Raw genomic sequence first — 141,333 nt, 5'->3', positions numbered from 1 at the left:
CCTGTGTGGCACAGGAGAAAGCATACCAGCTGTGGCTTCACACAAATGTGAGCTTACATTCCAGTTCTGCTGTTTACCTGCTATGTCATTTGGGGCACACAAGATCCCATGGTTGGTTGTGGCCCCCACTGCTGGCTTTTACAGGTTCTGGGCTCCCTGGTTTCTGGCAGGGGGAAAAGCTCCATGGTAATTAGTCTGCATCCTGCTCCAAATCTTGTGATTTGGGGCACACATAAATGAGTCTATTTCCTCATTTATGAAATGGAAAAAATAATGAACTGGGGACTTCTGCTTCAGGGACAATGGAATAGATGTACTTTCCCCTTTCCTCCTGCTGAGTACATCTAAAAACCCTGGACATTGTATATAACACAAACATAAGAAGACTCTGAAAAGTGGAGAACCACAGGCAGACTGGCAGGGAACTTGCGACCTAAGGAATGACATCATAGCAAGATCCTTGGGTTTTCTTTTGACCTCATACGTCCCAGACTTAGAGCTGAAGAAGCCAGCATCCCAGAAAAACCAATAGGCACGGAAAAAAACCAAAAAGTCCCAAGAAAAGCCTGGTTGAGGCAAAGGACAAGGAAGGGGGCAGCCTAGCAAGATAGAAAATGTTTAGATGATAACTGCTTGACTCAGACAGACACCAAAGAAAAAACCATGCCCTCACCCCACTTACGCCAGCAAAGGCTGCATGGGAATCTTAGATTTCTACCCTCACTAGACTGTGGTGAGGTAACCCAACATGCCTGTCGCAATGCTGTCAGAGAAGGCCAAGTAGGGAGATGGGACTTTCATCCCTGATGGCTGATAATAAGATACCCGACCATGGTGACAAGTGGAGAGTACCCGGGATGCCTGCACTTCCACCCCACCCGGTAGTAATGAGGCTCCCCTCCCCTTCTCCACTAGAGAGGTGCAGAGGAACCTATGGAAACTCAGGAATTTCACCATCAGTGAGTGGCGACAAAGCCTCCTCCCCTCTGTGCCAGAGGAGACCACATGGGGAGCTGGAAGTTCCGCCCCTGACCAGCCGCAGTGAGGAAAAGCCTTTCCTTGGAAGTCCACAGAGGCCGGCTGGGGGACTGGACTTCCACCTGCACCTGGCAGTAATCAGTGTTACCCACCAACCCTGCCCATTCCTCTGCTGGAGGTTTGTCAGAGAAAGCCAAGGAAATAGGAGGTTTAAACAAGGTCTGTAGTCTCATAACATAAAACATAAAAATGCCCAGGTTTCAATAAATCATTTGTCATATCAAGAAACAGGAAGATCTCAAACTGAATGGAAAAAAAGAAAATCAACAGATGCCAACACCCAGATGACAAAGATGGTACAATTATCTGAAAAAGATTGAAACCAGCCATGATAAAACGCTTCAGCAAGCAATTATGAACATGCTTGAAACAAGTGAAAAGAAGTCTCAGCAAAGAAACAGAAGATATAAGGGAGAAGCAAATGGATGTTTTATAACTTTACAGTACTTAAAATAAAAAGCTAAGTGACTCAACCACAAAAAATCAAACAACCCAATCAAAAACTGGGCAGGGGACATGAACAGACATTTCTCCAAAGAAGATATACAGATGGCCAATAGACACATGACAAGATGCTCATCGTCACTAATCATCAGGGAAATGCAAATCAAGACTACACTAAGATATCACCTTATACCTGTTATAATGGCAAAAATAAACAAAACAAAAAGTGGCAAATGTTGGAGAGGTTGTGGAGAAAAATGAAACCTCATACACTGCTGGTGGGAATGCAAACTGGTGCAACCACTATGGAAAACAATATGGAGATTTCTCAAAAAATTAAAAATACAAATACCATATGACCCAGCCATCCCACTACTGGGTATCTATCCAAAGAACTTGAAATCAGCAGTTCCGAAAGTCCCATGCACCCCTACGTTCATTGCAGCATTATTTGCAATAGCTAAGACCAAGACATGGAAGCAACCTAAGTGCCCATCAACTGATGATTGGATAAAGAAGATGTGGTATATATATATATGATGGAATACTAGTCAGCTATAAAAAAGGATAAAATCGTCCCATTCACAACAATGTGGATGGACCTTGAGGGTATTATGTTAAGTGAAATAAGCTAGATAGAGATAGACGAACTCTGTATGACTCCACTCACATGTGGAAGTTAAACACGTAGACAAAGAGAACTGATTGGTGGTTACCAGGGGAAGGGGGGGGTGGGCACAAAGGGTGAAGTGGTGCACCTACAACGTGACTGATAAATAATAATGTACAACTGAAATCTCACAAGGTTGTAAACTATCATATCTTAATAAAAAGTAAAAAAAAAAAAAAAGCTAAGTGAGATGAGCTCAACAACAGAATGGAAGAGACAGAAAAAAAAGAATCAGTGAACTTGAAGATACAATAATAGGAATTACCAAAACTAAATAACTAAGGGAAAATAGACTGAAAAAAAATAAACAGAGCCTCAGGGATCTGTGGGACTCTAACAGAAGGTCTAACATCCATGTCATCAGAGTTCCAGAAGGAGAAGGGAAAGAGGGTGGGGCTGGAAAAGTACTGGAAGGAATAATGGCTGAAAACTCCCCAAAGGTGACAAAAGGCATAAAGCTACAGATTCAAGAATCTGAGTGAACCCCAAACAAGATAAGCCAAAAGAAATGTGTCAAAACACATCATAATTAAACTTCTGAATACTAAAGACAAAAATCTTGATACAGTTCAGAGAAAAATGGCGCTCCCTATAGGAGAAAAATAATTTGAAGGACAGCAGATTTCTCATCAGAATCTATGGAGACCAGGAGGAATTGCCACAATGTTTTTCAAGTACCTAAAAGACTGTCAACCTAGAACCTTATACCCAGCAAAATTATCCATCAGGAATGAAGGGAAGTTAAGACATTTTCAGATTAAGGAAAACTAGGAGAATTTGTCACTAGCAGATCTGCCCTAAAAGAACAGCTAAAGGAAATTTTTGAAGTAGAAAAGAAATACTAAAGGAAGGAAACTTGGAACACCAGGGAGGAAAAATAACAATAAAAAGAGTAAAAACGTGAGTAAGCATAATAAGCGTTCCTTCTCCTCTTGCGTTTTCTAAATTATATTTGACAGTTGAAGCAAAAATTATAAAATGGTCTGATGTGGTTCTAAATGTTTATAGAGAAAATATGTAAGAAAATTATCCTGTAAATGGGGAAAGTAACGGGATGTAAAGGGTGGTAAGCTTTCTCTACTACACCTGCACTGATAAAACGGTGACACCGGCAGGCTGTGATAAATTATTGTATATAATGTGAGGCCTACAGTAACCACAAAGAGATACACTCAAGGACTCTACTGATAGATCGAAATGACATTCTAAAAAGTTTCTGAGCAGTCACAGGAAGGCAGGAAAACAGAAATGAAAAGCAGAGGCACTGAACAAGAAACAGAAATAAAATGAAAGACCTAAGCCCTAAAGTATTAAAGTGATCCGTTTCCTCTGAGTTGTCTAGTGTACGTGTGCAGAGCTGTTTTTAGCATTCCCTTCTCATCCTTTTGATGTCTACAGGGCATTATCCTGTTTCGTTCCTGATGTCGGTAATTGTGTCCTCTCTCTTTTTTTCTTGTCAGCCTTACTAGAGGTTTGTCAATTTTATTGAACTTTTCAAAAAACCAGCACATTGATTTTTCTCAATTGTTTTACTGTTTTTTATTTCATTGATTTCTACTGTTATTTCCTTCCTCCTGCTTGCTTTCGGTTTATTTTGCTTCTCTTTTTCTAGTTTTTGGGAGGAAAACTTAGATTATTGGTTTGAGAATTCTTTTGTGGGGAGTCTAGAACACGTAAGAACCAGCAGAGGAGGCCCCAGCTGCACAGAGGATGTGACAAGGAGGAACTGACTCAGCGTGGATACTGCCAAAGGACGTAGAATCATCTTCTTCTTCTTCTTCTTTTTTTTTTTTTTTGAGGAAGATTAGCCCTGAGCTAACTACTGCCAATCCTCCTCTTTTTTGCTGAGGAAGACTGGCCCTGAGCTAACATCCGTGCCCATCTTCCTCTACTTTGTATGTGGGACGCCTACCACAGCGTGGCTTTTTTGCCAAGCTGTGCCATGTCTGCACCCAGGATCTGAACCGGCAAACACCAGGCCACCAAGAAGCAGAATGTGCAAACTTAACTGCTGTGCCACCAGGCCGGCCCCTAGAATCATCTTCTTTAAAAAGGAGGTAATAATTTCCTTTGAAACATGACATGTTGATCACACATACTTATCAGAGCTTCTTTTCAATATCTCATTAAAGTTAGAGTAAAATAACTTAAAGTCATCAACTCTCAAGTTCAAAGAGGATAAGAATCAGAGATAAAAAAAAAAATGTTAAAAAAATTTTAGAACCTGAAATGTTGGTGTACAAATGGTAACTGACCTAGCGGACCAGAAGGAACGCACCTTAGGAAAGCCAATAAGAAGCAAGTCAGTTAGAACCGTAGAGCCTTGTAAGGGTTGGAATTGGAGGCACCTGGTATTTCTGAAGCAGGAGTTGTGGGGTAGGGCTGAAATAGGTGACCTGGTTGAAAGTCTTTGTAAAAAGCATTTTGAGCCCCAGATCCAATCCGTCCCCTTGGAACTGTGCTGCCTGCATCCCACCCTAGCAAAGGAGTGGAGGCTCAGTCCAGAGACAGAATGAGAGGGGCTCTGCACCTGGGAAAACCAATGCAGATGAGCCTAGATGAGCAAAGAGCAAAGAGCAATTCACGTCCATATCCTGGAGTATGAGCCCCATCTCCCCAGTCCTCCCCTCCCCCTACCTGGCTCCAGACATTGGCGGCCAGTCCCACTCTTACCTTCCACCCCTAGGCAGGAGATTAGAGAATTCTTCACAGTTAGAAAAGAGAAAAAAATAAAGACATTTATATTTGTTTCTCTCCTCCCTCCCCTCCCCGCAAAAAGGGCAGATTCTGCCTGATCGCCAGTGAAGCCCACTAGTTGATAAGCCTGAGTTTCTAATCAGATTTTGTCTTTCACTCTTAAACATGAATGGACAATCAAGGATCGACAAACAGGAGGAAAACATCTGGACAAGTCACCCTCCTCCCCAAAGAAAAAACAACAGAGAAAAAGAGAATAATGAGGAAGCACACAGTGAAAAAAGCAAAAGAAAACTTTAAAATGCTTAAAATAGAGATGCAGGAGAATACATTATATCCACGAAACAACAACAGGATTCTACAAAATAGAACATTCAGAGAATGAGAAAGAGTTATTGGAACAAAATATACATATTTAGTCAAAGCATTATGAAGAGAAAAACACAAAACAAAAACAAAGACAGAATATGTGACAGAGACCATCTGTGGCCCCTAAAATCTAAAATAGTTCCTATCTGCTCCTTTACAGAAGCTTGCTAGCCCCTGTTCTGAAGGAAAATTCTTTTCAACCCAACCCAATTGTCAAACAAGTATAAGAACACACAGCACCCTTCCCCAACTCACCCCACAAGCGCAGTGCTACCCTGGTACCCAAACCAATGACACCACGAGAAAAGAGAACTACAGGCCAACGTCTGTTATGAATAAATGCAAAAATACTCAACAAATACTAGAAAACCAAATTCAGCAATATATAAAAAGGATTATACACTATGACCAAATGAAATTTGTCCCGAGAATGCAAGGTTGATTTAGTCTACTAAAATCTATCAACATAATACACCATGTTAATAGAATAAAGGATTAAAAGTGCGTGATCAACTCAATGAAAGACAGAAAAAGCACTTGACAATTTTAACACTTTTTCATGATAAAAACACTCAACAACCTAGGAATAGAAGGAAGTTCCTCAATCTGATTAAGGATGTCTATGAAAACCCAGAGCTAACATCATATTTAATGGTGAAAGACTGGATGCTTTCCCCCTAAGATCAGGAACAAGACAAGGAAGTCTGCTCTCATCATTTCTATTCAACATTACACTGGAGGTGCTAGCCAGGTGGATTAGTCAAGAAAAAGGATTGAAGTCATCTACTTAGAAAGGAAGAAATACAACTCTATTGGCAGATGACACCACCTTGTATCTAGAAAATCCTAAGAAATCCACTAAAAACTAGTAGAATTAATAAATGAGTTCACCAGTGTGGCAGGATGCAAGATCAATATATAAAAAGAAATCAATTACGTTTTTATGCATTAACAATGAGCAATCTAAAAATTCAGACATTAAGGAAACAATCTCATTTATAATCACAGCAAAAGTAAGAAAATGCCTAGGAATAAATTTAACAAAAGAATTACAAGACTTGTACACCAAAAACTACAAAACATTTTTGAAAGAAATTAAAGATCTAAATAAATGGAAACGAATCCCATGTTCATAGATTGGAAGAATTAACATTGTCTGTATGGGAATAGTCCCCAAATTGTCTACAGATTCAATGCAATTACTATCAAAATTCCAGATTCATTTTGCAAAACTTGTCAAGCTGATCCTAAAATTTATATGGAAATGCAAGAGATCAAGAATAGCCTGAACAATATTGAAAAAGAAGAGAAAATTGGAGGACTTATACTTCCCAATTCGAAACCCACTCCTGATCAGGACAACACAGTGCTGGCATAAGGGTTGACACACAGGTCCGTGGAGTGCATTTCAGAGTCCAGAAATGAACCCTCACGTTTACAGTCAATTGATTTTCAACATGGTGCCAAGACAATTCAATGAGGGGAAGAATAGGGTTTTTTCTTTCAACAAATGTTCAGAGAAAACTAGATATCTGTATGCAAAAGAATGAATTAGACCCCTACCTCACACCAGATACAAAAATTAACTTAAAATGGATCATGGACCCAAAGGTAAGAGCTAGAACCATAAATCCCTTAGAAGAAAACACAGGCATAAATTTTTGCGATCTTTGATTATACAATAGTTTCTTAGATACAACACTAAAAACAAGTGACAGAAGGAAAAATAGACAAATTGAACTTTAGCCAATTTAAGAACCTTTGTGCAGGCCAGCCCTCGTGGCCTAGGGGTCAAGTTTGGTGTGCTCTGCTTCGGCAGCCAAGGTTTGCTTCCCAGGCACAGACCTACAACACTCATCTGTCAGCAGTGGCAGCTCACATACAAAAAAAAAGAGGAAGATTGGGGCTGGCCCCGTGGCCGAGTGGTTAAGTTCGCGCGCTCCGCTGCAGGCAGCCCAGTGTTTCGTTAGTTCGAATCCTGGGCGCGGACATGGCACTGCTCATCAGACCACGCTGAGGCAGCGTCCCACATGCCACAACTAGAAGAACCCACAACGAAGAATACACAACTATGTACCGGGGGGGGGCTTTGGAGAGAAAAAGGAAAAAATAAAATCTTTTAAAAAAAGAGGAAGATTGGCAGCAGATGTTAGCTCAGGGCAAACCTTCCTCAGCAAAACAAAAACAAAAACAAAACCCCAAATATTTGTGCATCAAAGGACACTAGCAAGAAAGTGAAAAGTTAATCCATAGGATGATATTTGCAAATCATACATATCCAGGCTATCTAAAGAACTCTTACAACTCAACAATAAAAACACAAATAACTCAATTTAAAAATTGGCAAAAGAGTTGAATAGACATTTCTCCAAGAAGACGCAAGTAGTAAATAAACACATGAAAAGACACAGCATCATTAGGGAAATATAATGCCAACCATAATGAGACACCACTTCACACACTAGAATGGCTAAAATAAAAAAGACAGACAATAACAGGTATCGGAGAAGATGTGGAGAAAATGGAACCCTCACATATTGCTAGCAGGAATGTAAAATGGTGCCATCATTTTGCACGACAGCTTTGCAGTTGCTCAAAATGCTACACATAGAGTTATCAAAGACCTAGCAATTCCACTCCTAAGCATATATCCAACAGAAATAAAATATATGTTCATACAGAAACTTGGACATTAATGTTCATAGCAGCATTATTCAAAACAGCTAAAAAGGGCAAATAACCTAAATATCCATCAACTGATGAATGGACAAACAAAACGGTATATTTATACACCAGAATATTATTCAGCAATAAAAAAGAATGAGGTGCTCATACATACCACAGCATGGATGAACCTTGAAAAGATTGTGCTAAGGTAGTCACAGAAGACCATGTATTATATGATTCCACTTACGTGAAATGTCTAGCAACGGCAAACCCACAGAGACAGAAAGTAAATTAGTGGCTGCCTAGGGTGGGGCGGGGAGTTAGGCGAAGGGAGTGAGCAGAAATAGTGAATGACTGCTAATGTGTACAGGCTTTCTTCCCCGGATGTTGAAAATGCTCTAACATTAAAGTGTAATGTTGTACAACTCTGAATATACTAAAAACTACTGAGCTGTGTACTTTAAGGAGATGAACTTATGGTATGTGAAATATGTCTCAATAAAGCTGTAAAAAAATACACAAAGGCATTTTCAGATATGCAAGCCTTCAAAAAATTAACCTCTCATTTATCTTTTCACAAGGAGCTACTTACAGATGTATTCTGACAAAAAGAGTGAATAAACTAAGGAAGAGGAAAACATGGAATCGAGAAAACAAGAAATTTAACACAAGAGAGAGGCAAGAGGAATTCTCAGATTAGCTCATGACGACAGTTGTGTGGCAAGCTTAGAGAGCTACAAGGCAGATGTAACAGAAAGGCAAAGACGACCAGGAAGGAACTCTTTGAGCGGGAGAAAAGGAAAGAAACAGACCACCTAATATGTTTGTATGTATTGAATATTGAGGTGATTTTTATTGTTCTGCCAGAGAATTTGTGATATGTACATGGAAAACCAAGCCAGCAAGGAAACAAACAAACAAACAAAGAGGCAACTACGAACTCCAAGCAAAACATAAGTTATCCAAAAGATAAAATAGTTTCACTGTATCCTCTAGGTCAGCAGTGAATTACATTTCCCTGATGAGAGCGTCAGAAACACTGAACACTGATTTCACCCAAGGTGACAAAACTCTAACGGGAAGATGGGAAGAAGTGATTGCCTGAGCGTATTGGGTGGCAGAAGTGCGGGCAAGGTTGGTATAAGAGAACACAATCCTCATCTTCCATATAGGATCCAAAAACCTAAAACTGAAAGACCAAGAAATAGCAGTGTAATCCTGCTGCTTAGAAATAAGGGCACAGGGGGAAACAGGAGAAGCAGAGAAGAGAGTTGAAAGCAGTTCATTCCAGAAAGCAGGAATTCAAAAAAGGGGGGAAAGGATTGCAATTTCGTCATTGTGGACTTAGTGATACTATTGAATTTAAAAAAAAAAAAAACTATACCGATGCATTAGTGTGATTTTTTTTTTTTAGGAATAAATAGTTCTTGAAATAGGGTAGATAGTGATGCTGGAGCTTCCTCAAAACAGCCAGCCTTTCCAGAGACGTTCCCGGGGGCAGCTCTCCAACCTGCTCTTCCTTCACTTCAGCTCTCCTCATTACCTGACTCGGCCCCGACCGCCTGCTCCTGTCCACCTCCGTGTGGTAAGCTTCTCCACCTGGCCCTCGCAATCAACCCCGTCCATTCCCTGTCTCTCTTGACTTTCTCTTCTGCTTTAGCATCCTAGACGTGAGCCAGGACCAGCTTGCATCTAAATCTGTCAGCCTCAGCCAATTAGTCTGCTCCAGTCTGGTTCTCTTGCCTGCCCCACGAGCCTTGTAAGTACCCTGCCGGTACAGCAGCGGCCACGGTCAGCCCTGCCTCTCCCTGGGCCTGGAGTGGGCAGCGCTAAGCACGGTTGTCTAGAAGTGGGATGGCAAGACGGGCACAGTGTCCTCTCCTGAAACCCAGATGCTGCATCTGCTAATGACGCCACGGTCCACACAGGCTTATCAGCCACCAGGTCACTTCCCTCACTCACTCTGAGTGCCCTAAGCTCATGGAGTCTCTCGAGTGTGGTGCCAAGTCTGCCCATTTGTGGACCTATATACTTGATCTCTTTAGCCCACATGCAGCATATTGACCTACGTAACATTTTATCTTATTTTTTTAAAGATTGGCACCTGAGCTAACATCTGTTGCCAATCTTCTTTTTTTTTCTTTCTCCCCAAAGCCCCCCAGTACAAAGTTGTATATTTTTAGTTGTGGGTCCTTCTAGCTGTGGCATGTGGGACGCCACCTCAGCGTGGCCTGATGAGCGGTGCCATGTCTGCGCCCAGGATCCGAACCGGTGAAACCCTGGGCCACTGAAGCAGAGCGCGCAAACTTAACCACTCAGCCACAGGGCCAGCCCCTTTTTTTTTTTTTTTAATCTTATCGTTTTAACTCATCTGTGGAACAAGGGGAGAGGATAAGCTCTACAAGTGACATACAATGTAGATGCAAAGTAGAGGGGCTCAGCCACATGGCTGGCAGGGTGGACACCACCCTCCCAGACCCTTGCCATCCCTCAGAGAGTCATGCTTCGGCTGGACATGGCTTGGCATCTCCTGTGTGTGCGCGTGTGATCCCGGAGAGGGCTCCGGTGCCCACTGCCTTGCATATTAATGATAAAGTGGGGCTGAGCTTTACAGCCTTGTTGGCATAAGACATATCGTACTCCCCAGTGCCAGTTAGGAGAGGAGCGTGCGCACCAGCACGGCTCCAGCCTGCTTCTGCTGGGCTGCCCGAGGAGCCTGAGGAGTCATCCAGCAGGCAGTCTGGCTTGTTTCTCCTCCTCCAGTCTTTAGCTATTGGATCTTGCTGATTTTCGTATTATCTTTTCCTCTAAGTTTTGTGCCATTGAGTCTTTATCCAAGCCACAGACTAAAATACTGAAACTGTCAAAGTCAATGAAAAAGCCCTGTTGTATATCTTTACGATGACAATAATCAACACTCTTTTTGGCTGTTCAACCAACAAGGTCTCCACCGTATATACTGTCATCCGACTTAGTCCTCTACAGTGTCCACAAAGACCGTTACGGGAGCCTTTGTCCAATTCCTGCTAAAATCAAGAAACCCTATACTTGGCAGTCCTCTGCAGGGCCAGGACGTGGCAGGGAGGGGCTGGCCTCGGAGACAGGGAGTGAGGAAGGGCTCAGGAGCCACATCAGGCGGAGTGGGGAAGCAGCAAGAGAGAGAAGAAAGCACAGCTGCAAGGAGAGCCCAGATCACGAGCCCATTAGGGTACATGCGTCCCCTGATGTGTTTGTCAAATCCCTCCCTCTAAGATGGGAGAGACCCCAGGCAGCCGGAAAGCCTTGGCCCTGGACGTGGAGACCACCGCAGTGGAGAGGGGAGAGAGAACGGCGGCAGAGGGCCTCACCCACTCCCGCCTCTCCGTCAGCCCCTATCACACGGCGCTGGTCTCCTCGCACGTAGGAAGGTTGTCGCGTGAACTGCATGGCGTGCTAGGTGCTCTCTCAGGACTATCAGTCACTTCAAGCCACTGAAGAGGACAATGCTTAACAAACAACCGAATTCCTCCTTCCAGCTCTGAGAGTTGGCACACCCCATGGAGCGCCTCCTTTGCGCCCCGTCCTGGGGAAAGAGCAGTGAGCACAGGGGTAAAGTTCCTGCCTCACGGCCCTGCATCATTTCTTAGGAAGGCAGACCATGCACACAAACACAACCTGCCGGGTGTTGGGTTGACTGAGAGAGCAGAGCAAGGCGGAGGCATAGAGGGCGTGATGGAGGAAGGCCTCACGGCAGGCAACATCTGACCTGAGGCCTGAGCTCAGGGTCAGCCATGTGGGCATGGTCAGTGTGGTCTGTCCACCCCTCCTGCTCGCCCACATTTCATGGTGTTTCCCCAGCAGGCCAACCCCCTCCTGCCTCGGGGCCTTTGCTCTAGCTGTTTCCAGTGCCTATGATGCTCCTCCTTCCCCTCTCCAAGCTTTTGCCTAAGTGTCACCTTCTCAACAAGGCCTGCCCTGAGCAGCCTATTTAAAACGGCCACCCTCACCCCACTGACCGGCTCTGTTTCTCCCTGTGATGCTTGCCACCCTCTGGTATGCCGCATCCTCTGCGCGGGTATGATGTTTGTTGCCTGCTGCCCTGGGCTGGAGGCTTGACTGGTGCGGGCACTCCCACGGCTCCATCTCACGAGCAGATCCGAGTGGCCAGAGCAAGGCCTGGCCAGGGGCAAGTGCTCGGTAAGTCCTCACACACCCGCGCATTCCTTCGCCCCTGAAACGCCCACCCTGTCCAGGCGCGGCACCTGAGTGGGCAGAAGACCCTCGGAGCGTGGGAGGGCGGGGAGCACCGCCGCTGCTTCCCGGTGAGCTGTTTTGGTCGAATGCTGGCGGGAGGCAGTGTGGTTGGCTTGGGATTTCTCCAGGCTCCACTTCTCTGCCACCTCGCCCCCCTCCCCCGCCCTCTTCGCCAGAGAGCACAGAGCACTGGCCCTTGCTCAGATCGGGAAGCCGAAGGGGGGCCCGAGGAGGGTGGGCATGGCCGGAGACCTGGCACAGAGTCAGAAGGGGGCTGGGATCCAGGGGCTCGGGGCCGGGCGAGGGGTGGGCCTGCCAGGGTGGGTCGGAGTGGAGGCAGAGAGGCACGAGCCTCCTGCAGAGGCTGAGGGAGAGAGGGGACCCTGTCCTGATAGACTCCCTCTGGGATCCTGTAATGAGCCTGGCAGCACCATCCCGGTCTCAGCTCCACAGGGCTCCGGCGCTCTCAGCGGTGTGTCTGGGAGAATTAACCGCCTCGATGCCTGACAGACGTGGAGAGCAGAGTGTGAGTGTGTGTGGTGGTGGGGAAGAGGCAGCGCTTCCCTCTAAAATCATCTGTGACTGCCACGCAGGTTTCCGCTTTCAGAGCCTCCATTATCCGCCAGCCTCGGGCGGCCCCCTGTGCCACCACCACCACCACCATTCCCGAGGCTCTGCCTGCAGCTGGCTCTGCCCTCTCTGTGTCCCCAAGCAGAGCTTTCAAATGCCCCTTCCTCAGGCTTGGCACTAATGCCCGCCGTGCTGCCGTGCCCTCGCCTGCGGTGCCCACTCCAGCCTGACAGTCACTTTCTCCAAGGGTCCCAGTCCCTCGATTGCCAACAAGTGTTCCCTGGGGCTGGTCAGAGTTAAGTCCAGAGCAGCGCATTTCTTCCCTGCTTCCTCCGTTTCTGAGCTATGAAATGATCCACTGAGCAAATCAATGATTCATCAGATTATCCACATTTAGTCTAAATTAAATTGCTTCCCCTCAGGCTAGACTTTGAAGTCTGGCTTCACCTGAGTCCACCACCCAGCCTGCTGTCCGACAGAGTGCAGCCAGCTCACCCCCACGCTGGGCCCCTTCTCCCCACCACGCGTTCCCCACTCTGCTGTGCCCTGACCCCAGTCCTAGCCCAATCGGACCCCCTGTCCAGAAGCCCATCCTTCTCTCCGTTGTCATCCAGCTTGCTCTTCAAGGTCCCGTCTTAAACCCAACCTTCGCCATGAGCTTCTCTGGGCTTCTGCAACAGGCAGAAGTAGTTTACGATTAGACGCACACAACTTTGCATTCAGTCGCACTCCATCTGTTTCACGTTGGAGTGAGTCGCTAAGTAACACAAGGGCAGGACACTGTAACTGACCCCCTCACAACACCAAGCACAGCCCACTCGATAAATACGTGTCGATTGGACCAAGGTGATTCCACCTTTCTCTCCAGCTTTATCCCTTTCTCTTTTTTTATGCTTTCTTTTTGATGAGGAAGATTGGCCCTGAGCTAACATCTGTTGCCAATCTTCCTCCTCTTTTTTTTCCTCCCCAAAGCCCCAGTACGTAGTTGCACATCCTAGTTGTGAGTCATTCTAGTTCTTCCATGTGGGATGCCGCCACAGCATGGCTTGATGAACAGCGTGTAGGTTTGCACCTGGGATCTGAACCAGCGAGCCCTGGGCTGCTGAAGGGGAGTGTGCGAACCCAACCACTTGGCCACGGGACCCAACCCATATCCCTTTTTCTTAATCCAAACTACCTTTAGCCCCTCAGCCCTCCATCCCGCTTTTCCCTCCAGTCCTCAGGGTACAGGGTCAGGTGATCTCGCTGGCTGCACGCCTACTGAAGAGACTGGAAGCAGGGCTGACGTGGGCAGGAGGCCAGATGAGAGAAGCTGGAAGCTGGTTTGAGGAGCTGCTGACAGAGACGACATGGATGGATTCCGGAGATAATCAGAAGGTAAAAGGATGACCCGTCTCTCGAGCGCTGGACAGTTCCCAAAGCACTTTTGCATCTATGTCCTTCGAGATTCGTCTTCCTCAACAGCCCATGACAGATGCTGAGTAGACAGAATTCTCTCAGTAAAGGTGATGAAACTGAGGATAGGAGCGGTGAGGTCCATTGCCCAAATTCACACAGCTGACTGGGACAGGCTTGGAACTCACATCCAGATCCCCGGACGTCACATCCAGGGCTCTTTCCAGTCTGGTGTCCAGGGACTCACCCTGCAGCTGACGGGGAGGCGGGCGTTAAGCTGAGGAGCCCTGACTCTGCTACCTGCCTGAGGCTATTTGCACAGTTCCCATTGATTTGTCGTAACCTGTAATTATTTTTGCTGAATTTTTTTCACGCTCCATTTGCTCTTTACTCTGCAGCAGACAAGTGACAGGAAAAAGGGCCTGGAGCTGAGTGAGAGCAGGAGACCCTTTGGTCCTGGGATGGAAGGGTAGGGGTTCCAGATGCCGGTTTTCTGGCTTGTTGCCCCTCATCTCCCGTTGGCCCTTTACGGGGCTCGCTTCCTCCCCACAGCAGGGAGGCAGACCTGGAGCCACGCCTCCTCCCAGGGCTCTCTGGGCTGCCTCTGGGCAGGGCCACCGGCCCCTCGCCCCTGCTGCTGCAGCAGAACCCTTCAATTGACCTCTCAGAAGGGAAAAGAAACAGAGCAGACTAGAAGGATGGATTGTTAATTTTCTAAATTAACTCAGAGAGTTAATATTAACTCAGAGAATTCACTTAGGCTCTGCGATGCCGCCTCCTGAGTGGGCAGGGCATTCTGTTCCCCTCTCTGAGGTGGTTTCAGAGTTCGGGATAGTTCCTCAATTCAGAAAACCTGGGGAAAGTCTTGGTGTCTGGTGCTGGGATAGTTCCTCAATTCGGAAAACCTGGGGAAAGGCTTCTGCCTTGACAAATAAAAATGGCAAGCAATAGGATATATTGGAGAATATGAGGAAGCCATTTGGTGTAAACTTAATTCAGCCTGACCTTGTCTTTCCAAAAGGGCCTGACAGAGGCTGTTGAGCATGCATTGTACTTCTGCTTTAGATATTCCCTACGGCAAGAACAAAAGCCCTTGAGATAAAGGTGCAACTTCCCTCCCCCTCCCAACGTTGGCGTCTCCTTAAGGATTAAGCATCTTTCCTTAGGCTAGAAACTGATTGCTGCACTCACCTGTGACCGCCCAGCTCGAGACAATAGACTTGCCTCCTGCTACGCCCTCTGAGACAGCAGACCCACTACCTGTGTCCATCAAGCGCTGCACCGACAGGAAAATCTTGTGATTATTGTAGAAGGGACATTTCAATCATATGTAAAGCATCCTGTATGGGGTATATAACCACCCTGTATACCTTACTTCTTCGGTGCCCTTTCTTCCTAGGGAAGAAAGACCCCGGGCCACGGTCCTCAGATTTTAGATCAGAATAAACTCTCCCAAATTTTCATTTATAGATTGGTTATGGATTATTTTCGTTGACAGCCTGGTGTCTGAAACCACGGGGTCCCTTCAAGGAGGTGAGCGCTGCTCACAGAGTCTCAGGTGTGTCCTGGGTGGTGGCGAGGGTATGGAGGGCAGGTCTCCCCGACTCACAGGACCTCCCCCTTCCTCACTCCTCCTCACTCCCGAGGCTCAAACCGCTCCCCAGCTCTAGTCGGGGTGGCAGCCTCCCTCTCCCCCTGTGGAGCCAACTCTCTCAGCAAAGGCTTCCGCAAGGCAGAGTTTCCCTTTTTGTTTTGTCTTTTAAAACTGGAGTGGAAACAAAGAAGCTGTCAACTCCCCCGGGAGCAGGACGACCTCCTGCAATGGAGTTGGGGTGAAGTTGGAAATAGTGCTCATTCTTTTGTGACACACACACAGTCAGGAGAACAGATACAGTGGATTTATGGTTGTCCTACCGTACTGTCATTTGCCAGGTAATTCACCAACACTGTGTGACCCACACGCTTAGTATCTCCAGGTAGTTACCATTAAATACATTTTACATGTGAAGCACCTCGGAGAAATCTTAAAAAGCAAACTTGTCTAAGGGAATACAATGTTAAGTGATGGAGCTGGGATTCAGGGCCAGGCCTGGCCAAAGGCTCTGTCCACTACTCCAGGCCCTGCTGGGTGGAGTTGAGTGCTCTCCACCAAAGGGATTTGCATCAAAGCCTTGGGAAAGGCAAAGAAAGAAACACCCAAGTGAAGTCTTTAGCGGTCAGGGTAGTAAACAGCCATTTTCTGTAGGCAGCTTCCAGAGCCTCTCAAATGTATACCAGATCGAAAATCAACAAATAAAAAGAATCATAGGCAAACACTGAACTCTAGTTGATGATATAGTGGTGAAGTATTTGGAGGTTAAGTGCACTGATGTCTGCAACTTATACTGAAATGTGTCAAGAAGATAAGAATGGAAGGATGGATGGATGGATAGATGGACAGATATGTGATAAAGCAAATATAGCAAAATGTTAGTTATAGAATCTGGGTAGTGGGCATATGGTTGTTCACTCTGCAATTCTTTAAACTCTTCTGGATGTTTAAAATTTTCATGATAATGCATTGGAGGGAAAATAAATCACACAGGTGGGTCACACCCACCTCTTGTCACACATCACCATGGCTTGAAGGGAGCTTAGTCATGAGTCACCAAGTTCTTCCCACAGGTAGAGTAATGGACTAGACGCTCAAGAATACAGAATAATGAACGGATAGGCAGACCTTGCTTTGTGAAAATTTAGGATACCTGGGAGAAAATAGGACGGAGTCATAAAATCAACAGTCAAAAAGTCAGTAGGCTCTTCATTTTCTGCCCTAACAGAAAGGGAGCAGGGTTACAAATTGCTTGTAACTACACATTGCCCCAAAGCCTCTTCTGATTGGCTCTGATGTAAAGCAAGGCCCACTACGGTTAGAGTCAGAACGGGCAGGAAGGGAATGTGACCACTAGCCCCCAGGATTGCAGAGGATCCCGCAGGGGACACTTCACCTGTGGGTGCCTCAAGGATATTAAAAAGCAAGAGGGGCTCCTTTTGGTGGCAAGTGGGTTTAGCGGAAAGTTCAGTGGAGCAGGAAGCAAGCCAATCCCACTCTGTCCCTTTCTATCAACTTGAGCAAGTCGTTGTTCTCTCCGAAGCTTGATTTCCTCATCTGTTAAGGTTACGTAACCATTGCCTGCAGGTCAAATTCTGCCTACAGCCTGTTTTCATATGGCCTGAAAATTGAGAGTGACTTTTATGTTTTTAAATTGTTTTAAAAAAACCAAAAGAAGCATAACATTTTGTGACACATGAAAATTATATGAAAATCAAATTTCATTGTCCGTAAGGAAAGTTGACTGGAACATAGCCACTCTTGGTTTTGACGCATCGTCTACGGCTGCTTTCAACCTACCACAGCAGAATTAGGTAGGTGCAAGAGAGACGATATGCTCCACAAAGTCTAAAATATTTACTCTCTAGCCCGTTACAGAAAAAGTTTGCTGGCCTGGTATGAAATGGTCCATTCACCGACTTCACTCCTCTGTCTACCTCACGTCACAGAATTACCGTGAGAATTAATATGAGATGTGAGCTTAGTAAACTGTAAAGTTCCATAAGATGCAAGGTGTTACTACTGCAGGAGCTCATTTCTCTCAACACCATCCTTACAAAGGAGGGAATCCGGGAGGGATGTTTTATATGACAGATGGGGAAACTGAGGTTAAAGAAGGGCGACAACATGCGCATGCAGAAATGAATGCCCTCATTTTACCCACAAAGCTCCCACAGCAAGGGCCTCAACTACGTACCTCTGCACATTTTGGCACGTACAGTCCTGTCTGAAAAGGACTGACTTGGGAAGACCAGGCATTTTTCAGGAATTCTGTGAGACAGTTGTTAAAACACAGACCTCATTAAAGAGTAAATTATATAAAGTTACAACTAAATAAATTATAAAAGCAAAGGTAATAAATACTCAAAATTCATCTCTTCCTAATTAGTACATTTTATCATTATCTATGCTCTGAGGTTATTTATGTCTTTTGCATCTGTTTGGTGAAAATACTATCTAACAGTATGCTACTGTGAATGTCTTTCTGGCTTTGCATTCAATGACATCACATTGGGTATCTTGAAATTAACTATGGTGGGAGTGAGTATTCACACCCTGGCAATTGGCAAACCCTACAAATCGGGCATTCCCCTCACCTCAAAGCTGGTGGTTAAACGCTTGCCTGCACTCTGCTGGGACCAGAGCTTCCAGTACAGGAGAGTCACATGGGAGAGAGTTGGCAAGTGAGGGGAGAATGGCAGAGGACAGAGGGTGGACATCACGGGTACAGAAGAAGGAGAGTGTCATGGCCACGTTTTTCTTGTCCCAAGAAGCCTTTGAACCAGAAGAGGAGGATCTGGGGACTAAGGCTCCAGTACTGTTCCTGGGGACCGCTAGAGCCTTGGTGTCTGCAAGCATTACTGTGATGCACCTTCTCTGCTTACACCTCCAGAGTGGTGAGGCCCGAAAGGACCTGTGCATAAAGATGGGGACGCCGAGGCTCAGAGAGTGAATGATTTGCCAGGAGGCAACCAGTGCCTCAGAGACAAATCTAGAATCCTGACTCCTTCTCCCAGACAAGCTCTTTGCAGCACAGTGATGCTGTTTTACCCGGCACCTGCTAATGACGGGAATGGATGTGTGGGGCGGACCTGCACGGCTGCTGTCTTCCCACTGGTGACGACCTGTTCCCTCCCCTTCTGTCAGCAGGTGTCTAGCGGCTTTGTCCACCCACGAGAGTCTGACCACCCACATTTTCCTCTGTCCCTTGGCAGCCCCCTTTCTCACAGCCCTTCAGTCATCTCCCTAGACTACTTTTTCCCAACACAGGCTCATTAAGAGCATGGGGAATATTCAGCACGTGCAGCGTTTGGCACATGGGTGGGATGACTGACTATGGCTTTGGGAAGCTCCTGGTCCGGTAGCCGTCTTGTCAGGCAAGCTGTCAAAGGGAGTGCTCACTCTCCACCCAGAGGGCCTTGCATGTGTGCTCCTTCAGGAGCAGAGCAACAGGGAAGATGCACAGGAGGAGGCAGGAGACGGCGCTCGGGAAGTGGTCTATTCTGTAAGCACATGAAATGATTTTAGCTGTTACCTCCGCTCTGCACCACGTGACACCGTAGGCTCTTGGAAAGTCATGTTTGGAAGGAACCCAGGAGACCATCGTGGCTAGTATTTCACTTTACAGATGAGGAGACTGAGGCCAGAGAGAGGAAATGACAGCAGCAAAGTTACATTGCTAGTAAGTGATGGTGTTGGTTTCAAACCCGGTCTCTTGCCTTCAGACACAATTTGAAACTCATGGACCCATTACTTTTCTTAGAAAGAAATCTGCTGTATATTCCTGGAAGTATGCTGAGCACCATGAGATGAATTCAACAAGCAGTTCCCGCCATCTATAGTCTGGCTTACAGTTTAAAACAGAGATGGACGTAGACAGAGGAGGGGGTTGAGGCCTCAACAGTGGGTGTGTGAGCAGGATCTGCGTTCTGTGACTGGGGACCCTACAGCGAGCTCGGTGAAGAGAGGAAGGCGTGGGCATGAGAGACAAAGACTGAGCTGAAATCCTGTTGTTGCTGTTTATTAGCCAGGTGACCTTGGGCAGCCTCTCAAAACCTCAGATTCCCTGACTAGCAAATGGGGCCAGTGATACTCATTTAACAAGGATGCTGTGAGGATTAAATGAGACGTTTGTAAAGGACTAAGTGTAGTACCTGGAGCATAACAGGTCTTCGAATAATGGTGACTAGTATCACTACTTAGTGACCGACGGTGCAAGCTGCAGGGAGTGGGCAGGCCCAGAAACATGTGTCCTGGGGAAGAAAATGATTTACCTACCTGTGTTGGTCATATGAACAGCAAAAATTCCTCATATTTGTATGTCCCCTTATAATGCACAGAGAGCCCGAGAGACAGAGCAGTGTTGGTTCTGTTTCCCAGGCTAGCATACATTCATATTTTCTCAGGTAAAATTCATTGTTCCAGACACGTTCCAGATTGTGGGCTGTAGCGAGGCACAAGCAAAGGCCGGTGGAGAAGGCAGCATCCCAGACTCTGCCTCTGGATTCTCGAAACTGGTGTCTCTTTCAGGCCTCACTCATTCCTGTAGTTTGGGACAGGCCTAGAATAACAAAAAGTGTCTAGGAGTTTGAGGAGGAGAAAGGAGGGGTGAGAAGAGGATGCTGTGTGCTGACCCACCCCGTGGATCCCTGGAGCAGTGGGGAGAGGGGCACCTCTGAGGCCTCTTTCCTTGACGGCCCTTCCAGGGTTGGCACGTATCCATCCTGGGCTCATAGAGCCGCATTCCCACTGGACAGCTGCTTCTGGGCTGCTGCTCTGGGCTCGGTGCCAGGCAGACTCTGGCATTCAACCCAGTCGAAGCAGGAGTGCAAAGAGCTAAAGTCAGGACAGGTGCTGCATGCCAATGACAAGAGAGGGGTGGAAAACACTCCCTGCTCTGCTTGTCCGCACGGACACCAGCCTGCCTGCCATGAGCCGGCGGGCGAGGGAGTGTGTGTACGTAGGTGCAAGCGTGTGGAGCGTAGGCGGGCATCTCAGTGACCAGCCCTGGTCAGGAGCTTCCAAGCATGATGAAAATGGAAGAGGCACGTCTGTTTATGTGTACGTGAATACGCCTGTGGCATGGGTGTCTGCGTGAGCGCCGTGTGTGGTGAGAATCGTGGGTGGGTGTGAACGTGTGTGTGAGCTGTATACATCCAAGATGTAAACAGATGGCAGAGATGCCGATACCGTAAGCCACGCACAAAGCTTTGTAGACGAATGCCTTCACAGGAACCTATATGTGTGGTACGTGTTTGTGGTCAGCATAGATGTTGCGTCTGGTGTTCTTTGTTTAAAATGGGTATGATTAGACGCGTGAGTGTTGTGCGTGTTTGCACATGGGGTTTTATACGTGTGTTGGATGTGTTATGTGTGTACGTAAGTCTGTGTGTGCTTCTGGTGAGGGCTGGAGGACAGGGTCCTAGTGTGGGACAATGACAGATTCCTACTTTCCTGTTGGCCCAGGGTTCTGTCTTCCATGGTCTGTTACAATTTATCCATCCTGAGTGAAATCCTAAAGGTCTAGATAAATCAAATAAGGCTTTGAGCCCCGACACTGCATCCGTTTGCTTCTCACACCCAAGCCACCCAGAGACACCTCCCTGACAGTCCCACCACCCAGGGAGCCTCTGACCCAAGAGCCAGACAATCCAAAAGGTTGCCTTTCTTAGCCTCTGGGCATCCTGTCCCTCTGTGAGCAGGGCTGCTGCAGGACCTGAACAGTCGATGCTGGCTCCGCTCTGCAGAGCTTGGTTGCACACATCCCAGGTTCCCACCCAGGGCCTGGAGGAGCTGGTTGGAGGCCCAGACAATTTCCTCACTACCTTGTCATCCCCTGAAAGCTGCTTACTCTAACAGGCCCCCTCTGCTCCGGCTGCCGTTCCTTCTTTGCTCATTCCTTTCTGCTTTTGTCTAATGAGGTGCAGGAGGCTGCCAAAACTGACAATAGAATTACCTGGGACGCTAGAGTCTGTCAATCTCTATTAGGAGCCCAGGGAGCGAACAGTCAAAGCACCAGCACACCTGGTGCTGCTATTGCAAGGGGGCTCACTGTGAGAGCAAACAACCCACCTTTCCCTTAGACGCTCACCCTGGGCTGTGAGTCAGCTGGCTTCCAGCCTGGGCTGCAGCTGCCTCCCCGCACCAAGCCAAGGAGCCAGGACCTGGGAGAGAAACGCCTCAGTGCTGGGGGTGCTTTGACATCAGCCAGGCTCACCCTTCCCCAGATCTGCCTGAGGTTGCTTCAACAAACTTTCCCCACTTTAATGACTTGTTCGAAGTGCAGAGTCTTCCTGTAATTTCTTGGGTGACTCGCTTCCTCTTGACCTCTGGTTTTGAGCTGCTGGTGGTTTATTTGATACAGGGACCATCTCTCTGATCTCCCTCTCCTATCATTTGCCAGTTCCCACCTGTGATATTGTGATTTATAATAAAAAAAATATGTATTTGGTCCTCATTCTGTTTCTGGCTCCTAAAACCTTTGGAATTTCCTAAGTGATAAGTGATAAGAATAATAAATGTGTCGATATTCATAACAAACCCCTTTTGAACACACTTGTGTTAATGAGGTGACTTTTGGAAAGCGCTTAAGGATGGGTCTGGTTGCCGAGGGAACCAACAATGTGCTTGGAGGGTAAGAACTTTCAGTCCCACCCTCCCGCCTCAGGAGGAGAGGCTGAATCAATCACCACTGGGCAGTGATTTAATCAACCGTGCCTGTGAAATGAAGCCTCCATAAGAAACCAAAAGAACAGGCTTCAGAGAGCTCCCAGGTTAGAAACCACGTATGTGCGTTGCCCTATGCATCTCTTCCACCTGGATGTTCATCTGTATCCTTTATCATATCCTTTTATCATAAATGGGTAAAGAGCAAGTAAACTGTTTTTCTGAGTTCTGTGAGCTGCTCTAGCAAATTAATTGAACCTGAGGAGAGGGTAGTGGGAACCTCTGATCTATAGTCAGTCAGAGGCACAGGTGACAACCTGCACTTGCGATGGCATGGGCGGGGGCAGGAGGCATGGGGGCCAGTCTGTGGGACTGAGGCCATAACTGGCAGGATCTCATGCTATCTCTAGGGTAGACAGTCAGAACTGAATTAATTTCTTGGTGGCATTGAAAAACACACAGAACTAAAAGGCTACATATTGCATGATTCCATTAATATGACAATCTGGAAAAGGCATAACTACACGGGCAAAAAAATAGATCATGGGTCTGACCCCAAGGCCAAGTGGTTAAGTTCTCGCGCTCCACTGCAGGCGGCCCAGTGTTTCGTTGGTTCAAATCCTGGGCACGGACATGGCACTGCTCATCAAACCACCAAGCAATTAATTCAGAATTGGATCACCATTTCAACCCATTGTGAATCTCAGTCTTTTTCCTCAATTGACTCAAAAAGACTACTGAAAGGTTAGTCTTTTCAATAATGGTGCTGGAACAATTGGGCAAACATATGCAAAAAAAATTAATCTCAACCTTTACCTCACACCGGATACAAAAATTAAATCAAAATTGATTAAAAATGGATCATATGGATCATTTTACATAGGGATGGTATGTAAAACATAAAACTATAAAACTTCTAGAAGAAAGCATAGGAGAAAATCTCTGTGACCTTGATTAGGCAAGGAGTTTTTAGCTATAATACTAAAAGCATGATTCATAAAAGAAAAAAGATAAATTAGATATTATCAAAATTAAAAACTTATGTTCTGCAAATGACATCATTATTAGAATAGAAACACAAACCACAGACGAGGGAAAAATATTTGCAAATCACATTTTTGACAAAGGACTTTTATCCAGAATATGTAAAGAACCCTCAAAATGCAGCAATAAGAAAGCAAACACCCGCTGGCCCCGTGGTTAATGTTCAGCGCTCACCACTTTGGCGGCCTGGGTTTGGTTCCAGGGTGTCGAACCACACAATCCATCTGTCAGTAGCCATGCTGTGGCAGCAGCTCACCTGGAAGAACCAGAAAGAGTTACAACTAGAATATACAACCATGCACTGGGGCTTCGGAGAGGAAAGAAGGAAAAAGAGAGAGAGGAAGACTGGCAACAGGTGTTAGCTCAGGACAACTCTTTCCTAGCAGAAGAAAGAAAAAAAAAGAAAACAAGCAAGCAAACAACCACCAAAAGACATGAAGGAAAGATGAGAATAGACACTCCCCAAAGAAAAAGCAGGGATGGCAGGAAGCTCATGAGAAATGTTCAACACTCTTAGTGATTAGGGACAGGCTAAATTACAACCACAATGAGACAGCACCACAAACATGTTAGAATAGCTAAGACTAAAAAAAAAACCTGACAATATCAAGTGCTGACGAGGTTGTAGAGCAACAGGAACTCACAACGTTGGCAGAAACGCAAACGGCACAGCCACTTGGGACAACAGTTTGGTGGTTTCATGTAAAGTTAAATACACCTACCATATCACCCTACAATCCCACTCTTCTTTGCTTCAGAGACATAGAAACTCACGCTCACACAAAAACTTGTACATGAGTGTTTATAGCAGCTTTACTCAACATCACCACAAACCGTAAGAACCCACGTGTTCTTGAACCAGCAAATGAATAAACAAACCGTGGGACCTCCACAGAGGGGAACAGTAGTCAGCAATAGACAGGAACAAACTCCTGATGGACGCATAACATGGATGAATCTTAAATGCATTTTGCTGAGTGAAGGAAGTCAGAACTAAAAGGCTACATCTTGCATGATTCCATTAATATGACAATCTGGAAAAGGCATAACTACACAGGCAAAAAAATAGATCATGGGACTGGCCCCAACGCCGAGTGGTTAAGTTCTCGAGCTCCACTGCAGGTGGCCTAGTGTTTCGTCGGTTCAAATCCTGGGCACGGACATGGCACTGCTCATCAAACCACGCTGAGGCAGTGTCCCACATGCCACAACTAGAAGGACCCACAACGAAGAATATACAACTACGTACCAGGGGGCTTTGGGGAGAAAAGGGAAAAAAATAAAATCTAAAAAAAAAAAAAATAGATCAGTGATTGCCAGGAGTTAGTGGTAGTAAGAGGCCCCGACTACGAAGGGGCAGGACAAGGGAATTTTTGTTGGAATGGAATTGTTCTGTATCTTGTCTGTGGTGGTGGATACACAACTCAGCATTTGTCAAGACCTGTTGCACAGTATACCACAAAAAGTGAATTTTATTGTATGCAAATTAAAAAGAAAACCAGAATGTTGGGGGAACCCAAAATGGAACCCAAACTAAGAAATAAACCAAAGTGTGTTATGAATGAATCACACACCCACATCGAAAGGGGTGGGAAAGAACTTGAGTAACAGAAGCGTCTTCCTGGAAGTGAGAAGCTGAAGAGAGCGGACCCAGATGCCAGCGCTGCGCTCCAGTCAGCGAGCTTGCTTCTCACGGGGCACGGGGTACAGTTGCGAAGCTCCTTCGAGTGTGCAGACTAGGCTTTACCAAACAGCTCGATGCAGTCAGTGTTCATTGTTCACAGGAGCTGTGCTCTGTAAATCGCTGCAAACACTGAATTAGCAGATACTGAACCAGGGCTCCCAGGGGAAAATCAGGGTTAGGCTCCTCAAGCCCCTGGTCACAAAGGTTTTCATCGATCAGTCAGTATATAACCTTGTTTTCTGTGTATTTCTGATTAAAGACACCTTATTAATATATTGTCGGTTCATTAACGTTGACCTCAGGGCGACAGCACTGTAACTCGCGCTGAACGGAGCATAGCTGACACATGCGTCTCTCCGTCAGGCACATCGCACGCGGCCTTCTGGAGCTCAGGAGCACCAGACAGCACTTCACACGATGCTTTGGGGGCCCCTTTAAACAGTGAAATCACCAAGAAAAAGCACAAAGATGTGGAAAATGCGGCACTGAGCTGCCCTCGAGAAAGACGCTGACTTACAGCGTGAGCGCTGAAGAAAGAGCGCCTGCTCCGTCCCACCCGAGCTCTGGGTGTGGGCCCCGCAGCTCAGACTCTTCGCCCCCCTGCGCGGGTCTGTCCCAGCCACTAAAGCAGCCTGGGCGTTGATTTGGGTTACAAATAAATGTTAGTGAGTAGACGAATTTGCAACTACAGAATCTACAAACAGCAAGGACCAGCTATCTGTTGCAGATAATGAGAGCCAGACGGGGTAACAAGGACCCCTCTCCCTGAGACACTGCTTTCTGGAGTTAATTCCAAGTCCAAGCTGGGAGGGCCCTTAGAAAGCAAGACCCACCACTCCTTTTACAAAGAGAAAGCAGAGGCCTGCGGAGGGAGAACTTGTCCAGGTCACGGTTAGCTCTGTCCCGTCTCCGTTTCCAGTAATGACACTGGGCTGCCTCAGGTCACATCTCCAGGATGAGGCCCTGAGAGTTTTGTAGGAGTCGGGGTGAGGGGTTAAGATGCTTGAAATCTAGGCCTCAGTTTACCCAGACTGACCGCTCTCCTCTACTGCTGATCTGCCAGAGAGGCTCTCTAAACCTGCGCGTGGGGTGGAGCCTCAGGCAGCCTTTCCTTTCTCCCAGCACCCACCCACCTTGATCCATCCATTCTCACTACTTTAAGTACCATCTATATGCAAATTTATGTCTCCAGCCCAGGCCTCTTCCCCTGAACTCCAGACTCCAATTTCCAACTGCCTTCTTGTATTTAACCGGCATCTCAAACCCAGCATCTCCAGAACGGAGCTTCTGTTCCCTCCCGTCTCAGGAATGGTAGCTCCAGTGGCTCAGGCTACAACCTAGGCCTTGAATCATTTCTTTTTCTCATACTCAGCATCCAACCCAGCAACCGGTCCTTTTGGCTCCAAGTGCTTCCTACCGCCTTCAGGGCTACTGCCTGGGCCCTCTGACTACTGCGTGTCCTCCCGCACGGGGTCCCTGCTTCCAGCCTTGCCCCACACAGTCTGCCAAAGTGCAGCTGGAATTGTCCTTTTGAAAAATCTTGTCATGTCACTGCTCTTCTCGAAGCGTCCAGGGTCCTCTCTCTCTCTCTCTCTCTCTCAGGAAGATCCAAGACCATGGATGATGCCCAGGCCTGCGTGAGCTCCCATCCGCTCCTCCCACGCTCCCCTGCTCCCCTGCTCCAGCCACACAGCTCCTTACTGTTCTGGAACACCCAGGCGGCTCCAGCCAGGCCTGTGTTCTCATCATTCTCTCGGCCTGGGAAGCTTTTCCCAGAGAGCAGTTTTGCAGGTCATCAACACTTTCCTCCCTGGGTCCACACTAGCAGGAGATCCGGGTTGGAAAGCTTTGCTGGGGGAGCTGGGCGGGCCAGGGTCCTGCCTGGGGTCCATTAATCCCTGCTGTCCCGCCCCACTAGCCATCCTCAGTTCTGTACACTGTTTTCCTCTTCAAAGTTGGATTTCCATCTCCTCTCCCCAGTTTGGAAGGTGTCCCTAATCACAGGGGAATCTAATTACTGCTCCTTCTAAGTGAGCTCTCAGTCTCTGTTATGCAAATGTGGCTATAAATGTGTCAGGCAGGTTTTGCTGCATCTTATCTTTCCTCTGCCCGCGGCCCCCACCCCTCTAAACTGGAGTTGCGGTTCCTATTTTTTTGCTATGAAGGCCCCTGAGGTCCCCAGCTCCCCCACCACGGAAAGCGCCTTGATTACCCACTCCCCATCCCAGGAGCCACGACAGCTCGCCTCGGGGCAAACAGAAGGAAAAATAAACAGTGCTTAATGGAATGTATTTTATTTCTTTGGAGATGCAAATCAGAAGGCTCCAGGTGAGCCCTGGGAGCGTTGGTGTGGGGCGGGAGGCAGCCGGCTCCGGGAACGGGAGCGGGGACCGCGGCGATCAGGCGCCTCCGCGGCCGGAGGGCCCGCGCGGACTCAGCGCGGGGTGGGGGTGGGGGTGGGGGTGGGGGTGGGGGTGGGGGTGGGGGTGGGGGTGGGGGTGGGGGTGGGGGTGGGGGTGGGGGTGGGGGTGGGGGTGGGGGTGGGGCACGGGGAGCTGCGCGAAACCCCAAACTGTTCCGTGTGTTACTGAGAGTTTCTGAGCCCTCTCTGAGCAGAGCTATTGGGAAACTGACCCATTTCACTGGCAGCCTTGGCTGGAGCGTGTGCTTCCCGGGTCCCTAAGAGGGGGCCAGCTCGCTGCCCCTGGGATGGTCCTGGGATGGTCGTGCGCAGCTGCCGTCTACTGGCGACCCTGAGTGGCTTCCCCAAAGTGGGCAGAGCAGGAGGCAGGGAGGGTCTGTTTGTGGTTCCATTTGTTCATTCACTCACGCCACAAACTGAGTCCCTACTAGGTGCCAGGGAATATAGCAGTTAATCAATTAGATGTGAGCTTCTGATCTAATGGAGGCAGACGGACAATACACAACAAATGGCTGTCTCGGATCAGGAGCCAGCGAGCCCCAAGAAGCAAAGCCGGGATGAAGAGGATGAAGAGTGTGACGGGGACGGCGCAGTTTGGAAAAGGTGGTCAGGGAAGGACTCTGATAAAGGGACATTTGAGCAGAGCTCTGCAAAGTGACTCCACCTGGCCACCCAGATCTTCTCTTGCTTGTCTGGACCTAGAGGGGAGAGTGCTGGAGACCCGCGCACCCACCCAGGGAGAGCTTGGGCTCTGCCCCAAACCAGCTGTGCCACCGTGCGCATGTCTGACCTCCAGGGCCCAGCAGCTCCTGTTAAGCAGGCTCCGGAGGGCTGCTCGGTGAGTAAATGAGATACCACGTAAGAGCATGGGGGGGGTACACACAGGGGCAGTGTGCTCGTTTGAAAGACACTTTCCCCATGCGGGTCTTTCAGCGACTGTGTTGTTTCCGGCAGGGCACAAGGCAGACCCCTAGCCTGAGGAGCTAGCTTCTGAGCGGAGAAGGCAGTTAACCCTGGGGAGGGAGGAAGTTGGCAGCGGTGCAGCTGGGGCATGTACTGCAGAGGCAGCGACAGCAGACGGGGGAGCTGGAAGGCCTACGGATGTGAGGAGCTTAGGTTTTTCTCTCCCCAGCCCTGATTCTCACTTTCTCCCCTCAAGAAAGCATGACATCATAGGACCCACCGTGAATGCGATATTTGTGCATATAGAAAAATCATTTGCAAATGTGGATCCCTTATTATTAATAACAGATAATTTGTGTTATACTGCCCATTTCCTGGCTTATGAGTTCTTTGATGACAGGGACCAGATATTTATTATTTTTATTATTACTTTTAATTCCTGGCCCTTGGCGCATCGTGGGTGCTCAGGAAGGGTGTAATGAATGACAAACCTTTCTGACACCCTTCCCTAGTACTGGGGCCTCGGCCAAAGTCAGGGGACTCTTTGAAAGCAGACATCTTAACTCATGTCTATCACCAGCATGACTCAGCAAAGGAGTAAGGGACTGTGGGCTGTAATCCTCCATCTGTGACTTCTGGGCAATGTTAAGATGTTGGATCCAATGCCCTGGGCTTGCAAGAAGGGAGTGAATTGCAAGGGGCTTCTCTAAAAGGAGACAGAGTCACCTCACCTTCACGTGTCGTCTGGACTCCAACGTTGGAACCGAATTGCTGTGATTAGAGAAGAATGAGCAACAATTACTCTTCTTTTACAGGGTTATGTGTGCGTTTTCATTTAAGTTGTGGATTTGGAAGTATTTCTGCAAGTCAAGTATTAGCTGCAGCTAAGAGTTTGTGTTCAGCTGGTTTCCATGGTAACCTATCAGCTTCCTTTCCTTCCCTCTCTCCCCCTCCTCTGTTATGGGAATACTCCTTTTCCAAACAGGAGGGCCAAGATTAGTAAAAGAGGGAAAGGGCCATTATCCACCGGGGCCTCCACTGCTCCCAGACACAGCAGCTGTGTCTGTCTGCCTGCCGCCCGGCTCAGAGCTGGTGGATGGACAGGCTTCCTGCTCCAAGGTTACTCCCCCAGCAGATGTCTGCTCAGCCTCCCACCCATCCTGACAGCTAGGCTGGTGCTGTAGGCACAGCTGTGCCCTGGGACTTAATTACACGCTGGGACTGTGTTCTCTCCAAGGCCAGGTATTAGTTTTTAAAATAGAAGGACAGCAAGGGGTTGGAAAGAAGACAAGAGCTGGGAGAGGCAAAGAGAGGGAGAATGACAGACAGATAGAGTTGCAAAAAGGGCACAATAGCCTTTGACCTTTTGCTATTTTGAGCAAACAACAGCCCCCAAAGATTACAGGTGGAGGAAGAGTCAGAAGGCAGGACACGCTCAGAACAAATGTAGCCTTAGCCCAAACATTTCCCAATTTGATGACACCTGGCATACAAACCTATAAAACCTCCCCCTGTCCCCTGCAGTATATATAAAAAGGGCCCCACCCTTTTCTCTTAATATTCTCCAATATGGTTACCTTCTTAGAGCAAAGGGACACATCCAAAGACTTACAGACTTGAGGGTTCTGTTTAGACGAGACGGCCGCGTGCCAGGCGCCGCACTAACCCCATCACATGAATTCATCTGCTTGTTGCATCCCTACACAAAGCTTTGATGTAGATTCTATTAAGGGCCCTCATTCTGCAGAGAGGGAACTGGAGGCAGAGAGGTTAAGTAAATTGTCCAAGGTCACACAGCGACTTTGTGGCAAAGCCAAGATTCAGACCCCAGGATCTGTGTTTGTAACCTCTCCACTAAAGCAGCTGGAAGAGAACTTAGAGAGCACTGTGTCCAACCCTTCCGCTTCACTTAGAGGGACCCAAAACCCAGAAGAAGGAAGTGAATTGCTCAAGGTCATATGGCTTGTGAGCAGCCGATGCCATGGGCAAGTGCCCAGATAATGAAGCCCCAGCTGTCCCCTCCCCCTGAAAGAGGTCACCTGGGGCAAAGCTCTTCCCTCCAACCCTTCCCTTTGAGTGCCCGTTCCCAGATGCCCCCTCAGTCCCGCCCAAGCCTCACCTCTCCAGGTGAAGGAGCAGAGGCTCTGCTCAGCAGTCCCGCTAAGAGTGACAGGACCGCCCACCACCCTGTCATCTCTGCCTCGCTCGTCCCTGTCAGACGCCTCTCAGCTCCCAGCTGTCTGTCAGCAGCTGCTCAGGGATATAAATAACCAGCCGTTGATAGAGGCACCCTGGCAGAGAGGGGCGGGGTGGGGGGAGACGGGGGTGGGGGTTGGTGGTGGTGACAGGCAGGGAAGAAACTCCAGGGTGTCCTCTGGGTGCAGACATTCTGAGCTGCTCCTCAGAGGAGAATGTGGCTTCAGCAGGAGGCAGCCGAGCAGAGGACTAGCGCAGGCCAGCTCTGTCACTGGGGCCGAGACCTTCCATCTCTTAGGTGCCTGGTGCCAACTGTGCCACCCCAATTCTTCCCTCCATCACCTGATTCTTGAGGAAATACATGGGGGACTCCTCGCCCCACGATATTTGTGGGTGTAAAGATGCTAATTCTGTAAAGAAAAGAGAGATCTGGAGAGGAGAGGGCCCCTGAGGCCTGATGACAGCACAGAGCAGTAGGAAGGAAAAGGAAGGTTTTGGGGAAACCCAGAAGTCAAAGAATAATTCAAGCTTCCACTAACGTTTATCAAGCCTCTGCCCTCTGTTGGGGGCTGCCACACACATCACATCACCTCATCGTCCCTATCATCCCAGGAGTGGGCATTATCTCTGTTTCACAGGCAAGGACCCAGGAAGTGAGCAGGCGAGAGGCAGGGCTGGGAGAAGCTTTCAAGATTGTCAGGTTCAGTCCCCATGTTCTGCTGGGGAGACACACGGAAGTTAGCGACAAGCCCAGAGACACGCAGCCAGGGCGCAGCAGGGCTGCCAGAAAGGTGTGACAGCCCTTGGCACGTGGTGGGAGCTGCCGGGCTGGGAGCAAGGCACCCTGGGAAGGTTGGGTGGGAGGTCCCCCGCTGCGGTAGGGCCAAGGAAGGGGCTGTGGGGAAGCATTTAACAGACCAGTTTACAGCACCCCTCGGGTGCATCAGAATCCCCTGGAGGGTGTTGAAAGCCAGTGCGGAGCCCCACCCCCGGGGTTTCTGAATCAGCAGGTGTATCATTTATACGTTTTCCTTTCTGTATATTATGATGTTTTGACATCTTAAAAACCTTTCTGACTCGGGGGAGAGCCTGCCCCTCCCAGGGCTAACCAATTCTTGGAGACAGCAAAGGGCCCAGCAAGGAGCGTGCCTTCCACATGCAAACCAACCGATCTAGAACCAACCTCCTCCAGCCTGCACACCGGGAGGCAATGCTCCTCTGCTTTAATCATCCCAAGGCCAGGCACCAGGCAACTAGGGACCACCTATTGCTTAGAGCCCCCTGGAATTATTCAACCTAGCCAATCCTGAGCTATTTACCCTGCCCACCTTGCCTTTCCCGAGGAAACCCCATAAAGGCCATAGCCTGGGCTCTCCTCTCCCTCCTCCTTCTGACGATGCTGGTGCTTCCCCACCTGGCCCTACATGGTGTGCCTCCTGTTTCTGGAAACTGTGAGTATAATAAACTTTGCTTTCCTGAGCCTCTCTCGTGTCTCTTCTTGTGGCCACACCCGACCGACCTTCTCATCAAAGATCACAGTGCAGTAGGTCTGGGCTGAGGCCTGAGCATCTGAATTTCTAACGAGTTCCCAAGTGATGCTGCCGCTGCTGGTTCCAGGGACCCCACTTTGAGGACTACAGTAGCCCCCCCTTATCCACAGGGGATCCTTTCCAAGACCCCCAGCAGATAGACATACTACCCACCCCACGGACAGTACCGAACCCTATATAGACTATGTTTTTCCTGTACGTACATATTTAGGTCCAGCGGTAAAGCCAGCCAAGTTCCTTTTTCCTTCTTCACAATTTCATGAAGAGGCGTTTCACTCACTGCAGATCTTAGCAACCTCAGCATACAATTTTTTTCTTTCCTTAGTAAGTGGAGAACTTTCACCTTTTCACTTAAAGGAAGCACCTTGTGGCTTCTCTTTGGCATAACCAAATGCCAGCATCACTGCATTTGTGCTTTGGGGCCATTATTAGGTAAAATAAGTGTTACTTGAAGACAAGCACTGCAATACCATGACAGTTGATCTGATGACCCAGACGGCTACTAAGTGACTGGCGGGCGGGGGGCGTGTACGTGTGGATCTGCCGGACGAAGGGGTGAGTCACATCCCGGGCGGGAAGGAGCAGGCCGGCTGGAGATTTCATTTCAGAATGGCACTCACTTTAAAACTTATGAATTGTTTATTTCTGGAATTTTTCACTTAATATTTTCAGACCGAGGTTGACCAAAGATAACTGAAATTGCGGAAAGCGAAACCTCAGTTAAGGGATGACTACTGTAAGGGGGTTCAAAGGCAGCTGGGGAAGGAATAGACAAATTTGCATAGGGCCAAGAGTCTCTTGAAAGGAAAAGGTTCAAGACGCTGAGCTCTTATTTACCCAAATTCGGTAAGTCCTGATGGACTGTGATGGTGATGACCTTAGACATCACTAGTGAGAATGGACTCCGAGGGAGACTTCATCCTGAGGAAGGGCGGATCTAGACAGGGCTACGCAGTGTGGTCCCTGGACCGGCAGCACCAGCATCATGGGGCAGCTTGTTAGAAGTGCAGATTGTGAGGCCCCACCCAAGCCCTGCTCCATCAGAATCTCTGAGGGTGTGGCCCCAAACCTGTGCCTGGACAAGCTCGGCAGGTCGTTCTAACACAGTAAAATTTGGGGAGCACTGGTGCAGACTGACCGTCCGGCCTTACTGCTGGGGCCTAGATTATCTTGGTGGCAGAGCGGCTGATCCTGGCACAGAAAGTGGCTGTGGCTAGAAACTCTCCCAGACCCAGCTACTTAGCTGGTGAGCCCTGGGGACAGTGGCTGAGCATGTGAGTACACACTGGCAGTATGTCAGGGTCCAAGAGTGGAACATCCTGTGCGGGTCTGTGCGGCCACCGGATCAGCAAGGGCATCGAGGCAGCCACAGAAAGGCCCGCTGGACAGCGTGCAGGCCCATCGGAGCATGGGCTCACGAGGCAGTGACAGCAGCAGTGACTGCTCAGGCCCCACAGTTATCACTCACCCGCCCCTTCCCACTTCACAGGCCAGAGGACTTTTCTAACAATTAGAGCTGGGGCGATTAGGGCAAGAGCTGGGGAGGAGGGTGGGGCATCAAGAAGGAGACGCTGGGCTTCCTGCTAAATCGGGCAGATGGATGCTCCAAGAATTAACTTAAGTATTAAAAAGATCTGTGACCTGATCTTACCCGAAGCTGATCAACCACATCACACTGGTTATCTTTCGATAAATGTCATATTTTATCCATGCCTCTAAGAGAGAGAGGGGGTTACTGGTACTTGCTACTGAGAGCTCTGACCAGTGGTAACCCGAGGGCGAGGGCTGCGGACAGAGGTGATTAAAGCATGGCATGCAGCTGGGCGTCGTGCCCCTGCGCTGACAGACTGTGGAGTCCAAGCAGCTGAAGGCGCTGCCACGAGGGCCTGCTGCAGGGGGCAGGAAAGAGGGAAGACGCCCTGGGCACAAGGGGCAATGCCGGCTCACCCCGCCACACCTCGCACCCACCTACAGCTCCAGGCTGGCTCCCCTCCTGCCTCCGCTGAGGCTGCTCCCGCAGTCCGGAATGCCCTTCTCCACTCTGCCCAGAGACAGACGCTTGTGCCTCTCCCAGACGTGGCTCGGGGATGTTTTCCAGACCTGCCCTCTGGCAGTGTTGCCCTCTCCTCCCACACCCCCACTGGACACTCGCTGAAATTCTGTCAGAGCACAGACACCTTCTCCTGCCAGACTGTCAACCCCCAGGGCGGAGACTGCTTCACCCCTCTCCTTAGACTCAGCACCTCACATAGTGATCAAGACAAGATACTACCTGGTGGGGCTTATAATCAGGTACAATTTTTATAAAGTTATCCAAATAGGGAATTAAACCCTGGTGAGCCTTCAATGCCTGGTATCTTACCAATTAACCTACCCAGACTTTAGCACCTAATCTGCTTTAGAAGCACTCCTACCCTGGGGAGCTCTGACTTGGAGGGGGGTACCCAGCTCCCGCCCCCAGGGAGCTCCAATCTGGTAGGGGTGCCACATCTCGTGCCCTCAGGGAGTTCCTGGAATGATGGGTAAGTATAATAGTCAAGACACTGCTTCCAGCGTTTATTGCTTCCTTCTCACAGGGTAGGAAAGGTGGCCTCTGGAAGCCCAAGGCTAAATTGTCCTACAGTCCACAGTCCAGAGGAAGAGTCCCATGTCCAGTATCAGACCTCAGAGAAGGTACTGCGTGGGCTGGCCAGGCACCCATCCCTTGGGCAGGTGGGGCAGGGCGAAGGAGAGGCGGGCTGGTCAGCCCTACCACCCTACACAGAATGGGTATGCCATAGGAAAGAGTTCTGATACAGGTGGCCAGGGGCTAGCATGTTGTGCTGGGCAGACAAATACTGCCCCAGGCTGCTGAGGAGGCAGGACACATACATCCAGCCCAGAACATCACTGTGGGGCACGTGCAACAGAAGCGAGCACAAATCAACACTCCAGAGTGCGCTTAAATGCTGAGGTCTGGGAGTTCAACAGGGCACGCTTACAGGCGGAGGTGAATATTGGCCTGGAATTGGGAGAAAGAGGGCAACAGGTCTTTGGGGCAGAGGAGCTGAGGGGTCCTTTCAGATGCCTGGGGACAGGGATGGGGTGCATTTGGGGCCACTATGCGGAAGGAGAAGGCAATTTCTCAAAGGGCCCTGGAGACCTGAGGCCCTACCATTCCGCAAACCTCGCTCAGGGTCCTTGACCATTCGCTCCCAGTTACAGCAGAGGACGTGCCCCCACCCTCAGGGCTTGGGACCTGCTCTTGGGAACCTACAGCCTTAGAAGGACTGAAGAGATATGGGCATAGCTTTACTCCTTCCAGAGCGGGACGTGAGGGAGGGCGAGGTAAGTCCCGTGGAAATTAGGAAGGGTGGCAGGGGGAGGGAGAACTGAGCAAGACAGAGGGAGGTTTCTAGCCTGTGAAAGGAGCAGAGAGCACGGGTGGGAGAAAGAACGGGGCAGCCCTCACTGTTGTCATGGCAACACACACAAATCCAACTACTCCGTAAACACCACTGGCTGAGCCTTTTCTTCAGCCAAAGCCCCAGGACAGAAAGAACAGAGACAGCAGAGCCCGGGGTGTGGGGCCCACCCGCAAAGAGCCTGCACCCGTCACGGCCGGGCACTGCTGGGACCCGGCACCTCCTAGCAGGGGCAGGAACGGGGCTCCTTTCAGAGTCACCCTGCCCCTTGGAGCAGACAGAGGAAGCCCCACATACGAAGTACCTCCATCCACAGAAAGGGTCTAACGGAGAAGTTTGTGCAGCAGAAACGCTGGGGCCCCACGCTGGGGAGCAGGCAAGGGGTCTCCATCGGGTGGGCACAGAGGGAGGCACAGCTCTGCCCACGCATATCCCACCAAGCCCAGGGCTCATGGCTAGGACCAGGGGTCTGGTGAGGCAGGCCCTACTCCCTTCTCCTGGGGTTGGGGTGTGCTGGGCTCCACAGGGATCCCAGGAAGGCAGATCCCTCGGCTGGCTGGGGGAGGGATGGCCTGGGACAGATCTCTGCCAACCACTAGGAAGCTGCGTTTCCTCTCGCTCCCTTCTCCTTGTCTCCCTGCCTTTTGATTTTCTTGCTCCCACGTCCTCTGCTCCTCTTCTCTTCCAGCTCTCTCTTTCCTACTCACCTCTCCTCGCCCCCCACTCCTCACTTGCTCCTCTTCCTCTCCCCTCTCTGCCTTCCTCTGCCTCTTGTCCCCTCCATCGGTTGCTCTCTTCTCTCCCGACCTGCCTTCTCTCTATTTAAATCAATACCAAAGCCAGAGGAGTGGGTGGAAAAATACGGCACTGGGGACGGCAAGGAGGAAGGCTTCCGCATTGGGCCTTTCCCTTCCTGCATGGCAGAACCAGAGCAGAGGCCCCGAGAGGCAGCAGCATGGGGTACAGGTCACCCCTGCACCCCACACCCAACCCTCCTGGCAGCCTGAGACCAAAACTCGGGGGAGGAGGGAGGGGCCACTGCTAGCCCCCCCCCCCCCCCCCCCCCCCCCCCGGTGCCGCCACACAGCAGCTCTGCGTGCCTGCAGACACACGGGGAAACCGCAACGTCCCCAAGTGTGCTTCATCTTGGGACAGAAATCCTAGTGTTCTGCATTTGCAGATTGGCCAAAGCCAACCAACAGCCCTGGAGGAGAGTCGTGTACCCAGGAACGTGGGCAGCAGGAGGGGGCCTGGTCCCTGCACTGGGGAGCTCCCGGAGCTGCGGGCACGCCCGCGCCAGGCCTGTGTGCTGGGCGGCCGTGGAGCTGGCGCTGGGAGCGAGCACGTGGGGCGGCCTGAACATCTCGCGTGGATGGTTGGTTAGGAAGACTTTCTCCAGAGTTAAGACTAAAGTTCACGTGCTCCACTGTGGCGGCCCAAGCCAGGCGTGGACCTACACACCACTCCTCAGGCCATGCTGTGGCAGCATCCCACAAAAAATAGAGGAAGATTGGTACAGATGTTAGCTCACCGACAGTCTTGCTCAAGCAAAAAGAGGAAGAGGGCAACAGATGTTAGCTCAGGGCCAATCTTCCTCACAAAACAAAACGAAACAAAACTGAAGTTCAGTAACGAGGAAGGTCCTTTGACTATGTTCTGCTAAAATAGAAATACTTCTTCCATTGTAAACCCACGTGGTGAGATGGGAGCTGCTCCTAACGTCCCGCAGACACACGTCCTGCAGCTTACAGACCCTTATCTTTGGGGGCAACTGCCCACAGAGGAGGCCCCCACTGGGGACAGCTACACTAGGCATAAGCTGGCCAAACGGTGTCCCAGGATGTTGCCCTGGCCCCCCAAAGGAACTGTGGGCCCAGGAGACTCCCCAAACAGATCTAGATTTATATCCAGAGTCATCTTAAAGTCTCCTGGGTCCCAGAGCGTGGGCTAAGGGTGGTGGTAGGGAGTAAGGCTGTCACCCCAAGAGCCTGCACTCTGGGGCCCTGCACTGGGCCCTGCACTGGGGGGAAATATGGGTTCCTGAGAACCTCGTCTGGCAGAGGTGGTCAGCCGTCAATCAACAGCATCTGGGGCTGTGTGTGTGTGTGTGTGTAAAACGACTGAAACACATACACCACGCAGAGAAGAGAGAGGAGCGGCTAGTCGGCACAGGTGGTGAGAGCACAGGTTCGTCAGGCCTCCTGGAGCCCTTAGCTTCCTCCTGCCATCCGCCACAGTCTGTACCTTCCGGTCATAATGGCTGTTGCGGTTGTCATGGAATGCTAGACATTCTGGAGCACTTGGACTTTCTCATCAATTATCTCATTTGATCCCCATAGCAGTTTCACAGGGATCACTTTCCTAACTTCCAAGATAAAAGCTCTGAACTCAGAAAGGTTAAGTGACTCCCCCAAGGTCACACAGCTCATTAGATTTGACAAAGTACTTCCCAGATGTTTCCAGTGGGTGGGAAATCTCTGCTTTTTCAAAAGGAGATGGCACATTGCTTTGTAGCTCACCGGTCTAAAACACATCAGGTTTAACATTGGTCTAGTACAGCCCAGGAACTCGCCCCTCTGAGACCCCATGGGCTTGGGCCAGGGTGGGATGTGTGGGCAGCTGTCCTGCAGGAGAAGAGGAAAAGTAAAAAGCAAAATGTCTGAAAAAGCAGCCTCCACAAGACTTGTGACTGCACCTCCATATCAATTTATTTGCTCACGTGCACACACACACACACACACGCGTGCTTGTGCGTGTTGCCTGGACACCCTCTCCCTGGATGCCCCGGTGTCCTCTCCCTGCCTATTGGCACCCTTGTGGCCAGGCCTGCTCCCAGAGCAGAATCTGGATCTAGAGGAGGGGGCAACCCCGTCCCTACTCTCCAAGGGCAGGACACACACACACACACACACACACACACACACACACACACACACGAGCACTCGACACAGGCGAAGAAAACGCATAAACAAATGCAGAGTCATCACCAGCTGCAGGAGCTTTACGCGGCCATGCCAGGGGCGGACAGAACGAGCAGAGAACCGGAGGCGCTGAGTCCAAACAGCTGTGTGCTGTGCTCAGGAGCTAACGCCAAGGGTGAGCTCTAGTTGGCGCCCACGGTCCCCGGCCCCCACACACAGCCTGGGTGGAGTTCGGCTAGGTGGGTAATTGGACCTCGCAGGCTCTGGCCCGGGGCCTGAGCTCCACCGGGTCTGAGCAGGAAGGCGAAGTGGGAGGAGACCCAACATTGTCCCTGCCAAGGGGTGGAGAGGAGGTGCTTGCAATGGGGCTGGGCCGGCCACCTTATGCGGCCGGAGGAGCAGTGGGTGGCTGCCAGGAGACCAGGCCTGTCCTGGCAGTGCCTCAGTGCTGCACTGAGACCCGGCTCAGGTCTTCGGGCTCCTTCTCCATTAGAATAACTGGGAGAGAGGCCCCTACAAGGAGGAAGCATAGAGGACCCATGGCTCAGGTCACAGGGACCTCCTAAGAGCCAGACCTCCCTGCCTTCGTCCCCACGGCCTCATCTGAGACCTGGAGCTTGATTTGAATCACGCTTTCAAAAAAACGCTACCTTGTATCCCTTGGTTTATGCTCCCAGCGCTCCAGTTTCCTGCTTGTCATTTGGACAGCGCTGAAAAGAGATAAACAGCCCTCTGTTTGAAGAGCCTCCGAGGAGCCCGCGGCTCCCTGGCCCTTCCGGGCTCCGGGACGGGCGGCGCTGGGGGAAGAGCCAGCCCTCCCCCAGCCCTGGCTGCCCCAGGCCTGGTGACTGGAGAGGGTGGCTCCCGCCCCGCCTGGGGAGTGGGGGAGACGGGAGGAGGGCTCTTCTTCTGCCTGCAGCATGGCTGATTCTGCAGTTTACGGCCGGGCACCTAATTTATAAGCTGTTTTTACTGCTGTTGTCAAACAGCCACAAACCAAAGAAATAAAGTAGCCAGAGGAACAATGTCTCCCCTCTGCCTGGCCCTCCCAGCCTGTCTGCTGTCAGGGCCTCTGTCTGAAGGGCCGGGGAGCTAAGGGCCTCTGTGCCAGACCCTCCAAAGTGCCTCCCGCAGGCCCGTGCCAGTGGGAGACCCCAGGGGCTGGCTGTGTTGGAGCACCTCAGCGGACCGCGAGAAACGAGCATGTGTCCAAACCTTGCCACCTCGTGCTGAGCGGGCCGAAACTGCTCTCCCGTCCTCATGCGGGTACCTCTCCAGTGTCCCCCTGGTGCCGAGCAGAGACGGGCCAAGGACGATGTTTGGCAGGAGGAAGGCAGTGAGAATGTCATAACCCCAGGGCTCCAGGCTGCCCTGGGGACAGCCCGGCCATCACTCTGCCCACCCGCCGCCTCGTGGTCCATAGCTGGTGGTGGCCTCCACATCAGCACCTGACTGAGCAGGGAGAGCCCCTCGTGGGGAACAGTGTCCTCTACAAGATGACACCTGAGACTGCCGTGGTGCCTGCTTGTGGTCACTTCTGGGCTGGGCCTGGAGCGGGCAGGTGAGGGATTCAACAGTGGGATTCTAGGATGGGGAGGGGGTGAGAGGACTGACGCAGCTAACAGGCAGGCAAGACGGTGCTGAGGGGTGAGTGTGGGGACCCCCCGGGGAGGAGCTGGCAGCCACTCAGGACGCTCCTGCTGGACCCCAGGGAGAAGGGCTGGGGAGCTGATCGTCTCTGATGCCCCTCTTCTGTGAGGGGCCTCTAACACGTCACTGGTTTGGTTAGGGGTTGAGGACCCCAAAGGCCTCCTTGGCTGGGAGGAATGTCAAGGCCTGGCCCCTCCTCCATCACACTGGAGGAACACAGAGGACAGGGATGGCTTCTCCCAGGGCGTGCAGGACTCTGTCCCCGAGCTGAGTACTGAAGACCATTTGCTGCCTGGGAAAGAGGAGACAGCTGCTTCCAGCCACAGAGAGCCGGGTAGGTCACGGTTACTCAGTTGCCGAATCCTGTCTGCTGTTTGTTCAGCACAGATAACCCGGCCCAGCCACAGCTGAGTCCAGACCACCTCTGTCAGAGCCACCCTAACCACAAGCTCACCTAGACCCATTCAGATATCCCTCTCCATAGAGCTGCCAGCGAAGCAACTCCCTGCCGGCACTCTCGAACCCAGACACAGACACCAATCAGACCCTCCCGCCTCAGACGCCAGACCCTCCCCCTTCGGACATCAGACCCTGGCCCCTCGGACATCAGACCCTCCTCCCTTGGACATCAGGCCTGCCTCAATCTTGCTGCCCTGCCAGGCCTCCCTTTGCTGACGCAGCTGCACTTGGTGTGCCCTCCCCACCCCTGGTCTCCCTTCATCATGGGCCTTCCCTCCTAACCAGCATCACTCCTGCACCCTTCCTGCCTGCCCGCCGCAGTCCTGGTTAGGGTCATACTCCTTCAACACCTTGCGGGCCTTCTCTGTGTAAGGAAATGAGAGGCGCTGGGGGAGGAACCTTGACTGGTACCCAGGCCCTGCCCTTGAGGGGCTCACAGTAAGTCAGGAGCACTGTCATGACCACGGACCTCCCTGTGAGGAACGGGGAGAGGCTCAGAGGTGGTCAAAGTTGCAGGCTGGTCAGTGGCAGAGCAAGGGCTGGACCTTTGCCCTCTTTCCAGAATTATGTTGTAATGTGTGTGGATTTGGCGTCAGGCAGACCTGGGCTGGCCTCCCGGTCCTGCCATTTTCTAGCTATGTGACCTTTGAAAAGCTATCCAGCATGTCTGAATCTTAGTTTCTCCACGTTCAAACCAGGGGACCAAGGCCTTGCTTATGGGGTTCTCATAAAGATCAGGCGAGATGATGTAGTGTGCACAGAGGAGTGAGCTTGGTAGATGGCACTGCCCAGGAGTGGGAGGGGGACAATGGGGAGAACAATACGGCACTGACGTGACTATGCGTCAGGGCACACAGGGCCTCCTCATAGCAACCCTCTGCAGGAGGTGCTTGTACTTTTTAGTACAGTCGAAGAAAATGAGACTTTCAGAAAGCAATGACTTGCCCAAGTGCCCCAGCTCACAGGTGGAGATACCGCGCATCCCAGCCTGCAGACCTCCCGCTGGCCCTCCCGGCCCCTCTGCCTCATCTGCAAGCCCTCTGACTCTTAACCTACAGACACTTACTGGTCTCTGAGGTTTACAAAGCCCTCTGGGATACAGAGTAGAATAAGGTGAAATCCTTACCCTCCAGGAACTCACAGTTTGGGGAGAGAGGACATAAATATAAAAGGTAATTGATGGTACATGCCACAGATAATTCCCATGTGAGTTCCAGCCCGGGAGGGACCACAGCAGTAATCGGGGAAGTAATCAGGGAAGCCTTCAGAGAGGAGGCAGGGACTCCAGATGGGCTTGAGGGATGGGAATGTCCAAGAAAAGCTGGTAGATAAGGATAGACATTCCAGAAGGTAGAAATGGAATGAGCAAAGGCACAGAGGCAGAATTAGTCTCAGTATGGAGAGGGGATACTGAGTCCCACACTCGCACAGCATCTTTTCACTCACTCGTTCATCTCTTTGCTCATCCACTCATTCAACAAATATTTCTTGGGCATCTACCATTTGTCAGGCATTGTGCCAAACCCTGGGGATAGAGAGACAAACAAGGTGTGGATGCTGTTCTCGAATAACTCAGTCTAGATGGCAAGACCAACAGGACCATGAGGAAATGTTAAGGTAGACAAGTTTGGGTGCTGGGGGACTCAGAGGAGGGGCCCTCCATCCATTTTTGTGGGCCAGGCAGGGTTTTCTAGAGGAGGTGGAGTCTGAGCTGAAACATGAGGGACACGAATACCAAATGATTTAAAAACATTCATACTCACTATCATGATCAGCATTGTCAAAATAACTTACATTTATTGAGCCCTTGCTAAGTTCCAGAGACTAGACTGGGTACTTTACATATATTCTCTTCTAATACTCATGACATTCCTCTGAGATGGATGCTATTCATCACCCTATTCAGAGATGAAAAAATGGAGGCTAAGTGTATTTACAAGACTTGCCCAAAGTCACATGGCCAGGAAGTGTCAGAGTCAAGATTCAAACCAGGTCTTAACCTTTGTGTCCTTAACCATTTACCCTCTGGGATGGTGAATGTGCCTGTGTGTGCGCGTACACGGGTGCACGTATGCATGTGCACGTAGGGGAGGGTGTTTGTTTAACCCACTGAGGGATGTTGTCCAGTCTGCCCACAGTACTCCCAGCATCACTCCAACTGCCCATACCCTCAGAGCTTGGCCTTCCTGCCCCTGGAAGAGTGGGGGATCCTTCCTCCTCTGGAATTGCTGATCCTTCAGAGTGTAAGCCTGGTGCTCCAAAAGCCAGAGCACCAAAGAGCAAATGAGCCCCAAGAAGAGCCAGAGACATCTCCTCCCCTTTCCTGAGCTTTCCCTACTCCTTCAGCCCCTTTCAAAGGACAGGCCCCAGGGGAAGAGGGGGGTGGGGGCAGGGAGCTGCAGGCTGACTCAGAGTCATTGCCAGGGCAGCTCAGGTGAAGTTCTCCCTCTCTTGTCACCAAACTCCAGCAATTAACACACCAGAACTGTCAAACACAAATAAATTTATGGAACTCTTCTCCAAGAGAGGCGGCATGAAGTACCACGGTGGGCTGTAGACTGGCTCTGCCATTAACCACTGCGGGGTCTCAGGGCCTCCACCCACAAAATGAGAGGCTTTGTCCAGATAAGTCCAGTCTGTTTGTAAGGAGATGGGATAAAGGGCAAGATAGACTCCAGCTGACTGTCTACCTTCCTGGGAGCCCTCAAGATCAGGATGCAAAAGAGGGACGTGCTCTAGACGAGCAGTGGGGAGGTGGAGCGTGAGTGGAGCAGGACAGGCCTGTGTCTCTCCCCTCCAGAGATTTAGGGCGGAGAGAGAGAGCAGAGTTCCCGGGGCTGTTCATATGGGGAGGGTGTGAGGGTAGTTAAATGAATCGAGTCTTAGAATGGCTCTTTCAGGGCCCTGCCCTGGGACCCCGTAAGGGGCAGCACTGTGCCTCCTGTGCCAACTGCAGGGTGGAGCCTCTGATCACCAGAGCACGCCACTGGCTCAGAGAATGCAGACTGGGCCCCCAAACAAAGCCTACAAGTAATGCAAGTCCTACGGTAATTGAATTCAGGATCCTCCTTAAACTTGAAGGTGAAGCTGATTAGGCTTAGAATAATCAAATAAACAAAATAAGTTTATAGTCCTACTTCAAAGGGGAGATAATCCACTTAGAAGACAATACCCCAAGAGGAGGCACGGGCTGGAAATACAGAGAGCTCCCAAACGAGATTATAATGATTCCCTGAGAATGGATTCATTGTAGGTTAGAAGGAGAATGAAAGTATTATAGCTATATTTCTAACACTGGAGAATCTGGCCCTTCCGCACCTCCCTGAACATCACACCAAGGCCACAGGTGGGTCAGGGGCTGACAGAGAGTGGCGACAAAAACTGGACATTCTTTTTTTTAACTTACAATTTTTTTTGCAGGGAAAGATTCACCCTGAGCTAACATCTGCTGCAAATCCTCCTCTTTTTGCTGAAGAAGACTGGCCCTGAGCTAACATCCGTGCCCATCTTCCTCTACTTTCTATGTGGGACGCCTGCCAAGCAGTGCCATGTCCGCACCCGGGATCCGAACTGGCAAACCCCAGGCTGTCAAAGCAGAACATGCGCACTGTACTGCTGCGCCACTGGGCCGGCCCCAAAAGAGCACTGAATTTTAACCACTAGGCCATCATGACTGGCTCCTTTTTTTTTTCAAGCCAGGAAATGGACATTGGTACAATCCACAGACATTCAGATTTCACCAGTTTTACATGGGGGTGTGTGTGTGTTTAGTTTCATGCAATTTTATCACGCATAGATTCGTGTAACCACCTCTATAATCAAGACAGAGAACTACTCCATTTGCAGAGATCCCTCTGCAGTCACACATACCCCTCTGCTCGTCCTTAACCACCCCTCCTCCCCAACCCCTGCCAGCCACTAATCTGCTCTCCATCTGTATAACTATGTCATTTTGAGAATGTCACATAAATGGAATCATGCAGTATGTGCCCTTTCGAAGCTGACTTTTTTCACTCCACAGAACGCCCGTGACATCCATCCAACGCGTGGTGTGCGTCAACAGTTCATCGTTTCTGGTTGCTGGGTCGTGCTCTGCAGCATGGATGTCCCACAGTTTGTCTAACTGTTCACCTGTTGAATGACGTTCGGGTTGTTTCCCACTTGGGACTAATACGAATGAAATTGCTGTGAACGCTCACGTACAAGCTTTTATGTGGACCTAAGTCTTCATTTCTTCGGGCCACGTCTAGGAAGGTGGTTGATGGATCACACGGGAAGAATATGTTCAGGTTTTGAGAAACAGCACTTGGGGACAAATAGACAGATCGGCACATCTGGGAACTGCAGGGGTCTCCATTGCACGGCAGAGGTGTCCACCAGGTCCAGGCTGGGGCCTGATAGGGAAAGAACTGAGATTTATGGCCCTACAGAGCCTGAGCCTGCAGCTGACACAGCTGGGAAGTGACCAAGGGCAGCTGGAAGGAGGAGCTCTCCAAAGTCCAGACCTGTTCAACACAGTCAAGGGAGAACACAGAACCAAACTGTCGGCAGCAGGGTGGTACTGGCCTCCCAGAAGCCCCTGACCACGCTAGAAAGACGGGCTCGCGGAACGATCTTCAAGCCCGAATCATGTGCTGTGAGTCAGAGCCCCACGCACAGAGAGCACAAGTGGAGAGGCGTCACTGCTCCCTAAGGAGGCTCCCCAGGCTCCACCTCACCTGACCGCAGAGGCTGCTGAGTGGAGGGCACCGGGCCTGCCACTCACGCCCTCAACAAACATTCGGTGAGCCCTCCTGTGTGTGAGCACTGTACTAGGCTTCTGACATGACCTAAAGAAGCCGGTATCTGGACAGTTGGTCACCATCTGGAGGTGACACATAGTTCTGCGGAACAGAGGATGCTGAGAGCTGTTCCAGGGCACCTTAAGAAATTAGCATCTTTGCTGCCAGAGCTTCCTAACAGAGGGCAGACTACAGGACACGTGGAGGAGGCAGCGTGTCGGGGAGCTTAGGAACAACAGCTAACACTTAGGTGTACCTTGGCACACACCAGGTGCTAGCACTGTGCCAAGCATGTGATGATAATTCAATAGTGTAAGATTCATGCAACGTATACTTACTGAATTTCTTACTGTGGGCCCAATGACCAAAGAAGACCCTGATGTCGAGGGATGGGGAGAGCGACTCGGCCAAGAGACAACTGGGTCCTGGAAGAGTCCCGGCCCAGCACGGCCAATGCTTTCTGCTTTCTCGTGCTGGATATTAGGGCAGTGATTCAGTGATTCTCCAATGGGGAGGGATGGGGGAGCTTAATCTCCAATTTGGGATTTACACAGAGATTGAAAAAGCATATCCAAATGATACTATAATTCTGTATTTGGAAAATAAAAATTATTTTTTATAATAAAAACTAGAGTAAGTCGGGCTTGATAAAATGGTCTTAGCTAGTGCAGATACACAGAAAAACAATAATTCTCAAAGAGGGCAACGTTCTGGGGCAAGATGCAGCAGAATCTCTGAAGGTGTGTGTGCTATTTTTATACTTATCACAAAGAAAGTTCCAGTGAAAAGAAAACAATTAAAAACATTATATTTACATTATACCATATTCACCCTGTTCCTACCCACTTTCTTAAATGGTTGCCCCTCTCCCAGCCAAAGTCAAAAAGCACAAGCTTCAGAGCACCAGTCAGGGGGCCCTCGATGCCTCCTGCCCCATCTTTCCTTGATTAACCTTGTCCCCTGCTTCCAAGAAGCCCTTTGGGATGTCAAGTTGTTCCCCTTTTCTCTGAAGGTTGTGCAAGGAAGAAAGCACCTCTTGTTTCAGAAGCTGACTGGAGCCAGCCCTGGCTGAAAGTCCCCTCTGGTGGTGACTTTGTCAGAGGTCTGCCTGGCGGGAGGGCCCGGCGGCATCAAGCATTCTCTCTGGCAAATCTGGCAGCAGGAGGACAGCGAGGCTCGCGGTGGGAGACCGTAGGGTCTCTACCCCTCAGCACCCACTGAACAGCATCCGGCAGCCCCAGAATGTTCTAAAGCTCAATCCGTGGAAAAGGAGCAAGATCAGCTTCTTCTTTTTGTCCTTAAGAAAAAAAGATACATTCCAGATAATTTCACCCTGATGGAAGAGGAGGAACCACTGAAGGAGCAAAGGAAATAAATTAACGCATCTCAGCGAAAACCGCACACAATTAAAACCTGGACCTGAATGTACTTTCCTGCGCAGAGAGAGCATCTTGAAAATGACACGCATTAGTCATCCGCTCCAGCCACCCTACTCACCATGTGGGGAGATCATCTCTGACGTTGCAGGGGCGGGAGAGGAGACGGGGGCCTGACCTGGGCCCTCCGCTTTCTGTTGCCCCATCTGGAGTCTGACAATTCCACTCGTCTGAGACGGAGGCCTCCAGGAGAGCCAGGCGGGAAGAGGCCTCTTCCAGAGGCCATTTCACCCATCTTCCCTTCCAGGGTGGGACCCGCCCAGCAGAGGCAGGGGCCTGGGGTCTGTGAGGGATCTGGACCATTAGCATTCCTGTAGAAGTACACAGCAGTGGCCCAAGCGCCTGGACTCTCTGCCTGGGGTCCTGGCCTGCCAGGAGCCCAGCATTTGGGGGTCACCCCTCACGTCCTACCTTCGGGCTGCTCAGTCTCCCTCAGCTCAGTTGGAGCTGAGCTCCTTCTCTTCCTCCTACTTTTCTCCTTCCCCTCCTTATCATTTTTCTTCTTCAGAAAAGAAAAGAAGACCCCCAGCAAAGGAGATGGGTTTATAAGGCCTGAAGAAGACAGAAAAGATTTGATGAACCAAAAGGCCCCTGGGGCCCCACATACAGAGGTTGGTGACCAGTGACAGGCTGTTCTTCATCTCCCCTGAGGTTAGAACAGGAAGAAATGTGATTCGTGACAGGAGGAGCAATAAGCATAAACCATGAGGCTGAGCTTTCTGACAGGGGAGATTTTAATCCCTTTGACGAGTGGGTCTCTGGAAGTGTGGGATCTCTTTGCTATGAGAGGCAGGGGAGTTGTGGAGGGGGTTAAAAAAAAGGAAAAAACAACGACAAAAGCTGAGTGAACTTCCACCAGAGGACACAGGCCGAGTCTGCTTTGGACCTCTTCCTTCCTGGGAGACTAGCCACGTGAATCTCATAAGCACTAAGTGAGACAACACACTAAACGCTCCCAGCACAGAATCAGGGGCTCAGTGTCAGTTTTACCCAAGTTGCTTAGCATGCAGGTCAGCCCCTCAGGACAGGAGAACGGACCAGGCTGACCTCTGCCTGAAGAACCATTTAATCTAGGGTCAGGATGGTGCCCAGGCCACGCCTTCCTCAGCCCTCTCTCCCTCTGTTCATTTTAAGGCCTAAGTATCAGGATTTAGGGCCCAGGATGCTTGCTTCAGGCTGCCCAGCAGGGCTGGGACTAGGTGAGGCAGGGAAGCATCTAGAGCTGAAACTGAAGGCAGTGCCCACTCTTGGGGCCCTGCAGGTGCAGGGTCAGCCCCTGGGAGGAAGAGCTTTCTTAAATGCTGTGCCCCAGGTAGCTAGCTTGCCTGATTCTAGTTCTAGCCTTGCTGCTCAGCCCTCTGCCTTTGCTGTTCCATGTGTTTCTGAACGGGAAGAATATAATCGCCCTTGACGAAGCTACAATCCCAGGGGAGTCATCTAGACTCATTAGTTTTTACCGATTGACTTCTCCCTAAACCTACGGAGGTGAGATGGAAAGGACAAAGTCAGACAGAGTCGAAATCACCCAATCAATAATGCTGCTGGATCCAGGGAACGACTCAGACACTTACCCCTGCCCTGAGCACTCCCGAGTGGGGACGCCCCACTCAGAGCTAGGGGCTGGCAGGGGCACGGGGACATATGGGAGATTCTGTCCTATGCACAGAGAGCCTATGGGAAGCCCGCCATGAGCAAGGGCCTCTGCTGGGCACTCTGGGGAAATGGTAATGGATGATACAGCTCCGTGGAGGAGTTTGTAATTAAGTAGGAAGGCAGGATACCCAGATAAAGTACCTTTTCAGACAAAGTGCAAATGATTGCAAATAAACATAAAGTGGCATAAACTGAGACTATTCCTGCAGAAGGGAAACTGAGCAGAGTGGTCAGAATCAGGAGTGAATGGTGAAAGGCTTCCTGGAAGGAGCAGAATTTTCTCCCTGGTTGACAGTGCTCCTCAAGGTGTGGTCCTCTGGATCACTTGGGGAGCTGGTCAAAAATGCAGTTCGGGAGCCCCACTTCAGACCCGCTGGGTGGGATCCAGGAAACCACATTTTAATGAGTTCCCCAGGTGATCCTTTTGCACTCATGGTTTCAGAAACACGAGTTTAGAAAGCAAAACTAAACCCAGGTGGTGGCTCCCGGGACGGACCTCAAGAACGATCTTTGGCGAGCCCCGTGAGCTCTAAGATCTGCGCTGGAATTAACTCAATATTGGAAGTGAGACCGGAAAGACTTCCTTCTCGGAGAGAAAATAAGGAGGAAAATAGAGAGGTCAGAACCAGTGCAAAGAGAAAGGACAGGATGAGGACATGCGGAGTCCCCAGTGCCTTTGCCCTGTGAACCACTTCTGTAACGAAACGTTCAGAAAGGAATAGAGGTTGATTGGAAAAGAGGACAATCAACAGAAGTGATCTGGTCTTGGTCTTCAACCAAGTGAAAAGGCTGAATTTGGGGAAACACTTTACTCTTAACACATGAGATACTCCGTGCGGATCCTATTTGCAGGCTTTGGGAATAAACAGGCAAGACATCATAGATACCCCTAGTAAGAAACACACTGAACATCACCACTCAGTACACACGTATGTCTACAGGAAACCGGAGCAGAAGTATTAATGAAATATGTTCTATCCTGTTCTTTTTTAAGTTCTTCCTGTGTCCCACTAGTGGGTCTTGACTTGCAGTCTGAAAAGACTGAAGTAGGTGGGAGGTGGATGAAGGCTTGGGGACAAAGTCTCCTTGGCAGCCTGTGGGTTACAGTGAGGTAGCTCAAAAGTCAAATGAAAAAGTCCTTGAGGGCCCCGGGGACTGACCTCTCAGGAAGCCTAACCATTCTCCTCTCCTGCCTTCAATTATCTTCTCAAAACTTTCTTCCTCCAGAAAGCCATTCCAGATCAGCCTCACCCAACTGCGCGTGTTGCAAGCCCTCTCAAGCGTCCCCCTTTGCTGGTCTATGTGTAGGCAGCTTTTAGCTTAAGTGACGAGCACGTCAGAGTGGGCCAGCCGCACCCACGAATGCTGCTGCCTGGTTGGTCTGTTTTCAGGTGGGCCATGGGGCACAAAAATCTTCGTCTCTCAGCTTCAGACCTTTGACAGTCTCCCTCTTGCCTACGCAGGTTCCGTGTGGGGGAGGGAAAGTCTCTTCAGTCCTCTCCAGGGCTCCCTCCTCCCCCTAAAATAGCATTTCTCCCAGGAATCTTCTGAACACATTAAATTAAACAGAATGGGATTTGGTTACCATATTGTCCGGTGTAGCAGTTTTATATACTCAAATTCAATTTCACAAATACAGAGTATAGGTGTGTCATTTACAGTTGATTAAATATGGTGTTTATAGTGCTTATACCTATTCCTAGAAAAAGTTGGGCACCAAGACCTTGGTGAGGAATGTAATTTCCATTATCACAATGTTTGTGGGAAAAAACAGATTCAACCTACATCATTTTTACCTGCAGTGCCTTTTCCAGGAATATAACCCAAGACGGCTTTGAGGAGTCCCACAGCTGCACACAGCTCTGCCATCTGCAATTCCGCCTTTCTGGCTGGCTGTGCTCCAAGGGTGGCTGTGGATCTGGGCAGCTCCCCGAGGGCAGGGGACAGGGGAGGATCCAGGTTTTGGGGGGCCCTCTTAAGAAAAAGAACAAATACAAAATTAAGCCCAGTGGCGATATTTCTTTAGAGTCAGAAAGATCATAACCATTTACAAGAGCCTTGGAAATTCAGATCCATTTCTTCCAACAGCTCCTCATTCGGTTTACCAGAAATGTCTACATAAAAATGCTTCCTGTTGGCAAACTGGCCTCCCCTGCCCACCTAGCACACTCCACAGCCTCCAGCTCTCATAGCCACCCCTCCCCTCAGCCCCACAAGTGAGCAACCCTAAAGCTTAAGCGTCATCAGCATCACCGTGAACCTGTCTCTGGCAGGGACCTCATTTCGCCTTTCACCATTGTCCCCAACAACCAGAAGACAGGGCTCTGCACTCCCCTGATCCCAGGCAGGGAGAGGTCAAAGAGCAACGGGCACACCAGGCCAGTGAGTCTCGAAGAAAGGTTAATCCAGTCACTTGAAGCAGAATCACCTGGAAAGCTTGTCAAAATGCAGATTCCAAGAACTACAGAATCTGACTCCCGGGTAGACCCCGTGAGTTTGCCTTTGTACACGTGCTCTAGGCGATGCTTCAGCCTGAGGACCACTGCTCTGGGGACACACTCTACCTAGTTGGGCCACTGGCGAGACAACAGTCCTCAGTGACTCAACCTCTCCCGGGCCTGCTGAGGGGGGGCCAGGCATAGGCTGCACCCAGCAGTGGAGAGCCCACTGAAGGAGGAGGCCCCGCATCCCCAGCCCCGCTTCTCTGCTTGGCTCATCTGCCAGACTCCAGGAAGAGCCCTCCTCTCCTTACCGCCCCCACCAAATAAACAGCATGCTTGCTAGCTCAGTGTCTGATCCCCACCTCAAAGAGCCAAATGGAGTTGAGCTGAGGATCATTTGGAGGGGTGTGTAATCCTAGTATCCTTCTCCGAAAACACTCTGGTGCACAGAGTCCCAGACTTCCTGGCAGGAAGTGACGCACAGCTAAGCCTGGAGATCAAACCTGGAGGGTGAAAGGTCAGGGACAGGGCCATGGAACCCTCTGGGTCACGACCTACGAGCTTCCAAAGGACTGGACTGAGTCCTCATCTGTTTCCAGGAAAGTGTCTGGCTCAGAGTGGCGGCCATGGGAGCCACGCTGAGAGAGAGACTACCATTTACTGAGACGTGCTCATTGCCAGACACGTGGACCCCTTACCTCTCACAACAACCCTACGGGTGTAGGTTAATACCCTTACTGTTACCCCCATCCTAAGGAAGTGCTGCAGGGTGGTGGTTCAGAGCTTGGATACCCCTGGGTTCACATCTCAGCACTAGTGCACCATGTACCAGTTACATAAATGTTGAATCTTTGTTTCTTCCTATCTCCAGAGTCCTAGGTTTGGTGGAATTTTCAACAAGCTAATGCATAAATGTGCTTTGCATTGGGGCTTACATATAGCAAGTGTGCAACAAGTCTGACCTGCTATTACTTGAATTAACATTTTTACAGAGGAAAGAACTGGAGCTCAGAGAAGCTGAGCACTTTTCCTGAAGCAACACAGAGTAAGTGATAAGCAGAGTTTCAAACCTCTGGCTCTAAAACCTATGCTCTTTCCTCAGTCCCATTGGGTTATAAGAAATTTGAAGTCAGCTCAAGAGAAGGGTGCCCCATTCTCTGCCCACAGGCAATGCAATTCCCCTATCCTTTACCCAGCACGCGTCTTACAGGGCCCGCCACTCAGAAACCAGCCACACAGCAAAGGTTACTTGCTTTCCTGCATTAATTCTCCAATAATCAGTTACTGAGCATTTGACTTGATGCTGTGTCCAACAACCTTAGTCTCTAGAAGATTCCGGCCTGGTTGGAGCTAAGAGATGGTAGGCAGCAAGCGTAGGAGCTGGGAGAGGACTGGCAACGTTTCCTCCTTTACGTGACAGTCTGCAGACAGTGACGTGGGCCCTCAGGATGGTGAGGCGGCTTCACTGAATTCACAAGGGACCCAAATACTCATGCTCAAGAGCTTGGAGTCCAGTTTTGACCCCTTTCACTCACTCAGTCAATCTCCCATTCTGCCAGTCTTCCTTACCAAGGCCCACTGCAGTTACTCTCCATTCCCCCGCCCCCAAAGGAGCCTCCACCTTTCTGCCTCTCTCACCCACATCACGCACGCACTGGCCACAGCTAAGCTGCTCGGCCTGCGACTCAGGCGCTCTGTCAGCTGCTCCCACTCTGCAAGTCCAATGCGGTCCCATGGCAAGGGTACCGTGGTTCAAAGAAGAGGGCTCAGGTCTGCCTGGAGATCTCAGACTCTCCGAGCCTCCGTTCTCCTGTCTGCTAAATGGGGTCCGAGCCCACTCAGAGGACGAAGTGAGAGAGGCCTGTGAAAAGCCCTGGCATCCAGCTGTGGCTCCCCTGTCCCGTCTCCACCACCCATTCTACCCTGCTGTCTCCACTTTCCTGCACTTGCTGGGCCCTGTTTTCTCTGTCAGTTCAAAACCTACCCCTCCATCCAGCCTCAGCCTGAAGCTCAACTTGTCCATCAAACCTTCCATGAACAACCCTGGCCGTAATGGCCTTTCCTTTCTGCATTTCTATGGCACATCCATCGCCTCGAAATGTAAATTTGTTTCCTATAATTCCACCTTGTTCCTCTAAGCTCCTTGAATTACGGCCCACAGCAGGGGTGGCAGCTGGGGCATGGGAGGATCACAGGTACAGTGGGAATCTCCTGCCTGCCTATTGACTATACGCAGGCGAGAACACCCTCTGTGCACACAGAACACACAGACCTTCAGGCCCACCGGCCGAGCCCTGGGAAAGACAGCCGGGAGCTCTGTCGGTGTTCTGTCCTGCGCCTGGCACACGGGAGGCACTGAGCTCAGCCCTGGGTGGAGGACGACAGAGGGACACCACTGCCGCAGGACTCCCTCTACCTTGGGCTCCCCCTCTCCCTCCCTTATTGTTGCTTCTGCAAACGCGGCAGGACCCATCAGAGGGGTGTGGCCTGTCATGGAGCTCAGCTCCCTGTCCATTCCCAGCGTCCAAGCTGAAGGCCCCGCTAAGGCATGGGCCTCCAGCCTTCACTCCAACAGGAGACCCACTCTGGTAAGCCAGACTAGCGGCAGTGAGCCAGCCTTTCCAAGCCACCAGGCAGCAGCCCAGCACCCACCCTCAGCATGGATGAGCTCCTGCTCTCCTTTGGCAGTGTTCATAATGCCCAGCCTGCAGCATGGACATCCCCAAAGCCAAGCGCCTGTGTGGGCTGGCCAGTTGCTACCTAACACCTAGGTACATCGACATCCTTTGCTAAGGGCCAGGACAGGAGCTTCCGAAATGCCAGAACTGCCCAGCTCAGGGAGCAATGTTGGAAGGGCATGAGAACTCAGGGGGCGTATTCCACTCCATTCTTTAGGTTGAGAGGTGCCTGTACTCACGGACAAATTCTAACCTCCCCCCTGCAATCCTTAGTCCACTGTTAACTTCGGAAGGGTAGCACCATGCAATGCAAAAACGTGGTCTTGGGTGCACACTGCGCCTGTGCTCTGTACCTGTCCTCTAAAAGCTGCTGGCTTTCCTCTCTGTCCTCCTGGCGTTTGCAACAGGGTAAGAGGCGACATCAGAAGACCTATCCCCTTCTCTTGAGACCCAGGCGCTGTGCCCCTTTCTCCTTTCAGCCAAGCCTTGCCTCTAAAGGCACAAGAACACCACCAGCCCAGATACTCAAGCTTTAGCATCTGGCCCCACCCAACTTCTGCCTGTGGGGTGTTTACGTGTGCTAGGGAGAGGGGGCCCCTGGCCACTCAAGAGTTAAAACGGCAGCGGGACTGGAGGGGGCGGCGTGGCACGCAGACGAGGAGAGGGCGACCGGAGCGGGCTGGGGAGGTTGGGAGAGCGGCGGAGTAGCGAGCGAGGAGGGCGAGGGAGCAGCCGGGAGGAGGGGCGCGCGGCGGGGGCGCCGCGAGGGCCGCTCGGTGCGCTCGGGGACGCGCGGCGCGCAAAGGGCGCGCCCGGCTCTCGGCCGCCCGCCTCGGCCCCGGCGCGCGGGGGTGGCGGTGCTGCGCTCGCCCTGCGCCCGCCCTGCCCCAGGACCGCTCCGCGGCGGGGAGCGCGCCCCCCGGCCCTCGCCCGGCCTGTGCCGGCGGCGCGCGCGGAGGGAGGGCGCGGACCGGCCTCCCCAGCCCGGCGCGCGGAAGCCGAGCGGCGTGCGGCGGACGGCGGCCCCGGGAGCCCGGACGGCGTCCGCGGGGTGAGTGTGCGGCCGGGGGCTGAGCCCGGGAGGGGCGGCCGCGGGCTTCCGCCGAGATGCCCGCAGGGGAGCTGGGGACGCGGGGAGGGAGGCGGCCGGAGGGGAGCGGGAAGGGGGCTGGGGAATGTCGAGAAGGGGCCGACCGCGCGGCTGGACCCGAGGCGGCGGCGGAGGGGACGTCTGGGCCTTAACCCTCCCGGAGAGCCCGCCCCGCCCCAAACTGTTGCTGGGTGGAGCGGGCCCTGAGAGGCCAGGAGCCGAGAGGTGGCCGAGAGGTTAGGGAGGGCGTGACAGGGGCGGGCTCGCGCTCCAGAGCCTCGGGAACTTCCCCTTCCTTGGACTCGCGTCTGTGCCGGCACAGGGTCGCCTTGGTATCTGCCCGAAGTATCTGGAACCAGCAGCCAGGCTGCTCCCGGGCCGGCAGGGGTCTGTCCACAGCCTGGGATGGGACGTTTGGGGTGGGGGATGGGGCGGCCTTGGGCGCCGCCTGGGGGCTCTGGGAGTGGGAAGCGGAACAGAAGGACCGCTCCGGGCCCACCGTAGCACCCGAGACGGGAGGGGCTGGCCAGCCACAGGTGGTCCGTCTGTCCTGCAGGCAAGGGCGGCGCAGGCTCTGGCTGCCCAGCCAGCGAGGGGGCGCCGGGTGAGGGGGCACTGAGCTCCTTTGAGGGCCGAGCTGAGAAGCTAAAGAGGTGCAGGAGACCTGGATCCCGGGGGTGGGCTCTAGGGTGTTGCTGTGCTCCCCTCCGTCCCTGGCCTCCCTCCCCCACCAAAGGAACAGGAAGGAAAATGTCAGCTGGGCTTTGTGCTCTGTTCCTCAGGCTGCCGCAGCTCCCATCTGTTGGAGCCAACGCAGCTTCTAATTGGGTGAATGGCAGGGTCGGGAGGGGGTGGACTGGGCCCAGCGCTCAGTTGCCAGAGGTGGATGGGACGGGCCCTCTGCTTGAAGACCCCCGGGGGTGGGGGGAGGCGTAGAGAGAACAGCCTCCTCCGGTCAGGGAATAGAGGTGGCTCCCTGCCAGCTTGGTCACCATCGTGCAGGAGATCTGAGTCTTTCCATGCGCCCAGGCTGACGGCAGGCTCTCCTTTCCCCGCCAGCCTGGCCCAGTGTCCTCTTCCTGAATGAGAAGGCCAGGATCCCCTCCCGCTGCCCACAGCTCCTTAAAGCTTCCTCCCACAAAGAGCTCTGGGTATGGGGTGGGCAGGGCTGGCCCCCTTGCCTGTGGGCCCTGTTGTTACCAGAAAAAAGTCACATGTGGGTGGCCTGACCCACTTTCCTGGCTGGCCAGGTGCCCTTGTCAGGAGAAGATGGAAAGAGAAAGGCACAGCCAGGAGGTCTGAGCCTTCCAGGCCCTCTTCCCTCCCCTGGGCTGCCTCACACGGGGTCTCCTTCCCCCCTGGGGGTCCCTCTGGGCCTGGGCTGGCACCTCATTATTTGGAAAGGATGGACCTAAGGGCCTCAGTGCTTTGGGGATTGAGACCTGCCCAGGGTCTGGCAGACACCTGGTGTCTAGGAGCATCCCCAGATCCACACCCTCCCCCTGGCCCAGCCTAACCCCAAGGAGACACCAAGTGGCAGTGGGAACTCAGAGGTCGCTCAGAGGATTTCCACCCGGGGTTAGAGAGCAGCTTTCCTCTGTCCTTTCCACGATTCCTCCCCATCCCCATTCTTGCTGCCTGTCTCTCTCCTTCCTCCTCCTCTCTTTCTCTCTCCTTCACTCTTCTTGCTCATTCCTCCTCAAGCATCTCTTCGTGCCCCTTTCCCCTCGCACTGCTTTCCCTCTTGGGTCACCCTCCTCCTTCTTGCTGAGTCTGCTCCCTCCCTCCCTCCCGGGTCTCTGTCTCCACCTTTGCCCCCTTCTCTTCTGTAAACTGCAGCTTAAACCGCAAGCCAGGCATGTGCACGCGGCCCCGAATGTCGTGAGGGTGGGTGCACGCGCACTATTGGCTTTGCTGCATCCCCTTTGCAGAGGGGAAGCCGGGCTGGCCGGCTGGCAGCTGCATTGCCCTGTCCTCAGGTCTCCTGCACCCTGCCCTTTGCCCCTCCTACCCCTACGCCCCTTTTCAAATTTGAAAGTAAAAGAAAATCCATTGCTTTTTTAAAAAATTCATTCATTCAGCAATTTATTGAGCACCTGCTGTGTGCCCAGCATTGTTTTAGGAGCTGAGGACACAGCAATTAAACAAACCTCCCCAGTCTCAGGGCAGACCTGAATTTTATCTGGGCTTCCCAGCTGACAGTTCTCTGCCCACCAGGCTCTTCAAAGACCTGCCGCTTCCGGGTGGGGAATGAGGGGGGTTTCAGGGAAGGAGGGTGAACAGTGCAGTGAATTGTCATCATCACACCAGGTGACCTCTAACATGACATGCTCATCTCCTTACAGTGTGCCAGGTCCTACAAAACTTACAGGTGTTTCTCACCTGCAAGGATGGACCAGTTCGTATCTCACCATTTATCTGGGAGGGCTGAGGAGAATGCCGGGGCCTTAGAGAAGGGAGAAAGAGACAAATTTATTATCAAGCACCTACTAAGCACCAGTGTGTGTCAGGAGCTTTCCAGAAATTACCTCATTCGGTCCTTCTGACAACCTTCCAAGGTCTGGATTACCACTCCCTGCTTTACAGTTGGGGAAATTGAGGAGTAGACTGTCAGCCACTTGCCCCAGGTCACATAGGCCTCCATTTTGAAATCCCTGATTATCTGTGGTTCATGTGGCCCCTCCGACGTGTGTGACGTCTGGTAACTTGTACTGTTATCTGAAGATTACATTTTAACAGAATTTTTCAGGAGCATGCCTTACCTCCTCAGTTAGAATATTAGAATCTGTAGGGCTTGTTGAATGGCTGAGTGAATAAGTTTTCTCAAGTGACCAGGGAGGGCTTGCTGGAGGGGTTGGGAGCCTGGGAGAGGAGGCAGGGCAGGCGGTGGATCTTCCTGATCCTGCGCGGATCTGGACAAGCTGTAGGCAGGCAACCATCTCCACCCCCACGCCACCCCGCGTGCAGGTAGAGCCGATGGGAAATTACTGTTTTCATTCAGGGTCAGCGTGTCGGAGCTTGGTCCCTGGCCGGTCACTGGAGCTCTCAGCCTCCCTGGCCAAGTCTGGATGCTGTAGAAGCCCCAAGGCAAAGAATGGGGGTGGGAGGCTTTTGAGGCTGCGAGAACTACAGGGAAGGACAAGGACGATGGGTGGAGGCTGGATGGGGCAGGCAAGGGGGAGAGGGACCTAGGACCAGAAAGGGAGGAAGACAAGGGCGGAAGATAAACTGAGAAACAGGAAACAAGGCCAGAGGCATGGAAGAAGAGACGCAGCCGGACAGCAGTGTGTCGTGGGATGGCTAAGACAGGGTAAATAAGAAGGGTGCCTTCACCTTCTGCTTCCCTGAGGGCTGCGTCTCTCTGTCCTACAGTTCAGAGGCTGGAAGACTCACCAGATTAGCCTTGTGCAGGCACTTGCTTGCATGATCAGTCCCTCTTTTCTAAGCACCTACTGTGTGCTCAGCCTATGCTAGGTGGTAGGGAGCGAGACAAATCAGATGTTGCCCTGCTTTCCAGGAGTTTATAGTAAAAGTATAGATTCTGAGGCCTCACAGCTTGGGTTCAAACCCAGTGTCCACCATTTCTAGCTGGGTAACACTGCACAGGTCATCTTACCTCTCTGTGCCTCGGTTTCCTCATCTGTAGTGCGATACTAATAATGCCAACTTCATAGAATTACGACGGTTACATGAGTTGATACACGTGATGAGCTTAGCACAGTGCCTGGCATAGTCAATGTGATGTAAGCATTATTGTTGTTATTAAATGAGGAGTCAGTCTTAGGATAATGAAACAAGTGCTATAACACAGGGATGAGCAGATAAAGAAGAGACTGTCTCTGTCTGCAGATTAGGAAGTGGCTCTCAAAGGACGTGACATTTGGGGCAAGGCTTGAAAAGGAGTCAGCCAGGCAGAGAGGGTGGGCCTGGGCACCCTGGTGCCGAGGGCATCTGGGGCACAGATCATGTACGGAAGCTGCCGTGTTATGTGTGTGCTGCCTCTGGTGGCTATCAGGAACACACGCACAGGTCCTGCCTTGGCCTCTTTGTTTCCAGTGCGCAGCGCTGAGCTTCCCGTGGGGCTGGAACAGAACGTCCCACACTCTCCAGCCTCGGAGAGTTGGCCTTTGGGCAGGGCCTGTGCGTCCCTGCTGGGACTGGTCTCCCGACGTGGCCTCTAAATGTTCCAAGCTGTCATCTGGCAGTGTCTGCTCCCAGCCCAGAGCGGCCCTAGGCCCTTGTCCTTGGCTTCTTGCACTTCCTGGGGACCTGGGAGGCACGTTGGCCTGAGGGGCTGCCTTTAGGAGGTGAGTTGAAGCAGGTTTGGTTTGGAATTCAGTTTCTTTCTGTGCATTTCTTCCACCCACACCTTTCTGCTGCTCAGCATTTGATGGACTCAGAGTGAGTTCCCAGATGAAGAGCAGGCAGAGGTGCCTCCTGGGGCCTCCGCCGCTCACATTGCAATGGCACCAGCATTTATTGAGCGCTTACTGTGTGCCAGGCACCGTGCCAAGTGCTTTTCCTACATTATCCCATTAAACCCTCAAAAATACCCCTGTTGGGTGGGGTAGCCTTCTTATCTCTAATTCAAACACAGGAAACCGAGACTCAGAGAGGCCCAGTAACTGGCTCAAGGACATAGATTTAGAAGAAAACTGAGGGAGGATTTCTCCTCCCCTCTGACTTGAGGGCTCTTGCTCCTTAACCCCCTGCAGGATCCAGTGTCCCTCAGGCCTGAAGGGTGCGCTGGCGGCATCCTGCCTGTCCTCCCTCCCTACAGTCAGAAGCTCCCCAAGTCCTGTCCCAGCGAGGGGCAGCCTGTCCCCTTTTGGGGACCTTCAGAGAGGGTGTCCCTGCTTCCTCCTGCTCCCGCAGGTCACAGCTCTTAGAGAGTGAACAACATTTCGTTCTGTCTCAGCTAAGTGCCTTGGGGACCGCACACAGCCGGTGGCCTCAGAGACGCTGGACCCTAAGAGTCAGTCCCCACGGCCACAATCGTGGGAACTAATGTGAGGGTGACTTCTGGGAGGTGTGAGGACAGGGCGCAGACTGCAGGTTAGGCAGGCTAGGTGGTCATACCATGTTCCTTTTTGAGCACCGTCCTAGGCAGTGTGGGGTGTGGGGTGGTGGGGAACATAAAGAGCCCTCGGGCACAGTCCGTACTGGCAAGGAGACCCACAGATCAGCTGGGGAGGTAGAACTTACAGTCACAAGAAATAACGAGGGAATAATACCAGACAGTATTTAAAACCAAGTGCTAAACTGTGTGATTTAGACTATAAATGTTATCAGAGCTGTGAGCTCTGTGTGGGAGTATATAGGGAACGCTTCCTCAGAAGGCGCGGCCCGTTTGGGCCTGGAAAACGGCGGGTTTGGGTCTGCAGAGAGAGGATTCCTGGGAGAGGACTTGCAGCTCTGGGGGCGGGAAGGGAGCAGGGGGCTGCAGGGTGGGGCGGGCGCAGTGGCAGCGCATGGGTGCAGCGAGGTGGCAGGTGCTTTGTCTCCGGAGCAGCCCCTTCCCCCTTCCAGGTTTCTGGTGTCCTCTTAGTCTCTCAGGGGACAGGAGAGCAGCCTTTTAGAGGACGAAAACCCCTTCTCCAGTGTTCTTGCCCTCTCCGTGCAGGGCCGCTGGTCTCTGTCCGTTGAAGCTGTCCTGCTCTGAGAGGGTCTGCTTTCCAGCTCTCTCTAGTGGTTTCACAGGTCTGTGCCCCTAACCTGGTCCCAGCCGCCAGCTGCCCTCGCCGGCTGAGGTCTGGGGCCCAGGCCTCTGCAGATCCCTTGAGCTGCACTTTCCCGCCTGGTCTGCAGCTGGCGTCTGTTCTCCCTTCCTCTCACTGTCTGGGCTCCTGTTTGGGAGGTTACTCCTCGAGCATTCCAGTTAGTTTCGTATATAGTGAACAGGAAATAAAGTCACGCCAAAAGGAGGAAGCCTCTTCCCCCGGGCGCTGAGTCTGTCCTTCCCCTGGAGAGAGGCCGCCTGAGTCTGGGCAGTTGGCTGACTTTTGACCTGTGGAGAGAGACTGCCCTGCAGTGGAGTGGGATCCACTGGTAGTGACCTCACCCTCCTGCCCCAGCCCCCAGCCAGAGAGCAGGAGCCAAGAGCCACGTGGACAGAGTGTCCTGCTCAGCAGTCTTCTTCCCCTCCTCTGGGCCTGAGAAAGGAGGCCCGACCACCTCTACCCGAAGGCCCTGCAGCCCGGCACCTCAGAGACGCAGACCTGAGCCTAGGGCTTCTGTGCTCAGGGCTCATGATCCAGTGGAACTGGGGTAGAGTCCCTTCCCTAACCACATGCCCTTGGGCATCTTACTTCACCTCTCTGAGCCTCGTCTCCCTGTCTGTAGGTCTGGGTGAATGACACCTGCTTCCTGGGTTGTTAATAATCGGAGCTGGCTTTGGTGAGCCCTGTGGTCTGCTGAGGGCTGTGCTGCACTGGGCTCATCTCATCCTCGGAAAGCTGAGGAGTAGGTATTCTTTCCCCCTTTTGGCAGTCAAGAGAACGGAAGCTGGGAAACATTAAGTAACTTGCCCGAGGCCACGCCAGCCAGCAGGTGGCAGAGCCAGAATTCAGCCCCAAATCTTTCTGACTCCAGAGCCCTGGTTCTCAACGAGCTAATCTGTGTAAAGTGCCTGCTACAAAGGACAAGTTCAGTAAATGTTAGTTCCTGTTCTCCTGAGTTTCCCCAGGGCTGCTCCTCCGAAGAATACCTTTCCCCTGCTGGATCACATTTCTTTTCCTGGATCCCCTGGGACATACAATAGAGGTAGGAACGGGAATGAGCGGCTGGTTTATACGGAGGAAAAAAATAAGACTGAGAAAGAGTGAGTAATTTGCATAAAATCATAAAACACAGGGGCTGTGATTAATACCCAGGGCACCTTTCTCATAAGGGTTTTGTTATTCAGCAGCCCCACTGGGTTCCAGGCGCTCAGCAGAGGGTGTCTTGCAGAGGTGAGAACGGAGGTTATGCTGTGTGGGAGAATAAGAGGCCACCATCCCCCAGGGGCAAGGCAGCGCCTGTCTTTCCCGCGGATGCTGGAGTTGATCACTGTGGGCCTGGATCATTGTGTGCTGGCAGGAAGATTCTGAGACCTATACTTTCTGAGCTTGGGTATTGTTTCTGCAGTTTGTTACAAATGATCCGAGGACTCCTCTGGATGGATCTAGGAAGAGAACAGTGTTGATGGTCAAGGTGTGGGAAGAGAGGATACTATCTTAATTTTATTAAATCAGTGTACCCTCTGCACCAGGTACAGTGCCAAGGGATGGGGGGTGTAATGGGAAGCAAAAGAAAACAAGGTCGCTGCCTCAGAGACCATCCAGTCTGATGGGAGAGATCACTCACACGCATGCATGGGCATGCACAGACAGCCCCATCTGACCTTACCTGGAAATAAAAACAAGAACAGATGACTGCAGGCTAGTCTGAATATATGGGTGCGTCTGGAATGGGGAGGAAAGAGCTGAGACAGGTGGGTTCCCCCAAACAGCCCTCGTTCTTTCCTCCCTAGACCCCTTTTCTGGTGCACATAGAGACCCATCTCTGCACACCCCAGCGGGACAGCCTAATCCTGCCAGCATTCACACTTGATGGGCAGGCCCTAGAGTTCCTCTGAGTTTTCTTGTAAGGATCCCCCAGGGAGAAATGGAGGAGTCCAGGTCATAGCACTTTAAAACTGATGGCGACTGAGAGTCCTCTGGTCATGTGGCTTTCAAACATTTATAGCAGTTAATCCGTTTTTCAAAACAAAGCTATATATGTGTGGCAGGCAGAATAATGGCCTCCCAAGGATGCCCACCAGCTAGTCCCAGAGCCTGTGACTGTGTTGTGTTCCTGGCGAATGGAGTTAAAATTGCAGATGGAACTAAGTTTGCTGATCAGCTGACCTTAAAATAAGTGATTATCCTGCATCATCCGGGTGGGCCCTTTCAATATGGAAGAGCGAGGCAGAAGTCAGTGTCAGAGCGACGCAATGTGTGGAAGGTTCAGCTGGCCATTGGCGGCTCTGAAGGTGGAAGGAACCGTGGCCGAGGGACGCATGCAGCTCTGGAAGCTGGAAGAGGCAGGAGGCAGGTTGTCCCTGGAGCTGCTGACACCTTGATGGCTCAGTGAGACCCATTTTGGACTTCTGATCTTCTGAACTGTGAGATAATAAATTTATGTTGTTTTAAGCCACTAAATTTGTGGTAATATGTCACAGCAGCAACAGGAAATTAATACAAGGCTGCTGTAGTTGGAGCAGAGTTGGTGGACCAGAACAGCACTGACTCAGCCTCCTCCTGACCCGTGGCCCTGAAGGAATCGCTTCGTAGCTCGGAGGCTCTGAAGAGCCCACTTTGAAATACACTGTGTCTGAAACACAATACGATTATTTTCCAGATGATGAAACTCAGGCCCAGAGAGAAGTGGCTTTGTCAGAGGTCACACTGAGTTCGTGGAAGAGCTGAGAGTCCAATCGGGGCCTGCTCCTGTCATGTGAGCAGTCTCGGTGCTTACGTACACGCTCTCATCCACTCATCCATTTTCACACCAAATGTATGTGTGTGTTTTTACCTGCAAAGACCTGGGCAGAAGCAAAGTGAGTTCCAAGCTCAGGAAGATGGAGAGAGTGTCAGTCGAGTATGGTCATGCCCTTGGCCCCTCACTAGGCTCAGTTTCTTCTCCTTTTTTTTTTTCTTTTTTTGGTGAGGAAGATTGGCCCTGGGCTAACGTCTGTGCCATTCTTCCTCTATTTTGTATGTGGGATGGGTGGCTTGATGAGCAGTGTGTAGGTCCTCGTCTAGGATCTGAACCCGCAAATCCTGGGCCACTGAAGCAGAGCACATAAACTTAACCACTTTGCCACGGGGCTGGCCCCTCAGTTTCTCCAAATATAGGCTATCGGCTTAGGTTGCTTAGGGCTATGTGGGCCCCGGAGCTGGTCCCCAGGTGGGCTTTATCACAGCCACCTCCTCTTGGCAGAGACACAGATCTATGAAGGAACGGGGCTCGGCCCCCCTGGCCTAGGCTACACCTGCCCGCCTGCAGCCTATGCAGCATTTATTACACCTAACAAGCTGCAAGTGGGCAGGACCAGGCCCTGGGGAGGGGAGGGCGAGGAGGAGCAGAGCCCGGTGCCCCCAGGGATCAGCACCCTCATAGCACGTTTTCTCCCCTCTGCCAGGTGTTTTGGCCTTCCCAGCTCTCCCCACAGCACACCTGAGCCACAGGCCGGCCCCCAGGGCTGCCGGCTCCTGGTGTCAGTCTCCATGGCAACCCCACATTTGCCGTTCTGGTTTCTAATGACTTATTGGTGTGTGTGGTAATTGGCAGAGCTTGGCAGGCAGAGCTAGAGGAGCTGGGGAGGGGGACGGGGCAGGGAGAGGGGCTTGGCTGTGGGGAGGGGGTTCAAGTTTTGGATGGAGATAGAGGTACGCTTTCTTCCTGCCCCACCCTTCCTGTTCCCTGCCGATTAATATCCAGAGTAAGGGAGCTGCTTCACGTCCAGGTCCTGCCCTCTCCGAGGAGCATCAGCCCTCTCCAGGCCCTTGAGAGGGAGACAGATGGACAGACAGATGTGGAGCACAGCTGCTCACCTGTCAGGCAGAGGCGGGCAGGCATGGGGTGCTGAGGGCATGCTCATCTATGGCAGGTCAGACCACTCGTGTTTTCTGCCACTCCCCTGCCTATTCCCTGGGCCCTGAGGACAAGGGTGCCTCCTGGGCCCAGTAGCCGCTGCCTCTTGGGGAGGGAGCAGGGTAGTGTACCCCCAGGACAGCTCCTTGTAGCACTTGGCCTCTCGCTCAGAGAACCGAGCCGGGCAGCGTGAGTGAAACGCCAGCTTGCACAGGTACTGGGTGAGCCAGCCACGCAGTCCAACGTGGAGGGATGAGTGAGGGCCTGGCCGTCTCCGCTGCTCTTCGGCAAAGTTTCCCGAGCTCAGAACTCCTTCCCCAGGGCAAGGCAGTGGGAAGGCCCTGGCCCGGTTGCTTCAGTCTTCCCCCACACCTCTCTACCTCGCCTTCCTCTGTCTCTCTCAGGTCCATTCTCTGTTTATCCAGTCCTGAGGGGCAGCTTGGTGAGCACCATCTTAGAGTCGGACCCATCTGGGTTAGAATCCAGTGGCCATTGCTTATCAGCTCTGTGACCTTGGACATGTCTCTTAGTCTCTCTTTGAGCCTCAGTGTGCTTGTCCATGAAATGGGGTTGACATACGCATCTCACAGAGTTGTGAAAATGAAACCAGCTCACACTCCTGAAATGCTTGGCACATAGTAGGCACTAATAAATATGAAAGAATTTTAAAAGTCATCTTTTATCTGCTCAAATAGGAGCAATGTGATCAGTAACTTAAAAAGCTCTGATGGGAGTGGTAGAGTTTCCTTTTTTAAATATTTGAAAGTAGTCTTCATTTATTCGGTAAGCATTTATTGAGGATCTATTGTGCACAAAGTACACAGGTCCGGGCTGTTAGGGCCAGGGGCTAGGTCTCCTTTATGATTAGGGCGAAATCAGGTGGGCTGTGCGTCTCTCAGCATACAGCATCTGACAGGAGAGGGAGAGAGAAGGAGGCCAAGGAGGACTGGGAGCAGAGAGAGGGTGGCCCAGGGTCACCCATGTAAGTGGATCTTCCGCAGATTGCTGAGAAGCGGCTGGCCCCACGAGACAGATCTGCCTTGTGAAGGCTCTGCTCTGTGTGGGTCATGTGCACTGAGACATGCCTGACTCCTCAAAAGGGGCGAGTCTGTTTTTAGAACTGGAAAGTGGATGCGGGAGCCGGTGGGTGCCTGCTCCTCCACTTTCGTAAGCTGCTGCTGAGGCTTGAGGGGGCCACCAGTGACCACCCAGCCACCAGACAAGAGGAGCAGATGCACCTGGACTCACCTGGGCATGTGAGCAGATCACGGCTCCCTCAGCTGGTGCTGGGAGGAGGGGAGGGGAGCAAGGGGGAGCTGGGAGCCTTGGCTTCCGTCTCTGCCGGCAGATGGACTTCTGCCTGCAGCAGGAGCCTGTCTGTTCTTCTAGCAGCCTCCCTGCAGCCTCCTCCAAGACAGAGCGCCAGAGATGCGCAAAGAGAACGTCAGAGACAGCTGGGGCCCTGGGGAGTGTCTGGCCCACGCTTCCCCACCTTCTCGTTCACATTGTAGCACACGTACACAGTCTGCCCGCTGGTCAGTCGGAGTCCCTGGGCCCGGGGCTGAAGGTCGAGGTCTTGCACACCTTTAACCATTTGTGGCCTCCAAGAGCCGTTGGGAGCTCCGGCGTAGCCAGCTCCCCCAGCCTACCTTTACTGATGAGAGTCTGAGGTCCAGGGAGGGAAAAGGACTCGCCCAAGGTCCTGTGAGTGTCATCAGGACTAGATATAAACCTCCTAACTTCTAACCCTGTGCTGTATCTGTTATCTCTTCTCAAGACTCCTTCCGCTTTCTCTCCTGCCCTTTTTCTGTGGAGAACGTACTTCAAGTGCCCGGGAGTGTACTTTCTCTAAGAGAGCATTATTCCTTAAATCTCAGAAAATGAGGCTGCGTCTGCCCCTCCACCTTTCCTCAGCAGCCACCTCCTGCTTCTGTGAAGCCTTTGGCATCTGTGCGTAGACGTCTTCACCTTTCCAAGTCCGCCCGTTGTCCTGGGTGAGCTCAGTGACTAGATGGGCAACTCGTCTGCAGTGGTTTCCCCACCTCAGCCACTCCCTTCCAAGGTCACACCCTAGATCTTGCCATCACCTGAAAATCACTTAACAGAGCACCCTGCTTTCTGGTCAGCACCTCCTGGTCTCCCAGCTTGCTTGTCCAGTGACTCCCACACAGCCATCTTTGATCTCATTGGGACCTTTGGTCCACTGGCAGCTCCACTTTCTTGCCAACCATCCATTACCTTCTTCTGCCTTGCCTTCTCGGAGTCCAGGTAGCTTCCATGTTCCATCATTTTAAGAACTCCCCTGCCAATATCCTAAGCTCTCTTGACCCTCTGTCTTTTTATTGCCCCAGTCTGGCGAAGTCCCAGGTCTGGATTAATCGCTCTCTCTGTGTCTCTATGCCTGCGTCCAGACAACTCAACTGCTAGAAAAAGACACTAAATGATGCAGATTGGTACCTCTAAAAATTCGCCATCACCAACCCAACTTATTCTTCAAAAGTGCCTGGTGTTCCTACCACACTCCTCTGGCTATCTCTGCCCTGACTCTCCACAGCGACCATTTCACACCTTCCTCCCCACAAGTCCACCCATGCCCTCACTCTCAGCTGAGGACCTCCCTCCGACTTCACAGAGAACTACAGGTCGTCAGGCAGGACTCCCTAAGCCTGTCCAGCAACCCTGAGACACGCCTGCGTCTGCGCCAGTGCTCCCCTCCTTCCCTCCTGTCTCCGCAGAGGAGGCGACACTTCCATTGCAGCCCCGCTCCTCCCTGCCTGGGTTCTAGATCCCGGCCTCTGGCCTCCTCAGGAGCACCCTTCCACCATGCTCAAGTTTATCCATCTTCAGAAACAACAAAAACAAAAACCGTCCTCAAGCCCAGCTCCACTTCCTGCCACCACCCTGTCTCTTCTCCTTGCTCTCCAGATTTCTTGAAAGAGTTGGCTACGCTAGCGCTCTTCATTTCTGCACCTCCCACTTCTTCCTCTGCCCCACTTCAGTCTGCCTTCCTCCCCGTCGCTCTCCGGGAACAGCTCTCTGTGTCGCTAAGCACAGGGAACATTTTTTATTTCTCAGCAGCATTTTTCACTCCTTTCTGCCACTTGCTTTTCCCTTGGCTTCTCTGACCTCATATTCCTGGCTTTTCTGGTTATTTGTAAGTCTTCTTTGCTGACTCATCCCTCCTTTCCCTTTCTTTAAATGTTGGCGTCCCTCATGTCTGGTTCAGGGTATTCTTTTCCCACTGGGTACTTGTCCCCAGGCCATCTTATGAGAGGCTTCTGTTATCACCCACATGCAGGTGACACCCAAATGTACGTCTGTACCCTGCGCCTTTTCTTCTGAGTTCCATATCCTTATAGCCACCTGCCTAGTTGACTAAGTTGATGTCCCAAGAAACCTCAGACTTGGCAGATGTAAAGACAGAGTCGTGATTCTCCTCCTGAGTCTCCCACTGCCTTCTCCACTCCCTGCCTGGTCCCCCTCCAGCATTGCCTGTTTCTGTGAATGGCACCACCTCAAACCAGTTCTGTATTCTGGGAGCCATAAACTGGGAGTCATTGTTGACTCTTCCCGTTACCCCCTTACATCCAGTCCATCACTAGATGCTGTCTGATCTCGGAAACAGCACCTGCATCCATTCACTCCTCCTCATCCTCACAGCCTCCTCTTGAGGCTGCCCTCACCTCTCGCCTGGACCACTGGGATGACCTTCTAATTGGTGTGCCTAAATCTGCCCTTGGATCTCCAGTCCAGTCTCTGAATAGCTCCTGGAACGGCCTTTTAAGGACACAGATCTGATCTGGTCACAATCTCCCAGACTCTCAGAGCTCTCCAGGGATTCCCGGTGCCTGCCCTGCCCTCAGGTACTCTGCACATTGGCTTCTTTCAGTTCTTTGACTGCTGAGCTCCTCTCTGTCCTACGGCCTTCACACATGCTGTTCCCCGGCCCTAATCACCCTTCCCACCCCAAACTTCTCCTCCCGAAATCCTAGTTATCTTTCAGATCTCAGGTCAAATAGCTCTTCTTTCCAAGAGCTTCCCCAGGGTCCCTCCAGAATTTTACCAGGCCCTGCGAAACCCTCTCTGAATGACCATGTGCTTCCTTCATCACATGCATCACGAGATCTAATTATATAATTGGTACTTATTAGATAAACGTCTGTCTCTGCCACTAGGCTGTGACCCAGGAGGGTGGAGACCCTGTCTGTTTAGTTCACTGTTGTAGCACTGCTGCCTGGCACAGAGCAGGTGTTCAAAACTATTGGGGAAGTGACTTCATTCATCCAGGAAACCTTCCTCCAAGCCCAGAGTACACTCAGCATAGTCTATTTAAAATCTCTCTGCTGTCTTCCTTTTCTGCTGGGTAGGCCTCTCCTTGAGGACAGACTGCGCCTTATTCCCGTTGGTGCTCCCAGTACCTGGCATGTAGTAGTAGCAACAGTAACATGTGATGAAGACTCGCTGTGTGCCAGCTGCTTTATAGTAACTCAGCGGACCCTAAAAATAACCTTTTGCTATGGGTTCTATACCCCACTGTTTTTAACTTTTTTATTTTAAAGTAAGTTTAGATTCATTGGAAGTGCAAAGAACTGTACAGGAAAGTCTTGAGTGTCCTTCATCCAGCCTCCCCTGATATTAACATCTTACGTAACAACAGTGCAATATCAAAACCAGGAAACTGACATTGCTATAACTCAGAGAGCTTCTCCAGGTTTCACCAGTTACACAGACGTTCATGTGTGTGTGTGCCCGCGCGTGTGTAGCTTTGTGTAACCACCACCACCACAAGACGCTTAACTGTGCCATCACAAGGCCCCCTTGTGCTAACCTTTATGGCCCCAAGCCCCATCCCTGACCCCTGGCAGCCACTCGCCTGTCCTCCATCTGTGGTTATGTTATTTCACAAATGTTATATAAATGGAATCAGACAGGCTATAATCTTTTGCTGTTGGCTTGTTTTCATCAGCGTGATCCCCTCGAGGTTCGCCCAGTTGTCGCCTGTGTCCATAGTCTGCTCCTTGTTGCTGAGTGGAGCCCTGTGATGGGGTCTGCACCCACTACCCCATTTTACGCGTGAGGAAGCGGACACAGCTCGTAAGTGGTACTTAATAAACATTTAGTAATAGGCACCTCGTGGCTGTTTATTGTACCGAGCTCAACTGAGTGAGGGTACTTTGTGCTCTTAGCACCCGCACGGTGTTTCACCAAGTCAGGGCCCAATAAATATGCCAGTGAAGATGCGGGTCCAGTAGCATCTTTGTGTACGTAGGTAGCAGCAACATCTAACTTACCCCTGTGCCTGGATATCCACGGGAGAGGAGTATGTCCCTCTCAGTATCTACTTTCAGTTTTGCTTGGAATTCTCAGAAAAGGAAAATTTGGGCAGTAAATATGATCACATACAGGGCTGGCATTTTATTGCCCAAAAAGCTATTGGTTCCAAATCCATATATGCCTGTTTGCATGGTGTTTGCATCTGATTTGCAGGCTGCTCATTTTAACACAATGCAGAGAAATCCTTCCAGCTCCTGCTTCTTGTCGCCACTACCTCCCGACTGCTCCTGGGTCACACTGTGCTGGTGAAGCCTGCAGAAACGGTGGGTTGGGTCCTGAAAGTCCCACCCGAAGCTGCAGAGTCCGCTCAGGTGTTTTGCTTGTGGAAGAGAAGCCGAGTTACCGCCACTCGGCAGGAGCCTCAGGAGAGTTAATTAAGGAGAATTTGTGGATCTGGTGGACGTCCTCACCCTCAGGTGTGGAGAGCCAAATGTGATTAAGTGATTGGAAAGGGACCACAGGTCGGACTAGTCTCCATCCTGGGCACAGTGCCCAGGAGACGGGCTTGCTTGAATGCCTCTTCGATCCCTCTGCTTGGGAGGTGAGGCAGGAGTGAGCTGACCCCAGCCTATAGGGACGCATTGGAGTTAAGTGGAGTCTCCAGGGTGGGACTTCCACAGAGAGTGTTTGGAAATGTGCCCCGTGGCCTCACAGGGAACCTGTGGTTTTAGTCCAATCAAGGCCTTACCTTGGTAAGGTAACACCTCGTCACAGGGTCGGATGAAAGGGTGAGACGGGGCCCTGTCCCCGAGGAGCTGCTAATGGTGTTGGCCCACCTTAAGCAACTACAGATAATCAAAGGCCAAACTCAATGTTACGGGCCCTACAGCTAGTGGTAGTTGGTGGAAAAAAGAGACCACACTAATTGGAGAAGGCGTCCTGGAGGAGGTGAGACTCACGCTGGATGTTGAAGACTAGGCCTAGGAACCCAGCAATGGGACCACATGGACTCAGAGACTCGGAAGGAAACGTTAGAAGAAAGCAAATAGGGATCTAGTATGAAGCTCACAAAAAGGTTCAAAATAAGATGTCAAGGGGCTGGCCCTGTGGCTGAGTGGTTAAGTTCGCGTGCTCCGCTGCAGGCGGCCCAGTGTTTCGTTGGTTCGAATCCTGGGCACGGACATGGCACTGCTCATCAAACCACGCTGAGGCAGCGCCCCACATGCCACAACTAGAAGAACCCACAACAAGAATATACAACTATGTACCGGGGGGCTTTAGGGAGAAAAAGGAAAAAAATAAAATCTTTGGAAAAAAAAAAACAAGACGTCAAAGTTAATTTTGACCTTTGGCAGGTGATTGGGATTATGCTCCCAGGAATGCATGTCACTCTGCTGTCAGGGCACCTCAAAGGAAAAGTTGAAGAGTCCTCTCTAAAGGGATGGAGCGATAGTTAAGGAGACAGATGGACTGTTGGGAGAATGAGCTCCTTAGGGCCAGTACTGGGGGAGAGGGTGTGATGCTCTGATTTAGGACAGTGTCCTAAGGACTCAAGTGGAAGTTTGTCATTCAGGGGAATTGAACGGGAAGAAAATATGACAGCACGAGATGGTCACTGGGATAGAGCTGGCAGTGTGCCAAGAGACTGCATGAGGGCGTAAGGAGAGGCTGCCTAGGGGGTGGGGATGAGCCTGCCGGAGAAGCTGATCCCAGAGGGAGGGTGAGCACAGGGACCCGCAGACCACAGGGAGAGCCTTCCAAGAAGGAAGGGTTTTCAGCCACGCTGGATGATTCTGTCAAGCTCCTCCAGGCTGAATGCTGAGAAAATGCTGCTGGATCCAGAAGAGCTGTGGGATTGAAATGCAACTCAGGGGCGTATAAGCAAGAAGGGTCTGTGTTTAGAGGGAGTAACAGACAAAGGGGGCATTGTTGTTGTTTTCAAAAGTGGAGAGTGGTAAGTAAAGGACTGAGTTTCCTGAGGAGGTGGGAAGGGATGATGAGGTTGATTGTAAAAGGAGGAAACCTCTGTCCTTAAGTCAGAGGGAAGGCAGAGAGAAGGGGTAGCTGGCAGAGGTGTGGGGCGGAGCACAGTGAGGGAGGGCAACGGAAGTCTCGCCTGCCCATCGCTTCGGTCCCCTGAGGTCGGCAAGGTCGTCTGTCCAGAGGTCAGGGCGCAGAAGCGAGCACAGTGAGCGGCAGATCTAGAGACGGCTCTGCGGAGTGTGCTGGCAGCAGTGAGCAAGGAGTAAAAGGCCTGGGCAGGGAGGCACGAGCTGGAATCCCGGGGCTCTAATAGGCTGGTCTGCTGGCTTCCGTAGTTTCTTCCTGCAGCGCCTTGTGAGGAGAGGAACAGGCACGGGGTGGGGAGAATTGCTAATTCTTAAGTTGAGCCAGGGGCAGCAATGACCTCAGTAACCTTTGCCCGGCTCCAAAGCAGCCCAGTCTTCTGCAGACACCGCGCCCCCCCACCCCACCCCCAACCTGGCCTCCTCCCATGAACAGCCCAGCAAGGAGGTCTGCCTGCTTGGCCCTGCCTCCTGGGAAGCTCTCCACTTTTCAGAGCTTGAGGCCACTTCTCCTTGGCCTGACCTGTCAGTGGGTCCAGCTCTAAAAGAGCCCCATTTGCCCTCTGCTGCCCTCTGTGCACTGTTTTCATTTTTCTCGCCTCCTCGATCTTGCAACAGCAGCTTAATAGCCTACAAGAGGGTCAGACTGGGAAGATGAATACCAGCCTGAGGAGGACTGGTCCTGCCTCTCCATTAGGGAGGGGATGGAAGGTGGGAAGCCGAGAATGGATAATCCAAGGAAATGCAAACAGACGCAACATGCAGCTCGAGGGATAATCCAAACAGCATTTCCTCTCATGCTTGGCATGTGCAATGCTGACTTGAATGCTGCCGATTGGCTGGCCTAATTAGGTCTGACTTGGGGAACACTGGCTGCATTTCCCAGGGTACAGTAGACAGTGAGGAGAAACCAGAATGGGCAAGGAGTGTTTGCTGGAGAGAAGCCACCAGGTGAATCTAGTCATGCATCACTTAATGACAGGGGTACGTCCTGAGAAATGTGTCATTAGGCACTTCCATCACTGTGCGAACATCAGAGTGTGCTTACACAAACCTAGATGGCATAGCCTACTACACCCTAGGCTCTATCGTACTAATCTTATGGGACCACCGTCACATACGTGGTCTGTCATTGACTGAAACGTCATTATGAGGCGCATGACTATAATCCCCAAGTGTACACACAAGCAGAATGGAGGGTCCATGGTGGCTGCCAGTCTTTGAAAACTTGGCACATCAGAGCAGTCCAGATACTGGCAGGTCAACCCAGAACACAGCTTCCTTATCAACGTATTCCTCGCATGTTATGTGTTGACCTCCTAATGGCCAGGTTAACAGGGAGAATGCCTGTGCAGATGGGCTGTGTCAGGGCAGTGGTCCAGCGTGACATATCCCTGTCACTGCCTGCACATGCTGACGTGCCCCAGGCCCGTGAGCGGATGCCTCGAGCACCTCTTTGCTAAAGGACTATGAAGGCTTCCGGGGGCTGCTGCTCTGCCCCCCCTCCCCTCACCCAGAATGGCTTCTGCTTCCTTTGCACCTTTGGCAGCAGTCCACGGTCCAGCTGAAGGAGGGAGAGGGCTGCTGCAGCAAAGAACATGAGGTTGAAGGAATATCCCACATGCCTCTGGAAATGACCCATTTGAGAAAACATGAGTTCCAGTCTCAGCTCTGGCCTCAGTGTCCTGTATAATCTTGAGCTATTCACCAAGGCTTTCTGGGCCTCCATTCCCCTGCGGAGGCCATTTTCCATCTCAGACCCTAAGGAGATTTAGTAAAAGGAGTTTCCAGTCAGCATGAAACCAAGCTGTGCTCTGAGCAGTGGCCTCCCCAGGCTTAGGACAGAGCTGAACTGTTTCTCAGTGTCCAGACAAGGGATTGTGGCAGATTTAAAGACATCTGAATTTAAGGCTCAGTTCCCAGCTACCTGTCACCTGTTTGCCCTTGGGAAGGTTGTTCTTTACCTGATGGTCAACTTTTCATCCATAAAATGGGACTTACACCTTACACGAAGTGTTGGTGAAATCAAATGAAATAACGTGTGAGAAAGTATTTTACAAATTCTTAAATGTTCGATCACTGTTAGAGGTTGAGGGGAGAGGTGGCAGGGACTGTGAGGAGATCGTGAGGCTAGAGGCATCCAGGTGTGAGTTCAAATTCCAGCTGTTTGTGTGCCTGTGGCCTTGGACAAGTTGGTGAACATCTCTTAGTTGTGGTTCCATCATCTGTAAAGTGGACACAAGTAAGCCATGTCAGAGGATTATTGTGAGGATCAGATGACACGGTGTCTGTAAAGGGTCTGGAAGACGGGAGAGGCTCCCCAAATGTTGATCCCTTCCCCACGCCCCAAATCTAGCTCCCCCTCCCTTGTCTCCGCCCTCCCAGGCCTTCAAGTCAAGGGCAGCTCGGAAGATGTAATTTGCACACACTTTCAGACATTCAGCCTGTCCTGGCATTTCTCTTTGGAAATGCCACATTGTCTACATCCTCCTCAGCCACGTGTCTTCCATCTTGGGTTCCTTCTTCTCGTCTACAGTAGGTGCTTGCTGAGGAGTGCACGACTGGTCAACCCAGTCCCCAGTCCCTGTGGAGTCGTCAGGCCGTTTGGTGGCCCTCCGCCTCTGCTAGGGACCAGCTTTCCCCGTGCTGGCTTTCCTGTTTGCCCAGCCATCCCAGGGCAGCATGTCCAGGGGACAGGAGTGCTGGAGACGGCTCAGAGAGTGCTTCTCCCTGAGGAGGGCCTCCTCCCCGTCCTGATCCTCCTTAGCCCAGAGAGCTGCCCGCTCACGGCCCACTGCTGCTCCTGCTGCCTGACAGCGCTTCCTCTGTGCTGCAGCCTGGCCAGCCTCTGACCCTCGCTGCCAAGGGTGCCTGGGAGCCCTTACCCACCCAGCTGCCCCACCAGGCTCCCAGCAGGATGGCACTTAGGCCTTTTGACTGGTCAGATGTGCCAGCCCCTATGTGGTCTGGTCTGGTCTCAAAATCACCGTTGGGGAGGAGGGGGATGTTCATGCAGATTCCCAGACAGTGCTCCAGACCAACTAAATAGATTCCAGGGTGTCCAGAAATCTGCATTTTAAATAAGCTCCCATGTGATTCTTATGCACAGTGAAGTTTGAAAACCATTGGTGTGACTTCTTTTCTCGTTTTTGTTGAGGTAGAACTCAAACAACGAGGCACACGAATCGTAAGTGTACACTTGATGAATTTGTCCATGGGGTGTACAGTAGCCCCACGTCACCACAGCCCGGCTGCAGCTCCCGCACAGGCGTGCACTCAGCAGCCCCTGAAGAGGTGGCCATCCGCAGAGGCCTAGAACCCCGATGAGTTCTGCCTGTGTTTGTGTTTCGTATGGTCGAGTGTTTGGCTTCCTTCACTCAACGTTGTGGCAGTGCTGCCTACTCTTAAAAGCCCAAACGACTTCCCTTCCCTTCCCTTCCCTCACGTTACTCTCTCCCTCAGGACAGGTTGGCGGGTAGACAGATAGGGACAAACGAAAAGGGAAAGAAAGGAAGCAGCGTTTCCAGGGCCTGACCTGAAGCCACTCTCACTGCGGTTTCCTCGAGTCCTCCCCGGCCAGGCCTTGCGGAACGGCGTCCTTCAAGCATTAGTGTCTGGAGGCTCAGGACCCGTCGCTGTGCTGCGTGGAGGACTGGGCCCATTCCCCTGCCAGTCTCCCTGTCACAGCTCCTGGGGACACTCATTTGTTGTGTGTGGATTGCCAGAGGCCAGGCACATTCCAGATGAAATTGGCCAATTTAAACTACAAATGAAAAGACAAATGAGATGGAAACTGCACAGAACAAGCCTGCTCCTCGTCAGCAGGCGTCAGTCCTGCCGTGCGCAGCCACACGGCCTAGTTAGGCCTTCCCTCGACTGAGGCCAGAGAGGCTTTTCCATCAATGGGCAACCCTGTCTCCTTCGCAGCCAGCCAGAGGAGCAGCTCACGAGGCTTTGAGGGGAGCTAGCGAGGGTGCCTGTGTGTGGAGTCGGGGGAAGAGGGGACAGGCAGGGGACACAGAGCAGGTACAGAAACCAGGCGACAGAGAGAGGAGATTTCATCATTGCAAAAGAAAAAAATATATTTCAAGCATCTACTATGTGCCAGGCCCTGTGCTCTGCGTTCAGGTTATAAAGACAGACAGGACCTGCCCTTAAGGGTCCCCCAGCCTAGGGGAAGAAAAGAGAGAAAGTGAGATGATGATGACCATAGCAGAATAGGCAAGGAGAGATGGAGACTCGGCTGTAAAAGGAGAAGCAGCAGCTGGAAGGGAGAAGTGAGGACGCACAGGAGAGCTGGAGATGAGCATACACGGCCAGAAAGGAGGAGCGGGGGCCCACGGGCAAGCCACTGCCATTTCAAGACCAGGGAGCTACTGGAGCAGCAGGTGCAGAGCTGGGAGGAAGGAACTGGGAGGAGGAGGAGGGGGCCTGCCTCTGAGCCCTGGACCAGGGAAGGACAGCCAGGAGGACAGCCTGGAAGGGGCGTGCTCACAAATGGCTTTACAGACATCAGCTGCTTGGTTCCTGGTAAAGTGTAAAGGAGAGGGGCTGGCAGGGGCCGGGCTCCATCCAGTGAATGGAGTGAACCAGTCAGAACACACTTGGTCAGTGGTTTACTCCCCATTGTGCAAAGAGGAGTCGAGACCCAGAAGTTCTCAACCCCTGGGTCTCTATCTCATGCATTTCTGAGTTGAGAGAGTTGCAGAAAGGCAGGGAATGCAAATTTGTTTTTTTATGGAGCGAAATACAAGTTTTATAATAACAATAGCAGACACTTATAAAACACTTACCATTAGCCAGGCTGTTCTAAGCACTTAACATGTGCTAATCTATCTGCATAGTAAATAGGCGGGAGAAAAATCCTAGTGCGTTTCAAAGCCAAAGAGAGGCCGGCCCCGCGGTGGCCGAGTGGTTAAGTTTGTGCGCGCTCTGCTTCAGCCGCCCAGAGTTTCACCAGTTTGGATCCTGGGTGTGGACCTAGCACCACTTATCGGGCCATGCTGAGGCGGCCTCCCACATAGAGCCAGAGGGACCTACATCTAGAATATACAACTATGTACTGGGGGGCTTTAGAGAGAAGAAGAAGAAGAAAGAAGATTGGCAACAGACGTTAGCTCAGGGCCGATCTTTAAAAAAAAAAAACCAAACACAAGTGACTTCTAAACTGTCCATCTCCTCCCCCACCACACACACACGCACACACACACTCACACACACTCGCACACTCTCACACACACACACACACACACACACTCCCACACTGAAAATTGGTTGTGAACTGTTGACCGCTGAAAGCTCCAAGCCAACTCTCCTTTGCTGGGTGACCATGAAGCAGAGGTCCTGGGAGGCTGGATTTGAAAGCAGTCCCAGGAGCACGTGAATGATTCCAAATCTTGTGGGCCGGACATACTCACTCTCTCCCTCCTCGTCCTGAGCTGAAGCGCTCCAAGCCAGGTGCTCAGGGAGAGAGGAGACCCAGGAGAGGTCCTGAAAGATATGGCACTTGGGTGAGTGTCCCTCTCACCAGAGCCTGCTCTTGCCCATTACCAGAGCCAGAATCCATGTGCATGGCACCATGGTGCGTGTCGCCAAGGCTGTCACCAGGGAGCTAGTTTCCATGGTGACAGGAGTACACTAGACCCTCGATGTTCTCCAGGGTTACGTCATCGCCCTTCACGAATCCAGGATGAGAGACTACCGTGTAATTTTCCCCCATAAAATGCAGGAAGGTATGACTGAGAAACATGAGGGGGATGGCCAGCGAGGGCAAAGTCACCTAACTCTGAGCTGCCGGGAGGTCTCCTGGGGCCTGTCTCACAGCACTTGCGGGTCAGCTCTGGACACTATTTCATGTTGGCCCAGGGCGGGCTGTTAAAGTAGAGACCACTTTATGATAAACCTGAGAATGCCAAGTGTCTGCTGCTTTCCATACCACAGGGAGCAGAGAGGGACTTGGATTAAACGTGGTGGACAACACCTCCATGGTCTCTGACCACCACACTAACACGGGGCAGAGGAGTGACAAGGCGCAAGCCCACAAGGATGAGGGCGGGGACCAAAGCAAATCAGTGATGTCAGTGCAATTTTGGAAGTTGAGAAGCCGGCTGACTTGGCTCGTTACAAAAAGAAAAACCTGGAGGCCCCAGTGGAGGAGCCAATGAGAAATGGGCAGACCCCTGCCCCAGGACCACAGAGGGCTCAGAACTGGGTGACTCTGAGGAAGGGTGGGGGATAGGCCCCCGAGCAGGGGAGTGAGACCCAGAGCGCCTGCTCACCCCGTCCAGCAGGGACTGTCCCTGCCCACCACAGCAGCCTCCAGGAGGGAGCGTTGTTCCCAGAGGGACTAGACCAAGAAGCTCTGGCTTGGGGACATTCCTACTAGTATGGGTGGAAATGAGGCAATATACTGAAAAAGGGGGATTTGCTGAAAGTTTGCAAGCCAAATGGGGAAGCCCCTGGCCCTCTTCCTCCTGTGCGCTCTCAGAGCGCTGGTGCCTGGGCAATCGGTGACATTCGGAGGACTCCACAGAAACCTCCCACGGTGGGACCCACCAGTTAACAAGCTCTGCCCATGTACACTGAGCTCCCAGTCAGCTTCTAAATGTCTCGTAAACATAAATCAGCGGCTGAGGATGACTCGATTTTTAAGGAAAGCATCCAATATAAAAAAGCATAAGCTAAAATGGGAAACAATTTGAAGAAAGCAGGTAGTATGCAGGGAGCAAAAGAAAACAAACACCACCACCACTCCCACCACAACTGATACCTTTGGAGAGAGAAGAGCAGATTTTATGCCCACAGAGCAAGAACAAGGGGCCTTTTAAAAAAAAAAAAAAAAAGATGTAATTCACGTACCATAAAATTCACCCTTTTAAAGTGTACAATTTAGTGGGTTTTAGTATATTCACAAAGTTGTACAACCGTCACCATCATCTAATTCTGGAACATTTTCATCATCCCAAGAAGAAACCTCACACCCTTAAGCAGTCACTCCCCATTCTTTCTGCCCCCCAGCCCCTGGCAAGCCCCAATCTACTTTCCGTCTCTGTAGATTTGCGTGTTGTAGACGTTTCGTAAGTGGAATCACACGATATGTGGCCTTTGTGTCTGACTTCTTTCACTCAGCATAGTGCTTTCAAAGGTCATCTGTGCTGTAGCGTGTGTCAGCACTTCATTCCTGTATGTGGCTGAGTAATATTGCACTGTATGGATATTTCACGTTTTATTTATCCATTTATCAGTTAATGGACATTTGGATGATTTTTGTTTTTTAGGAAAAATGCAGAGAACAAGAATGAGTTCTTAGAAATTGAAAATATACTGTTTCCTCAAGTGAAAATGATTACTTTCCAGATTGCAGGCATCCACTAGGTGCCCAGCACAGGCAATGAAAAAAGACACAACATTTTGAAATTTCAAAACGTCAGGGATGAAGTGGCAGTTCTGCGGGCATCTCGAAAGAAAGGGAGGCTCTGGGGCAGCAGCATTCTTCTCGGCAGAACCCTGGAAGCAAACAGATAGCAGAAAAATGCCTTCAAACATGAGGGAGAGTGGTTTTCAATGTGAAATTATATTTCCAGCCAATTTATCAAGTAATTATGGAGATCAAATAAAGACATTTTCAAACATGCAAATTTTCAAGAAACTTACCACTTTTCCAAAAGTAACTTGAGCGTGTGCCCCCCGACAACAGGAGAGATGACAGGAACCCGGGAGAGAGACAGAATATTCACTACCCCTGGAAAAAGCCTGGAAGGACCCGCGCCAGAACCGTAAGGTTGGTTGTTAGCATCAAAGGTGGAAAAGGTGGTTGTTTACATCTTCTCCATGTGTTTTTCTATGTTTTCTCATTTTTCAATAATGATGCTGTATTGTACCTGAATTGTGGTATATTTGTCAGCAGATACAGAGAGCCAGAGGCAGGAGAGGTACAGAGGAAACAGGACAGGTATGGCACTCTCAGGGCCACTGGGCTGCGCTAACCACTGTCCCGCATCGCCGGCGCCCCATCCGACATGTCTCACAGCCCCAGGGCCCTGTCGGTCTGTGTGTCAGTCTGTCTGCCCTGCCAGGCTGAGAGCTGCCCAGGACAGGGTTGGGTCCTGTTTGTCTCGTTTAGCCCCAGTGCCTGGCAGGGAGCAGGCACAGAATCGGTGCTTGAATGAAGGTGTAGAAAGAGGAAGAGAGAGGAGGAAAGAGGAAAAGACTCCCACCAAAAGCAGCCCGCACAGTGAATGAGACCTGGAGTGGGGATGCGATAAAGGTTTTACAGGCCTCCTGGCCTGGAAATCAGAGAGGTTGATTAGAGGTCAAGGAGGCAGTCAGGCCTGGGCTTCCTCCAGAGTCCCCCAGCCTGGGCCAGTGGAGCCAATTCCTGGAGTAAATAATCCCCCAAACACGGAACTTCAGAGTTGAGAGGGACTAGCGGCCGTATAGCCAAGCGCTTTTATCTTGCAGGTCAGCATCAGAAGCCCAGAGTTCCAGCTGCACTTGCACAAGTCACTCCCCTGCTCTGTGCCTCGGTGTCTCCCACTGAAAAACAAGGAAGCCAATGAGGTGGATACAGCTGCCTCTGGTCTGACCTTCTGAGGATGTACAGCATCCCAGGAGGCCGAGGACCAGCTCACCTTGCTTAGCTGTTGAGGCTGCCCAAGGCGCAGACCCCAGGTGAGGGCAGAGCGTGGCGGGAAGGCTCCCCCTCCCAGCCAGCTCTCTGCGCCTGTGAAGGCAGCTTCTGAAATGGATGCAGGTGCGGCACAGCCTTGGGCCAGCTCTCCTTTCCCCAGAGGCAGACACTGGCCTGGGACAGCAAGTGGGGACCCAGCGCCTACATCAGCATCACCTGCTTGGGAGCTCGTTCAGCCTGCAGAATCAGGGACAGAGGAGTGGGAGGGGTTCGATGTTAACAAGCGCTCCGGGTGCTGTCTGCCAGGGCGCTCTCTGATTTGACAAATTTGGGAGTAGGCGGGCTGGGACTTGGGTGGGAGGTTCAGTGCTCATAATCAAAATAGCTACCGTTTATCCAGGACCCGCTCCACGTGGGGCCCTTTTTGACGTCTCTAATCTTTACAACAACCACACTACAAAGTAGGTATTATTACTCTAATTGTACAGAAGAGAAAACTGAGACCCAGAGCAATTTAACTTGCCAGACCTCACACAGCTAAAGAGACAAAGAGCCAAACTTTTAACTCAGGTCCGTCTTGCTCTCCCACTGCACAACTCCGGCTCCTTGCTCAGGGCCTAAACCTCTGCTTCGTGCCTGCCTCGGGCTCTGGAGGTGACCAGCTGAACTGGGAGGGGGTGGGTTTGCATAAAGGCAGAGCAGCCGTGGGGAGGGGGGTGGCAGAGGCGAGGGGCCCACTGCCCTCCTCTGCCTTTCCCTTGTCCTCTACCTCTCAGGCGTTCTTCAGGTTCACAGGTGCTGTTTTGACAGGGCGGGAAGCCGTCCACAACCTCTGTCTTCCCTCCTCCCCAGCCTCCTATTGTCTCACTAATGAAAGACGCCTTGAATAATTGCCCCTGCTGCGTGTGCAACATCCGCAGGAGAGTGGCAGCGGGTACCGGTGCCCTGCAGTGTGGAGACGCCTGGGCGCTGGCAGGAGCCCACTGGGGAAGGGAGGCAGCGTGGGGAGAAAGCAAGTAGCACGGGGAAGGGCATGGAAGGCGGTGGTAGTTCTGAAGGCCTGCAGCTGGGAGGAGAGGGTTGCGGAAGGAGCCCTGAGCGCTCGCACCCAACCACGCCCACAGGCCCACACCCTCCCGCTGGAATGGCATGGCTCCCGTTCTGAAGAGCTTGCTGAGCCGGTTCCCGGCACCTGTCCCCTGCTCCAGCGGCGGCACCTCCCTCGGGATGCGTGCTGTGGCGGCTCACCTCAGCCTTTGCCCTGGCCGTTCCCTCTGCCTTACAGTGACCAAAACCATTCGGCTTGTCCGGGACGGACGGGGTTTTTGGGTCTCAGGACTTTCGTGCTAATGCTGGGAAATGGGGACAAACTGGGCCCCTGCTCTGCCTCCTCCTCATCCACGTCTCAGTCCGCTTGTCCCCCCTCAGAGGCCTTTCCAGGCCCCCAAGTCACTCGACCCTGTCACCCTGTTTAGGTCATGAATTAGTTTTCTGTTGCTGCTGTAACAAATTACCACAAAATTTAGCGGCTTAAAGAACACACGTTTGCTGCCCCACAGCTAGTTCCGTAGGTCAGAGGTCCATCTGGATTGGCTCAGCTGGTCTCTGCTCCAGGTTTCAAAGGCCAAAATCAAGGTGTCACTGGGGCTGGCCTCTAACTGCAGGCTCTGGGGAGAAGCTGATTCCGACCATTGAGGAGGCTGGTGGAACCCAGTTCCTCCTGGTTGTAGGACTGAGGTTCCCATTTCCTTGCTGGCTGGCCGCTCCTAGAGGCCCCTCTTCAGGCCTTGTGCACGGCCCCTACATCTCAGAACCAGCGACAGGACAGGGAACCTGCACGCTTGGAAGCGCTCTTCTGCTTCCAGCTGGACAAAGCTCTCTGTTTTTTTTTTTTAATTTTTTTAACACATCATTTTCTTTTTTTTTTTTTAAGATTTTATTTTTTTTCTTTTTCTCCCCAAAGCCCCCCAGTACATAGTTGTATATTCTTCGTTGTGGGTCCTTCTAGTTGTAGCATGTGGGACGCTGCCTCAGCGTGGTTTGATGAGCAGTGCCATGTCCGTGCCCAGGATTCGAACCAACGAAACACTGGGCCGCCTGCAGCGGAGCGCACAGACTTAACTACTCGGCCACGGGGCCAGCCCCCAAGCTCTGTGTTTTTAAGGACTTGTGATTAGATTTGTCCCACCCAGGTAATCCAGGACACCCTCCCAGCCCTAAAGTGCATAATCTTAATTACGCCCATCGCTTTTGCCACGTAAGGTAGCAGATTCAGCAGGTTCAGGGGTCAGGCTGTGAACATCTCTGGAAGCCACACTGCTTACCATGTTCTTCAGAGCCCTGTCGCTCTGATCTTATCTGCTTTCATGTTTATTCTCCTTCTACTGCCCCCACCCCCAGCTCCATGAGAGAAGGGGTGGTGTGTGTGTTGCTCACTGCAGTGTCCCTAGCCCTCCTTAGACAGTGCTTGCACACAGTAGGCCGTTGGTGTTTGTTGAATGAATGCTGCAGGGACTTGAGTGCTCAGTAGAAATGGGAACTTCTGGCAAGTTCAGAGATGCCTCCCGGAGCCCACTCCTCAGCTGGGCAGATGGCGGGTGGTCAGGCAGGGGAAACCTCTGAAGGAAGAGCCCACTCCTGGCAGCAGGGCTGCAAGGCCGAGCGCGGCGCCACCGCTGACAGGCCGCCAGTGTTCTCCCTCCTCCCGCCAGGACCCCTGACCCACGGTCCCTCCCCGCCTGAGGCTCCCAGAGGGCAGGAGCCTGAGGCTGGGTCCCCGAGGGAAGGTGAAGAGGTGGAGGACCAGTCCAGGAGGCCGGGACTGCCTTGCCTCAGCTGGATTCAAAGCCAGTCCACCTGGGACTTCACACAATTAATTTCCCCAATCTGCAAAACCATCAGCTTCTGAGGGAAAACAATTAGCCCACTGCAAATTGTAATTGTCATCTCACTCCTGATTTTAATTTGGACTAATGAGCGCTAAGTGATTCCGGCTCCCTCCCCCTCCCACTACCCTGTGGCCCTGGGCCCTCACCTGCCAGCAGGCACTTAACCCTCGGCTGCCCACCTTGTACCGGAGGCAGGCGGGCGGGCGGGAGGACGAAGGGGGACATTTTGGGGCTGGCACAGGGCTGGGCCAGGCAGGTGCCACCAGGAGGGAGGGAAAAGCGCCTCAGGCCCACACGGGAGCTGCCTGTTTACAAGGCTCCCAGGCAATCGAAGTTTTATTGAATGAAATGGACTACTGGCTCGCTCCTCTGTCACAGCCCTTTACCTCCGGCCCCGCAGTCTCTGGGAACGCAGCTTCCGGGAGGTCTGCCTGCCTCCCTGGGGCTGGGGTGCCTCTGCCTGGCCTCGCTGCCCCCACCTGCCTCACTGCTCTCCGTGTGGGGCTGTGATTCTGTGCAGCTGGGAGGGGCTCCAGGGTCCATCTGCCAGTCACGGGTGGGTGTGGGAAGTGGCCTTGCACCATTTAGTCTACCCCACTCCTGCTAAACAAACCAGGGCTTCAAGAGGGAAGGAACTTGCTCAGGGTCACGCTGGGACCTGGACTCAGCAGAACACGTGGCCCGTCGGGCTGCCACTTGGCTGTCTCCCCTCTTCTTGGACGTTTCTCTCCTCTCTTGCCTGTGGCGTGCACCCAGCACAGTGCCTGGGACACTCACAGCTGCAGGAAGGAAGGAGGAAGCAGCCCGGAGCCCCCTCCACCGCCTTCTACCACGCCGCTCCCCAACGCCGCCTCACTCCTGGTTAGGGCGGATTGATTCGTCCACACTGCTCCCCGATGCTGCCTCACTCCCGGCCAGGTCCAGTGATTGGTTCCTTCCCGCATCGTGCATTATGCCTCCCTGTAGCTGTGTGCTGGGACACAGATGAGACCCTCACTGCCCTCGAGGCCCTCACAGCCTGGTGGCTTCTGAGTGGGGCTGTTCAGCCTGGGTCCCCAACTCCTGAGAGGTCGCTCTTCAGTGAGAACTGACGCTAAACCCTGAGCTGTGGCGGGTGAAGGAATGAACCCTGGCCCTGGGCTCCTGCCTCTGGTTGCAAAGTGACCCCGAGTTCGTGCACGGCTTTGAGTCACTGCTGCTTGAGGAGTTGGTTTGGAATCAGGACCCCGAGTTCTTGTCCTGGCTTTGCCCTTGACCCCGTCTGTGGCGTTCCACAGACCCCTCACCTGCCTCCTCTGTCCTGAAGCCAGGGCCTTGGCTGTGCTGCCTCCACCCTTGAATTGTGACTGACAGAGCCTCATCCCCGCTCCATGCGTAGTGAAGGCAGCGTGGCTGGTGGAAGGGCCCTGGTGTGGTCCCGAGCAGCCAGGGTTGGGGCCTGCCTCTTCCACCGGGGGCCCTGAAGTCTCTGCGCCGCCTCTTCCTCATCGGTAAACTGGGGAAGGTGGTGACCACCTGCCTGGTAATGAGGCCGTGCAGCTGAAGGTGTCTGCAAATCAGCGGACGAGCACGGGGTGCCCACCTGACCCCCTGAGTAAGACCTGCCCCGCCGCACGAGAGGGAGCCACTGTTTGCCCTGTCGTCACGCCTGCTTCTCAGGTGCCATCCTTCAGTTCAGAGGAAGCGCTAACCTGAGGCAGGTGGGGAGGTGGGAAGCGCATGGAACTGGGCATCGGGAGAGGAAGGGAGGTCGCCTCTCCAAGCCTCAGATTCCTGCGCCACTGGATTGGGTCAGCTCTCAGGCTTCCAGCTGCGAGATCCCGCAGTTGAGAGTTCTCCAGCAGTGAGGGCAGCCTGTGAGTGGCCCCAGTTCCAGCCGTGTCCTGCTCAGGTCCCTCTTCCATTGCTTCCTGAGGGAAGGCACAACTGGCTGCTCCTCTCCCGCGTTCTCTGTATTTTCCCCATCGTCTGCCTCCCAGCCAACCCATGACCCGACCCGTTCCAGCCCCGTATCGTTTCCCCATTGCTATCTTGCCTTTGGTGTCTTTAGCTGGGCCACCTGCCTCCTCTCCCTGCGCTGCCCCCACCCCGTGTCTGCCTCCCCCAGCTGCTACATCTCCCTCCCATCCCCTCCTTGGCCTGACCCCAGGGAAGGTGTTGGGTGGTTGTGTCCACAGCCTCAGCACCTGTTCCCCTGGGAGGAGCTTACAGCGCCTCATCACATGCCTGTCTCGTCACTGGAGGAGAGAAACCAGCCCCTCCAGCGTGGCCTGCTCCTCGTCACCGGACATTCTTACCTGCTGCGCAGCGTGACCTGTTTCCTCCAGGTGGCTGGGACTGTCTCCTGCACGTGGAGCTGCTCGGACATGAGAAGAGGTGCGATAACACTCCGCTCTCCCTTCCCCCTCATGGTCCATCCTCGTCCTTCACCGTCGGTTCGAACCTCCCCTACCCACTTGATGATGGGGTCGACAGAAGTGAAAGCTGCTGGGTGGTGAAGTGGGTGTCGGGGAGCCATGCCGGGGCCCGGGTTCTCGTCAGCCTCAGCAGTCACCAGAGCGGTCCTCGCCTGGGATCTCCGTCAGCGGTTCTCAGAGGCCACCTCCGGAGTGTGTGAACTTGCAGGTCCCTGCGTCTCAGCTCCAGAGAATCCGATTCCAGAAGTCCAAGGCAGATTCTAGGACTCTGCAGGATCAACAAGCGCTCTGCTGGCTGTTCTGAACCTGATTCTGGCTTCAGGGGACCAGGGACCCCTCTGTGTGAAACGTCGCTTGATCTGCATCTACCACGAAGAGCTCTTGTCTCCAGCTCTTCCAGACCTTGGAGTTCAAGGTCAGACAGGGAAACTCAGCCCCCCATCCGCAGACTCAGTCAGAAGCCTGGAGGACTGGGCTTCAGGTTGCTATCAGCACCCTCTCTGCCCTGGTCCCCCTAGGGATCCTGATCTCTATCCCCACCCAGCACTGGCTTGGCGAGGTGGGGGCCTCTGGAGAGGAGCAGTCTGGTTGAGGGGAGCAGCTGGGAGCAGGGACAGCTCCGGAGGAAGGAGATTTACTTCCCCAGGGATTGGGCAGTGCTGTGATGTTCCTGGCTCAGGGTTTTAAGGCTTTCCCCACCTTTTTAGACACACTTTGGATCAGAGCCCTTGGAGTTGCTGCCCTGGGCTCACTCAGTGCGTGGTGTCCCCTGGCAGGTCAGAGCACCGTGTTGCACCCCTGCCTTTGGGCCACTGCTGCTACTGCCCTCACCATGACTCCGGTGAGGAAACTGACACCCACAAAGGTTAGGTAATTCCGATTAAGGGTCATCGAGCTTTGGGAAATCATCTGCCCCAACCTCTTCATTTTATAGCCGACAAAACTGAGGTCTACAAAGGGGTAACAGTTTCCCAGTTTCCCACAGACAGCCGGTACAGAAGCTAAGTGTGCAGCTAACTAGTGATGAGGCTGGGAGAGCATTCAGACCTGTGCCCGGGAGCGGGGTTTATAGATGGTCCAGGTAGCTGGTATCATGCCGGTGTTTTCCGTATTTAATCCTCACAGCGACCTCACGAGGACACACTATATTTTCATGTTTGATAAGATGAGGAAATTGAGACTTGGAGAGGTGAAGAGGCCTTGAGTGAGTGGTGGAGGCGGGATTTGAGCCTCTGTCTTTCTCATCCAGTCTGTGCTAGCGCTGTTCCATAGGAATATAATGCAAGCCACGTATGTGATGTTAATATTCGAGTAGCCACCTTAAAAACGTAAAAGGAAACAGGTGAAATTAATAACACATTTAATCCAGTATATCCAAAATATTAGCATTTCAAAATGCAATCAGCATAACGAGTTTATTAGTGAGATATCTTGCATTCTTTTCCGTATGAAATCTTCACGAGCTGGTGTGCACCTGCATGTGTAGCACGTCTCGGTTTGGACCGGCCACACTCCAGATGCTCGAAGGCCACACGGTGGACAGCGCAGAGTGGACTGCTGCTGCACTCTGCTGAGGCCTGGAGCGCCTGCCTGCGTGGAAATCGGCACCCTGCCGCCGCCCGCTGCTGCCCTGGCATCCTGCTGTCCTCAGGGAGCAGCCTGCTCTTCTCTGGCCTTGCCTGCCGGCCAACCAGTAAGCCCCCCACCCTCCTCAGCTCACTCCTGGAGAAGGCCTTGTTGTCAGACAAGAACCCTTTAAACAGGTGAGACAAAGGTGGCAAATGTCCCTCCTTCACATTCAGGCTCCATCTGGCTCTCCGGGCCCTGTTGAATGGCACTTCTATCAAAACATCTCATTTGGAAACGTCAGAGTGGCTTTTGAGAAGTCATCCGTCCCCCGACAGCGGCTGACAGATGGTGACAGCACATGGTATCTAGTACACTGTGGACAGTGTCTTTTGCAATTGGGTAGCATTTTATTTATTCAACATGGCGTGAAGTCTCTCTGGAAGGAAAGAAACTGTTAACCCTGCCACACCAGGCTCCTCAGGCCTCCTCTCCCCTAATTTCCAGCCTCTTTTTGCCTGCTTGCTGCTTGCCTACCTGGAGTCAGAATCTTCCAGTCACTGCAGGCCATGATCGGCGGCGCCTCCCCTGCTCCCTGGCCCCCCAAGGAAGCCATAGAGGCTGCTGCTGCCTGCCGGCTCTGAATGGAAGTGCTTGGGGCTGCCCATGAGTCTCACCGGGTCCTGAGACAGCCCCCGCGCAGGAGGGGCCCCAGCCGTCCCCACAGCCGCTCTTCCTTCCTGGGCGTCACTGCTGGTGTTCCCCACCCGCCCCCCAGTGCCCTAGACTCTGAGATGAGGAGAGCTGCCCTCCCTGAGAGGCTGTGCTGCTCCAAGCTGCCCACTACCCCGCGGGCCTGCCATCCCTGTTTTCTCTCAGCTTCAAAGGAAACCAGAGTAGATTTTTTAGAAAGGAACGTTCACTAAAAACTAAAGGAAAACAATAACGTGCCCCCAAAAACACCCGAAAAAGCATAGAAATAAGTCCCAAGTTTTTTCAGGTCAACATTTCTGATCAAAAGTAAAGGCGCTCAAGTCTGTGATGAGATGGGCTGGTTCAGGCCGAGCCGCCTTCCCCCACTTCACCAGTGTTGGGAGTCCCCTCTTTGCTCACCGTGGGGGGCTGCTCCTCCCCTCCCCGCGTTTCCTCCCCGCCGTTTTGGGGGTTGAGGCTGTGGCCAAGTAGTGCAGGTAACCAAACATGGTGGGATAAAAGCCTGGTGGCGCGCTCTGAGTCAGAGGGAGAAGGCGCTGTGCTAAACTAGCCCTCCCTTGCCGTGGGGGATGGTGGCACCAGAGAGGGTTGGTTGTAACCTAAACCCCATGTGGACCAGCGGACCCACATCCAGACATGCTGGGGAACGTCTGTCGGGTGGCACGTGGCAACTGATTCATCCCCTTTGTCTTCTCACCGGTGGAGGAGAAACATCACACACGCAGGCACACACTGTGTGTGTCTTTCCCATCCCTGTTTCCTCGGGGGCTGTGTTAGGATTTCTGGAGAAGGCAGCATCTTGTCAAGAAAAGGACTCTTGCTCTAGAGCCGGACCTACCTACCTCTGTGCCGCGTCTGCCTGGCGCTGGGCAAGGCCGTCGCCTCGGAGCCTCGGTGCCCTCGTCTGTGAAGTGAGTCAGGATGCCCATCTCGCAGAGCTAGCCCTAACCCTGCCAGGGTGCCCGGCGGTGAACTCGCTTCCTTGTCCCCTCCTTCCTGTCCCTCCCCCTGTGCAGGTGCAGGGGGAGAAGGTTCCGGGGAGACCGGAGTAGACCAGCGTGAGATGCAGATGGGAGGAGCCCACAGCCCTCTCACTGTCACCCAGCCCCCCCTTCTAGTCCAGACGCAAGCTAAGCCTCCTCCAGCGGGACCCAGGCTCGCCACCCTTGAGGGGACTGCCACCTTTACAGGAAGCCTTCTGTCAAGGGGCCCTGCTGCTAGCCGGGGTCCACCACACCGTTTCTCTCTTCCCCAGCCCACATTCGTTGAGCCTGACCTCGGGCCAGCCCCGGGGCAGGGTGAGGGGAGCTGGCCAGAGCAGGCCTGGCCCCTGCTGGGGAGAGAGGTGGAGGCCACTCGTGGCTCCTCTAAAGCATGGCAGGTGCTGTGGGAGAAAGAGGAGGGGGCAGCTGTCACCAAGGAGATGACAGTTGAGCTGGCACTTAGAGGGTAATTAAGAGCTCCCTGAGCAGAGAATGGGAGGACATTCCAGAAAAGGTTCAAAGACCTGAAAGCACGGGGAGAACAGCTGGGTCCTCTATGCTCTGGGGCGGGGGGGGGGGGGGGGGCACCTGGAGGGGGGCAGGGCTGGGACTGGGGGGCTGCACAGCCACCAGGGGCCTGCCCTTTGATGGAGGGGAGCCCGTGACCTCTCATCACAGGGGAGAGATGCAGTGGAGGCTGCGCGATGCGGCCGGAAAGCCCAGTGGCAGTTGTGGGGCGTCGGGAGGGAGCGCCGTGAGGGACGCTTCCTGGAGGACAGGAGGTCCGGGCAGCCGTGGGGGCCTGGCAGGTTGTGGTCAACATAGGGAAATGGCTCTGACTGCCATTCCCTCTTCCCGAGCAGCCGAGCCCCGGTGCCCCCTTTTCTGTGATACCGCAGTGGTACAGCGCGTGCCTAGAGGGGCACACGTGCCCCATGCCTCCTGGGAAAGAGAACTCATTCCTGAGCTCCTGCTGTGTGCCAGAATTACCTCATTTAATCCTCAAGATAACTCTGTGAGGTATTATTCCCATCTCATGGATATAGAAACTGACATTCAGAGAGGTTAAGTAATTTGGTCAAGGTCACACAGCTAGTAAGAGGCACAAGCCTCTTGAACTCAAGTCTTTCATATTCTGAAGGCTTTCTTCTTTCCACTCTGCTGTGCAGGGCATTTGGTTCCTAGCTTCCTGAACCTGAGCTCCTTCTAGCCCCTGGGGTTCTGGAGGAATTTGTATGACATTGATGCTGCCTTCATCCTTAGAAGGCTGTCACTGGAGTGACGGGAACAGGAGATGTGCAGCCGTCACAGTGGGAAGAATGAGGCAGTGAGGGAGCACCTCATTGCTGCGTCTGGATGGGCGGCGGCCGCGGCTCCGCCTGGCAGGGCCTGTGATGGTTCTGCTTCAGCTGTTTCCCCAAACTCATCCGAGGCTGCCCTTTGAGCAGGTGGAGTCCAGGCCTCAGGATGCCCACTGGGCCCTGGAAGATGGAGTCGCCTTTGTGGAGCGGGGCCGGCCGTCCTCAGAACTGACCGGAGCAGAGCGCAGGCTTCTCCCCATCTTGTGGGTCGTGGACCCCACTGAGAATCTGCCACAAACTGTGGCCCTTCTCTCCAAAACACTGCACTCTGCACGCACACTCACACACACGTGTTTGCACAACGCTGGCATTTCCAGACTTCGGTCCATCTGTGGACTCGAGAGATTAGGCTTTCTCCCTGGAGATGCCGGGGGAGTACATTTATGGTCACACAGCTCCCAACCGTGGCTCCTTCTGACCCCTCCTCGTCCTGCCGCTCCTGGAAGAAGCGAAGGAAGTAACTCGGATCCAGTAATTTCCTTTCAGGAGTGTGGGGGGAGGCTGAAGGCACTGGCCAATGAGAGCTTTGGCTTCTCCGTCTGTGTAAATTGCTCCAGGTCCCTGCCACCCCCTCGTCTGTCAGGACGTGGGTGGGCTGCCCCAACAATCAGGAGTGGGCTCTGTGTCTGAAAATTTCCAGGTGCCAAGCTGCTCGGGATGCTGGCTCTGGGAACGCCGGGAGCTCCACCTTGCGCTGAATTGACTGGAAAATGCTTTGGAGGAGAGGAGCCCGTTGCTGCAAGGCCCTGAGGTCCTCCTCCCTTCCTGCCTCGGCCGCCTCTCGCCCGCGCTGTCCCTGCCCGGTGGGAAGCACTTGCGCTCCTAACAGAGCTGCCTAATCACTTATTTAAACTAGACGTTTGGTGCGTAATGACTCCTGGCTGGGACCAGAGAAGGCCATGAGCCATCCTCTGTAGGGACCAGACCTGCGGACATGTCCCGCTGGCTGTAGCAGCCGGGGGCGGTCCTCCCTGAGGCAGTGCTGGCTGCATGGGGGAGCCCAGACGTTTGGGGGGTTTCTGGGGACTGCACAAAGACAACTGACACTTGCTCCCTCCTTTACCTACTCTCCTCCTGGGGGGTGATGGAGTGGGGAGGTGGGAGGCGTAGTGCCTGGGGTCCTTTCCCAGCTCTGCCAGTGGCTCTTGAAGGGCAGCTCCTGCGACAGGTCAGTCCTGTGTGCACCTGCACTTGCCTCCCAGCTGGAGGAGACAGAAAATCTGGCAAAACCTGAGGCTTCCCAGGCCCTGGGGTGTGGCTATGAAGCCCAGCAGACTTGCTGTTGGCCCAGAGTTATTAGGTCTGGGGAGAGAGGCGCTAGAGAAATAGAAGCTACAGCCGTGTTAATTATTATTATTTCTATCATTATTACAGAGGCGAATGTTCCCCCTGTTAATTCCCTGGGAAAATGGCTGTGAAAACGAGCTGGCACTGCCCAGGCCTTGTGCCCAGGAGAGCAAGCACTGGCGAAGGAAGCACTGGCCTCCAGACCCGCTCCCTCCAAGCCAGCCAAGCATGCACTCTCTGCCTGCTGCCCCCCCACACACGCACGCTTGTGCACGGGTGCACATGCACACTCACACATGTGCAGCCCAAGCTGCTCCAGCTGAGAGGAGGTTGCCTAGCTCCTGAAGCTCTTGTTCTTTTTTTCTCTTGTGATGAGAACTTTTAAGATCTGCTCTCTTAGCAACTTTCAAATATGCAATACGGTGCTATCAACTATAGTCGCCACGCTGTACGTTACATCCCCAGGACTTACTGATTTTGTAACTGGAAGTTTGTACCTTTTGAGCCCCTTCACCCATTTGGCCTCTCCCCACCCCCTGCCTCTGGCAACTGCCTGTCTGTTCTCTATATCTCTGAGTTCAGTTTTTGTTTGGGGGTTTTTTTTAAAAATTCAACGCATAAGTGAGGTCATATAGTATTTGTCTTTCTCTGTCTGACTTATTTCACTCAGCATAATGCCCTCAAGGTCCATCTATGTTGTTGCAAATGGCAGAATTTCCTTCTTTTTTATGGCTGCATAACTTTCCATTGTGTGTGTCTATATATGGTGTGTATACACACACACACACACACTACATCTTCTTTATCCACTCATCCATCGATGGACACTTAGGTTGCTTTTGTGTCTTGGCTATTGTGAATATGGTGCAATGAATGAATGAATGGGTGCACTTGTTTTTATCTCAGTGGAGGAAAACTGTCCAAGCAAAGCCATGTGAGGTTTGGAGTATTGGAAACCCCCTGCATTAGTTGTTCTGGAGCTTTCTGTTTACAAGCACACACACATCCCTCCGCAGACTCCCTCACAGCCTAGCAGTTGATGTGGTAGTTAAGAGTGAGGTCTTCCATGTCACATAGTGCTGGACTTCAATTGGGGCTTCTACGTGTACTAGCTGTGTGATCTTGGGCAAGTTGCTTAACTTCTCTGAGCCTCCATTTCCCCTCCCGTAAATATAACACTACAATTCTCATAGGGTTGTTGTGTGGATTAAATAAGAAAAAAAGCTTTGTGAAAGGCCCAGCAGATAGTCAGCGTTCAATGAAGGGTACCTATTCAAATTGAAGGCGCATGTTCTTTTTCCCATCTTACAGAGGAGAAGAAACTGGGGTTCAGTGAGATTGTCCCATGGGTGGAAAGTGATAGAGCTGGGATTAGAACCTCGAGGGTCCCGCCCAGACGAGCTCTCTTCCTGCCAGTCCTTCAAAGGCGGCTCATTCCCTGGGAGACTACAAAGTGGCCGTGTGGACCTGGGCATCCCTGGAGTTAGCCTGTTGACCCTCCGCTGCCACCAGCTCTGTCCTCCCTGGCCTAAACACACAAATGGCCACCCTTCTGGGGACTTCTCGAAGGGCTCAACTGGAGGGTGCCTACAGTCGAGGCTGAGTCTCTGCCAGGTGGGGCAAGGGAGCAGGAACAGGTAGACCAGACCTGGGAGCCAGGTGGAAGCCCCAGGGGCTGGTCGGGGCAAGGGGAGGACGGTGCTGGATGAAGAGCAGGGTGGGGAGTGTCCAGAGAAGGGGGGGCGGGGAGGGGAGGGGGCTGGATGAAGAGCAGGGTGGGGAGAGTCCAGAGAAGGGTAGGGGGGGTGGGGAGGGGACGGTGCTGGACAAAGAGCAGGGTGGGGAGAGTCCAGAGAGAGGGGGGCGGGGAGCGGACACAGGCCTCACAATGAGGGGCCGCGTGCTGGGCTCCCCTGGCTCCGTGTGCTGCAGCCCCTGAAGCCCCTTCCAAGAGGAGAAGCCGCACACTCACGGGCCCTCTTGACCCTGTCAGACAGTGACCGCACATCCTTAAGCTTGGGGGCAAATCCAGCTGTTAAATTTACTTCTCAGCTGTAATGTGATTGTGAATTTCTGGTCTATGAATTCTGTCTCAAAGCTGTTGTTAATTTATACGATTATGTAATAACATGCATGTGTATGTGTGTGTACATATGTACATATACACTTGTACATGTATGTACACGCATAGAAATATGCTGGGGTTGTTAAAAGAGCCCTGGCTCTTGCCCCTTACTAGCTGGATGAGCTTGGGCGAGAGGCTTAGCTCCTTTTGGCCTCAGTTTCACCATCTGACAGTGGGGTAGTATAATAGAGCCATCATGAGGTCTCAGAGGGCAGTGGCGAGGGCCTGGCAGAGAGTAAGCACCTCCTGGCTTCCGCACGGCTGCGCGAGGTGCGTGGCACCGCCCATTTGAGCCCTGAGGAAGGTGAGCCTAGGCAGGTCCAGGGGTAGGCGCTCCCCCTTTCTCAGAGTGCTCAGGTGGGGCTCAGTGCATGTTTGCAGAGGGAAGGCCTTTCTCCCCTTCCTGGTGCAGCTCTGGGCTCTCTCACTGAGCCCGGCTGACCACCTGCGTGGCCCAGGAGCCGACTGAGCCCTGGAGGACAGGGAGCCTCTCCAGAGCTGCCCGGGGGCCGTGCTGGGCTCCCTATGCTTGCTCACACAGGAGGGACGCCCAGAGTCCCTGCCACGGGGGGCAGTCTCAGGGTGGGATCCTTCACAGGCTCACAGAGCCCTGGAGACCGTTGGCCAGCCCAGGGGCAGGACTGCAGGGGTGGGCTCCCAGAGACAGGCCCAAAGTCCTCTCCACTTAGGGCCGAGTAGGCGTCATGTAGTTTCTTGGCAGGTCATGCCTTTTTGGTTTCAAGCACTCTTACCAAAGAAGTTCTTCCCCACATCCAGCCACAGTGTCCTATGCCATATCATCTGGTTTCCTAGCCTCTGGTCCTCAGAGGAGATGGACTTGGCTTCGGGTCCCAGCCAGACACTCTGGGAGGACCAGGAGGAGAGGTCAGGGCCCCTGAGCACGTTAATGAGTCCTCGGGCCGGGGTCTGACCTTCCATGAGGCACGTTCACACATTCTAGGCCTGGTAGGTTAGGAAATCAGGGTCCTGGAGAGCCTGACTCCCACCCCAGCTTCACCCTGGAATTGTCTTCCTGGCTGGGAGATTTGAGTGGAGCCCACTCTGCGGGGAGAAATAGGAGGAGACCACCAGCCTTACAGGGCAGCAGAGGGCAGTGCCAACCGTCTGCGCTTGCTCCTCTGCTCCGTACTCCTTGCAAGATCTTGGGCAAGCTGCTTGATGGCCTGAAGCGTCAGTTTCCTGGTCTATAACCTGGGGAGGCTAGAGTTCCTTCTCCAGGGGGTGGGAGGGTTCAGTGAGAGGATGTGTGGGAAGCACTCAGCTTGGTGCCGGCAAGTGAAACGGGCCATTGTGAACACAGAAGCTGGGGGGCAGCCCTGAGACGTCGCGCGTGGGGCGCTCTGTGAACGTACTACGTGGCACCAGTGCTGCAGACCGTGCTCCCAGACTGCTGCCTGCAGCCTGGTGCCAGGCGTGGCGCTCGGGGGAAGGGAGCAAGCAGTCTCAGCTGGGGTCCCCCTGCGCTCAGTGAGTGCTTTCATGAAGCTGAAGGGAGGCCACCAAAAGCAGAGAAGGGAAAAGAAAACCCCAGCAAATTCTCCTCTGTGCTCCGCAGCTCCTGGGGGAACTGAGCCGCATAATACAATGAGATTTAATAAAATGCCTTTAACTCACAAAGTTTGTCTGCTGCCAGCTCCTTAATTAAATTGCCTAATGCTGCTCTGCAAGGGCAGCACAGACTCCCGTGTTTAAGGAGCAGGGTGTTGCCATGGCATTCCCTCAGCAGGGCCAGCGGGTGTGTGGGAGCATGCAGATGTGGCGTGGGGTCGGGCCCCTGCCCGCGTGTCCTCCCCGCCGCACACTCACACACAGGCACACACACGTGTGCTGTGGTGGTCAGACTCTGGTCTGGTTTTCCTGGGAAAGGATTTCATCCTTGCTAAGAATGCTGAGCCCAGGCTTGAGAAACGGCGACTTGGGGCCATTTGAGCAGAGCAGAGCTGGCCAGCTAGTATGGCTGTGGCGGGTCCAGGCACAGCCCTGGGCACTCAGGGCAGCCTGTGGGGCCTGGGGCAGCAGGCGTCTCCCCACCATTCTCTCCCGTGAAAGCAGCTGCCTCCATTTCCCCAGGTGCACTGTACAAATGCACTTGTCTGTGTGCACCCCAACTTGAGAAGGGTGGGGAAGCGTGGACTGGAGTCTTCTTGGTTTGGTGAGAAAGGGGTATGTTCTTTCACACATGGAGGGTGGAGGAAAGAGAAACTCACCCACTTGTGCAGTTTCCCTTCAGATACAATGGTTCTCGGTCCTGGCTTCACCTTAAAACCAGGTGGGGATTTTTCCCCAGTGTTTTGTTATGGAAAATTTCAAACATAGGGCAAAAGTTGAAGGAATGTTGCAGTGAGCAGCCGTGCACCCACCCCTTAGATTCTGCCATTAACCTTCTCCTAGACATGCTTTATCACATCTCTCTCCATCTCTCCATCAATCCTTCTTATTTTTGGTGCATTTCAAAGTAAATTGCAGACATCAGTACCCTTCTCCCTGAATACTTTAGTATCAACAACTGTGGAGTTAAATTTTTGTTTACAGTCTTTTTTTCTCTATTGATGTAAAATTTACATACAAAGAAATCCTAGAGAGTTTTTTCTTTTTTAATAACACCCCTGCATCCTACCCGCCAAGGTTGATTTAATTGGTCTGGAGTGGGACGTAGGCATCAGTATATTTTAAAAGATTCCCATATAATTCCATGGTGCAGCCCAAGTTGAAAAACATAGATAACAGGAGGAAAAAGAATGGCCATTTTTATCCCTGCACGCCCGGCCTGTGCCCTGCTTGCCTTGCAGCCATCTCCCCCTCCTCCAGTTCTCTGTGTGTGCCTCACATGTCTATGTTCACGCTTCTTTCAGGGTGACCTCTGTGTCCACGTGAATCCACTTGTTCTCATGTTAGTGTTACAGGGCTCTCATCGTCTAAAGTATGTTTACCAGGGGTAGAAACCATTTGAAACAGTTCAGATTCTGTACATGTCACAGCAATGAAGCCGTACAAATTTTCTTATGATGGTCAGGGTGCTTATGGTGACCGGATTGTGGAGATGGATGGAGGAGCTGGTGATGCTAATGGAGGGTGTTCAAAGTGATGTGTGGTGATGGCAGCCAGCCTGGGGGTGGCAGGGGCCGCAGTGGGGCTGGTGATACTGATAAAGATGGTGGGCTGCAGGTGGGTGACCACGTGGCCACGTGGTGGTGAACCTCAGTGGCGGCAGTGTGGGGTGAGATGGTGGGCTGCAGGTGGGTGACCACGTGGCCACATGGTGGTGAACCTCAGTGGCGGCAGTGTGGGGTGAGACAGTGGTGGTTCTTGTGTGATGCTGCTGGCCTCGCCCTTCCCTGCGTGTGCAAACACATGCTCATTCGCCTCACTGACTCCCATCTGGGAAGATTGTTGGTTGTCACGTGGCAGGAAGGTTGGTTCCCCCATTGGGGAACCCCACTGCTGTAAGGTCCGGCTCCTTCTGAAATTCTGGGAGACCACCTGAGGACCTTCTCCCACTGGAGCCCTGGGAGAGGCCCCGACGGCGCGGCAGCAGCTCCGTGCTTGGCCACCCTGTTCCACTGCACTTTACAGTCAGACTCCAGTGTTTAGTACCAGCGATCGTCAGGAACGTTTATTTGAGATGAACAGTTCTGGGAGCCAGGCAGACTTGGTGTGCCAGCCATCTCACGATCGATAGAGGTTTTATTTGCTGCCTGCGTGGTTTCCTGTTCCTTTCCTGCCTGGTAGGCTCGAGGGAGGGCAGAGGAAGAGTGGCCTGGGTCCTCCTCCCTGGCCGCAGGCCGTCAGGGCAGAGAGGGGTGATGGCCAAGCCCTCCTGACCTCTCCCCGCCTGCGCCCTCTGAATTGTCCTAGGCACCGGGCTGCGAGAGGTTTAAGGATGAGAGTGAGGTTGGGCTGCTAAGACTTACTCCTTTTTTAAATATATAAATAAGCCCAGAGAATGATGCTGAAAAATACCTTTAAAATAATGTTATCCAACCCTGAAAGGGGTTTTACAGATGAGAAAACTAGGGACAAGTGGGCGACACACAAAATCCCTGTTGGGAACGACAGTAAGATACCCTCATGTTTACATTCCCTCTCCCAGCGCCAAGACACCTCACGCCGGGACCTGGTTAGACCCAGACCCGACTTGCGGGTCGCCGGGGGATCTCCTGTCCCTCTGACAGCCGGCCTGAGCCTCTTCCCAGATTCTTTCCACCAGCGATGAGCCTGGTGACGCCTGTGTAGCACATTCAGCTCATAGTGCGTGGTTCACACCAGCCTTTGCATTGGATCTGTACGACAGCTCTGTCTTATCCCCATTTCCAGAGGAGAAAGCTGAGGCTCCCAGAGGTTAAGCATCTAGCCAAGCTTGCACAGTTAGTAAGTGGCAGGTGGGAACTACAACCCAGGGTCCCAGTGTTTGTCTCCTGGGGCTGCGCTCGCAAACTGGGTGGCTTCAAACAACAGGAACATGTTGTCTCCAGTTCTGGAGGCTAGAAGCCTGAAATAACGGTGCCAGCAGTGCCGTGCTCCCTCTGTACCTGTGGGGAGGATCCTGCCTCGCCACCTCCGAGCTGCTGGGGCTGGCCGTTGGTCGTGGGCGCTTCAGTCTCTGTCTCCGTCATCACGTGGCAGTCTCTGTGTCTGTGTCTAAATGTCCCTCTTCTTATAAGACACCAGTCTTATTGATTATAAGGGATTATAAGGTTATAAGATTTTAATTAAATTTAATGTTATGTTTAATGTAATAATGTTTTAATGTTATAATTATAAGATTATAGGGCCCCACCCTAATCCAGTATGACCTCATCTTTACTTGATTGCATCTTCAAAGATACTTAATTTCCAAATTAAGGTCCCATTCACAGGTACTGGGAGTTAGGACTTCACTGTGTCTTTTGAGGGGACTCAATTCAACCCATCACAGTCCCCAACCCAAGCCTGTGGCCCTCACAAGATGCCATTTGCATCCTGGGCTCCATCCTGTCCATTTCCTCCTCCCCATCTTCTGCTCCCAAGGACCAGGTACTCCCCTCTCCTGCAACGCAGAAAGTGGGGCTGGCTGGGAGCACCTTTCATCTTCCACTCTTCCCGAATTATTACAAGCTACTAAGGTAGGATCATGAAATATAGGTGGGCTTTCTGTCTTTTTTATTCCCAGACAGTAAAAATCATTAAAGCTTGCTCTTAATTAGTTTAATTTCGAAGCTTCTAAATATTGATTTAACCTCCACTCCTTTGTACTCCCCACAGTCGCTGAATTATGCCTGTTATTGATCACGAGCGGCAGCGTTTCCATCCACCGGGCTCGGGGGCCCTGGGAGCTGCTGGTCCCCCAGTGGGTATGCTGGGCTCAGAAGGCATGGACAGGTGTGAGAGAGTAGGAGCCCCTGCCGGATTAGGAAGGGCCTTCCCTTGCAGGGGGCTGCTTAGTAGGCCGGGGGCCAGTTTCTTTCTCATGGGTTGGCCCGGGCTCAAGGGAGTTTGAATGAGGAGAAGTCCACTGGGAATCTCCACCTTCCATTCTGGGCTAGAGGAGAGCTGGGCAGCGTTGGGGGAGGGTGGTGTGGGGCCAGGGTTTGGAGCACAGGCTTTCGTCTCAGCCAGAACCTTTTTGAAGTTCTGGCTTCACAAGCTGGATGTTTTCGGGCAAGGTGTCTACCCTGTCACATCTGTGAAGTGGGCGAGTAATCCCGTATCCTAGTTGTGGTTACGAACGCTCAGTGCAACCACTCAGGCCCCTAGCCCATGGCCCCGCTCGTCGTCTGTCCTCAGTCAAGGGCCGCCCTTATCAGCACTGCTGCCCACCGGGGAAATCAGGACTAGACCTGGAAGCACGCTGTCTTCTAGCCCTGGCTCCATTACTGGTTTGCTGTGTGACCTTAGCCAAGTCACTTAACATCCTTTCCCTTAAAATGAGGTGATGGCACCTATGACCTTACAAGGCTCTTGTGAGGATCATATAGGCTCGCGGATGTGGGAGACTTTGAACTGAAGCTGCGTCCAATCCCACTAGATTGTTGTGGTTATTGATGGCTCTGGTGCTCACAGCCTCAGATGCCCCCTCGGCCGCCCTCTGCCTGCGGTAGCGTGTCCAGACCAGTCTGGCTCCGGCCGGTGCTGCAGCCCTTCAGCACGTCACCCGCACTCTGGGGGTCCACCTCACGGCGTCCCCTGGACGTGCACGCTGCCTTCCACAGCTGTGCTCTGCTGGCCTACTGAAGCAGGAGACACTTCCTTGCAAATTTTTTTAAACAACTTTATTGAAGTATAATTTTCATACCATCGAATCTGCCTGTTTTTTTGTGTGTGTTTTAAGATTGGCACCTGGGCTAACAACTGTTGCCAATCTTTTTTTTTTTTTCTGCTTTATCTCCCCAAACCCCCCTGTACATAGTTGTATATCTTAGTTGCAGGTCCTTCCAGATGTGGGATGTGGGACACCGCCTCAACGTGGCCTGACGAGCGGTGCCATGTCTGCACCCAGGATCCGAACCCTGGGCCGCCGCAGCGAGCACGCGAACTTAACCACTCGGCCACGGAGCCGGCCCAATCTGCCTGTTTTTAGTGTAAAATTCAGTGAGGTTTAGTAAATTTCCTCTGAATTTTTGCCCAGCTTCTCACATGAGGCAGAGTCGTGTTCTCTCCTCTAGGCCGTGCCCTTGTGGACCTTGGTGACTCCTTCTCTGACAACTCTTATGCTTTACTGGAGTGTTTTTTTAAATCTGTGCCTCCCCCTGCCCTCCGCATAACCTAGTACCCCAGCCCCTCCCAGTGCCAGCATACCGTTGGGCTCTATTAACACTCATCGGGCAGAGCGTCCCCTTGTGGCCAGGACAGAGAAGGTGAGGGGTCTGGAATACTGGAGTGTTGTCTGTCAGGACAGTGATGAGGAGCTCTTCATATGCATAGCTTTACCAGAGCTTTCCGCCGGCACTGTTCTTATTCACAGAACTCTAATCTCTGCTGGAGGGGCCTTGGAGATGACCCGGGGGGAACTCTCAGCACCAGCCCCCATCAGAGCCGCCTGGAGGGTTTGCTCCAACACGGTTGCTGGCTCACCTCCGTTCCCGATTCTGGAGGCCTGGGGTGGGCTCGAGAACCCAAATCCTAACACGTTTCCAGGAGAGGCTGACACTGGTCCAGGGCCCACAGTTTTAGGGCTGGTGCTCTAACCCATCCCTCACTTCACAGATGAGGAGCCCGGGCCTGGAGAGGTAAGGGGACGGATTCCGAGGTCTGTCCCTAAGCCGGGACGAGAACCCAGCCCCGTCCTGTCCTCTACCACGGGCTCCCGCACCCTGACCTCTGCTTCCCGCTCTGGCTTCAGAGAAGCTGGCTGAGGGTAGAGAAGGTCGGATGGAGCTTCTGAGAAACGCTCTGCACAGGTCTGACCCCGATCTGGGGAGGGGACTGCTGAGGGAGAGCCCAGTGGGACTGGGGAGGGGTCCCGGGAAGGAATGGTCAGGGCAGGCCTCGAAGAGGTGGTGCGGACTGACAGGCCGTTCTCACGGTGGCGAGGGGGCCAGAACCGCGGCGGGGCCTCAGCTGCAGCCGTCCTCTCCAGGCCTGGCCGCCAGAGCCTCCGGAGGAGGAGGCGGGAGCCCGGCCGGCCCACAGCTCCTGCTCTGATCTCTCTCGGAGCTTCATCTGGAGGCCTGCTGACGGGATGGGTGGGTCTCCTTTCCTCTCCGCCTTGTCCATTTTCATTCTGGTTTCATTTTCCTTTTCCATTGGAAGAGGTTTGGCCTTTCTGCTTGTTTAACCGGTTTGTTCCCCATTCTCTCTGCCTCTTTCTCTTCGGCACCCAGGCCCCAAACCTTCTCCCCAGGCACCCCCACCCCACTATGCCTTGGGGGGGGGGGTCCCTCCCTCTGCACTGCAAACCCTGGAGAGGGGAACTCACACCTCCAGCTGGTGCCCATTCACCTCAGACCACACTGGATACCTGTCGGGCTTCCCTCTCTGTTAGTTCTGGGGCCACGAGCCACAGAGCTGCCCCGGAGGAGTGCACCGTCTGAGAGAAGATGAGCATAGTATTGGACGTGGGCTGTTCGAGGATGGGGGAGATGCAAGGGATGATTACTCGGGGTGGGCGGTGCTCAGGGAAGCCTTCAGCGACTGAATGTGCATTGAGACCCCAGAGGTGGGAGGGATTCCTGAGATACACAGTGAGGAAAGGGACTTCTGGGCAAGGCCCCTGCATGTGCAAAGGCACGGGGGCAGGAAAGAGCCTTTTTGCATCTCTCTGGAGCTTTCTCCTCCTTTCCCCTGCACCTAGCTACTAGGGACCCACTGTGTCTGAAGGGGTGTCCTGGGGCCCTGGCTACAGGAGCTAGCCCTTCAAGAACGCTGCAGGGTCTGCCCAGCACCTCATCTGATTCTGGGAAGGAATTAGAGGGGGAGGTGGGAGAGGCTCAGTGGCTGGGCTGGGCTGCCCCTCCGGCTTGTGCCTGGGGCCAGCGTAGAATGTCTGGGCTGCCATCAAGCCGGGACACTTAGAACTCTGCTAGGAGGGGCCCTCTGCACCCTCCCAGGGAGCATCTGGGGAACCAGGAGTTGCTCGCCTGAGCTGGGAGGAGCTGGGTTGTTTATGGGTGAGCGCTGTGCCAGGCATCGGCGAGCTTCCATGAGCCGAGTCCTAGAGCCACCCTGAAGACCAGAAACTAGACCCCGGTTGGAGGCCTCAGGGAGGGCTTATAGTTGACGCAGGAGAGGGCAGCTCCATCCGGAAGGAGTGTCCGCCTGCAATGGGAGGGCTCCCAAGAGAGGGTGCCCGGCTTAGAGGCCACGTGACCATCAGCAGGGCCAGTCTGGTGCTGGCCTGGAACGAAGGGGGTTTAGAAGCCAGGGGCTGTGCCCCACCACACTGAGGTGGATAAACAGGGAAAGGGGTCTCCTGAGCTCCAGGTGCGTTACAGACATCATCGTTTCACTTTTCCCCGGTGAGGTAGGCTTTCTGCCGGGTTTCAGAGGAAGAGCCTGATGAGGAGAACATTCAAGGTCACACGGCCAGCACCGGGCTCTAAAGGCCTCATTTGAGGCACTACGCGAAGCCCTCAGAGAGGTGGCTGGAGTCCACAGGATTTCTGGAGGGGCAGCCTGAGACAGCTCCAGGTGGGTGAGGATCAGAGCCCCCGGAGGCATAAACCTGAGTCAGAGAGAAGTGCCTTCTCCCCCGAGGGGGCTACAGTGGCCGCACAGTGGCCAGAGCGGGGGGCAGGGCGCCGGCCCTGTGTGTCCCCTTCCAGCTGGCGAGTAGGCAGGCGGAAGAGGCCCGAGCCCAGACTCTGACCCACCTGGTCTTCTGGAGCTCTGAAACAGCCAGCCAGCCCCTTCCTCTCTCCCCGCCCTGCACTTCCTTGCCTTTTTTCCTTCCTTACCTCCCGCTTTTCCCCCTTCCACAGATGTTTTCTGAGCTCCTACTGTGTGCCAGACTGTTGGAGGAACTGGCACTTGGAGCACAGTTCTTTCCCCTGAGAGGCTCACAGTCTGGTGGGAGAGACAGACAGTAACCAGCCAGTTTATGATGGGGGGATGCGGGGCACAGTCGGAGCCCAGGAGAGGGGCGGCGGGGTCAGAGAAGGCTTCCTGAGGATGGGCAGGCGGTCAGCAGAGGCCTGGCAGCACCTGGCAGTGGGACTCAGCCTGGCGCTGCTCCCTGTGCCCTGGCAAGCCGGCTCCGCTCCCCTGAGCCTTCTTTGGTGCAGTGCAACCAGACAAAAACAACTGTGTGCTGCCCGCTGGCACCCCCACTCCTAATTCAGAAGGAACAAGCAGGCTGCCTTCCAGGCTTCCACCTCTAACACCCTCCCTGCGGCCCAGCCAGCCGGGGACCTGGGCACACAGACATTTCTGCTCGGGGACAAGTCCCTTCCCTCCCAGGCCCAGGAAGGAGTTTTTACTGGAACACGGACTCCTCTCACTCCAGCAGGAGGGGCTAGCGAGGGTGGACATGAGAAAGCTCGTCCTTCCCAGGAGATGCCCACCCCCCACCATCACCCATTCTTGGAAGTCAGCTTCAGCACCACCATCATGGAAACAGAATGGGTTTCCAGTGAATGAGACACACCTGCGCCCAGATTCGGGCTCTCCCACGCCCTAGCCGGGAGGCTTCGGGCTGATCCAGTAGCTTCACTGGACTTGAGGTTTCTCATCTAGAGAGGACCTTTTTCACAGGGTTGTTGGGAGGATGGGAGGAGGTACACAGAATGGCCAGCAAACAGAAATCCTGGCTCATAGAAGGCGCTGGAGAATGTCACGTCTTTCCTCTGGAACTTTGCTTTATATCATCCTTCCAGTGGCATCACCAAGAGTTAAAGGGACTCACCAAGAGAGACACTCAGAAAATAATGGTTGTCAAGCTTTTCTATTTGGGACCCAAAGCAAAAAATGCATGATTTTGCATCATGTCCCTGTACACGTGTGTGTGCGCGCACGTGCGTCACAAAATGCTTCTCAAAATAATGCCTAATCTAGCTACATACAATGCACTCTGATATTTACTGTTTTATTTCACTTTTTAAAAAAATGCAGATCATGACCCACTTTGAATTGTTTTCATGACCTGCTAATGGGTTGCGATTCACAGTTTACGCAGTAGAACACGTCCCACCCCTACAGGGAAATTCTGCGCTGCGCGCTGGGCTAGGCTCTGGGGATGCAAAACTCCATCACCATCGTTCCCCGGAGAAGCTTCCAGCGGGGCCATGCAGGCACACTCACACGCAGCCTGGCAGCAAGGAAAGTGCTATGTGCACGTCTGTTCAGTCTCAGGGACGCCGCGGGAGTAACCACCCTTCTCAGAGGGAATCGTGGAGAGAGCCCCAGAGGAAGTGGCATTTGGGATGGGTTTTTATGACTGAAGAGGAGTTCAATAGTTGAAGTTGGGGAAGGGCTTTGCAGGCAGAGTGAGAGGCCGGAGGTGTGGAAGGAAATAGCAAGTCTGATTTGGCAGGAGCACGGGGTGTCTGGGAATGAGAGGCTCACTCTAGGGTGAGGAAGAGAGACCGAAAGAGGCCATTGTAGGGTCCAGACAAGAGATGGAAAGGGAAAGTAAGTGCGAGCACTGTCGGGGTGGGGGTGGGAGGGGCAGGTCAAGATGGCAGCGAGATTTCCAGTCTTGGAGACTGGTGGATGGTGGCGCTGACTGACAGAGATGGGACCGAAGGAGCAAGAGCAGGTTTGGTGGGAGAAGCTGGACTTGGGATAAGTTGAGGGTGAGGGGCCTCTGAGACGGCCGGGCTGGGAGGCCCAGGGGCAGTTTGAAGCAATCTGGGTCCCTGGTTCCTGGCCACCCCTCAATTGTCCTCTCACCTGGTGCCCCAGACTCTGTGGTGAGGAGACCCAGGGGTCGCAGCGTCCTCCCAGGGGTGGCCCAGAAGGGAGGTCGGATGAGGCTCACAGGGCTACAGTACCGCCTGAGCAGGGGGGAGGCGCTCGCACATCTCCCCGCCCCGAGGCAGGGGGGCACTCAGGCCCAGGCCTAAGGATTCCGGCCCACCAAGGCACAGAGCAATTTCTAGATATGGGAATTGTAGGACAAGAAAGAGGGACCAGTCCCCCTCCCCGGAGATCGCTGATGAAGCGTCAGACGTGGAGAAGCTACAGCCCAGTTTGAAGCATGAGGATGAATTAAGCGAATTGCAAATCTGAAGTTCTGGAGTTCCCTGGTGCCAAAGTGGGCTATTTCACAAGACCGTGCTCCCAAACTGTGATGGAGAAGGAGGGGACGTCTGGGTTTAAAGGATGAAGCTGGTTGATGGTGGTAGAAATCAGGACAGTGGCTCACTCCGGGTGCCGGCTGGATATTGCCTGGGAAGGAAGCTTCCCCACTGCTGGAAGCATCCACATCTTATTCTGGGTGGGGCTGTACCAGTATCTACAAATGTAGAAATTGGTTGAGCTGTACACTTGGGGTTGGGGCCATTTATGCACTCTCCTCTACATATGTCATACCTCGATAATATGAAAAAAGTTTATTACAAAAGGTGAGAGAGAAGTATGTGTAAGATGGAATGAGAGGTGCTTCGTGCACTCACACCCCGTGCTCCTCCCAGCAATTCTGCGAGCAGCGTGTTGTCCCCATTTGCCAGCTCAGGCGTTGGAGGTGCAGGTGACCACTCTGCCAAGGTCACACAGCAGAGGCAGAGCCCGGCCCAGACTCTGACGCAAAGCCCAGGCTTCCTCCCCTCCACCACTCCTCCCTTGCACCAGTTACTTATGGAATTCAGACTCCAGATCAACGCTGAGGTCTCCTCCAGCTCTGAGGTCCTGGTTGTCTGTGACTAAATGAGAGGTGGGAGTGAGGAGCCATACTCACATCCCAGGAGGCACTGGAGGCCAGGTGCACAGATGGGGTGCTGGCCCCCCCTCCCTCTGCATCCCTCCCACCCAGCACTTATCTGCTGGTGAGGAGGCCGGAGTTTATCAACGATACGCTCAGTTATGCTGCCCTTCTGTCTCCGCAGCTCAGGGGGGCCCTGGCACTGAAGCAGCGAAGACCAGGCAATCTATCACCTGTCCCCCGCCAGCCCCTCCCCCTGGACGCTCGGCTCCCAGGGGCTGGGCGGAAGGCACCAGGGAGGGCGGAGGAGTGGGGAGGAGGCGACGGAGAGACTGCATCCGTGGGCAACCCTGTTGCCTTGATGTGGCCCCAGGGCTTTCAGTCTCCTGTCACTGAAGGCCATGGCTGGCCAGCAGTCCCTGCACCAGGAGCAGCCCTCAGCTCCCAGTCAGGAGGCAGGCTGAGGTCTGTGGGCAGCCTGCTGGCTGTTGGTCCCTCTGGTTCCAGGCCCAGCCACGCTCACATAGGAACAGGGCCTTCCCCGTGCTGTCCCCCAGGGAGTCACGCTGGCCGGAAATCAAGGAATGCTGCTGAGGGGCCCATCAAGTAGCCACAGGGAGGAGGTGCTGAGGGCCCAGGTCACCTGGAGGGGTCCGCACCCGAGGCAGTCACTCCGAGCCCCCCGTGCACACTGCTCCTGGGAGGCAGGCATCCATCTGCCGGGCGTGACTCCAGAGAGCCAAAGACCTGTGTTCTAATCCAGACCTGCCACCTCTCAGTCACTTAACCTCTCAGAGCCTCAGTTGCTTCCCCTGCAAAATGAAAGTGAATAATCCCTTCTCTGTCTACACACAGAGCTGATAGGGGACTACACGTTTCACTATTTGTATCCCTTGGGTACCCTCTGCATGCTCAGGCCTACACTTGGTGCTGTGGGGCACAAAAAGCACGTAAGACACCACCCCTGCCACAAGGAGCTTCTCATCCAGTTGAGGGAAATGTAGACGTGCTAGTCTGAACTCGCACTCACGCCGGAAGATTATGGAGAGAAAACAATTCGCTTTCCCCGCAGCTCCTGGCAGACTGCTAACCAGCCTGCACGAGTCAGCCTCGTGCCCAACAGCCTTCAAAGGGGGCGGCCGCGGGTGGGCAGTGGTCAGTCCCATCCTGGAGGGGCCTCATGGAGGCGGAGGATTGGTCTGGGCCCCTGCCAAGCCTTGGGGTCAGAGGTGCGAGCAAACGTGAGTCATCAGTCTGCTGCCCCTCTCTTTCGATGGGCTCCAGACAACTGCCTCCCCCAGCCACCCGCCCACCCCAGGGCCCAAGGAGGAGGGTGCTGCCAGTCTGTGGAGGTCTCTGATTAAGGGTTGGTGTGTGTGTGTGAGAGGAAGATTGTTGCTGAGCTAACATCTGTGCCATCTTCCTCTATTTTATGTGGGATGCTGCCACAGCGTAGCTTGGTGAGCAGTGCTCAGTCCACACCCAGGATCTGAACCCATCAACCCTGGGCCACCGAAGCAGAGCACGTGAGCTTAACCACTATGCCACCAGGCCGGCCCCGTCTAATTAAGTTTTAAATGGTTTCTTCATCACGAAGGTGTTAGAATAAAGCATTAGAGGAGGGGAGATGCCTCAGCTCAGGTAGGGTCTGAAGGCCAGGGAGATGCATGGGGCCTGGCTCAAGTTCCCTCTCCAGCCACTCCAGCCTTCTCTCCTCTGGACAGCTGTCTTGGGCTCTCGAGACCCTTTGTGTTGTTGGTCCTGCCAGAGTGGCACTCTTTAAATGTGTGATGTGTTCTCTATTTCTGCTTACACCTTCCACCCCGCCTGGGGGCTGCAGTGGCCCACAGTGGGCCAGCTTCATAGGGCCTGCTGAGCCCTAGGATCCAACTTCTGCTCCCCCTATGAAGTCCTGTAGCTGGAGAGCCCCCCACCCCTGGGGGGGTGAGTGGAGCTGGAAGGAAACTAGCATTATTGAGCTCTTCTGTGTGCACCACACTCAGCTCCTTAATCCTTATGGCAACCTCATTTGATGCCTAAGGAGCAGCCGCTCAGACCAGTCCATATCTCTTCCAGGGCACTCTGGCTGGAAGTGGTGACAGTGAGATCTCTTTGCTGGTAGGTTCTGCTGTGTTGTGCCAGGTCTAGGCAGGAGGCAGGGCCTCTGGTGCCTAAGTGACAGGCCCACTGGCCTGAGATCCACTTCCCTGTCAGGCCTTCCAGGGACCCAGCTGTCCCTGCTGCCTCTCCACCCACACAGCACACCCACGAACTGTCTCCTCCTTCCTGACCGCGTCACCGGCTTGGATGACCGGTTCCAGGCTCCCCTTGCACATGCGTGTGCGCACATGTGTTTGTTTGCCCTGAGTTTTACGTGTCAGTGCACACACCCCTACGCAAAACCTCTGCATCTGAAGCCACGGGTGCTTTTCCCACCTTCAGAAATAGCTGCAGCAGAAGGTGGGAAGTAGTCAGATGTAAGCAAGCACCCGCTCTTCCGCTGAGGGAGGGTACCACGCCTCCAGCTGCCCCCCTTCCCAGCCTCAGCATCCTGGAAGCAGGATGGGGGGCAAAGAGCCTCCGTGGCCAGCTGAGGGCACCTGCCTGGAAGGTGGTAGGAGACACAGCCTCCTGCAGCTCCAGGAACAGGCAGCCAGCCTGCTGGTGCAACAGCCAGTGCACCCCAGGTGCCCAGGTGAGCGCGGGCCAGGCCGGGGGTGGAGCAGCATGCTCTAAATGATGCGGGCTCGGCTGGGGCTGGACCCCTATCTCCTGCTGCCTACCAGCTATGTGACTTAAGCCAAATTCTTTAACTTCTTCTGAACCTCAGTTTCTTCATTTGCAAACTGGAGGTGTTAGCACTTATGTTGTAGACTCGTTATGAGTTAAATGAAATAAGACACTCAGAGTCTTTGAAGAGTCCCGGCAAATCACAGGTGTTCAATAAGGTTGTGCGCCTCCCTGACGCCTGCAGCTGGAAAACTACCCCAGTCAGACTTGCGGGAAGGAGTCGGACCAGGCCCAGGGGTGCCCCCATTCTCCCCCATCTTGGTTCTAGGCCACAGTGGACTTGCCTCCAGGGCGATGCAACCTGGCCGTGGGGTCTGAGAACCCGGAGTGGTTACCGATGCACGGGATGGATCCTACATTGTGGTAGGGGTGGGGGCCTGACCTCCTGCGGGATAGGGGCCCCAGAGCCCCAGAGATTGATTCAAACAATAAACACTCACTGGGCACCTGCCCTGTGCTAGAAGCATGAGGATGAGCAAGACAGGTCCCTAGCAGGGGAGACATTTCCAGCTAATGTGGTCAGGGCAGTGACCCAGGAGGCATGGGGCACTGTAAGAGCACAAGGTGGGCCCCTTAGCCAGCCAGGGGTAGGAAGGTTTGGGAGAAGCTTTCTGTAGGAGGTGACTGACCACAAGTTGAGTCTTGAAGAACAAGTAGGGGCTGTCTGGGAGACAACAAGGAGACATGAGAAGTGGGACGTGTCAGGATAACTTCAACCCAAAAGGGCTGTGCACAGTGTGTAAGTGGGTGGCAGCAAGAGAAGCCAGAAGTCAGGAAGTCAGAAGCCAGGGCCAAGTCACATGAGGTCTTACCTGCAGGGCTGAGGAGTTCAGACCCGGGCTTCCTAACCTCACCACCTCCTTCCAGGCCTCTGGGCCAGGCTGTTGGGAAAGGAAAAGCCCCTGCGTCCAGGCAGGGAAGTTGGCGAACATGGAAGCTGGACCCTACCCCGCGAGAGCCCACGCAGACCTCGGGCAGGACACCACACTTCCCCAGCCTGTCTGAGTTGGGGGTCTGGGTCCAATGCCTCTCAGCTTCCAGAGCCCTGGGAGCCCAGCCTGGCGTTTAGAAGTTACGCTTGTTTCTACCACCCCCTCCTCACCCCGCTCAGGGGAGGTCTGGGAAGTATTGTTGTATTTTCCGTTTACTGAGTGAGCCAAGGAGTGGGGAGGAGAGATGTGAGGAAGCTGTGACATCTACTCTGCACCTCTCTGGGCGCAGAAGGACTCTGGAGATGAAAGCAACCCAGCCATCCCCTCTCCTCCACACACACACGCCTTTCCCAAGTTACCCTGGAAGCTTCCAGGCCCAGCCTCTCGCTCCTGCCCTGCAGACTCTCAGCCCCTCACTCCCCAGCAGGTCGTGGAAAAGGACACGGAAGCCTAAGGACTAGGACAGAACCCGGGAGCCTGGCCCACCCCCCTCAGCTCCCTCGGCCTCCCGAGTCAAACAGGGAGACACGGGAGGGGGAATAGACTGCCTCTCTGCCGCCTCTCTGACCCTTCCTCCTCTGCTTCCAGGGCGGCCCGGCGGGGCGTGGCCATGAACGAGCAGGCCCAGCCACGGAGGAGGGAGAGCTGCACCCAGGAGGGCGAGAAGTGATGCCCAGCCGTCCCTGCATAGAAGGACTGCCCTGGGAGGGTGGCTCCCCAGGCGCTGGCCTGGCTGCTGACCCTCAGCCTGCAAACCGCTAAGAGCAGGACTCCAGACTCCTCTTGTGGATGTTCCCCCGCCCTGTGGCTCCACCATGAGGCTCTTCGTGGCCCCCCTCTTGCTGGCTTGGGTGGCCGGTGCCACCGCCGCTGTGCCCGTGGTGCCCTGGCGTGTGCCCTGCCCCCCTCAGTGTGCCTGCCAGATCCGGCCCTGGTATACGCCCCGCTCATCGTACCGTGAGGCCACCACCGTGGACTGCAATGACCTGTTCCTGACGGCTGTGCCCCCGGCGCTGCCTGTGGGCACGCAGACCCTGCTCCTGCAGAGCAACAGCATCGTCCGCGTGGACCAGAGTGAGCTCGCCTACCTGGCCAACCTCACAGAGCTGGACCTGTCCCAGAACAGCTTTTCTGATGCCCGGGACTGTGATCTCCGTGCCCTGCCCCAGCTGCTGAGCCTGCACCTGGAGGAGAACCAGCTGAGCCGGCTGGAGGACCACAGCTTTGCAGGGCTGGCCAGCCTGCAGGAGCTCTATCTCAACCACAACCAGCTGTACCGCATTGCCCCCAGGGCCTTCGCTGGCCTCAGCAACCTGCTGCGGCTGCACCTCAACTCCAACCTGCTGAGGGCTGTGGACAGCCGCTGGTTCGAGATGCTGCCCAACCTGGAGATCCTGATGATTGGCGGCAACAAGGTGGACGCCATCCTGGACATGAACTTCCGGCCGCTGGCCAACCTGCGCAGCCTGGTGCTAGCAGGCATGAGCCTGCAGGAGATCTCCGACTACGCCCTGGAGGGGCTGCAGAGCCTGGAGAGCCTCTCCTTCTACGACAACCAGCTGGCCCGGGTGCCCAGGCGGGCACTGGAACAGGTGCCGGGGCTCAAGTTCCTCGACCTGAACAAGAACCCGCTCCAGCGGGTGGGGCCGGGGGACTTTGCCAACATGCTGCACCTCAAGGAGCTTGGGCTGAACAACATGGAGGAGCTGGTTTCCATTGACAAGTTTGCCCTGGTCAACCTGCCCGAGCTGACCAAGCTGGATATCACCAACAACCCCCGGCTGTCCTTCATCCACCCCCGCGCCTTCCACCACCTGCCCCAGATGGAGACCCTCATGCTCAACAACAACGCTCTCAGTGCCTTGCACCAGCAGACAGTGGAGTCCCTGCCCAACCTGCAGGAGGTGGGTCTCCATGGCAACCCCATCCGCTGTGACTGTGTCATCCGCTGGGCCAATGCCACCGGCACCCATGTCCGCTTCATCGAGCCGCAGTCCACCCTGTGTGCTGAGCCGCCAGACCTCCAGCGCCTCCCGGTCCGTGAGGTGCCCTTCCGGGAGATGACGGACCGCTGCCTGCCCCTCATCTCCCCCCGCAGCTTCCCCTCCAGCCTCCAGGTGGTCAGTGGAGAGAGCCTGATGCTGCACTGCCGGGCACTGGCTGAACCGGAACCCGAGATCTACTGGGTCACTCCAGCTGGGGTTCGACTGACGGCTGCCCGTGCAGGCCGGAAGTACCGGGTATACCCGGAGGGGACCCTGGAGCTGCGGAGGGTGACCGCAGAGGAGGCAGGGCTGTACACCTGTGTGGCCCAGAACCTGGTGGGGGCTGACACTAAGACGGTCAGTGTAGTTGTTGGCCGGGCTCCCCTGCAGCCAGGCAGGGGCAAGGGATGGAGGCTGGAGCTCCGAGTGCAGGAGACCCACCCTTATCACATCTTGCTAGCTTGGGTTCCCCCACCCAACACAGTCTCCACCAACCTCACCTGGTCCAGCACCTCCTCCCTCCGGGGCCAGGGGGCCACTGCTCTGGCTCGCCTGCCACGGGGCACCCACAGCTACAACATCACTCGCCTCCATCAGGCCACGGAGTACTGGGCCTGCTTGCAAGTGGCCTTTGCTGATGCCCACACCCAGTTGGCATGTGTATGGACCAGGACTAAAGAGGCCGCTCCTTGCCACAGAGCCTTAGGGGACCGACCTGGGCTCATAGCCATCCTGGCTCTCGCTGTCCTCCTGCTGGCAGCCGGGCTAGCAGCCCACCTTGGCACTGGCCAGCCCAGGCAGGGCGTCAGGGGGCGGCCTCTCCTTCCAGCCTGGGCTTTCTGGGGCTGGAGTGCCCCCTCAGTCCGGGTGGTGTCTGCACCTCTTGTCCTACCCTGGAATCCAGGGAGGAGGCTGTCCCGGTCCTCCGAAGGGGAGACCCTGTCACCACCATTATTGCAAAATTCCTGAAGCTCAGCCTGTTCTCAGCAGTAGAGAAATAACTAGGACTACTTTTTACCTAAAGGGAAGCAGTCTGAGCCAGATGCCCTGCCAGGAGAGTGACATGGACCCATGTGCTTGAGGCCTGGCAGCTGGACCAAGACAGATGGGGCTTCGTGGCCTCAAGGGGTGCTCCTGCATCCTGAGGAGCCCCTCCAAGGGTGAGGAAGGACTCTGCCTTGAGCCTTCCGCCTCCCCGGTGGTCTACGTGCCCAGAGGCTCCTGGGCTCCGCCTGGCTGTCCCCTGCCCGTGTCCCCGGCCCTTGGCCCCCAGGATGCGCCCTCCTCTCCTCTTTCTTTGTACAGTCTCAGCTGCTTGCTCTTTCCCCGCCTGGGCAAGGGCTGAAGGAGGCCTCCCCTCCCCACCTCGTGGGACGGCTCCCAGAGTGGATCCCCAGCCGGATCTGAAGGACATCTGGGGAGACGCGCCTGCGAAGGCAGCCCGGTGGTCGGCACTCTGAGCTTGGCTTTCTGCAGGCAATTTTGTACCTTTGTGGAGAAATGTGTCACCTCCCCCCAATCCAGTTCACTCTTTTCTCCTGTTTTGTAAAAAATAAAAATAAATAAGAACAACAATGATAAGGGGGGAAAGGAAACAAAAGGAAAATAAGCCTTTGAGTACTGCGTATAACTGAAGTGCTTTCTGCTCTGGAATCTCTTCAAAGCCCAGAGGCGACAGAGGGAGCCAGGGGGTGGAGGAGGAGGTGGGGGGGGGGGGGGCACAGTTCTTTTTAGGTTTGGACTCTGGCCTGCCAGGTGCCTCTGGGCCTGCTCCCTGGAGAGACTGACAAGAGAGGTAGGAAGCATAGGAGGCAAGGAGGGGGGTGGGAGAGGACAATGGAGAAAACCCAGAGATGGAGAGAGTGGAAATTTCCATCACCAAACATCGTGGTCCCTTCTCTTTCTCTGATAAGCAGTTAACATGCTGGTGCATGGGACGCAAGTCCCAGCCTGTTTCTAATTGAACAGACCCGAGAGGCAGAGTCATGCCGAGAACTGTAAATCATCGAGACAGCAAGCACTTTGGCTCACCGGGCAGATGGGGCAGTGGGGTGACAGAGGACAGGGGAGGGGAGAGCTGTGAGACAAGGAGATTGTTGCGTTTATCTTCCTGGTTCACTTTAGTATAATTTGCAGTGAGCCTGGTTTCTTTTGCAGTATTTCTTTTTGAAAAACCAGATTGACTTCTTAGGACCAAATGGAAGAGGATCGTCGTTGGAAAGATAAGAGAGCCAAGGGGAAGGGACTCTCGTGTGCGGTCAAGGGGGCAGCTCCAAGGCAGAGGCCGGTGGGCCGCAGCCCTTGTTTCTGAGCTGGGCTGGGAAAGCCGTGAGTCTCCTGAGACTGGAGTGTGCGCACAGGAGCCGGAGGAGCCCGGAGCTGCAGATGCACTGGGCAGGCTTGCATTGGAAGCCAGCTCTAAGCCGCTGTGGAGGCTGCAGATGTGTACACAGGCGGAAGTGAGACCATCAGCCCCACGGAAACTAGAAGGAGAACACTCACCCCAAGGCAGGGGTACCGCTCCTCACCATGAGCGTGAGCGCAGCGAGAGCAGGGTTCCCATGTCAGAATCCCCCGAGGGCTTGCTAACACAGACAAAGCCGGTCTAGGTCTGGGCGGAAACTGTGAACCTGCATTTCTGATGAGTTTTCAAGCGAAGCTGATGCTGCTGTTCTGGGGACCACACTTTGAGAACCACGGAGCTCAGCTTGCAGTGCCGAGTGTTTCCCGCCTTCTGCTCCAGGCCCCGGCTTCTCGGCAGATGGCGGTACAGGTATGGCCCAGGACAGAGTTAGGGAAGGGGCTGGAGGATGGCCCCTCAGCTCTCCCCACCCTGGGGGCCGCCCGCCACGCTGAGGTCAGCAGGCTCCGTTCACACGAGCTCTTTCCCATGGCTGAGTGTGTGTTCTTTAGGGAGAAGCTGGGAAGCCGAGGCAGGACGCTCTCCCTTCCTTCCTGCACCTGTGGTGATGCTCCTAGCGCCTCAGTGCTCTTTCCTGTGAGCTGTGGGATCATCACCGCCACATCCTGGGCAGCCCGCCAGCTGACTGGGGCTGGCCTGTGGGATCTAGCCTGTTTCCATCCGTGAGGGTTGGACCCGTCCTCTGTGATGCAGGAGCCCTGTGGGGAAGAGGTGGGGCAGAGCCCGTGCTGATCATGGAAAACGGGAGTCAGAAATCGTTGCCTCTCTTTTCTTCTAGAGGATGAGCAGTCGCTGCCTCTCCTGACGGCCTGCATGGCACAGAGATTCAAGGAGCCGTTCCCTTCAGTAAGAGCCCAGAGCCCTGTGAAGGCCTCAGAGCCCTGCGGCCACCACCTCCCCCACTCCCCCCACCCTGCACCTCCTCAGCTGCCCCTGCCTCCCCTAGGCACCAGTAACCTGAAGAGTGGGCGCTGGCACGGCTCCAGGGCTCAGGGCCTTGGCTGGCTCAAATGCTTGTGACATGCCTGAGGCTGGAAGGTGGGACACCTCTGTGCTACCCTCCTTTCCCTCAGACTCCTTGGTTACAGGCAGGAAGCTGAGGGAGTGGTGGCAGCCACAAGCCGCTAGGGATAGGGTGCCATCTGGCCCCCGGTGAGAGGCTCGCTGGGCGGCTGCTACCAGGCTGGGGTCCTCAGGAACGAATGCCTTCTTCTGGGGGGAAGGGGAATTTAACCCGTCTCTCAACTGAATCCCCACATCCTGAACGTGTCAGCCACCACAGAGAAGTCAGTGAGCTGGGGAGAGGGAGGGAGCGAGGGGCCTCCTTTCTCCCCCAGAGAGATGACACTGCCGGGACACAGCTGGCTGGGGAGAAGGGAGGACAGGCACTTCGTGGGTTTCCATGTCCTAGAATAGCTAGAAAGCAAGCAAATGAGAGTGAGCGGCCTCCCCCAGGACAGAGCTGGGCTCGCGGTGCAGGTGGCTCCCTCGGGGCGGGAGGACAGTGGGACCAGCCCCTTCCATCTATTAACACAGCCTAAGTGGCATTTGAAGTCTTAGCTTTCACACTAGCTGAGTGTGTGGGAAACTGAACATGCTGGGTTTAAAACAAAACAGCTATTAAGTCTGGTCTCTTCTGTACGTATGAGATTGCTTTTTTAACCCTAAATAGAAAGCAATATTTATTTCTGTTTAAATTTTAAGTTGTTACAGAGGGCTTGTCATTTTCATCTATCGAGATGATTCCAAAACCCAGCCCAGTGCTGAGCGTATTACTTTCCCTCCCTAGTGTGAGCCCCTGCAGGATTCTACACTGACCTCCACGTCCTCACCCACGGTTCAGACGGACTGTGGGGCAAACCGGGGCCAGGACACACTCTGGCTCACCACAGCAGCCTTCCCGGCAGCCTGACACAGGACCAGCACCAACATGTCTGGTGTGGCCACTCGGCCAACTCCAAATCACTTGAATGTACAATCTGGCTGCCCACATTTCTCATTCTCCCGCGAGGCGGGCTCTGGGAAGCTGTGCCGAAACAGGAGAGAGTGAGTCCGTGGCATTCCTAGGAGCAATCAGTCTAGTCTCCGCATCACAGACGTACATGAGGTTGGCGGATCTAGTGTAGGGTGACCAATTAGAGCTGTCCTGGCCTTAGCACTGAGGGAGCTCTCTGTCCTGGGCACACTGGAATGGTTGGGCACCCTAGCCTAGAGACCTAGAGACTTCTTAATGTGTCTCCAGCATCTTCCTTCTTCCCTTTCTCCTCCTTCCCTCCCAGTCAACACGTATTTAATGAACATGACTATGTGGTTGGCACAGTTCTAGGAACTGGGGTTGCAGATAAAAATCCCTGAATCCATAGACGTTGCGTTTTAGTGAGGGGAGACAGCTGGTGAGCAGGACCAGTGAGTAAGAATGTGTGGTGTGTTGGATGGGAGTGAGCACTGTGAGAAAAAGCCAGTCAGGAAAGAGGGTGAGCGGGAGTGTGGGGCCCACGGAGAAGCCGACATCTGAGGAAAGACGTGGGGGAGGGAACCAAGCAGGTATTGTGGGGGAGGGACAGAGTGATCCAAGCAGAGAACAGCAAGGGCGAAGGCCAAGAGCAAGGAGGCTGGCGCGCGGGAGCGCGAGAGGGGGACGGGAGTAACCATGACACCCGAGGGCAGAGAAGTAGCCGGGGCCGTGGCGGGCCTTGGAGGCCACTGGAAGGCCTGGGGCTTTTCCTTCCAGCACGAGGGGAGCTGCTGGAGGGTCCTGAGCAGACGTGACATGATTTGATTTAGGGTCTCCCTCTGGTTGCTAGACTGAGAACCGAGCAGGGGGTGTGGGTGCTGAGGGCAGAAGCCGAGGGGCAGGTTAGGAGGCCACTGCAGTGACCGTCACGGTTTCATCACCACTTCTAGAACTCTGCCGGGGATGGACCCTGGGAGCCCCGGTATTTTATACATCTGTCTTTCCCCCTCTTCGTGCAAACCAATGCCACATCTCCTCTTTGGCAGGCTCCTGACCCCTCTGCCTTTCCGGGTGATTCCCGGAGATCCAGGCTCCACCACCTCGTTAGCGAGTTCAGTCAGCGCCCCACCTCGCAGCAGACTGGGACTCCCTCCGGGTGGTGGGGAGTGGTCCTGACTGTCCCTCAAGTCCATCTCAGTTGTGTTCGTCACTCAAGCACGGCATTCCGAGGGAGTACAGCAGTGAGGGGCAGAGTCCCTGTCCTGCCCGCCCTCTGTCAGCGTTGACAAGGCAGTGGCTGTTGCAGGCATGACATCTTCCTTCCTTCTTGATGACTGCACCAAGGGAAGCCTCGCGTGCACCTCATGGGTTTCACAGGTGTCGGGTGAGCCCATCTCTGACCTTCCCAGTACGAGTCTAACCCATCCGCGCTCTCCAGGGCAGCGCCGGTGGATTGGGAGCACCTCCCTGTGCTCTGTGGAATGGTGACAATGGTCAGTTAACACTGAGCATTTCCCACATGCTAGCCACTCTCGGAGGGGTTTCACACGCACAACCTGGTTTCACTCACAGTTACCTTATAAAGTGGATACGATTATCCCCATTTTCTAGATTGATATCGGAGCTCAGAAAGGCTAAAAGACTTATCCAAGGTCACACAGCCAGTAGATGGCAGAGTCAGGACTCACGCGCTATCTGATTCCAAGGGCTCTGTCTTAACCAGCCTGCTCTACTGTATTCAAATTCATATACTTTAAAAGTATGTCAGTAGTTTTTCGAGGACAATGAAAACGTCTAAAATCTGTGTGCATCAGAGAGCTCCCTGTGCAGCCACTTTTATTTTTAGATGCTGCCCTCTTTTTTTTTTTTACACTCAGGATAATTTGTGACTTTATTCTCAGGACTTCAATTTGAAAACCTAACTGTATTGTCTTGAGAATCACAGCTTACAGTTCTTCTCTCTGAATTTTTGGAGTGTGCTCTTTAGAAGTCTGCGTGTGTGGTCCCCTCATCCTTTCCTTCCTAGATACAGTGAACTCTGGAATTCCACAGAGGCTTCCTCGAGACATTCTGATCTCCCCCCTCTTCTCTGTTGACCAGGACTACGTCCGAAGCAGCCTTTGCCATGGGCTTCCTTTGCTTCTGAGCTCAGACGTGAGCTGGGCCAGTTAGGGGCTCACCAGAGGCTCAACACTGAGCTGAGCGATGCACCAAGCAAGTGTCTAGGTGGCGGGAGTCCCGTCACTACTTCACTGGGCGTGTGTCCATTTTATAGCATCGATGAGAAAACACGGTCCCCACGGCCTCCTTCTGGCCAAGCGGCCTGTCTCATTCTCATGCCACAGTGCCCTCCTGAGCCAGTCTCCTTTTATCTTCATCCCAAAGCTGGTTCTGCTTCCTGTGACCTCCCATCGTCCTGCCGCAGTCACGAACCAGCACCCGCCCTCTGCCTCCACCACACATCCCGCATCTCTGTGCCCCTCCAGGTTCCCCTTTCTACAGTCCCGGCCAAGGAATCCAGAGTTCTCCTCTGCCTTGTGGGTAGAAATTTCCAATCGCCATATGCCCCCACCCCTACCTACAGCAGCACTGCCCACAGAGACCTGGCAGTCTTGCTCGCGCGTGTCTTCGAGCCCTGAGAGCTGCTGGGGGACGTGGCAGCTCCCGTAGCAACAAGAAGACACAGGAGGCTGAGGGAGTGCTGAGGAGCTGTTCCTCATCCCCTGGCCGCCACACTCAGGGATCAGAAAGGGCCGCCGGTCAGCCTGTGAGGAGGGCAGAAGGAACCCGGGCTCCACCGTGAGGTGGGAACAGTGTGCCGTGCTGCTGGCTCATCGTTAAGCTCAGGGAATTTCCTTCCTCGCTTGCCCTGAGGAAGGACTCCATGCGCCAGGCAGCACACATATGATCGCTATCCCCATCTCACAGGGGAGGGGTCTGAGGCTGGGGAAATTTCAATAACTCACCCAAGGTCATGCAACCACTAAGGGGAGAGCTGGGCTGTGAACCCAAGTCTTCTAACTCCTGAATCCCGTGCTCTCTCCACCTCCCACACTCCCTTCTACAGAGAAAACGGAAGTGAGTGGAGCTCTCCTCTCAGGGCTGTGAGATGCTAGATGGAAATCAGGCATTAACCCCAGAGGATGAGGAGGAGGTGGTGTCACCATACTGACAGGATTGTAGGAGCTGGGTGTGTGGTGCGCAGGAGCAAGAGCCCACAGACAGATCCTAGGACTGGCCAGGGGAGCTGACCGAGGCCCAGGAGCCATGGCTGAGAAGGGTGAGCGGCGGCGGATGCATCTCTCCAGAGCTCGAAGGCCCCTGCTTGGTGAACCCCCGAGTCCGCAGCTGAACCAGCCTCAAAGGTCATCTGGTGCAGGCCCTGCCTTCTAATGGCCTCAATGTCCCCATCTCCATGCGTTTTACACGGAGGGGCGGAAGGGAGTAGCGCCCTGTCTCTCGGCTCAGGGCAGGGCTGGACTGAGTCGTGAGCAGATGGATGGCCATTCTCCTCAGGGCCCTCCACAAGAGCCAGCGGTTCAAGGATGGACTTGGGGAGTCTGTGGACCTCCGCGAATTGCTGACTAATTTTTCTGCTGATATGCATATGTGAAATTTTCTGGAGAGAGGGCACTTTAGATTTAATAAGATTCTCAAATGGGTCCAGAACCCAGAAAGACCAAGAATTCCTGCATCAGAGGGTCCGAGAGTCACACTCACAGCGGCAGAACTCGAGACTGCAGTTGGGAGTTGCCAAGGGAACAGAGCCACCCACAAGAATTCAAGAGCCTGTCAGGGAGGATTCGAGTGACGTGCACCCGTCATCTCTGCACCTGAATGGGACGCAGATTTACATATATAGACATTTCCTTTAAAACGAGGAAGATGAAATGAGTTCCCAGGGTTTTCAGAGGAGCCCCTAACCTTCGATCAAAGCTCCGAGCGTTCAGCTCCTCAAAACCTACAAGCTTCCTAGAAGTCCACTGCACCCCCCAAGTCAGCTCCATGGGTCCCCCAAACCAGAGGCCACGTTCGCGCTCACTCAGCCAGGCAACAACATCTGTCTGACCCCCATGGGCCTGGGGGGGGCGCAGGTTCCCCCGAAGTGCCCTGGGAAACGCAGTCTCGAGCCCTTCTCCTTTTTAATCTGGGGTAGATTAGAATCGTCCATCCTGTGCTATTTCTTCTTTATGCCCCTTCCTCAATTCCTCAACTTCTCTGACACCCCCCATCCACACACATGAGCTGCGTGTACACATGCACAGACATGTGCTTGCACAAACACACTTTGTAAATGTCATTTGCAGCTCTGTTCCAGTCCCAATTCTACATGCCATCTGCCAGAAGCCATTTTAAGCACCTAATAAAACTGTTTTAGAGCAGATCCTGGGGTGTTCTGCCCTTTGCTTCCCCAGGGCAAGAGCAGTTGGGCTCCAGATGGAGCCGCGTATCTGCACCAGGTGAAGAGAAGGAGAAAGAATCAACCCAGGCCTGGCAAGAGACCCCGGTCACCTCCCCTCAAGCAGTGTAGTGCAGCTCAGCTTTGACCACGGGGACCAGAAGTAAAAAGGGAGGGCATTCAATCTGCAAGAAGCATACGCCTGACTCAAATCCCTGCTGTGGTCCTTACTCTCCCCGAGGCCGCAGGCTAGTGACCACACCTGTCCACCTCATCTGTGATGAGGACTGCTCGTCCCCAGCTCTGGTTCTCAGCCCTCGGCATGCATCCCCTCGCCTGGAGGGTAGTCAGAACACAGTTGCTGGGCTCACCCAGAGGTTCTCATCCATGTGTCTGGGGTGAGGCTTGAGAATTTGCATTTCTAACACAAGTTCCCAAAGTGGTGCTGCTGTTGGGGACCACGGCCTGAGAAGCAGCACCCCAAGTCCAGAGTTGTCATGAGGACTAGATGAGAACACATACACAAAGCTCAGGGCACCTGGTGAGGGTGTGGGTTTCCCCCACGGCTGTGCATCAAAATCACCTGGGGAGACTTAGAAACTCCTGACGCCCAGCCCCGCAGGCCAATTAAACCAGAGTCTCTAAGGTGAGACACAGACATTGCTACTGTTTTAAAAGCTCTCCAGGTGACTTAATCGCACAGTCAAGGCTGCTAGCCGCTGTCGTAATAGTATCTTTGAAACACCCTTTCTGAGCTCCCCAGTTGCCCCTCTTTTCAGAGTTCTCCCTCTTCCTGCTTCTCCAGGGCCCATCTCCCACTCTGGTTCCCCCCGTGGGAAGGACTGTGGGGCAGCTGACCCTCGGCTTTGGCCTCCAGAATGGCCAGGTGCTGAGGACGTGAAGATGAGAGCTGGCTCCTTCATTCAGTGGCTCATCCTCCCGGTCAGACGCTCATGCACTCCCCGGTCACCAACCAAGCTGCTGTCACTGTGTGTGTGAGGTGCTCAGGGGACACGGGATTGAGCAAAATCCTGTCCCGGCCTCAGGAGTTTGTCCCACAGCACCAAAGACGTGAAGCAATAGACTCAGATTTGGGAGAGTCGTCCAGCCCCCCTCCCACCCACCGTAGAAGTTCTCTCTACAACCACCCCTTCCTCTTGCCCCAGCTTTAAGAATTTAAGTGACAGGGAGCTCATTGCTTCCCAAGGCAGCCCATCCACAAGTTCTCCTTGTGACAGCGTTCCTCCTCAGACTGAGCTGAAACCTCGGCCCCCGCCTCCTGCTCACCAGGCCTCCCGGCTTCCGTCCTGCACAGCAGAGCACAGCTGCGTGGAGCTCCTTCCCTGGGGGCAGTGACAACCTGCAGAGTCGTGATTACCATCCACGCGGCAGAAGGGCGCACAGAGCCCTTCTTACCTGACTGTTGACTCCCCGGCTCTCCCAGGCTGTGCCAGCACACGTGAGTTAACATAACGCAAAAACGCTCCCCAGTGAACCCCACACTTTCACTCTGACCCCCTCTCAGTGGTTCTTTCCCAGTTAACCGCAGCCTCAGCCTGACCCAGCGCACGTGTCCAGGATCTTCGTCAGTCTCTGCTGACCGTGGGTGGGACTGCCACAGAAAACAACGTGATGCGAACCCGTTACAAAATGAAACTGCATATCTTGCCCCCAAAATGCAAATTTTAATGGGGTTGAGGAAATCAATGTTAGAGAAGCGTTTAAATCACCCTCAAACCCACTGGAAAAATAAGGCTCTGGAGGAGATCATGAACAACTGAAGAAGAGAAAACCCACGGGGATCGTGACACGGCAGTCACCGCACAAGCACACGATCAGATATCGGAAATCAAGAGAGGCCCATGGGACAAAGAGATTAGTGGTGACCAGAAGGGAAGGGGCCTGGGGAGTGGGCATAAGAGGTAAAGAGGCACATATATATGGGGACCGACAAATAGTAACGTGCAACTGAAATCTCACCATGTTATAAACTTGCATGACCTCAATAAAATTTAAAAAGTAAAAAAAAAAAAAAAGAGAGGCCCATGGAACATGGATGAAGCACTACAATATTTTTGCAAAGCAAAGACCCTCTTTAAAAGCTCCTGCTGCAGAAGTCAGACAAGAAAGGAGGAGTCTCCCTCCAGGAGTGTACCATTTGATGAGGGTTAAAAGAATCTCCATATTATGCCGATAATACAAGAGAGTGACGATCGAGAGTTAGTTCAAGGGGAACATAGAGTTCAGAAGACAAAGACTAGAAAGGTTAGTGGAGGCTTTGCCCAGAGGACCTTGTTTTTAAGAAGGATGAACACACACCGTCCTCACCACCTGTCTTCCTTCCTGACTCCTCTCTGACCCACCACATCCTAGTCAAGAGAGGCCCCAAAGCTCAGGAAACTGAGGGCACTCAATTTACCCACACGCTGAGGAATTCAGCTGCAGTGTTTATGGTCAAGATCCCAGCAACAGGGACATGCAAGGGACGGTGCCAAACGGCAGAGCAAGGCCAAGGGCAGGAGGAACCCCTGTGGTGGCGGAGCAGGGCACATCTGAGAGAGTACTCAAGGCCCTGGGAGCCCTCAGTCCAGCCCGTCTGGGTGGGCTGCCAGCTGGCCCATGCCTAGGCCCCCGGTGGCTCTGGATGCTTTACCAGAGTGGACATGAGGAAGGGCGACATCACAGTCGAGCAAAAGGGAAATTGGGGGCAGCCTTCCCCTCCATGCTGACTTTTCCACATGTGGGCAGAAGAGGCTGCCTCCTTCCCTGCCTCCACCTGGCCCTCAGCCTCAGTTTCCTGGAGAGACAGAGCAGGTAGGAGAAACAGGGAGGCAGACACACCCCTAGATGGGTGTTGGAGCGAAAGCAACATCACGTGTTCCACCCCTCAGCCTCCCGGCTGCGTCTGCAGGGAAGAAGCAGGCTGAGATGAATGTCGAGGGGAGAGTCGGTGGGAAGTATGAGCTCAGCGAGAGAGGCATGTGTGCAGGGGCAGTGAGGGCGCGTGGCAGCTGCCATCTTTGGCCATTTGGGTACCAGCTAAACGCTCAGGGCTTCTCCTCCTCCTGCCCCTCCAGCTGTCTCTTGTCCTCACCAGTCCCCAGGGAGGGCAAGGAGCAGCCTGGTGATCAAGTGTCCTCAGCTGGGGCATCTCAGGGGCTGGCGTCAGAGTCTGTGGTGACCTCCTCTCACTTCCCACTGCCCTCAGACAGGGGGCGCTGCCACTACCTACCCCCACCCTGGCCCCCAGCTTTGCTTTGTTTTAATTTAAATCTGATTTTTTTTTTTAGGATTTTATTTTTCCTTTTTCTCCCCAAAGCCCCCGGTACATAGTTGTATATTTTTAGTTGCGGGTGCTTCTAGTTGTGGCATGTGGGACGCCACCTCAGCGTGGCCTGATGAGCGGTGCCATGTCCACTCCCAGGATCCGAACTGGTGAAACCCTGGGCTGCCAAAGTGGAGCGCACAAACTTCACCACTCGGCCACGGGGCTGGCCCTAAATCATCTGATTATTTAATTTTAATTTTAATTTTTAATTGTGATTAAAAACACAACACAAAATGTACCATCTTAACCATTTTTAAGTGTATAGTTCAGTAGTGTTAAGAGTATTCACATTGTTGAGAAACCCGTCTCCAGAATGTTTTCTTCCTGCAGAACTGAAACCCTATACCCATTAAACAACAACTCCCCATTCCCCCTACCCCAGCCCCTGGCACCCACCATTCCACTTCCTGTTTCTGTGAAGTTGACTGCTTTAGGAACCTCAAAAAAGTAGACTCATACAGTCCTGTTGTGACTGGCTCATGTCACTTAGCGTAATGTCCTCAAGGCTCATCCACATGTAGCAAGTGTCAGAATTTCCTTCCTTTTTAAGGCTGAATAATAAGACCACATTTTGCTTATCCACTCATCTGTCGATGGGCACTTGGGTTGCTTCCACCTCTTGGCTATCGTGAGTAATACTGCTGTGAACATGGGCCTCTTCGAGACCCTGCTTTCAATTCTTTTCTGTAAATACCCAGAAGTGGACTTACTGCATCATACGGTAATTCTATTTTTAATTTTTTTGAGGAATCGCTATGCTGTTTCCCACGTCAGTGGCACCATTTTACATCCCCACCAACGGGTCCAGTCTCCCCACCCTGCTTGGCTTATAGGGGGTCACTGAGAATGAGTGGCTCCCCAGCACCTCTGCACTTGCAATGGGAACCCGGGACGTCAGCGCAGCTCAGGTGACTGCGGGTTGCCCTTCCTGGCCTTCTCCTCAGAGCCTTCCCCTCTGTCCCTTTCTGGTGGCATCTCATGGCCGGTACTCTGCCCTCCTGCAGGCCTGGGAGGAACAAAGAAAACCAGGACTTCCAAGACAGGGAGTAAAACAAACGCCCCATGGCAATGGTCCTCAAATAACAGCTCCCACTACAGCACTGAGCAGTGAGACAGACCTGGGGCAAGAAGAGCAGTGGCTGCCGCCCCTGGAGCTGGCTGCGTGGGGCAAGCAGGCAGAGCACAGGGCAGGGGACAGCAGGAGAGAGGCTGGCTGGGGAGAACAGGCCGTGTCACTCCCTGCTGACCGGCCATGACAGCCTCCAAACGTGCCTCCCTGCCTCCCTCCTTTACTGGGGGGGAGTCAGGAGCCAAAGGGCTCCTTCTAAAATTCAAAGCAGGCCCTTTCCTTCGCTGTTCAAACAGTTCGGTGACTCCCCACTGCCCTCGGGCTAAACTCCATAACATGTAATCGCAGCCCTCTCGCAGCCCTCACAGCCCAGCCCCGCCTTCCTCCCGCCTCCTGGTCCACCAGCTGCATCTCTCCCTCCTCCTCTGAGATCCAGCCACACAAGTGTGTTTCAATTGCCAGGCATACCACGCTCACTGTCTTTGTTGGGCCTTTGTAGACAGTGTTCTCTCAGCTTGGAACATCCTCCCCCACAACACCCTCCTTCCTCTCTTCGTCTAACTAGCTCTAGTCTTCCCCCGGGTCTTAGCCTGGATGTCACTTCCTCCAGGAAGCCTTCCATGGCCTCCCCAATTCTGAGTCAGGGCCTCTTCTCCGGATTACCATGAGGACCATCACGAGACTCTCACACGGTGCGTGTTCCCTGTGATTGCCGTGTCCCTCGGACACCAGCTCTGTGGGCAGAGCAGAGTCTCGTTCACTTCGTGTCCCTAGCACCTGCACACAGCCCGGCCCCATGTAAGCATCCACTCGAGTGTTCCCACGTGTGAGTGAACGTGGGTGTGAATGCAGGAAGCGGGGAGACATGAGGCCCACGAGATGCCGGAGGAGTGGGGGCTGGCCGGCTTCCCCCTTCCTCCCAGCCACGTAACCTCGAAGTGCTCTACCAGGCAGCCACCAACAGCTAGTTACAAATTAGCTGGACCTTTTGGCTTCTTTCTTGTCTTCTGGCCTTCGGTGTGTCCCCAGAGTGACGGGGAGATGAGGGCAGGAGAAACAGGCGTGAGGACATGCAAATGAAACACAAACCTGGAATTCTTTCGGAAGCTATTCCAAAGCTCTGGATTATCAGCATCTTTGAATTTTCCTGGTTGTCCCCTGCCCTGTGACACTGAATAATGAAAAGTTTCTGGTTTCTTCCAGCTCTCCCTGGCTTCCCAGCTCCCGCTCAGAGCTCCCGTCCTGCCCCTTCGGCCCTCCCCGCTCTGCTGGAGACATCTGTGGTCTATGGCTGCTGGCCTGGGGAGCCAGCCTGGCCGACGGGCCCGAGGAGCCAGGTGTGACGTGATGCATCTCTGGGAGCCGGGCTTTAATCGGCCATTCCCCGTGGACCGAGACTTAGCAAGACAGACATCTCCCCTGCAACATCCTGAATCTTTTTCCCACAGCTGACAAACAGCAAGTCCTTGAGCTGGGACCATGCAGAAGGGGAGCACAATGATTCGAGGAGACGAGTGCAGAAAGGGACCCGTCCCAAAGAGCCAGGGCTCTCCCAGGCCCCCAAGCCGCACATCGGGGAACACGAAGTGTTAGGGGATTCATTACCCTCTAACTGCCAGCAGCATGCAGAGCCCCACAGGACTGCCACACCTGCCGGCCCTTCCCCGCTGCTGGCCCCGGGAGGCGGGGGGGGGGGCAGGCAGGCTCTCCTCACAGTGATGGCTCCTGCTCTTTACCGAGCGTCCCTGTGAAACAGGTACTTTGTTCACCTCACCTTCAGTCCGCCCAACAGTCCCAGGAGGCGGAGCGTTCCGGCCTCATTTTGTGGACAAAGGTCCAGAAAGTTGATGTACTTACCCAGTATCAATTCCTGGATTCAAACCGGAGCGCGCCCCCTCTGCTGTCCCACACCACCCCTCACGTGGCAGGTGGCGAGGCGGCGCCCTTCCTCGCACCCCTCAGCATCGCCAGGATGGAAGCCCAGGCGCCTGCCCTCCCTCTGCAGCCACACCGCGGCTGGTGGAGAACAGAGTCCCACGCAGCCCTTCCCCATCCGCTGGGCGCGTTTGGCTCCCCCAGCCCTTACCCACTTAGGGACCTGGGACGGTCAGATTGAGTACCTCAGACCTCCTACCCTCATTCTCTTCTGTCATCAGGAGCCACAGTATGTCTCTCCAACGCAATCAGCGTGGATCACATGAAGGAGCACATTAATGGAGACTGACACCCTACATGCAGAGGCCCAAGGACCCTGCCAGGGTCCAGGAAGGCTGCAGCACACGAGTCCTCGCAGCCTTGCTGCACATAGGCTGCCAGAGCTGGCCTTTGGCCCTCCTGGGTGTCCATGTGAGCGCAGCCCCTTAGTTATCCCTTTGCAATGGGGGCTGGGGAGTGTGGGGTCTGGAGGCTGTCTCATGTGCAGAGCTCAGCTCAGCCTGGAGGACGGTGTCTCCTGTGAAATGAGGTTCAGTCACCTCCAAACTGAGGATGGAAAGGCCCAAATCGATGAGGCTGCGACAGGCGCTCAAGAGCTGTTCTAGAAGATCACCCCGCCTGCTGCACACACACATGTGCACGTGCACAGCCCCCAGCGGCACTCCAGAAGAGACAGCATGTGCACACATGTGCATACCCCCTAGTACCACTCCAGAAGAGCTGGCACGTGCACGTGCACACATGTGCACTCCCCAGCAGCACTCCAGAAGAGCCGGCATGTGCACAGGCACACATGTGCGCACCCCCAAGCACCAGTCCAGAAGAGACGGCATGTGCGCGGACACACATATGCCCACATACACCACAGCACCATTCCAGAAGAGATGGCTGCGAAGCATCACCCTGCAGACCAAGACCAACACTCCAGCTCACATGCACCCCTCCTCTCTGCCCAGTGTCTTATCCCAGAAACCAGAGACTCAGGCCAGACCCAGGGCAGCTTTCTGTTCTTGCCCTCTCATGTTATTTCATGCTTTGAGCGAAGTTCAACAGTAATTCAGCCAAGCAGGCCAGAGCAGTGGAAGAATTTCTCTTGCCAAAAAAGCTAATGTGAGGTGAAATGGCATTAATAACAGTATAGTGTCTAGACAGGAGGCAATGGTCCGGAAAGAGCGCTGATCAGACCCCAGCTCGCTCAGCCTGAGCCCCGCCTGTAAGAGCAGTGCTTCTCAGGGCCCTTCAGCAAGGGTCTCGCGGAGACTTCCCACCCCTGCGGCCTTTGAGAGCCAACTTCAAACAGCGGAGGGTGGTCGTGGTTGGGCAGGTTTTGGGAGTTGCCGGGGACACTGAGAACATTGCGTGCAGGTGACAGGGAGGGCGGTTTCAAAGCGACGTCAGAAGATCTTCTAAAAGCCAAAGCCGGCTAATAGCATGCGTTGTCTTGTGAGGTGGCGGAGCCCCGTCGCAACGTAGCTTCAAACAGTGCAGCCCAGTGCTTATGAGCTTAAGCTACCGAGTCAGACCCGGCTGGCTTCAGGTCCTGGAGGTCACTTACTAATTATGTAACTTTGAGAAAGCTGCTTGAAACTGTTTCTTCATTAGTACAGCGGCATAATAGCTCCCTCCTCCGGTTTAAGGCCTGTGTGAGGTTAATGCCTCGTAGTCGAGTACCTCACAATGGTAAGCACTTAACACATTTTAGCTGCAACTATTATTATAAATAATAACAAGCAGAAGCTAGGTGCTATCAGCCACGGGATGCCAGCTAAGACAGTCTCCCAAAGGCTGGGGGCGGGAGTAGATAATCTCAGAGATTCCTTCCAACTCGAAGGATGTGCTGGTTAACTTGTTCACTTTTTTCTTTTCTTTTTTCTCGTTCAACAGATGAAACCACTCTGTGCCAGGAACTATGCTAGACCCTGAATAAACAGGCATCAGAGCCTGCCTCCCACTCGTCCCTTCCCTCTGAGACGTCTTTGATCACTCCTTGCCTTGAAACCCTCTCCTCACACGCAGCATGCGCCCTTACCGACACACAGCGCCACACGGCCCCACCCTTAACGACATGATGGTCACCAGGCCCTGCGCGAGGCACAAATCCGTCGAGACTTGGCTATGTGCTCGCTCCTGGAGCCACTGTACCACCTCACAGGCTGTCTCTGGACCCTCCCGATGATCCATCCACAGCTGCAAGATCTGTCTGCCTCAGCCTGGGCCTGTTCCAGGAATCTATTCCTCGGGCGAACAAATAAATGAATGTTTGCAGACCCCCATCATTACAAAAGTGACCCTAGTTGGAAGTGACCCTCATTCTGCTAGGAATAAGTGTCTGTTCCAGGAGAATAAATCATAACCCTCCATGGATGGGATGTGACATACCCAACGTGGCCTAATGCAGCTGAGCAGCCCCCGCGTTGTGGTACCAAGTCAGGAGCTCAGGGTCAGTTTTTGCTTCTGGAATGTTGGGCATTTGATCATGTCGGGAACCAGGTTAGTCTTGGTGAGAGTCTGTGGTTGAGCCTACGCCACGCCCTCGCCATGGCACCCTGGGCACTCTGTCTATAAGCCCACTGCCAAACCCTGGGGCAGCTGAGGGAAAATTCCAACATCCACAAAGTGGGCCATCCTGTCTACCTGATCACGAATTGATCATGAGCTTGGTAAATTCCCACATGGAACATGAATATGCTCATATTCTGTGCCCGTTCCAAGAGGCCCAACCACATATCATTTTTCTAAGCTGCCTTGTCACCGATTCTCACCCCTTCCAAGTTCTTGACCATCTGGCTAAACAATTAGTAAAGACGTGAATTAGTGAGAGCCCTTCCTCAGGCCCTCGCTCCTTCCGAGCAAGCAGTCAACGTGTTCTACTCAAAGTGCTCCCAGGGGGAGGCGATCCGTTCTCTGCGTCAGCGGCCCTCCCGAGTGGGCCGCCCTGCTGGAGTACTTCGCCTGGGTGAGTATCCACACATCTCGACGAGGTTTTGCAAAGCGGTCTTGGTTGGTCTCCTCCTCACTCAGCTCTCCATGAGGCCACAGGTGCAGACGGAGGACGAGGTGGCGGAGCAGCAGGAGTGTGCACACCCAGAGCTTGATGACTTGCTCCTACAACTTTCGTGAGCCATTGGTGTCTGCTCAGCCCAGTCCCACTGATAGCACTGCCCTCGATTAAGGAGTGCTGCTGGGCATGCCTGAGCTTATGGCACGCTCCATCATGGTGAGCAGCTTTGGCTGCAAGCCCATGTGGTATCCAGTGGCCAGGAGTCTATGAACCCAGCGACAAGCCAAAACTATTTCTCAAAAGAATACTGACCTGACAGAGAGAGCATGTATTTCCTCCCAAAGCCTCAGAACCTCTAATGAGACATCCTGTTGGGTTGGCGACATGTTCCACACAGCATCTCAAAATTGGTCTCCCAAATCCAGAGGGATCAGCTTCCAGCCCAGATGAAGTAACACAGACAGGATTTACCCTCCCACCTAAAACGACCAAAAACCAGACAAAATATACGAAACAACTATTTATAAGACATGGTGCGCCAGGCAGTGAAGGACAGTGATCCTTTCGAAATGGGAAATAAATAAGGTCATCCCTCTGATTGCCCCAGCTCACTACCTTAGGAGAGTTTCCAGGCCACAGGTAGTGAGAGGGAACCCAGATGGAGCCAGGGGATCCAGGGGACTCCCTGAGTCAGGGAGAAAATGCTGAGAGCACAGGCAGGTAGAATTCATGGGAAAGAAAACTGGAGAGTGAAGATTTGCACAGAGAGCTCTGGAGAGCTAACATGGATGCCCCGCGAGGGGTCAGCTGAGCACTGATTAGCACACACACATGAGGAATCTACTGAGGCTGTGGGGAGAATAATCCAGAAGGATTAACGGGATCCATGCCCAACACTCACACAGGCTGGAAATAGCACCAGTTCCTACAGGCCAGGCCGCACACCCCTGATTCCTGGGGCATTGAAGACAGCACAGAAAAGGGTCGTGCCTCAAGTGAGTAATAATTAGCCTAGACTATGGTTTCTTAACTTTCTCAATGGACGTTTGGGGCCAGATAGTTCTTTCTTGTATGACAGTTCTAAACTTTTATATGCCTTATAACAGAGCTTCAAAATACATGAAGCAAAACCTGATAGACCTGCAAGGAGAAGTCCACTCTTCCACAGCTGTGCTCACAGGTGTTCAGACCCCATCAATAACTGAGAGGACAAGCAGTCAGAATCAGGAAGGATGTGGGAAGTCTGAACAACACTGTCGACCAACTTGACCTAATCGACGTTTACAGAACTCTCTGCCCGACAAGAGCAGCGTGCACATTCTTTTCATATCAACATGAAACTTCTATCAAGAGAGACCATCTTCTGGGCCATAAATAAAACTCAATACATTTAAAATTATCTGAGTCATACCAAGTATGTTCTCTGATCCAATGGAAAAAAACTAGAAATCAATGTGGAAAGATAACTAGAAAATCCCTAAATATCTGGAAACTAAACACACTTCTAAACAATCCATAGGCCAAAGAAATGGGAAATTAGGAAGTATTTTGAATTGAAAGAAGATAAAAACTCAACATATCAAATCATTGGTGTGCTGCTAAAACAGTACTTGGTAGTCGGGGGAGTGGTTCATAGCACGAAAATGTGGAGCTCAGAGGAGAGATGGTTCAAACCAGCTCTCGGCACCCGCTGGGTCATGGCCCCCCTGTAATGGGCTGTGCGTATCTCCCCGCCAGAGTGAGGTGCGCCGAGGACTGTGTGCGCGCCCGGTCCTTCCTTAGTCCACCGAACCTAACACGATGCCTGGTCCACCGCAGGCCTCCGGAAACACCACGTGGCCAAAATCCCACCCTCGCTGGGTTTCCCCATCCCAGGAGCCAGGAGAATGCCTCTGGGCCTGGGCCTTGCATTCTGTTCCATCTGGAATAAACGAAATTCTGGCCCCGTAACACGGCGCAGGGTCACTTCGGACGGGAGCTGCGCCCATTCCCCAGCCCACTCTGAGAGGAGACACAACCAGCTACCCTCACCCTTGACAAGCCCAGCTCTTTCCCGCCACAGAGCCTTGGCTGGTCCCTCTTGCCCCAGCTCGTGTCTGGCTCCTCCTTATTGTTTTGGTGTCAGCTCATATCCTCAGAAAGGCCTTCGGGGGTCCAACGTACATCTGATGTTTCCCACCCAAACCTGCATCGCCTTCCGCTGGTCTCATCACCTAGATTTTGCTGTGGGTAGCTACCCCTCCTCCAATCCCAGGGAAGCTGTCAGTCAAGGTGACCTGGCCTCCCCTGGCCAAAGAGTGAGGACCATCTCTCCCTGGACTGTGACTTCTGAGCAGAGTGTCCCCGAAGTAGAACACTGTCAGGAGATGTTTGTCCCAAAGGCCACCTCCTAGGAGACTGCTGGTGCCTACCACAAAGTGACCTGGTTCCTGTGCCCTCCCTTATTCTTTTCTCTTATTCTTTTCTTTGATCCTGTGAACTCCCCTTCTCCTTCCAGAAATTTCCTCTTGCTGAGTCAGTTTCTATTGTTTGCAATAAAGAACTCTGACACTAGTGTCCCATCCTCAGTCATTATCTATTTATTCCTTTGATAGCACTTTTCAAAACCCAAAATGATTTTTCAAAATGTGTTGACACATTTATCATCTGTCTGTACTAGAATGTCAGCTCCATGTCCGAAGGGACCTTTTCTGTCCTGCTCCTGCTGTCCCCCAGGACCTAGCCCAAGACTGGCCTGTAGCAGGGGCTCCAGAGGAGGGCAGGGCCACACTGGCCAGCGTGGCACAGCCAGGCCTGCTCCTGGGAGCGCGACTGTGAGGGGAGGAGGGGCTGGGGAGAGCAGAGGAGCTGCTCCCTCCCCTGAGGAGGGCTGACTCCAGCTTTGGCTTCCAAGACCAGATCCCTCTCCCCTCCCCCTGGATCGCTAGCAATCCTCCATAAAGCTCCAGCAGTGTCTTGTAAATCTTTAATTACAAGAAAATTGCAACCCAACCAGCAGATACACGAACGGTGTTGATAAATATTTAAAATTGCTACGACAGCAGATCTGAAGGGATTAAGAAAAGATATATTGGAGTGACAGTTATTAAACACTACATCCCAGTAAACGTTACAGAGCAGATAAATAATGCAAACTCCTGGCAGTGCTCTGTTGCTGATGAGACAGGAGAGACATCTGCTGGGGGACAGGGCATCAGGGGAGGGAGCAGGCCTGTGGCAGGGGTGTCGGGACAGGGCAGCCCGGGACTCAGCTGCCTGCCTCCTGGAGACGCGCCCTGCCCCACACTCCCTCAGTACCGCTGTGTCCACGGAGGGGTGGTGGACGGGGGCTGAGGCAAGGGGCGAGAAGGCTCTGGAACGGCCATATTGGGAGGGCTCCAGCAGCTGAGCTCTCCCTCTGGGCTGCGCCTCAGCCTGCCCAGCCCTGACTCTCCCTGGGGCTCGTGACTCGGCCTTGGGCTGCCACCACCACACCACCCTTGGGACGGAAGGAAACCCGCATGCCTTCATCCATTCGACTCTCTCCTCAGTCATGGAGTCACCATTCACCTATTGCCTCACTCATGCCCTAAGGCACGCATTTATTCATGCGTTCACTAGTGTGTGCCTTCCTCCACACGTTTACTCAATCACTGACACAAGTGCTAGTCTACTGATTGGTCCCTCACTCGCTGGTCGAACATTTGCTGAGCACTTGCTATAGCTGGGGAGAGCGGGAGCTGAGCCAGACCCAGCCCTGCCTTCAAGATCTGAGAACCTAGGGTGGGTAAGGATCAGAAAGATAAAAACTTTACGACCTGGTGGACTCTTGGCATCTGCAGATTTCATATTTGCAGTTTAACTATTCAATAAATAACTGCAAAGGTCTGTGCCTGAGACACGTGCACCGAGGCCGGTGTGTAGGACTGGAGAAGGCACCTGACATGGTGTGGAGAAGGCAGGGAAGGCTTCCCGTAGGAGGTGATGCTTGGACACCATCTATATGCCAGGAAATTTGCTGTGTAGCTTGTTTGCTTCTCATAATAATCCCCCAGTCCATTTTAAAGATGAGGAAATCAGAGATCAGCTTGTCCAAGCTCACAATAGTAGCAACAGAATAGAATTAGAACCAGAGACAGAGTCCAAAGGCAATGTGGTTTCTACTGTGCTCCCCACTTCCTGGGGGCCCTGCCAGCACCCCCACACAGTGAAGGACAGTGCGGAAATCTCTTCTCCTCAGAACAGCAAGACAAGGTTATTTTGACTCTTTATTTGAGATATAATTTACATTCAGTAAATGCACAGATCTTAAGTGTACAGTTCGATAAGCTCAGCCAGATGCATATGTTGGTGCGGCCAACTTCTAAATCAAGGTGCAGAGTATTCCCCCCACCCAGAATGCTCCCACCAGAGGCCACCACTGCGCTAATTTCTATCACCAAGACTGGCTTTTTCAGTTCTTGCACTTCACATAAATGGACTTAAAAGTAGAAATGACTTCTTTCTCTTAACATAATAAGAAAAGGTTTTAAAAATGGACTTTTGTAAGAAGTTAAGAGCAATCCCTCAGAAACACCCGATGCAATGAAGCGAAGTATCGCCAAGTGTGGACTGAACTAGAGAAAAGACTAGACTGGTTGGCATTGCCCAAGCCACCCAAATCCCTGGTTCCATCGGCTTGCCCCAACCTCCGGGGGTGGGTGTTAACCACAGAAGCCCAGGGGTCGGGCCTCCATCATTCTGAGTCTGGGGAGCCTCTGACCCCCCAGGGCCTGCCGCCTTACCTCTCCTCAGGGGGTAAGCCCCAGGGCACACTGGGGCTGTGCCAGCCATCTGCTCTCCTCCTGCCCAGGACTCAGGAGTCAGCCCAGCCTCCCGCGTAGGAAGGCTCCTTTCCATCTGGCTTCCAGACTCCTCCCCTGCAATTCTGTAAGTCTTGTATCTGCCTGGTACGCCTTCTTCATGTCTCCAGGAAGCAGGGATCTAGATGGTAAAGGGAGGCTCACCCTCCCCTCAAGGTGCTGGCTGCCTCCGTGGTTCTGCCTTTCCAGGAGCTCGGCAGCCTCTGTAGCGAACGCCACGTTTCAGGGGCCTCTGGCTTCACGTTGGCTTCGCCGTGGGTCAGCCCAAAGCCATGTCCCCTTTCTGGAGGCCCACCAAGTCCCTGCTTCCTGCATAAAAGTGCCTCTCTTCTCCTTTAAGGAGAAGGGACAGCTAAAGTGGCTTGACTCAAAGAATGAACAAGTTGGCCAGGGAACCAGCCCTGTCGATCAAGGATGTGACATCCAGGTGTTCCCTGGGGAGAGCACGACATTCCCCAAGGCTGTGCAATTCTATTTTCACTGCCTGGGAAAATTACGTTTATACATGACAATCGGATGGCGAAACTTCCTGACACAGGGTGACCGGGGAAGTGGGGGGAATTCCACAACTATTTGCAAAAATGAAGACCTCTGATATGGCCAGGGTCTGGGTCACATGAAGCAATGGGGGCAATGACCTCAGAGCCCCCTGGATGCTCCAATGTCTTCCTCTAGAAGGGGCTGTGGCTGGGCCAGAGCTGCTGGGGACAACAAATCAAATCTTTCTAATTGACGTCCTAGACCTCTTGGCAGTAATTATCTGCGACTCAGGCTGTCTCTACCCCAGGTGGCTCGGTACTAACGTGCCCCGTGGCGTCCTTCCAACACACCCCTCACAGCGGATGCAGGCTTTGTCCTGCCAATTATCTGCCTCTTGCTGCTCATCCCAGAAGGAGGGAAGGGCTGGGCAGGATAGTGTCCCTGTTCCAGAGTCCATCCGTCCATCATTCAGTCAACAATCATTAAGGACCCCTCCAAGGCAATGCGTGTTTCATTCACTCTGATCTTGAACCGTCTGCTCTCTTATGCTATTTCCCAGTTGTCTCCACCTCTTTCTCCCTGACCGTAGTCATTCATTCAACAAAGATGTAACGAACTTGAGAGGCAATCCAGCATGATAAAGAGCACCAACTCTGGAGCCAGATTCGCTGGGTTTGAACCTCAGCTCTCCCACTTCCTAGCTCTGTGGTCTTGGGCAAACTGCACTCAGATCCCTTGTCTGTGAACTGGAAATAATCAAAGATTCATATTTGCAATAGTGGAGAACAGATAATTTAAATATGTAACCTACCCTGGAGAGTTTCCGGCACATAGCACTGTTGATGTATTTGCTATTAAAACAACAATTATTCCTATGTGCAAAGCGCAGTACTGGACTCTGGAGGCAAACAGTGACCGACAAAGAAATTCCACCTGCCCTCAGGGACCTCACATCTCAGCAGGGAGCTGCATCTTACCGTTGTGACGATTGTGATGAGTGGAAGGATGTGGAGTTAGATGCGACACCAAAGTCACGACCCTTGAAAGAAATAATTGATAAGCTGGACTTAATTCAAATTAAAAACTTCTGCTCTGTGAAAGACACTGTCAAGAGAATGAGAAGACAAGCCATAGACTGGGAGGAAATATTTGCCAAAGACGTATCTGATAAAGGACTATTATCCAAAATATAGAAAGAATTCTTAAAACAATAAGAGAACAAACAGCCTGATTAAAAAATGGGCAAGAGACCTTAACAGACACCTCACTAAAGAATATATACAGGAGGAGTGACGTCAGCATCACGATGGAAGGGTGAAATGGACAGATTCAGACAGAACTCGTGTCATCCCTGTGGTCCTCGACATCTGTTTCTCAAAGAGACTGCTGAAAAGGTGAGGCAAAAGTTAGACTTCACGGGATCAACTTAAAATACTTGGGTTTATTTAAGAAACAGGAAAAAACTCACAATAGCCAAAAAGTAGAAGCAGCCCAAACATCCATCCACAGATGAATAGAGAAACAAAATGTGGTATACACATACAGTGGAATATTATTCAGCCTTAAAAAGGAAGGGAAGTCTGACACAAGCTACAGAGTGGGTGAACCTTGAGAACATTATGTTAAGTGAATTAAACCAATCACTAAAAGATAAATGCCGTATGATTCCCCTTATATCAGGCACCTAATCAAAGTATAGAAACAGAAAATAGAACGGTGGGTGCCAGGGGCTGGGGGAAGGGAGAATAGGGAGTCGTTTAGTGGATATGGAAAGTTCTGGAGACTGGGTGCACAACAGCGTGAGTATATTTAACACTTCTGCACTGTAGACTTAAAAATAGGTAAGACTGTAAATTTTATACTATGTATATTTTACCACAATTAAAAATAAATTATAAAAAAAGGAGATATATGGATGGCAAACAGGCATATGAAAAGATGATCCACATCGTATGTCGTCAGGGGAATGCAAATTAAAATAACAACGGAATATCACTACACACCTATTAGAATGGTGAAAATCCAGAACGCTGACAACGCCAAACGCTGGTGAGGATGTGGGGCAACAGGAACACTTGTTCGTTGCTGGAGGGAATGCAAAAGGGTGCAGCCACTTTGGAAGACAGTTTGGCAGTTTCTCACAAACTAAACATACTCTGACCACACGATCCAGCAATCCTGTTCCTTGGTTTTTACCCAAAGGAGCTGGAAACTTACGGTCCCCACAGAAACCAGCACACGATGCTTATAGCAGCTTTATGCATAATTGCCAAAACTTGGAAGCAATCAAGATATCCTTCAGTAGGAGAATGAATAAATAAATTGTGGTCTATCCAGATGATGGAATATTATTCAGTGCTAAAAAGAAATGGCTATTGAGCCATGAAAAGACATGGAGAAACCTTAAATGCATATCACTAAGTGAAAGAAGTCGATCTGAAAAGGCTCCATACTGTATGGTTCCAACTCTATGACACGGATTCTGGAAGCGGCAGAGCTGTGGAGACAGTAAAAAGATCAGCGGTTGCCCGGGGTTTGGGGGAGGGAGGGATGGAGAGGTGGAGCACAGAGGATGTTCAGGGCAGTGAAAGCACTCTGTATGATACTGCAATGGTGGATCCCTGTCCTTCTACATTTGTCCAAGCCCGTAGAATGTACACCACCAAGGATGACCATGACGTTAACTGATGGATTTGGGGTGATTATGATGTATGAATGCAGTTTCATCAATTGCAACAAATGTGCCACCCTGGTGGGAATGTTGATAATAGGGGAGACTGTGCATGTGTGGGGGCTGGAGGGATATGGGAAATCTCTGTACCTTCTGCTCAATATTGCCATGAACCTAAAACTGTCCTAAAAAATAAAGTATAGGGGCCAGCCCGGTGGCGCAGCAGTTAAGTTCACACATTCTGCTTTGGCGGCGGGGAGTTCGCCAGTTCAGATCCTGGGTGGGGACCTACGCACTTCTGGTCAAACCATGCTGTGGTAGGCGTGCCACGTAAAGTAGAGGAAGGTGGTCACGGATGTTAGCTCAGGGCCAGTCTTCCTCAGCAAAAAGAGGAGGATTGGCGGCAAATGTTAGCTCAGGGCTAGTTTTCCTCAAAATAAATAATTAATTAAAATTAAAAAGTGTATTAAAAAGCAAAAGGAAAAAAAGTTGACCAAGGCAGCAAGACGTGGAGGGAGGGGGAGACCAGCTTTGTACGTGAGGAGCGATGAGCTGAGGTAAGGGAGAGAAGAGCGTTAAGGGTACTCCCCTTGCTCAGCCCCAAGCCGGGGTTTGGTGAGTGACTCACTGAGGGTGGGCAGAGGAGCCGACCTGGGGTGTGATGAGATAGATCATTCTGCCTGAGACACACTGGGTTTGGGGAGCATGTGAAGCATGGCGGGGTTGGGGGTGGCGTGTCCAGCAGGCTTTTACGTGCGTGGCTCTGAAGTTCAGAGACGAGGTGTAGGTCTGGGGGCCATGCATATACAAGATAGTTTAAGCCGGGAGAGCAGAGACAGTGCCTGGGACAACACAGCAAGACAGAAGCACGATCGGCTGGCTCTCTGTGAGGGTCAGCCATACCCCCCACTGGCCCCCTGAACCCGAAGTTGTGCCCGCTTCCCAATCCCCATCAAAACACAGGCAGCAGGGCCTCCCTGCTCAGGGAAAGAAACCCTGGTCAGACTTCGGGGCCCCAAGTTTAGGTAGTAGTGGGTTTGGCAGACAGAGAGTGGGATGGAGAGAGGGGAGTAGCTTGAGGGACTAAGGAAATACAGAGGAGCTGTGAGGGGATAAGAGGACAGTAGGGAGGGAAAGAGACAGCAAGGGAAGGGAGAAGAGGGGAGGAGGAAGGAGAGATGAGGCACAGGATGAATTCCACTGACTTTCATTAACTCCTGGAAGCTAGCATTTACCTACCTGAGTGAAAGGGAGCTTGCTAGCCAATTCACGAAGACTGCCGAGAGCGTAAGTGGAGGGATGAATACAGATAGCGAGAGGGACGTGGAAGTGGGTGTGGATGTGATGGAGATAGAGACATGTGGATGTATTGAGACAGGAACCAGCCTAATGAGACGGGGCCATTTGCCAGGCCCCGGGCCTAAGAGGAGGCCCTCACCAATCGGCAGGCTAGGAGAACCAGACCGTGGCCACCAAGATCCACATTCCACAGCCTCCGGACGTTCCTGGGCTCACACATGCGCCCTAGCACCCAGGAGTCGGCTGAAGGTGACCCAGCCCCATTAGCCTGGTAAAAATCACACTCGGGTGGAGAGCTAGTGTGCTAATGACACATGTCGCATCAGGTGGCATTTGAACAACAGCGCAGGTACAAGCACAGCCCTACCTCCATATGTCATGATGAGGCCCTCCTCCCCAGCCTTTGCCTAATAAAAGCCCACAATCCTACTCCCTAACGAGCCGGTCACCTGCCCCTTTCCTTTCCGCCCCGGCCCCCTTGTGCCTCTCCTGTGCGCAAGCTAATCAGCCTTTACTTTTCTACTCCCATTTGTTGTCTCTCTTGATTTCCATCCTGGGGAACAATAAGAATCCAATGTGCCAGTAACATTCTGGCAACCACAAAGGCATCGGACAGGACAGGACTTTCTTGAGTCTCAGTCGAAGACTGGATGGGCCGGCCCTGGACCTGCCTGGCTGCTCAGACGTTGACATAAGCGCCCGTAGCCAAACTTTTGTTTCAGACACCAGCGTCCAGTAGGTCAGGTCAAGGCCCAGGAGCCGATGCCCTCCAGTCTGACCAACTTCTTACAATCTACCTCTTTCCCTTCTCTCTCTCATCCTCTTTAGGAGAATCTTCTCTCCTCTGGTTTCAGGGACACCATGAGCCCCTAGGTCAGTCGTTAGCCTGACAATCAGGTTTTTCTGTCCTCAGAGAGTCTGCGTTCCACCCCTGGGAGCTCCTGGAACCCTATTTTGTCTCCTGTCAAGAACTTGTTGAGGATTTTAGGCAGCTACTGAGTCAATTATGGGGACAGGAGACCTGTAACTTATTCTGTAAACTGTCTTGCCTGGGAAATGTTGTTTGTGTGACCGTTATCTTGACAACCCTTGGGAAGAGGCCAGGAGGGCTAACAGAAGATCAAGAATTGGTTACATGGGACTAAATGAACTGATGAAGATGATTATAATTTATATGAATTTTCATTTGAGATATTGCTTATTTTTTGATGTTTTGGGATTTTTTTCTAGATTTAAGGAAATCTTTTTCTCTTTTCTTTCATGCTAACTATGACTTATAGCAATTTGGTACATATACCTTTGTGAACAGAATTGAAACACTTATCTTTTTCTCACTACCTGATCCCTCCAGGATTTGGAAACTCTCAATAAGTGAGTATTGTTTTCATGGCAGTACAGTTATCTGCATAAGTTGAATAAGAATATGCTCTCCGTATAAGAGGACACAATTGGAAACATTGATTATATTACCAAGGCTTTAACTGGAACATTATATTTGAGAGAAATATGCAGACTCAGACATGACAAGACAGTTTTTGAGGAATAAAGGTTAACTTTCTGGAATAAAGTCACTTAGCGATCTCATCAAGATGGTGGCGTAGGCAGGCTCTGAACTCACCTCCTCCCACAAACACAACCAGGTTACAACTATTCTTGGAAAAATTACCCTGGAGAGAAAACTGAAAACTGAATAAAAAGAATCCCCACAAGGGACAGTACTGACTGAGACGGAAGAGGCAGAAATTCCTTCTGGAGAGAAAAAAGCCACCTTCATGAGCAGCACAGCTTCCCAGCCAGCCAGGCCAGAGCCACCCTACAGTACGCAGCCATCCCTGGAGAAGTGGAGACCTTAGCAGGGGCACGTTACCACTATAAGCATCCTTCAGACTCAGCACAACGGAGACGAGAGCCTTACTATCTGGCTTCGCTGGCTATAACTGCAGTGGGGAATACCCCCAGAAAAGCTATCGGACAAAAGCCAAAAAAACCTGGCTCTTAAAGGGCCCACGCACAAATTCACCCATCTCAGAAAGCAACCTGAAATCACCAGAAAGAAGGCTGTACAGTTCTTTGATGAAAAGAGACTCACCTGGTAGGCTCTGGGTGCATCTCAGTGAGAGGTGGAACCTCTCAAGGGACTGAGACACTGGTGGCAGCCATTGTTGTGAGCTGGTACAGGCGTGCTGACACAGATGCTGGCAGATGACATTGGAGTTCTTCCCCTGGCCTGCTAGCCCTGGGGTCTGCCACACCCACGAGAGCACTGATTTAATCCAGTTCAGCCAGGGCAGGCAGCCCACCCTAGAGACCAGCCCCACCCAAGAGCAAGCCCTCAGGCTACTTGTCAGCCTACAT

General features: G+C 53.0%; 1 protein-coding gene and 3 long non-coding RNA genes across 10 annotated transcripts; 2 read left to right on the top strand and 2 right to left on the bottom strand.

Annotated features, from left to right (window-relative positions):
• Nucleotides 1-38,359: 38,359 nt before the first annotated feature.
• Nucleotides 38,360-44,558, top strand: LOC139078984 (uncharacterized). The gene is made up of 3 exons (XR_011532221.1): nucleotides 38,360-38,639; nucleotides 40,254-40,448; nucleotides 43,994-44,558. It is a non-coding gene; the product is annotated as an uncharacterized lncRNA (long non-coding RNA).
• LOC139078985 (uncharacterized) lies at nucleotides 42,345-52,589 on the bottom strand. Its single transcript, XR_011532222.1, has 3 exons — nucleotides 51,247-52,589; nucleotides 50,240-50,417; nucleotides 42,345-46,651 (listed from the first exon to the last, which is right to left on the bottom strand). It is a non-coding gene; the product is annotated as an uncharacterized lncRNA (long non-coding RNA).
• Nucleotides 52,590-54,474: 1,885 nt separating this feature from the next.
• LRRN2 (leucine rich repeat neuronal 2) lies at nucleotides 54,475-132,243 on the top strand. Of its 7 annotated transcripts, XM_070591565.1 has the most exons (10): nucleotides 77,245-77,339; nucleotides 79,304-79,387; nucleotides 79,511-79,558; nucleotides 80,068-80,277; nucleotides 85,302-85,500; nucleotides 85,750-85,956; nucleotides 86,318-87,234; nucleotides 87,344-87,471; nucleotides 110,183-114,352; nucleotides 128,571-132,243. In XM_070591565.1, the coding sequence occupies exon 9, from the start codon at nucleotides 110,410-110,412 to the stop codon at nucleotides 112,546-112,548; it is 2,139 nt and encodes a 712-aa protein (XP_070447666.1). In that variant the 5' UTR covers nucleotides 77,245-77,339; nucleotides 79,304-79,387; nucleotides 79,511-79,558; nucleotides 80,068-80,277; nucleotides 85,302-85,500; nucleotides 85,750-85,956; nucleotides 86,318-87,234; nucleotides 87,344-87,471; nucleotides 110,183-110,409; the 3' UTR covers nucleotides 112,549-114,352; nucleotides 128,571-132,243. The 7 variants fall into 7 exon arrangements, with proteins under 7 accessions (XP_070447668.1, XP_070447664.1, XP_070447669.1 ...); XM_070591563.1 differs by lacking the exons at nucleotides 77,245-77,339; nucleotides 80,068-80,277 and adding an exon at nucleotides 54,489-54,613 and having other exon boundaries at nucleotides 85,750-87,234; XM_070591564.1 differs by lacking the exons at nucleotides 77,245-77,339; nucleotides 79,304-79,387; nucleotides 79,511-79,558; nucleotides 80,068-80,277 and adding an exon at nucleotides 54,495-54,613 and having other exon boundaries at nucleotides 85,750-87,234.
• On the bottom strand, nucleotides 73,658-77,220 carry LOC103561272 (uncharacterized). The gene is made up of 3 exons (XR_547401.2): nucleotides 77,025-77,220; nucleotides 75,143-75,370; nucleotides 73,658-73,832 (listed from the first exon to the last, which is right to left on the bottom strand). It is a non-coding gene; the product is annotated as an uncharacterized lncRNA (long non-coding RNA).
• Nucleotides 132,244-141,333: the final 9,090 nt, after the last annotated feature.

The sequence above is a fragment of the Equus przewalskii genome, chromosome 23 (genome assembly GCF_037783145.1).
Source record: "Equus przewalskii isolate Varuska chromosome 23, EquPr2, whole genome shotgun sequence".
In the NCBI taxonomy this organism is placed as follows: Eukaryota; Metazoa; Chordata; class Mammalia; order Perissodactyla; family Equidae; genus Equus; species Equus przewalskii.
The sequence above is the reverse complement of the archived record's forward strand: the minus strand, read 5'-3'. Positions and strand labels throughout refer to the sequence as shown.

Excerpts from the sequence above, each read along its gene's own strand:
- LRRN2 (XM_070591567.1), top strand. The coding sequence starts at position 110,410 with ATGAGGCTCTTCGTGGCCCCCCTCTTGCTGGCTTGGGTGGCCGGTGCC.